Source organism: Anastrepha obliqua, chromosome 4 (assembly GCF_027943255.1).
Source record: "Anastrepha obliqua isolate idAnaObli1 chromosome 4, idAnaObli1_1.0, whole genome shotgun sequence".
NCBI classification, from domain to species: domain Eukaryota; kingdom Metazoa; phylum Arthropoda; class Insecta; order Diptera; family Tephritidae; genus Anastrepha; species Anastrepha obliqua.
The window spans coordinates 25,321,092-25,465,270 of NC_072895.1; the positions used below are offsets into that span (position 1 = coordinate 25,321,092).

The following is a 144,179-nucleotide window of genomic DNA, read 5'->3' on the forward strand; positions in this document are numbered from 1 at the left end:
ATACTTATAAAGGGTGGTAAATTTCAAGGGCCGATGTTGAGTGTAAACCACACCTAAACGTCAAAGTTTTTTCTGCATTTCATTTGACATTTTTTAATATCAGACTAACTCAATTTGAATCATGAAAAAATACATAATCGAGCAACGCGTTAAAGTTATTCAGGCTTATTATGAAAACGGGCGTTCAAATGAAAATGCATATCGCGCACTTCGTGATTTTTCGCCTCTTGACCATTTCAAGCGTGGTCAATGGTCAGAATGGTGGCAGGAAATGGCAACAGTGAATGACCAATTTTCGAAGAAAATCATCTTCAGTGATGAGGCAATAAGCAGAATTGCCAGCAAAAATTCAAGAGCTAAAGGATGAGGTAATTCGGCACATTAACGGTATAGAACCTCAATTATGCCTCAGCGTCATCGAAAATTTGGCCGCGGTGGCCAATATTATCATAATAAAGAGAATGACAATAATTTCCTAAAAAAATTTATATTTTATTCAAAATCAACACCGGCCCTTGAAACTTAACCACCCTTTATATGTATGCCGTAGTAAAGTGGCCTCTCCCTCTGATCTTGATCGCACTCTCCATATTAACCCTTTTATATAAGAAATGCACCTTTTATGAGTACTTTGCGTGCATTGTCCAATGTAAACTCAATATAAATATATTTGGTCAATTGCGGCCGCTACAGTTAGTGATCCAAATACTTATAGTAAATTGAATGCTCAATCGATCGAAAAGATGCATTTACACATTGCATTTGCACTCAACGTAATCACGAAATTTTTTCCCCCAATCATGCTGTTGACGCATGCAATGACCACTGAGTCACCTAAAAGGTATAAATGCTACGGTTAAATTGAATAAAATTGAAGACAAAGGTTTTGGAAACGCAAGCACCCAGCTGTTGATGTTTCCGCTGAAAGAGAGAAAATTAAGCATAAAAACACGCAGCAAAAAAGAAAAAAAAATGTTAAACAAAACCATAAATCGATGAAACTACAATTGAGGAAGCGGAAAAGAAGAGACAGAAAATAACTTTGGTAATAGTAAAAAATGAACACTTGTCCCTCGTCTGCTGCTTCTTCGTTTTTGTCTTCATCTACATCAGCTTCGTTTTCGGCTGTGATTGCTTCACTCTGTGGCACTCTGTGGTACTCTCTCGTGTGTGCCTACCCGCATTTTGAACTTGTTTATTACTCATACTGTTGTTATCGCATCTACTTATGGGGGCACCTTAATGGCACAATATAGGCGCATTCTCCACTTATTTATGTCAATGCATACATTACGGACACACTGATTTGTGTGTGGACAAAAGTGGCATCGCAAACATCGCCGCTAAGTAGCCTTGCAGTGGTTGACCCTCATTTCTTTCATATTCGCCATCAGCACCAAGACCAAGACCAGCATGCAACGAACAACCGGTGGAAGTGTCAGTAAGAAGTAAGTTGAAGGGACAGAGCTTGGCGTGCTGCTGGTGATAATTTAAGAAATTTTTGAATCAAATATACTTCTTGTTTTTGGTAATATTATTTTACTTCTTCATAAAACTTCCCCGGTGCTGTTTGCACAATTCCAATACCAATGGAGACTCTCTTTCATATGAAGAAAGTAGGCCTGCCAAGTTTTTAAACCCGTGCGCACTAAAGCACTAGTAGTTTGTTCACTTAACGGTAGTTTGTAAGCCCTTAATGGAATCGTACATATGATAGCCGATTAAAAATCGTAGTATCTCTTGGCCTAAGGTAAGTTGCTATTAAAAATGGACGGAATCCAGAAATAACTAGGCCCTCTGGGAATCTTGTACTTGTAAATTGAGAAGAAAGCTGGAGCAGCTACTAGCAGTAGATGGACTAATCTGGGCCCCCCCGAGAGTATCGCATTCACTTGGCCAACACTCAATGAATGAAGAACAAAGAATTTACTGAGGCGTACAAAAACGAATAAACAGGGTAGTGTTGTTTGTTCGTCACACTCAGAGCCCTACATACGATTCCTGCACGAGCTGAAAAAATAAGGTAGAAATAGAGCCCATTCGGCACTTCTAAGCTTCAGTTTTTGTGAGGAACAAGTGTCGAAATTCTGAACAGCCGCTGGAACGTCATATTGGCTTCGCTGAAAAATCGACGCTTTTTAAGATCTTTAAGAAGGGACTTTTAGATATAATAAGAATAAAAAGAAGCTGTCGTAGTGACGAAATAGACGAATACAGTTTTATGATGAAAACAAAAAAGTCGAATGCCCTGGCATTGGAGTAGATTCTCATGCTGCCATTTAAATAATGGTTCGTTGGTTGGCTAAAATGGTGATTCATCCAGAATCCAACTAGCGCTTCAGCAGCATTTTGTTGCCACATCCTCGTTACCAACTTGTTTAATGGTTATTTACAGCAAGACTATATCCAGTTTAAGAACCTTATTAGGTTGATGACATCTAACAGCGGTTTACCCAGGGTTGACATTCTCTCCTTCCATAAGCCAGGGCATTCACAGAGAAATATCGTTTCCTTTTTCTCTGGTTGTTTGCAACTGTAGACTTTACGAAGGCGGTCGACACTATCAAACGAGACGCAATATATGTAGCTGGCACTGAGTAGACAGGGACTTCCCGCCCAGATAATCCGCCTCACAAAGGCAATATCAGCGATCCATTCACTACCAGCGCAGGCGTAAGGTAAGATTGTCCCCTGTCGCCCCTTCTCTTCGTCATCGCCTTTCATGAAATCATGAGCCGCTGCCCCTGCACAAAAAAGGCATCGTATGGAGTTTCACCAGACATCTTGAGGACCTGGACTTCGCCGATGACATCTGCCTCCTCTCTCACAAACTTTCCGACATGCAAGCGAAGGCGGACAAACTAGTCACGCTGGCACGCACTGTCGGGCTGGAGGTCAACATCGCCAAGACCAAGGCTATGAGAGTTAATCACAATAAAGCAAAGCAGATATTGGATGACGGATGCAGGTGGAACTCGTCGAAAGCGTACTCTACCTCGGCTGCATCATCACGGCTGATGGTGGAGCAGATGAAGATGTCAACTGCAGGCTAAACAAAGCAAGGGCGGCATTCGGGCGAATCCATACAGTAGGGGGGAGTTCGCAAATCTCCAGGCGCACTGAACTACGAATATTCGGATCATGCGTGAAGTCCGTATTGTTGTACGGAAGCGAAACATGGCTGGTCTCTAACACCATCACATAGAGGCTACAATCCTTCATCAACAAATGTCTCCGCATCATCTGCAGAATATTCTGGTCAAACACTATCAGTAACGATGGACTCATAACGAACGAGAAACCCATCCTTAGGCAAATCAAACGCAGAAAGTGGCGATGGATAGGTCACACATTGAGAAAACCATCAGATAGCCTCACGCGAATGGCACTGAACTGGAACCCGCAAGGGAGCAGAGGTCGCGGTGGACCAAAAAACACTTGGAGAAGGTCGATGCTGCGCAAACTAGCAGATGCCGACATCTCATGGGACGGTGCAAAAACAAGAGCACAGAACTGTGTACGATGGAAAAGTCTTGCCCTATGCTCTCGAGAGGAGTGAACAAGGAAAACAAAAAAAAAAAAAAAACAGCCGTAAGCCTCCTAGCTTCCCGTCGTTTCATGTTTATGAATATTCACGTTTGTTTGTGGTTGTAGGATGGCGCACCTTTTTCGTTCTACTAATTTTGCATTTTGTCTGGTCTTTCCATCTACAAGCCGCGATTCGGGGGTATTTTGAAGAAATTGTTTTCTTGATTGCACCTAATAGTGTGAATACCGTTTCTGCAAGAGCGTTATTCGTGGCAGATCCCCCTCTTGCCAGTTCATGTGCTTTTTCGTTACCTACCTTGAATGTTCCGATGTCCCGAGACCCAGATTAAGGTAACTTTATGGTTTTCACTCAAGGTGGTAAGGATATTCCTACTTTGTTCCACCACTTTAGAGGTTGTTGTAGCAGAATGCAGTGTCTGGAATGCAGCTTGGCTATCGGAAAGAATAAATTGCCGAATTGCCTTAAAAGAGATATCGCGATTAGTAGCTTAAAAGCTTCCCCAATGGCCAGTAACTTCCACCTGGAAGACAATGCAGGCATTAGGAAAGCGCAGAGATTTCTAAGTCTATGAGAATATATACCAGCTCCAACACCATAATCCATTTAGTGCCATCTGTAAAGTCTATAGTGTCGAAGTTGTGAAAATCCCTTGCTCGATTCCTCCTGGGTTGGAAAGAGAGTGGTAAAATTCCTATTGAATGCCACCATTGAGATGATGTAATCAGTCCTCCCCAAGGTAAACTGCATTTGTCGCAATAGTAGACTGACATGACCATCAGATTTTTCTTTCCAGCGACCCGCTTCATTTAACCTAAATGCACTCATCGCGGACATCTTTTTGATATGCAGATCTATCGGAAAAACGTGTGTCAATGTATTAAGAGCCTCCCCAGACTCCTTCTTCTATATAAAAAGTAGTTCGAGCATTCACTTTGTATGGAAGAAAAGGCGTGACGAACGGGAGCGATTGCTACTTGCTAAAAGGGCTGAAGAACTTAAAATACCTGCCATATCAATAAATAAAAAAATTCTTGGCCACCTTAACGAAACTCGGAACACTAATTAATACTAATTAATAAACCACGGCCTGGGTTGCTAAGAGATAGAAATATGTTTATGGGATTAGGGGTAGTCAGAGGCCCGAAAAAATAATGATTTTCAATATTTTTTTTTGTTAGCCAATTGTTTTATTTTACAAAAAAACATCATGTTCCGACTTGAGTTTAGAAAAATTTCAAAAAAAATATTAATAATTGGAAAAGTTATCGCTGTTTGTGTGGAGCCCATTTCTCGCGAAGTCCCTTGCGGTGATCATCACAAGTTCTTGGAGATTCATTAAAACTCAATCGGACAAGAGAAATTAGTTTTATTAATAGATAATCTTGTGCCTGATCGAAGTTTTTTTTTCAAAATTTACAATATGGCGGCCTTAGGAAATATTTTTAAGATTTTCGAGAAAAAAACCGACAATTAATTATTTAAAAAAAGTCGACATTTTTGAAAAAAGCAACATCCTTCTATCAGGCACGAGTTTTTTATGTTTTTCAAAAGCAGTATTAATTTTATTGAAATTTACCAAACGGTTTTTAAGTTACAGTGATCGCTAGTTCAAAAAACATAGTTTTGAGAAAAACGCATTGAAAGTTTTGCTATCGATTACCGGAGCGCCCGAGCACCATTTGTTAATTCTCGGAAAGATTTGTCGGATTCACTTCAAATTTTCACACAATATTTTCAAGATATTATACTTTAAGAACATGCTAAAAAAAAATCCAATCTTTTGAAAATTCTGGCTACCCCCAACCTCTTATAAGAAATCTCCGGCTCCACCGCGGAAACGAGTATAATTAAAGAAATACTATATTCAAGAAATTTGGAAGAAATCTTAATTTTGGTATGAGGCCGATGCTTCTCTAAAAATTATATTTCACCCCATCTGCCTATGACTACGACATTTCACTAAGAACGCGCGCCAGGTAAGAAAAGTCGGTTCCGCTCGATTTTAGACACTTCTTTGCTTGCTACTTTCGTTGTATGTTGTATGTAGAGTTGTTGTTGTCATTGCTGCTAGCTGTTAAATGTTTACTGTTGCTTTTGCTATTGCGAATGTTGTTTGCCAACAATGTAAGCACTTCGTTTATGTTGAAATGGTGCATATTGTTGTTGTTTATTCGCAGTTGCATTTCAGTTGATCTGTTTGTTGTTTTTGTCTTTGTTATAACAGCCACATTTGTCATGCACTCATATCTGTCGCACAAATCTCTTCCAAGTAGGTAGGAAAATCCAGTCACTGCTCCACTGCACACTACTTTCACTCCTCTCTGCCCGCACACCGCATGGCTCAACTGTACTTCGCCACAAAGTCATGATTGATTGTCGTTTTTTCTTTTCGATTTTACTGCATTGCATTTTTCTTCTTTTGTTAATGTCACTGCAATGAGGAATGTGTGAGTCGTACGAGTATTGCATGGCATGGCGTTGTCAGTGGCATTTTGATGGACATCTCAGCGACAGCAGCAGTAACAGCAACAACAATGGAAAAATACATGCACGCCTGCGCTAAAGCAGCCAATGTCTTGATGAAGTAATGAATGCCAGCCAACAAAAGTCGCGCCATGAGGCGTGTGCGTCAGACGCTTACAAAATATGTATGTTCAAAACAGAAAAAAGTAAAAGAAAATTACAAATTTATTGCCGCCTATCGAAAATGCATTGTGTCAATGGTGGTATCAGATGGAATCGGCGACTACCTCGTGGCGGTCGATGGTCTTACAATTTAATTTCTTCGAAATGATACTCAGTCAATTATTTTGGGTCCGTATGTGAGCATCGAGGTTTTTCTATGACGAATTTGAACAAATGATGTGTTTTTTGTTTTTGTTTTTTTTCTGTTCTTGCTTGAACAAAACTGAATAATTTTCTTTTATGAAAATAACAAAAAAGAAGGAAGCCTGACATGACATTTTGGAGTTTTTTTGGAAAACACTTTTCTTACTGTATGGGGTGAGAATACCAGAAAGATTAGAGGAGTGCCATAAATTTGGAGCACTCTTAACTTTTTTGGAAATACGAAAAGAGTAGATTTAATTTGGAATTTAGTATTACTTTTTTAAGCAGTACCAAAGGGTGATCAGATTGGAGGTACTTTTTCCAATAGGGTTGTTTTTTTGACAGATCACTCGTGACTACTGTCAAACTAAATACATAATTTTTTTCAGTATTCATTGACATTTCATCATGAAAATACTTACTTACTTACTTACTTATGTGGTTCTACAACCGTGTGTCGGTTTTGGCCGAAAACAAAATGGCGCGCCAGCTGTTTCTGTGCTGCTCTCGTTGGTGCTAGTTGGAAATCTCGAGTGAAGACTAGTCCTGCAGCACTTAATCTTTCCAACGGAGATGTGGTCTTCCTGTTCCACGCCTTCCTTTTTGGAGTACTGCGCGTAAATTCGCCCTGCTGGGGCGTCTTCTTTCATACCGGTGACATGACCAAGTTACCGTAGCCGCTGTATTTTTACACGCTTAACTATGTCTATGTCCCTATATAGCTCATACAACTCGATGTTCCACCTTACGCGGTACTCCTCACTAACGCGGAGGGGGCCAAAGATCTTACGTAGAATTTTTCTCTCGAAGGCTCCCGAAACTTTTTCATCCGCTGTTGGCATCGTCCATGCTTCTGCGCCATATATTAGGACGGGAATGATGAGCGTTTTGTAGAGTGCCAGTTTAGTCCCTCGAGAGAGAGATCTACTTCTCAGTTGCCTACTGAGCCCAAAGTAACACCTGTTGGCAAGAGTTATTATCTGTTTGATCTTCATGGAAAGAAAGGTGAAAGGTATTACAAAAATCGACGCACTGGGAAAAGTGTTCATCACACGCTCAGGCCAGCTTATGCTGTTCAATGATGAGGCCCATTTTAGGCTTAATGGCTACGTCAATAAGCAAAATTTCCGTATTTGGACTGAAGAGCAACCCAAAGCCATTCAAGAACAGCCATTGAAAGCAACCGTTTGGTGCGGCCTATGGACTGGAGGAAACATCGGCTCATATTTATTCAAAGACGAGGTTGGGCCCCAATGTAACAGTGAATGGCGAACACCATCGCACCATGATAAACGAATTTTTGATGCCGAAAATTAAACGGTCTTCATCACAGTCACATCGGTCTGATCCCCACAATATTTGGTTCCAACAAGACGGCAGACGGCGATACTTGCCAGACAGCCCGTGAAACAATGGTTTTACTGCTTTATTGATACGATGAATAATTGATCTCTCGTCTCAGACAACTGGATTGGTCACCAAGATCGTGTGAGATCACACATTTGGGCTTTTATTTGTGGGGGTATGTAGAGTCTAAATGCTTTGTGGACAAATCAGCATCGATTGAAGCATAGGAAGCCAACATTACTAAAGTTATTCACGAGATACCGACCGAAGTCCTTCAGCGAGTCATTCAAAATTGGCCGAATTACGGCGAATTGCGGTCAATACGAGTATCATGAATCATCGAATCCTCTTCGATGACGCGTCGCCAAGAGCCCCTAGGTCTGCCTCTTCTGCGCTGTCCTTGGGGGTCCCAGTCCAGGGCTTGTCTGCTGATTTCAGTGCCACCTTTCCGTAGGGTATGGCCAAGCCATCTCCATTTACGTTCTCTTATTTCAGTTGCGATTGGTTTTTGATGGCATCGTTGATGCAATTCAGCGTTAGATATCCAGTTGTCTGGCCACCAGATACGTAGAATGCGTCTCAAGCAGAAGGTATCATGAATGGTTCTTCAGAAAAATAATAATTTCAATTTTCGTTGTTTTATTTCAATTTAAAATTCGATACCTCTAAATTGATCACCCTTTATATATATATACAAATAATTGACGCTTACAGCCTTTATTTGGTGTTCGGCCCAGCTCCTCCTCCAATTTGTGGTGTCCGTCTTGATGTTTTTCCTCAAATGGGGGGGGCCTACAATTTTACGCCGCCTCCGAACGGCAGGTGATTTTGTATGTGAAGCCTTTTCGTGGCAGATATACACTCAGAGGTTTGTCTGGTCAAGGGCGACCGCTATTAGAAAAACCTTTTAGAAGAAACTCTTTCTATCATTTGATGTTTTGTGGCCGGTGAATCGAACCTGTACACTTCCGAATGGTAGTCACGCACCAACGCATTCGACTTCGGCGACCGCCATATTTGCATAATTGAATGCTTCCAAACAGTAGAATTTGGCATTTCCGACGAATAGTCACTTAAAGATGACCCCTTATTCTCTTTGGCATCTTTTTAGCTGTTTTTTGCCATTTTGGGCTTCATAATATTTTCTTCACTCTTGATTTTGCACAGAAGAGCTCCATTATCAGAATGGCATTCAGCTAAATTATCATCATCAGCAGCATCGTAAACCCTTTTTTTGCAACCGCACGCAAATATGCAGGAAATACCATTGAACTTCGACACTCACATACCAAATCGCAGCTGTGCCAACCAAGATCAGTTATAATTGTGTGTGTGGGTATGTACGAGTGCATGTACGCACCTTCCTTTTTCGCATTTCGTATATCCAATTTACTCACCTCAGCCGCAGTTGTTGTGGTTGTGACTGTGCCTGTGCCTGTGCCTGTGGTTGCGTTGGCTCCATTGCTTATGCGGCGAAACCTCACAACTTTTTAGCTTTCATTGCTTTATTTATGTATGGTCATACATACATACATACATACATATGCACACACATTTGCATACTCATATAGTTACTTATTTTGCGAACATATGCACATTCATTTGTTTGCCTATTTCAACCCACAACATACTCGTACGTAGGGATTTACATACATACACACATATGAATGTGCTTAGACATACATTTTTATTTATCTATTGCCCATTTGTATATGTGTACATATATTTGTTGGTTCCTTTTACTTTAATCGCAACTCCCGTTCGGCATTTGCCCATCATTTTCGGCGATCTATAAAAGGCACCGCCATTGGATAGTAATTCAACATTTTCCCTGCGTGCTTGAAATTTCTAAGCCGTAATTATTAATTTTTAAGTGCATATGGAGATAATTTTTCAAATTTTCTAACGTTTAGTTGAACTGTATTCGTTACCAAAATAATTTGTTTGCTAGCAATTAAGACACGTTTTGAAGGAGAAACTATACCTAAACCAACTCACATTATTATTATTACTATTTGCTATCACACCGGCTGGATACAAATAAATTCCATTGAGGTCGATTTGCAGCTTTTGACTTTGGTCTGTTGATGAAGCAAAGCATTTGTAACAATTGCTTGCTTGTTACAAATTATCAAGTTCTGGTGTTCATGTATTCAAAAAATTTGCAAAGTAGGGGAAGGTGAGAGAGCAAAATAACGTTTCATTTTGAGGGGATGTTGCAAGTTTTTACGAGATAAACTTTTATTTGGAAGAAATTGCAAGGGAGAAAAACAGCTGATCGCAAAGTAAAAATAAGCACCAATTAAAATTAGCAAATTTAGTTAAAGTTCATAATTTAAATAAAAAGGGTGTTAAAAATGGAGAATTTAAATAAATCTATAATAGATAAAATTTATAAAGTTTATTTGAAGTCATATATTTTAAATAGGAATCGGCCAATGCTTGTACTTATGAAACACAGCCTCTAGTCACCGTTGCTGCAGTTTCCGAAATACAAATCGAAAGCATAGAAGGTACCTTTTGTGTTTTATGCTTGTACTTATTGGTTATTAAGGGGACAGATACCCGTAAAATTTCGAAAAAAAAAATTTTTTTTCATAAAATGTTAATTTAATCCTTTAAGAATATATCAAAAAATATTTAGAACGTAAATTTAAGTATTTCTTATATAAGGTTGTCAAAAAAGTCTTGCGGTATTTTTAATGAATTTTCAATTGTTCATAAAATTGGTTATAATAATGCGATTTAAATCAAATATGCGCCGTTTTGTTCGATGACGAGTTCCCAACGAGATGCCAACTTCATAATGCCCCTCTTATAGAAGCTCGCTTCCCTATTTAGAACGTAAATTTTATTTCTTATATTATAGATCGTCAACCGTGACGACTCCATTCTTTGCGTTCGAGCGCTGAGAGAGGTATAGTTACGTTGCCGACTTTAGACGCGTTTTTCTCAAAACTATATTTTTCGAATTGGCGTACACGATAACTCGAAAAGTTAATGACCGATCTCCCTGAAATTTTGCACACATCTTTTTTATGAATGTACTTTCTATATGAATTTACAATTCGAAAAATTTTCGAAAAAATAATGTTTTCGAAGCAAAAATAGTAGGGAAATTCGCCCCAAAATTCATTTTTTGAAGCATTTTATTCCGCATTTTTTTTTTGTTTTTTAATTCATATAGAAATTATGACAATAATAAACAAAAAAAATTGGTGTTTTGTATTCAGGTCACTGACGCCGATGCTCCAATGCCCGCCGATTGAGAAGCCCCACTGCGACCTTCCTGGAAGAATTGAGTGTACATCCGCCGTTTTAATTGATTAAAATAAATATAAAAAAATTTGTTATATTATTTTAATGTATCAATAAACTGTATACCAATTTTGAAAAAATATATTGACTTCTTCATTTTAAATAATTTTAATGACAATCAGGGAAAATATGGCCGTTTATAGGTATCTGCCCCCTTAAGGTGTCCCGGTGGTCTAGAATTTTCAAAAAATCGATTTTTTGTTTTTGATATTTCGAAAGTATAGGCTCTTAAGAGTATACTGTCAAATTTTTGGAGGGATATTCCCAGTATTTTCGATTCTACAGCCGTTTTAGCAGGTAGAGTCAGATACGTCACGCGGCCACTCGCAAAACTTCAAAGTCAATTATCTCAAAACTACTTTTTTTTTGGCCTGGTGCTGTGAAAAAACAATAAACGATTCAACCGATTGATTAAAAAACTGAAAAAACCGATTTTTAGAGTGTCAAATTCAAAACCACGCCATTTTGTCAAAAAAAAAAAATTTTATTCTAGTACGGGACATAGCTACAGTCATACTGATTAATAACTTTTCTTGATTTTTGTGTTTCAGATAAACAGAAGAGCCAAAATGGACAACACCGTGCAGGTCAAATTTTTCGGGAGGGTCAACTTCAGCGCCATTTTTCAAATTACTAAAATTAAAAAAAAAATTCCTCATGGTATGTAAAAGAAGTTAAATAAAAAGCCTAAAAAATTTAAATATCGTTTTTCATTTTTTCATAGCAAAAAAAAATGTCTGCAAATACCCTAAATTTTCGAGATCTAGACCACCGGGACTCCTTAAAGTAACGCATTTGTTTGCTATAAAAGCAATAATTGAAATTATTCAAAAGCGTGAAGTTATATAAGATCATGGGTTGTCGTGTAGTATAAAAATACAACTACACGTTTTTTTCCAATTTTTTAATTGTTCAATTAAATACCTAAATTTATTTGCTTTCTACCAAATAATTTTGTTGACTGTCACTTGAGTCCATTTTAATGAGTATACCTATAAAGCTTTTACATCAAAGGATGTTATATATTTTTTTAGAAGCACTTTCAATCCTCAAAATCAAAATAAAATTGGCTGCCACTCCTAAGTGCTTATGAAGTTGCAGTTAAACAGCATTTTTCAAGTTCGTTTCATGTTGAAGAATTCACTATCATGTACCACCACCGTTTCTAGATTATCAAACAGCTTCGTTACAAGTTAAAATAAAACTAAAAATTGAGCTCTGCGTTGTCAATATTTTTAAGATTTTACAGAAATACTGTCTATAAAATCGATAAAATACACAACAATTCCATCAAAACTTTAAATTACTTTCGTGATTTATTCACTTACTAGCACCAGCTTAGGCGTTTTCTAACATTTCATATTAAATGTGTTCCTAATAGTACATTTTAATTTTCTTTCATTTTCCAGAACCATGGGCAGGATCTTTCATAATTGTAAAGTCATGGATGTTTAATGAGCTTGATTGGTGTTTAATGGGTGGAAAGAATTCCCAACCCTCCTGTTTCGATAGTTTTTTCACTGCGCCAGCGATACCTTTTTAACAGGGAGAAAAGTTGTAATTGTTAGCTTCCCGAATGGCAATTAAAATTTCATAAGATATACCGAAGAAAAAGCCAGCAACAAGACCGGCAACATGATTTCGTCTCCAAGCACCATACACTGCACCCGCGGCAACACCTCCAATAAAATAGTTTAATCTAAAAATAAAAAAGAAGTATATTTTAAACTATTTCTTTATTATTTATATTTGACTCAAGTTCTTTACTTATCATCCTTTCCACGCACGTTCGTCGACACCAAAGTGGCCAATGTGAACGCGGTAGCCATACCCATCATTGGACCTGTGTTGTAGGCGAAACGCCCTAAGGTCGGCAGATAGCCTTGTGGTTTCGACAACATCAGCACATCGCACGTTGACCAAGCGAGACCGACTGAAGCAGCATATTTGTTGGTGGCAACGATTTTACCAAATGCATCCTGTCCCTCAGGATAATCGTAGTATTGTGATTTCAGGAATGACATTGTGAACGCTTAAATAAAACACAAAATATTTATATAAAAACAAATGTCTTCTCTTCTTATTCGACTACCCAATGGCGTAGTGCGATGGGATTTTTTTTATTCATTTCTGCTTAGGCAAATAAATAATGACTGTTTTCGTTCACTGTTGCTCTGAGCGACTTTATTTTGAAACCCTCTCACTATTTTGGAGCTTTTAACTTGTTTATATTAAATGGTTTTAATCAAAAAACCGATTTACTTACATTTTTACGTAATTTCACTCACCAAAACAGTCCGAGTCTGAGGAAAAGTCAAATTTGACAGCCTTGCAGCTGATTGAGTTTGGAGAGTAGTGTGGCCACACAAACGAGATTTTTTCAACTTGTGGAGAGATTGAGTTAATTGCAACAGGGTGGTATTAGTTAACATCACAAAATATTTCGAAAACCAAATCAATTGTTTTTCCGTAGATTTATTATTATCACCGACATGTTACCCCTTATTTAACGATATATATCGCACTTGTTACGTTAAAGCGTAACAACTCAAAAAGAAAAGGAAAAGAGTAACCACTCAAAAATTTGTTATTTTAGCGCAACTACTAAAGAAATAAGAATGAAACAACCGTTATATTGTTTTTAATGATATTTTCGTGCAATTACATATTTTTTCCCTTGTAATACCTATATTATTAATATTTACGGAAACAGTTTTTTGTCTCTACTGAAAATGTCCAGATTTTGAGTTGTTACACTTTAACGTAACAAGTGCGATATGATGTACATTGTGAAAATCTTAAAAACCATGCGAACTCTATGTGAAAATGTAACATTTTTTCTTCTCAAGGTGAATTTTGCATGTGAAAACATTCTCACTCACTTTTCGAACAAAGCAAAATTCACTATAAGAAGGAATATAAGTTTGCGAAGTTTTTCATGGGGAAGAATTATCATTCATATGGAGTTCATATTAAGGCTGTATTAAATCAAAAACATGGATTTATCTCTTGTTACAAATAAAAGACCAAGTGGAACTGTTTTTGTTTTGAGCTGCTTGAAAATTATAGTTACACCCAAAGTGGTAGTCAAATAGCAGGATGGCTCATAGAAATTGAACAATAAACAAATTTAAGCTCGTGTGAAATATTTCAAGTCCAGATTTGTAAATAAAAAATAAACTTATATACTTATATAGTACATACCACACACGTGGTAGCGATGGTTACTATAGGGTGGGCCATGTAAAATTTGCTTTTTGAATCGGCTATAAAAAAACCTAATCAATAATAACTGTTTGGTTTTTATTTTGAAGATTGAACATTGTCATTTATGAATGAAAAATAATATCGTTCAAATGACTGCCACAACTGGCTTTACAGTAGGCCATTCGATCAACCCAACTTTTAAGCACATTTTCGATTGTTTGGGCTCCAATTTCATGAATGGCAACTTCGATTTCGTGTTTTAAAGCATCAATCGTCTCTGGATGGTACGCATAGCATTTGTCCTTAACGGCTCCCCACAAAAAATAGCCCAACGGGCTTAAATAACAGCTCCGAGGCGGCCAATTGATATCGGAATTTCGGCTGATTATTCGGTTTTCAAAAACGGTAGCCAAAAGTTCGAGTGCAACTTTGGCAGTGTGTTGAAACCAAATGTCATCCATGTCATCCTCTTCAATTTTTGGAAACAACTCGTTGAGCATGTCACGGTAACGCTCGCCATTTACTGTAACCGCGGCTCCTCGCTCATTTTCGAAAAAAATGGCCCGATGATGCCGCCAGACCAAAAACCGCACCAAACAGTGACTCGTTGTGGATGCATTTGTTTCTCTACAGTAACGTGTGGATTTTCTGAGCCCCAAATCCGACAATTTTGCTTTTTGACGTAGCCACCGATGTGAAAATCAGAAAAGAAGAAGAAGGCTCACCACTTTGGAAATAGGTTTTCAATATTTCCCAATTTTGTTCAAGCGTACAGCGTCCCATTTCGTAAATGCCAAACCTTTAAATAAATTATGAACACATTTGACATGTCATTTGTGTTACCATTCTCAAAAATATAGGTGGCTCAAAAAGCAAACGCTATATGGAACACCCTGTATATGGTCCGAAAGCATTTTTAACCCAACCTCACCGCCAAAAAAAAAAAGAGGTTGTCTGTAAAGTCGGTTTACTGACGATAGTTTAACGTGACAACGTCATAAGAAAATATTGATGGAATGGTTGCAATTTTCAAAACAAAATTTTAATTTTATTTGTTTGATAGATATTTTGTATGGATATAGAGGAGGAGGTAAATGGAATCGCAATGGAATAGGTCAAGTTACATTTACACAAACGTGAAAAATGACGAAACATTTATCAAATTCATGAAAGATTTCTTCAATTTCGATTGTGCATCAGACGTTAATAAGTCAACAACACTAAGAGGCACCATCATCGATGTGCCTTTTTCAAGACACTTTACACTCGAAACACTCCCTTTCATTTCCTACACTTTCATTACCATGCACACAGGAAGAATGCATATGCAAATACAAGTATGTGAATTTATATACAAATGCGCATATACATACATATATATGCTCACTCAAGTAGGACAGAGCCAGATGTCGAACGTTGCCGAACGCGGGGGCCGATTGTGCTTTGTTTGCTTTGTCGTTCGTTCCGCGCTCTCGCTTGCAGTTCAAGCACATTAGCTTACATTTGCTTGCGTACGGAATAGATTCGTATATTTGATATGTCCATACGACTTGTATGCATCTTTACATATAGATTTGTTCTTTTTGAAAATTGCGCGAAATTGTATATGTATATGCATGTTTATATACATATATTAGTATACAACATATCTTATAAGGTATGTGGTAAATATTACCATACATTTTTTCCTTCATATATAATAAAAAAATTAATAATAATAACATTAAAACAACAGGTATTATTAACAAACTTGGTTTTATTTTAAATTCTTCAAGTAAATCAAATTAATAATAATCAATAAGAAGGCATATGCAAATACAAATACGTCAATTTATATATGTACATATGCGCATATACATACATATATACCAGTGCTGTCCAAAATGAAAAATGTGAGTGTATAAGTGAGAACGAGAGAATGGGAGCAGCCCAGTGGGAAATTTAAACCAAAATAAATAAATATTGGATTGGAGTAGAAAATTTTTGTGGAAGGAATCGAAATGCCTTTTGATATTACATCTATAGCTTTCTTTGAACGACTTGTAACATAAAAGGCATTGCAAGTCGCCAAAGGCATTTTCTAGCATAAAAAAGTTCTCACAGGGCATTGTATTGCATACACTAAGCGTCGCGGACAAACTCGGTGTTTATTCGTTGCTGGTTTGCTAACAACTGAACGATGGAGAGTAAGAATACGTGTGATCAATTGATGTATGGGATGGACAGCACTGATATATACGCTCACTTAAATAGAAGAGGGCAAGATGTCGAACGTTGCCGTTCGTTTGCTTTGTTCGTTCCGCGCTTTCGCTTGCAGTTCATTCAAGGTAACGGCAATGAGCAAGGTAACGACACATTTTTTTGTGCGTGCAGCCTGTTAAATCGAATTATAAGACGTTATCACGTCAAAAAAAATTACCTCTAATGAGTGCGCCTTGGAACATTCAAGGCTGTTCGGCTACTGAGCGACACTAATTTAAAGACCATTTGTGTACAATTAAATAAATAAAAAATGCTTTAATAACTTTGAGCTTACTGATTCTATTTTATTTGGCTTTTGAACCCCAACCTTTCCAAATCTCACACAGTTTGGGTATTTTATAAACATATTGAAAACACGACAATTTACTCGTAGTTAATACATACATATTTATATTAAATGGTTTGCAAAAAAAATTATATTTCGAGATAAATACTATTACTTTCTATAAAATTGTTGGCAAATGTTAGAAACTATGATTGCGACAAATAATTTTTATTTTGTGATGAAGACTAGATTTATTAGTTATTCCATTGGATATTCCATAGGATTGGAACTTATTTTTGCAAAGAAAAAACAGGTATTATTATCTTAAAGTATTACACTATGTCTACTTCAAATTTATAGAGTATTTGTTTGATGTTTAAAATTTTGTTTTTGTTTTTTTTTTGTGTGTGGTTAATGGTATAAATTTGGAAGTGGGATCTTATTTAGTGATAGTATTTGGCATACAAATTATTTTGAGCATACACCCGAGCAAATTCATAAAATTTATGAATAACAGAAGAACAAAATGACTCCAACGAATCACAAAACAAAGTTCCAAAAAGAAAAATGCACCTACATTCAATATTTAAAACAACAGAGAGTGATGTTAGGATGTTAGGATTATTGACAACAGTTTTTCCATACAACGGAAGTACAAGTTCGTAATTTTCATTTTCTTAACTCTTAAGCGTATCCAAATTTTAGTTGTTTCCTTGTCAGATGTTGGTTTATTTTATGTTAATTTGCGTACGACAAACATTGAAAACCAAAAACAAAATTTACATAATTCAGTCACATTAAAAATTGTAGGGTCTTCAATTTAGTTTCTCCACATTTTTACTTAAAATCTTAAAATCAACTGAAATCGATACGATCTTACACAAAATATTATACGCGTTAGCAATAATTTTTAGAAATATATGCAATATGACTTCTTTTATTCTTTTTTGAATACTACTCAATTCAGACACAGATTTATTTTCGTGCATTTCATGCAATCGCAATCGATTTACAAATGAATTTATGCAATTTTCAAATTTTTTTCGAATTCATTGCTTTTTTTTGGTGATATTTATATCGATTTCGATTTTTATTCTTATTTTTCATCATCGCCAATTATCTCGATATCGTCCGCCAATGGACTCTCGACTTCCGGTTTCTTTTGATCATCGCTACTTTCGTGATTTATATCCAAATTGATTAGCGACAATGTCATTTTACTGCTAAGCACCACCTGAAAGGAATTGTAAAAATACAAGCAGAGTTAAGTATTTGTTAACAAGTGTTAATATTTGGTCCAAATAGAAGTTCATTGTTTAATTATAAACTATTTTCAAGGTTGAGGGAGTTATTAATGCTTGCGCAAATCGCGATACTACTGCCCATTGATCCATAAGTAAAAACACTCTCAGCTGGTCGTCAAAAATTGCCCACAGCTGAGATCAGCTGATTACAAAACGCTCTTTTATGCAACATAGGCCGCCGTAGCCGAATGGTTTGGTGCGTGATTACTATTCGGAATTCACAGAGAGGTTCGAATCTCGGTGAATTCACAGAGAGGTTCGAATCTCGGCAAAATTAATAAAAAAAAAAAAAAAAAAAAAAAAAAAAAAAAAAAAAAAAAAAAAAAAAAAAAAAAAAAACATTTTTCTAATCGCGGTCGCCCCTCAGCAGGCAATGGCAAACCTCCGAGTGTATTTCTGCCATGAAAAAGCTCCTCATAAAAATATCTGCCGTTCGGAATCGGCTTGAGACTGTAGGTCCCTCCAACAACAACATCAAGACGCACACCACAAATAGGAGGAGGAGCTCGGCCAAACACCTAACAGAAGTGTACGCGCCAATTGTTTATTTATTTATTTTTTTTTTTAGTTGCATGTTTTTCAATAAGAAAACATTATTACAATGTGAAATCCAAAATAAATAAGACGGGCGTCATAAAAATGTTTCTGATGGCGCCATCTTTGGCTGACTTCCAGTGAAGGCTTGGTGGCATTCGGTTCAGTGGAAGCAAAGTTATTGCGTCTAATGTGTCAGTGTGTTTGTGTCATCGGTACAAAAAGGAGTTTCGAACAAAGAGCTAATATTAAATTTAGCTTTAAAATCGGAAAAACATTTACCGAAACATTTGAATTGATGAAAAAAGTTTATGGCGATGATTGTCTATCTCGTGCCAGAGTTCATGAGTAGTTTGCACGTTTCAGAGATGGTTAAGAGGACATAAATCACAATGAACAAACGGGCCGCCCAAATTCAGTAATCACCAAAAACCCCATCGAAATTTTTCGTAAAATTATCAAAAATTAACCGAAATCATCGTTGAAATGCATAGAATAGGAGTTGAATATCTCCAAAACATCGATTTATCACATTTTAACTGAGGACCAAAAACTGCTCAGAACTCAACATTCGAAAGACCTCATTAAAGAGGCGGGAAAAGACGAGAACTTCCTTTACAACATTGGAACTGATGATGAAACGTGGTGTTTCCAACATGAACCTGAAACTATGCACTAAGCGTAAAAGTGCCGAATGGAAGGCCCCAGACGAGCCATCACCCAAAAAATCGCGTTTGGAAAAGTCAAAAATCAAGTCGCTGCTCATTTGTCTTTACGATTCCAAGGGAATTGTCCACAAGGAGTTCGTGCCAACGGGCCAAACCGTTAATGCAATTTTCCATCTTGGCGTTTTGAAGTGCTTGTTGCATCGCATTCGTCGAACTCGCCCTAAATACCGCGAAGGAGGAAGCTGACGCTTATTGTTTGATAATGGATCATCTCATCGATCCACTCTTGTAATTGAATTTTTGACTAGAAATCGCATTTTAACCAACAATCACTCACCGTATTCACCTGATATGGCTCCCTGTGACTTCTACATATTCGGAAAATTGTATTTGGCCATGAAAGGAAAACGTTTTGCGTCCGTAGAGGCCATCAAAAGGCTTGTACCGACATCCTGAAGGACATTCCGGGCAATGGCCTGAAACACTCTTTCGAAAAGCTTTTAGATCGCGCCAGACAGTGTATAGAGGAAAGAGGGTACTATTTTGAATAAATAAACTCGAAGTTATCAGAACAAAGGTCCTGTCATTTCTATTTGAGCTTTGTCTTGCTTATTTTGGACTCTACTTTGTATATCTAAGCAATATATTACAAATATTGGTTATTGTAAATTTTCCAAGTCAAAGAGATTACGTGTATTTTTTTCTTTCGATATTATTTTTGTGTTCTGTTTTTGTGTTCTCAAAAAAGTCTAAATTCTTTGTATTTTATTTTTCTATCAATTCTTTTCTATTATCTTCCTTGATATGCTTGTTTTTGTTCCCTTACGACTACTACTCTCATCTACACTAACGGCACGTCTAAATTACGCTCTTATTTCTACGCTAATTTGCGCAAACTCATTTGAACTCTCTTGCATTGTTTTAATGCTGTGGGATCACAGCTAAAAGTATCGTATGGGAGCACATCTATGCCTGTCGTTGTGGCCACACTGATTTCATAATTCATTTTATTCACTATTCAATTTAACGTCGTTATTCCTTCTAACGAAGAGATTATTTGAGAAGCGTTCTTGCAACTACAAGATAACAAAAGAGAGTTCATTTTAAGTTATAAGTTTTTATCTTAACATTCTTGAATTTCATAAGAAATAAAGCGTGTTAGGTAGGTCGGTAGGTATACTGGTTGTCAGTTGACACACCTAGTCCTGCTGTAGACCCATTGTGATACCACCAGGGCTCTCCCCTCTCCTCACTCTACATTGTCCTCATTGAACCAACCTGTGGCTTTAAAATATCAAACAAGGCTTGTTATTTTTATATTGACTACTTCTGCCAAGTTATTTTGAGAACTTTTTCCTAAAATATTTAACCTTCTTCTATCCGGAGCCATGCACCCGCATAGAAAGTGTTCTATAGTCTCTTCTTCTGCAATACTCATATAGGGTGCTCCCAGTCTATTGGCATGCCTGCCAATCAGAGAAGATTTGTCGTGTTCTTCCTGTTCAGTTTCAACAGTCGGTTTGTGCGGCTCATGTTTCATTCTGGCTACGTCATTCTACTTGTTGCACAGGTCAGGGACTAGGTCCATAGCCTGTTGGCAGCTCTGATAGTGTGTTTGTCTATAAGCATCTTACAAGTTGCTAAAGGTATAGGTATGTTCGCTTTGTCTGGTTGAATCGGTAATGTGGTATCCAATCTCACTACTTCATCTGCTTTGCAATTGCCTTCTATGTCTCTGTGACTCGGCGCCCAGAACAGGCTTATTACAAAGTACTGTGACAGTTCTGGCAAAACGTCGATACATTCGTTTACTGTCTTCGAATTAATATTAGGCATTTGTAAAGCTTTCAGGACCGATTGGCAATCTCAATATATATTTATATCTCTTGTAGTGAGAACACTTTTATTTAGGGCTAACAGGCCTTCCCTGATAGCCAGAATTTCAGCTGGAAATACACTACATTGATTTGATAGCCGGAATGAGATGTTGACATTCATTTCCTCAGAGTGAAGGCCTCCGCCTACTTCTTCATTTAGCTTGGAACCATCAGTATAGATACTGATCCCGCTTCTATTGTCCATTATCCCATTGTCCCAATCTTCTCCCATTGGGAAAGTTGTGGTAAAGGATGTGTTTACATGCAGCTCTACTGAGTTACAAAAGTCTGTCGTTTGATGTAAGAAGGAGTATTTGTCTAGTATTCTTGCGTAACCCCTTCTGTTAGTGGCTAAGTTAGAAGATTCTCTTAACCTCCTCTTAACCCTAAAGCGTGTTAAGTTTAAGGTAAAATATATGTATGTGGAGTTTTATTCACCCACATACACACAGTTCATTCTCTTGTTGTTGTCCGGAAGTAATGTATCCTATATTCACAATGGATCTCAACAACTCAACCATCAATGAGCCATGATTGCAGACATTTTGAAAATATGGGTTCGAATGATCTTTAGTTTCGGATATTTGGCTTACCACAGTGAAACTTGTATTTACCCTTTATGTGTAGATAAATACTTACCGCTGGTTCTTCCAGCGAGCCGTTAAGCTCTGTATCATAGACCTCCTCCGTTTTTGTTTCCGAATCGGCGACCAATATTTGTGACTCGTGTGCCAAGGCACCTTCCAAGTAGATGGACTGCGGCTCAGGCATTTGGTCTTCGTCGTCGTCTTTGGACTGAGCAATGAGGAAGGAAAATATGCAGAAAAGATAGTTTTTAGCGAATTTTAATTCTATGAAAATTAGTAACACTGGTAAGTAAGTGAAAATTTCAAATATTAAATTAGATGTGCTCAGAATTTTTGGGTTTTGGAAAGAATGTTAGGCAAATTTCGGAACTAATACTTATGGATGGTAGATTAGTATTCGACGCTTATCAAAGCTAATTTTCTTATATGTATATTCATCTAAGTGTGTATACACTTATACATATGTACATGTACATATGTATGCATGCACGTTAGCCTGGCACACTTACATGTTCAGGGTGTGAAAAGAAAACAGGCGTTGGAGGGCGGCCGGTCCATTTTTTGCCACCCTCACAACTTGCTGTTACCTCCATTCCAAGAACCTAAATTATATTCAAAATAGTTTCAAAATAAAAACATGTATTGCTACACACATATAAACTGGTATTAAAATGAACATTAAAATCCATGAATATGAAACAAATTTGTAAAAAGTGGTAGAAATGGAATGGTAACCCAGAAATTGGTTTTGGTAAAATGAAAAAGGATTTGTGTGAAAAAATGAAAAGGAGTCGGTTTTTATGTTGCAACATATCGAATACGCCAAAATTCAAAACCACGAAGAAAGAATGAGTCGCTTTAAAATAAAAATTAGATTATAAAGGGTGTTTTTTTAGAGGTTAGGTTTTCAAGTTGGCACTACTTTTTTCGTAGATGGTCTTTTTGACAGCTGTCACTTGATTTATGCTCAGTTTGGTTTGCCATTTCATAATGAATAGACTTACACCTGAACAACGTTTGCAAATCGTGTAAATTTATTACGAAAATAATGGTTCGGTTCGCGCGACGCATCGAAGAAAATTTTGTTCAGCGATGAAGCTCACTTTTGGTTGAAATTGTCGCATTTGGAGTGAACATAATCCACAAGCCATTGCTGAGACGCCGTTACATCCTCAAAAAGTCACTGTTTGGTATGCTCTATGGGCAGAGGGAATCATTGGTCCATATTTTTTTAAAAATGAAGCCGGCCATAATGTTACAGTCAATGGAGAGCGCTATAGAGCCATGATTAATGACTTTTTCGTGCCTGAATTGGACGATGTTGATGTGGACGACCTTTGGTTCCAACAAGACGACGCTACATGCCATACAGCCAACGCAACAATCGATTTATTGAAGGAAACTTTTGGTGAGCGCATTATCTCGCGCCGTGGACCTGTGGCGTGGCCCCAAGATCGTGCGATATAGCACCGCTGGACTATTTCTTGTGGGGCTATGTGAAGTCGCTTGTCTACGCAGATAAGCCCGAGACGATTGACGTCTTGGAAGAGAATATTCGGCGCGTTATTGCTGACATACGGCCCCAATTGCTGCAAAAAGTGGTCGAAAATTGGGCCTCTCGGCTGGAATTTATTCGAGCCAGCCGCGGCGGCCACTTGCACGAAATCATTTTTAAAACATAATGGCAAACCCTTATCTTTATTATAAAGCTAAATTCTTGGCCATAACATTAAATTATATACGTTTTATTTCATCTTGAAAACCTAACCTCTAAAAAAAACACCCTATATTACAGCAAATGTTGTTTAAATGTTCACCGAGAAAATGTACTTGTACATACAGACAATTCTTCAAACTACACTTTTCTCATAGACTGAAAAATTATTCTGCAGAAATGCGCTTATAGCTTAGACAAACGGCGGCATTAATCGGTATTACCCGCGCAGTTAATTCTGTAGCGTGACAGGCGGTTGTTACGCGGTTTAGTGAACAGCTGATTTGCTTTTTGGATAGTTTCGTCAGTAAAAGATGAACCGCAGACAACAAATACGGGCATAAGCTAGGGATACTAAGAAATATTTATTTATTTTAAAAAATCTTTAATTGCTATTTCTCAAACTGCTCGAAAATATAAAAAATTTTTTATGAAATTTCGAACATGTTAGTGCAAATTAGCATTGCATCCAGTCTTTCTTGTTCTTCTCTTTAAAATTTCTATTATTTTTCATTCACAATAGATATTAATTATCATTTTTCGGCAATGTTGTCATCGGAAATTCCCCTAATCCGCTTAAATTATGAGTGGAAGTCTTGTTGTCAATCCGCATTGCACTTAATTCCGGAAAATTCCGAATCAAATCGTTAATCCCGATCAGGCACCGTCTGTCTAGGCTATTAGAATTAATCATTTCAAATGTGGCATAAAGCTTTTTCTATGAATTTTTAAGGGGCGTGGCATAATCCAAATATACTAAAGAAAGCAGTTTATCGTCGATGCTCGAATTGTTCGTACAAAGTATGGCTGCGAGCCTTTATGCTCCACAATACAAGTAAATTGGTGACTTAACGCCCCTAAAAACGGAGGCCCAATTTTGCGGTAAACTGAATTTAGTCGTAGCAATTTCAGTATTTTTTAACCATAGATGCAGACAAAACAAATCCAGTAACTTTGAATCTTCGTCTTGATTTCCCTTCAACAAATAATTTCATTGCAGTATCCAAATTAAGCGATGAATACTACTGATTTTTCATTGTAAGGAATAAAAAAATTGTGTTTTCACTGCACGGCGATATTCTTGTACAAGTTTCAATGAGCTCCTTACTCGTAGTCGCTAGGCTGGCAGTTGCGGCCCCAGAGTCAATTCTGACAAAACGGAACAGAAAATATAAACCTCAACACTTAAGACTTCCCAAATTAATTAACCACGTTCTCCGCCTTCATCGGAAGTTGGGTATCTTGAAGTGATACTTGACTCCAAACTCCATTGGAAGCTACACATTGAAAACCAGGTAAAGAAGGCCACTACTAGCTTTCTACTCCAGCAAATCCAAAGGGTTTTCCAATAACAGGTGTTATTTTGAATAGCCCGCTATTTCGGTAGATGTCACTTTTGAAGCTGTCAGTTTTTGATATTTGACAAGTAGAAACTACGCCATTAATAAAAATGGAACGATAAACGCTTAAACAACGCATTGAAATGATTAAAATTCACTACAAAAATGGTGAACATTTGGCAGAGACGGTTCGTAAAACTCGAACATTTTTGGGTCATCGTGAAGCACCTTGTCGGACCGCAATACAGAAATTGGTGAAAAAATTCGAGCTGTTGGGACACGTTAGTGATGTGACGAGTAAAACACGTGCACGTCGCTCAAGAAAAGCCGAAATTATTGCTGTTGTAGCCGAAAGTGTTGAGGAAAATCCAGGTTTGTCCATTCCTCGTCGTTCTTTGGAATAAGGGATTCCACAAACATCATTACACCGAATTTTGCATAAAGATTTGGGTCTTATAGCTTATAAAGTCCAGTTAACACAAGAACTCAAACCGGCCGATCATCAACAACGTCGTGTCATTGCTGATTTGGGCGTTGAATTGCATGAAAACGATACGGAATTCCATCGAAAAATCTTGAGTGATGAGACCCATTCCCACCTCGATGGCTTCGTCAACAAGCAAAATTGTCGGATCTGGGACTCAGAAAATGCAAGAGTTATTGTTGCAAAGCCTCTCTATCCTCAACGTGTGACTGTTTGGTGCGGTTTATGGTTCGGCGGAGTCATTGGACCTTACTTTTTCAAAAATGAAGCTGGAGCAACAGTTACGGTGAATGGATTGCGCTATCGAGAGATGATTAACGATTTTTTATGGCCGGAATTGGATGGTATTGATATGGGCAACGTTTATTTTCAACAAGACGGCGCTACGTGCCACACAAGTAACGAAACCATTGATCTTTTACGGGAATAACACCTCTTATTGGAAGGCGCTTTATGTTCGGCAAAAAAATGGAAACTCAAGCCACAGGTCGTTCTTTGGATGTGCAACTTAGTGGTTCTGACAATTTTAACACTTGATTTGGTGGGAAGCTCTTCGGAAGGACTATAATTTCACTTAACTGGGGAGAGTGCAAAGGACTTCACGTATTGGCATCACCGGAGCATGTAGAACTTGCCCCAGTGCTGCCCTGAATGTTGTTTTACTATCCTATCGACCTAAGTTCTATCCACTTTTACTTTATTTCCATCGCTGCTCAAAGGGCAATCAGGTTAAAGGAGGTTGGCCTCTAGCGGCAATCTCTCAAGGGACATGGTGGCATTTTCGGGCAGTTAACGCCGTATTTCTCTGAACATTGGACAGATCTCAGACAGATCTCTCTATGCACAAACTGGAATTTGAAGGTCGTGCAAAGACAATCTTTCCAAGTACGCAGGATTGGAGTGAGGGGAAAATCTGCAACGAAGCTAATACCTCTGCCTTCACTCACGGTTCCAAGATGGAAACGGTAGTCAGTACAGGGGTTTGCATTAAATTTATTTATTCACTTAAAAATTCCGAATACTGATGGAGTTTTTCAGACAGAAGTTTTTGCGATCCTGAAGGCATGTTTAGTGCTTAGGAAAATAATGGGGATGATCAAGACTCTGACGACGCCATGGTGTAGATCCAAACTAGTCAACTTCTGTAAGAAGGAGTTCAAATCTGTTGCGTGCGCAGGTAACATTTCTCTGATATGGGCTCCAGGACATAGGAACATAGAGGGAAATGAAATTGCTGATGAGCTTGCGAGGAAGAGGACGGAATTCGTCTCAGAGATCTCGTACCCGCCCATCGACATTTACCTGACTGCTGTTAAAGGGGAATTGAACAACTCAGGAAAGCACAGAAGAGATAAAAGGCTCAAAAAGTTCATTCAATTTCCAAACTCGCAGCTGTGTTTACAGGTCATTGGACGATTAGAGGTGGAGGAGGTCTCATAATATTATCAAAATGGCGTTTTAGTGCTACTTGGGGAGTGGGAGAGTGTTTTTTTTCGGAGCAAAAAAGAAAATTTGTGTATTAAGGGGGGAGCCTGGTTTATGAGGTCTAAAAATTGCATCTCTTACGAATTAATTTAGCACTGCAAAGTTTTTTCTATCTTTTAATGAACATTTAAAAAGTATAAATAATTTTTGTACTGGTTAAAATAAGTTGAAAAAAATGTTTAACATAGGAATTAGAAGAGCGCTGCAACGCTTGAGTTTCCAACTGGCGTACAAGATACAGCTCGTAATTATTATTTAAAGCAAAAAATTCAAATGGATTTCTAATTATCATGATTTTTTATTCTAGATGAACTAAGAAAACTTAGAGAAATTCCAAAATTTCAACTTTTTGGAGGTTTTAAAGAAAAAAATGCCTTTCTATAAAAAAAAAATTTCACTTCAACTTGGTATAAAATAAAAATAGCAATTTGGAACGCAAACGGACTTACGCGCCACGAACTAGAACTCAAGACTTTTATTCTAGACAAAGCAATTGATATTATGCTAATATCCGAGACTCATGCAACTCATAAAACTTTTGTAAATATACCCAATTACAACATACACTACACAAATCACCCAGATAACAAGGCTCACGGAGGAACTGCAATAATCATCAAAAAAACAATTAAATACCACGAACTTGATGGTTATAGAAAAAATAACATACAAGCAACGACAGTTTCAATAAATAGCTCAAATGGACCAATAACAATATCAGCAGTATACTGTCCGCCAAAATTCAATAACACAAAAGATCAATACCTGGAATATTTAAACGGACTAGGAAGTCGATATATCGCTGGAGGTGACTACAATGCAAAAAATTCTATTTGGGGATCAAGGTTAACAACTTCGAAAGGCCGAAAATTACTAGACGCTATAAGAGAAAATAATGCACACTTCATAAGCACCGGAGAGCCGACGTACTGGCCTACAGATATCAGAAAACAACCAGATTTAATTGATTTATGTATTGTTAAAAATATTCCACAATCTCATATCACCATTAAGTCATGTTTGGAGCTATCATCGGATCATTCCCCACTTCTAATGACAATTCTTGGATCTCTGCACCAACAAACTTTTAGAGGACTATATAATAATAAAACAGACTGGAATTATTTCCGACAAAGTGTGGAAGCACAATTGACTATAAATATTTCATTGAAAACGGAAAACGAGATTGACTCAGCAATAGCTTTTTTCAACGATTCCATCATCAAAGCCCTCACCCTTTCGACACCAAATATAAAAATTCAACAAAAAGAGTCTATTCCAATACATATCAAACAAAAAATTCAACAAAAAAGGAAACTCCGTAAAAAGTGGCAAATTACTAAACATCCCGAAGATAAGGCAAAACTTAACAAATCAACAACCGAATTAAAAACATTATTAAAACAACACCAGGATAAAAAGCTTGAGAATTACATACATAACTTGGGGGCCACGGCAGTTAACAATTATTCCCTATGGAAAGCAACTAAAAACTTAGTCAAAGCAGTTCCACATAAACCTCCCATCAAAACACATCACGGAACTTGGGCAAAGACCAATAAAGAGAAGGCAAACACACTAGCTGAACACTTTAAAACAATATTCTCAAACGAAAAAGACAACCAGCACATTGAACAAAATGTAAATACGAGTAACCCAGAAAAGAGAATGAAAATGACAACCTCAGCAGAAATCAGATATCATTTGAAAAATCTGAACAGTAAAAAAGCACCAGGCTTCGATCTAATAAATGGTAAAATACTAAAAGAATTACCTGATGTAGCAATTACATATATACGACAAAATTTTCAACAGCATATTAAGGACACAATGCTTCCCACGCCTCTGGAAAGTTGCACAAATAACGGCAATCCCCAAACCAGGTAAAAGTGCATCAGAAATGACATCATATCGCCCTATCAGTCTCTTGCCCATTCTTTCAAAAGTGTTTGAAAAAATACTCTTTGCCAGATTAGACAAAATTCTGATAGAAAAAAATATAATACCAAGCCATCAATTTGGATTTAGACGACAACATTCAACTGTGCAACAAGTCCACAGAGTTATAAACAAAATATTAAATGATATGGAAAATAAAAGGTTCTGCATAGCTGTCTACCTGGATATTGCAAAAGCTTTTGACAGGGTTTGGCATAAAGGACTACTACATAAGCTCAGCCAAATATTACCACGGAATCACTTCACCATTCTCAAAAGTTATCTGGAAAACCGACATTTCTTTATAAAGTTCGAAGACGAATGCTCAAGCATGATGCAAATGACAGCAGGAGTACCCCAAGGTAGTGTCCTAGGGCCTCTATTGTACCTGATATTTACAGCAGATATACCGATACCAACCACAAAAAATTGCATGATAGCCACATTCGCGGATGACACGGTTTTAATGGCATCGGATAAAATAGAAAAAAACGCGACTGACATTCTTCAACAAACAATAAATAACACCGTATCATGGTTCGATAATTGGGGAATAGAAGTCAACAAAGATAAAACGGTACAAGTAATATATACAAACAGAAAGCCTAAGAAACATAAATTAACAATAAAAAACAATGAAATAAAAATCCTTCCTAGTGCAAAGTACCTTGGCATAACTATAGATGAAAAACTAAATTGGAAACGACATATACAAAACAAACGAAATGTAATCAAAAACAAGTTCAGACAATTATATTGGCTGTTGGCTAAAAATTCAAAACTAAGCCTTAACAACAAAGTAGTGATATATAAATCTATAATCTCACCCATTTGGAAATATGGCATTGAAATCTGGGGCACAGCAAAAAAAAACCAATATCAAAATAATTCAAAGGACGCAATCTAAAATACTTCGAACAATAACAAAAGCAGGCTGGTATATACCAAACGACGTGATCCACAGCGACCTCAATATCGACACAATAGATGACACAATTAGAAAATATAGCATCAAGCATATAAAACGACTAACAATTCATCAAAATGAACAAATGCGCAAACTACCACAATCGGAGAAAGCGGGAAAACGAAGATTAAAACGATTAACTCCAACAGAACTCACAATTTAACAAAACAATAAAGAAAAACAAAAATAATAATATAATAATAATAAATAATAATAATAATTATAACACAGAAAATAATATAATGTAGCATAATCTGAAGCAAAATTGAATGTTTATCTAGCATTGGTTAGAGAACAAAGAATTCCAATACTACTTTAAAAATAATTACTTATTGTTAAAATTTAACAGATTGTAATTTAAAAAGGGAAATAATAAAAAAAAAAAAAAAACTTGGTACAAAAATCTTGAAAAAATTTTTTCTATCTATTTTGTTAGTTCAAATAGAAGAGAATTTAATACTGAAGGGAACAAGCTATGATTCATTTCAAAAGGTTCATTAGTTTTTTTCATTCATGTACGCCAATTCAAAGAAATCATAAAAATGAAAAGTCGAGAAAAGAAGATAAAGTTTGTCCGGTCACAGCGTAACTACCTAACGCTCGCCTACCTTTGGCTTTGTATCTACGGAAATATTGAGAATTAGGCTCTGTAACTTTGTGTGAATATTCTGAAATATATTAGGAATCGCTTAAAAGGAAAAAAAAATTGATATTTTTGACCTTATAAACCAGGCTCCCCCCAACGTTTGCCGTGTCCTCTGCTAAAATAATACAAGAGATTTTGGAATTTAGCGACTCAAACGCCATAAGAAAAGTATAGCAGGAAGTATTGTGCAAATTGACTAAAATGATTTACTACGTGATTAAATTTTGAAAAATTGTAGTTATGTAAGCATTTAACAAAAAAAAAACGTTCGTTCTTACCGCCACTGATCTATCGACACTGCCATCCCGTTTCTTCTGTTGTGTGCTATTCTTTGGTTCTACGCCATCAACTGGCTTACTCGTTGCACTTCGCACCTCCTGTTGCTCTTCTCCAGCAACACTGGATTGGGTTTCACTATCTAATGCATTTTCTTCGGTTTTGGCTTTGTTCGTGTTTTCGCTGTGATCGTGCGCATGCTCGGGCTCAGATTTTGTATGCCCATTGGAAATGTCTCCAAAGTTTGATGTTGAATTTTCGCTTGATTTCTGCTAAAAAATAAATTAAGAATATAAACCAAAATGCAATATAATTTATGTGATGAGTTTTGCATTAATCATCTTTGTTATACATTTTTAACGGAATAAACAGGCTAAATTCGGTGCGCGCATGCTGCTGCGGGTATTTTAGTGAGAAATCTTGGTGTTAGTGAGAAAAAGTTTAGTGGGTTTAAATAACATGCGGTTTTAAATGAAAGTTTTAATTTTTATTTATTAAGTAAAAAATGTAAATAAAAATTGACAAAACACTCACACACACAAATAGTTTAGTTAGTAGTAAGAAGAAAATGATTATAATTGAATAAGTTAAATTTCGCATTTAATAAAGCTTTTTTAGTTAGATCAACAAATAAAGAGAGTGAGTAAGTAACAGTTGCGTAGGCACTTGTACGTTTACGATCGTAAGATTTGAGTACGAATTGAGCGAAAAACGACAGTGAAATAAATGTATGTACATATGTGGGTGGTGCTAACCTTAGGTATATCTGAAGTCGCATTGTTCTCTCGTAATTTTAGTTGCTCATCAGCAGCATCAATTAGACCTTGAATTGCTGTCACAACTATTCGTTTGGTTTTTTTGTTTTTTTTGTTTTAATTGGTTTTTTTTTTTTTGCAATTGAGTGAATTTTTAATTTTTCGGGTTTTTGTTTGTAATTTCAACAGGGTTCGTACACGCACACAAATATGGAATAAATAATGAGAGGAGAAGAAAATTTGTATTTAATTTTGTTCGTTTTTTTTGCTTACGGAAGAGAACATATAACTGTACTTATCTATTGCATACTAATTGTAATATTTATGAATAAAAATTGCAATAATTAAGTGATTTATGGTGGGAAGCGGTGATTTTTTTCGCAAATGCGCTAACATAGTAAGCACTAAAGTAGAGATAGAAATGGGTTATATAGTAAATAGATTAGGAAGAAAATTCCGAAATCAAATCAGACTCAACATTAGAAATCATTTAAAATATGTCCTCTCTTGATGTTTTTTTTTTTGTTTTTTTTTAACTGCAACAAACTACCAAATTCTTCGATTTGCTGTATACTTCAATGTTTGTTATTTTATAAATATGTAAGAATATAGAGTATGTTTTATTAAAATATTACGAGTTAGTAAATCTGTTTGAAACATGCATTTGCGGAAATTATTTGTGTGGTGCATGCCTTCGTGTTAGGTAGAAATTCGGGACAAGACGGTGGCAGACCTAACGAGGGGGTTGCAAGGTGACAAGAAATCGAACTGCGAACTGTGAACGGCTTAACTGTGAACTATATAGTATATTCACATAACATACATACATACATATGTGTGTGTGTGTAAAGGCAAAAATGCACTAAAATCAGTTGTCAATATTTAATTCATGCCATTTCGGGTGAGTAATGAATCGTTGACTGTTTGCGTTGTAGCGTGACTGCACACATACATACATACATATGTAGTAGATAGGTGTGGGACCTTCGGGAACATATGGCGTACTATACATATGTACATATTTTCGGAAGGAGTTATGCATAATAATTATTATAAATATATCTATATGTACTTAGTTTGGGTGAAGTGACTTGCGCTTGACTTGATTTTATATTAGACGATTGATTTTTTTGAGACTTGATTTGTTGTGAACAGTCTAATGTACTTTACGCTTTATAAATTGTATGGCGATCATCTTGTAACGAACGTAAACACCAATAATAACGGTAATAATAAAAATAAAAACAACATTTTAAATTAAATTTGCAAAATGGAAAAAGTAATTGGTAAAATAAATTGAAAATTATCTCACATGAATATTATGAACGCAACTATGTAGCTAAATATTATAGTTCCAATTATTAAATAATTTCGATATGTACAGAAATAATTGTAGTAATAATTTTTTTTTTCGTTTTTTTTTTGTAATTTTAGTATGAAGGTTTTTGAAACTTGTTTCATATTGATTTGTGCAGAAATTATATGTACATTTTACAAATTGAAAGCGAGATAATTGCTGAAATTGGCGGCGTGAAGAAATTGTGTATGAAATTGTCAATTGCAAAAAATTTGCTACGTCCAGAAGTTTTGCAAGCACGATTTTATATGGTTGTTTAAGGGGTTGGGTATACAGTTAGAATTTTCAAACAATCGATTGATTTTTTTATTAAGAATTAAAAAAAAACGTTTTTTTATTAAGAATTTTCAAAAAATCTATTGATTTTTTTTATTAAGAATTAAAAAATAAACTTTTTTTATTAAGAATTTTCAAACAATCGTTTTTTTTCTCATTAAGGAAACTCAATGTACATACATACACATATTTAAGAATACACACAGAAAATTTAATATCGCTCCAGTGAATATTTTCGAAGTTACACGCAAATTTGAAAAAAAAAATTCATCCTATGTAAAGTGTTTTTTCAAACATTAAGCGCGTTTTTCTCAAAATGGTGTTTTCAAAGTGGTGACCAACATTACTCGAAAACTGCTAAACCGATTAGTCTCATTAGCTCTTTTAACACGAGCTTCTTAAACATATTTTTCAGTATTTAATCGAGGATTTTTTCTCACCGACAAATATTTTTGAAGTGATACTTCTTAGGCGTCGATGGAAGAGCGATAATGGAGAGTAAAATTTCACGGTCATGCAACGTTTTGGGCATTTTCGTTCCGCGAGAGAGAAAAAAGATATAACATAGAAGAAAAGGAGAGAGAGAGCTATATCTTATATGTGCATATCTTAGATACACTTTAGGCTATTTTTCCTGAGTTTTTCCTTGAGGTTGCAAAATTTCTAGTGAGAAATAACACTGGCTACTTTTTGGCGCTTGTTTGTTGGTGCAAACTTCTAGGAAATATATATTTTTGGTGCCTACTTTTTGATGTTATATTTCCTTGGTGCGTACGGTTTGGGGTGTTTTTTGGTCCCACCTTTTTTTTTTTTGCTTTTTTTTTGGTGCCTACTTTATGGCGCTTATTTCCGTTTCCTGGCTAGTGCTTGGGCGTACTATAAAGTGGCGTCGGATTTATTGGTATTGCCTTGCGGTTATTTGTGCCGTTGCTGCGGTCCTGGAATCGCTGCGTTTGTGCGGGTAATAAACGCTTGGAGTAGTGCGCGTTGTTGTCACGGTTTGTGTCCGGCGTTTACCTACACCGGTCGACCGTTCTCCGTTTTTTGTAAATTTTGTTTATTTGTATTCTCTGCAAATGTTGTGAATTTATGTAGATATATATTCTTTCTCTCCCTCTCTCTTTCTCATTCTCTCTCGGGTCTCTCCCTCTTTCTTTGTCTGCCTTGAAAGTTTCATTTCTGTTATGTGTACTACACGCACTTTTTTATAAACAATTTAAGGCAGAAATTTTTATCAAAAATCGATTGTTTTTTTTAGAAACCGCCATTTAGTCAAAAAAATTTATTTTGCTTTTTCCTAGATTTAACATTACTTTAACGAAATCTGTTCAGTTTTTCTAATTTCAGAGGATCCAGTTCAGAGATATAGTGGTCACCGCAAAACGTCTTTTTTGAGAGGAGTTCCCGGAGATTAGCTGTAGCTCCTTTCCAAATAAATATTTTTGCTCTATACTAATACTTAGCGGCAGGCTAATCACCTATCCTGTCGGAAATCAAATAGATTAACGTAACCAACGCAAGACTGAGTCTTGTCGAGGTCCTATGCTCCCGAGTGGAGTGAACAAGGAAAAAAATACTAACACTATGTCAGTTAAAAGGTAACACAATAAGTGTACACATTTTTAGATCAATAAATTTAAAAGTTTTCTCGGAAAAAAACTGGTAAGTTCGCTTTTTTCGGCTTTCTAACTGTATATAACCCCTTAATATAGGAAATTTAACTATGTTACGCTGTAAGTCCGAAGGCATTTGGAACCTTACCTCACCCACCAAAAACAAAAATAGAAAAAAAAGATTTTTTCAAAATTATTGAAACTGCCTAACATCTAAGAACGTTTTAAGCAATTCAAGCAAAGAACCAAGCACCTCTGAGCTTCAGTTTCAATTATATAACCCGTTGCGAAATTATAAGGTCATCAGGTGGCAAGTTTTGACTATTTTTTTTTTATTTCTTTAATCTTAATTTTTCATTCATAAAAACTTAGTTAATTCTATAACAAAGTTTCCAGGTCTCAAACTTTGTACATTTATAGGTAGGTAGGGGAAATGGTTAATGCACCACTCTGGCACTCCCCAGGTAGCACAAAAGCGCCGTTTCGATATCATTATGAGACCTCCAACGGGCAGATATATACAGCCAGCCAGAGCTGTTGATGTAATGGAGAAGATTGATGGAAATCGAATTGTCTCGCTTTTTAAAGTTGAATATTTGTTTTGCTTAGATATTTTTTTTTTTTTTTGTATAAATTTTAAATTTTTTTGGCAAATTTGATAATTGTTAACACCATTTTAGCACAAGTACTGGAAAATTAATCTATGACCTGAATGGTTTTAGTATCAATGAAATTATTGCTGTTAGAAATTCAGTATTGGCTCTCGTTGCTTTACTCGTTACATTTCACTTTTGGAAGAAGTTAAGCAAATGCGATTTTTTGCTATATTTGGCAGTTTTTAAACGAAAACGCTGGCTTTTGAATATTTTAAAATTTTTACAAATATGTTGTTTATTTTTTTGTTGTGCTCAAATTAGAGCCGAGCATCTAAAAGTAAACTTAATACGTTTTGAAGCGAGTGACGCTTCTGAAAACCACAAAGAATTTATGAAAATTACTTTCTTACAGATATTTCAGTTCTTACTAAACAGATTTATATGCAATAAATAATTGAAAAATAAGGAAACTTAATTTTTTGTGAACACTTTAGAGGATTTTATGCGGAAAGCCAGAGCTAATTCGTAGACGGGAACATATGTATTTGTATGTAGCCTTTGAGACTTACGTTTATTTAGAGATGCAGATCAAATGACCACTAGGGGGTCTATAAAAGGCGTACAAACAGACAAGCATTCATTTTTATAAATTTTCATATTTGATGTATAGATCGAAACAGAGCACATTGAACAGGTGCTAGCAGTAGAGCAAAAACATCAATAGCAATGGATATTGTTTTTGCTTTGGGTTTCTAAAATATCAAAATCTATCAAAAAATGATTAACGGATTTGAGGAATCCAAGGCGCATTCATCAAAGGTGGTGACGCTAGACCAACAACGATATTTTATACGTTTGATTGTCAAAGAAAAGTATTCGCAAAGTAGAAAAAAAAAAGAAAAATTCACTTTGTTTCACTCTGGGCTGACAGCCACATGGACACGGCGAAAGAAAAAAAATAAATCAGCTGATTTACCGATACCATCTTTAATAGATTGGCCTTGGAGGAATCTAAATAAAATTTTATAAATCAGCTGCTCTATTGAAAGGTTTTAAAAAGCCTTTAGAATCATTGGATTCAATATGCTTGAGAATCGATTAGCGAGACGGCGTATTCGCTAAACCACTTGGCCATGTGGAGAGTAAATTTATTCGAACAATTTGATAGAGTTTGATAGTTGTTGAGCTGATGTGGCTAAGAATTTTTTTTTTAATTTTATTTTTCTCTTTTTAGTTTATCACTATCTAGAAAAGACTGCAAAATATTGGTTGGAGTACTAACGGGACTATGTTCGGCAAGAAATGGGGCCTCAAGCCACGTGTCGTACTCTGGATGTACAACTTAGTGGTTCTGCCAATTTTGACATACGGTTGCCTAGTTTGGTGGTTAGCTCTTCAGAAGGGCTACAACTTCACCAAATTAGAGAGAGTGCAGAGAACTGCATGTGTGGGCATCACTGGTGCCTGCAGAACATGTCCCACCGCTGCGCTCAACGTTATACTCCACTTAATTCCTGTGGATCTGCAGGTTAAATCCATTGCTGCTCAGAGTGCTATCAGACTGAGGGAGTTTGGCCTCTGGAGACAACTCCCTGTTGGGCATAGCAGCATCTTGAAGCAGATCTCCCCTTCCTTCTCAGATATTCGCACCGACCTCTCCATCCGCAAACTGTGCTTTGAGGGTTGTGCTAGGGCTATCTTTCCGAGCAGGCAAGATTGGAAAGAGGGGAGAGTTGTTGCGGATATTGAGGCCTCTGTTTTCACTGACGGATCCAAAATGGAGTCTGGAGTGGGAGCGGGGGTCTACTCCAAATCAGCCAAAATCTCGGTCTCCTATAAACTGCCGGAGACAAGCAGCGTCTTTCAAGCAGAGGTCTTCGCGATCCTGCAGGCATGCAAAATGCTTCGGGATCGCTGTTGGGAGGGAGACATAAAAATTTTTTCCGATAGCCAAGCTGCAATCAAGGCACTGTCGTCGCCGCATTGCAGCTCTCTTCTCGTAAACTCCTGTAAGGAGGAACTTAAACGCCTCGAACGGGCAGGAAACATCTCCCTCATCTGGGTTCCTGGGCACAGGAATATAGAGGGAAATGAAATTGCCGATGAGCTTGCCAGGAAGGGGGCGGCAGAACCGAGTCCAGCTGCCCTCTTCTCAGACATCGGTATCCCCTTGGCCGTCGTTAAAGGGAAACTACACAACTTCTTTCTAAGAAAAGCGCAAGACAGATGGAGGTCTGTCTCATCGTGTGCCATTTCAAAAGCACTATGGCCTCAATACGACATAAACAGAACGCTTAAGGTGATGGGAACCCCCCGCCATTCAATTTCCAAACTCATCGCGGTGATCACTGGCCACTGGGTGATCGGCACTCACGCGGAGAAGCTTGGAATTCCGTACAACCCCCATTGCAGAAGCTGTGGGGATCCTACAGAGAAAGAGACTGTGGTACACTTTCTCTGCAGATGTCCGGCTTTGGCGGCTAGGCGCTTGAGATTCCTCAGCGTTCCCTTTGGGGATGACTTGACGAAATTCTCCAGCCTAGATCCCTTTTCTCTCCTCCGCTACATCAACAGCACTGGATGGCTGTAGACGGTCTTATCTCCTCCCTTAATCCTTTCACAGGTAGTGGTCCACTCTATGGTATCAAAACGGCACGTAAGTGCTACTTGTAGCGTACCTGGGGTACTCTTGCCATCTTACCTACCTACCTACTACTAACGGGACACTGTCTCACCCCACATCACGCAGCCAAAATGGGATTAGTCCGGAGCGATGCGTACAAAACATGCAACGAAGCGAATGCTAGAGGTACTATGGAACACCTGCTTTTTATAGGTCTTGACAAATGAGCCTAGAATCAACATATTTTTCATCCTTGAAGGATATTGCTAACAAAAGGCTGAACGGCTTGTTAAAACTCGCGAATACGAGCATTAAGAATTGCATAAAATAATATCTTCGACTTCTAATACATAGCACTGGTAACAAAATGGATGCTGGAGGCCTATGAGAGATTTTTTACAGATCAACCAGCACTACCCAACCTAACCTAAGAATCTTTCTCTTTCCATTTTTTCTATTATCTTGCATGCTTACATTAACCTAACCTAACTTTGAATTTGACAGAATTTGGCAGTTTTCAATACAAAATAAAAATAAAAAAGTGGAATACCCTGGCATTTTTTGGATTTTAATCCCACCATTTAAATAATAGTTCGAAAAAAAGCGTACACTTGTTGCAATGTTGTTATTTTGCAGAACAGAAAAAATAAAATAAAAAAAACTTTCACGAAAAAATCTTAATACTTCCATTTTCTTTTCTATAATCTTTCGTATTTATATTAACCTAATCTAACTTTTCGTTTTTGTTTCCAAAGGTTCTCTCAGTCTCTCTGTCTCTGTTGTAAAATTGAGTCACAGCGAAGTCTCTCTCTACGCAATTTTGTAATATATTCTATCATCGCTGAGTAGAGCACAAGAATGATAGAGTACACCGTGAGAAGAACAGTCCGTTGCAGTTATTGTTGTTAAGTAAGCGATTTTAAACTTTTTTTTTTGCTTTCATATTATTTAAAACTTTTTAGCGAACAATTTGAAACTTTGCAATATGAATATGAGTTAACAGTAAAAGTTCTTCGGCAAAACTAACTTCAGCAATTATCGTACTTTTGTTGTACGTTAAGCCCAACACAAGGATAAATAATGTCCAACAATTTTATTTATGTATTGTAGATACTCTAAACATTGTGGAGAACTTTTAAATTATGAAACTTTATTTGTTTTTTGTTTGGTTTTTGTTTTTAATCATGTTTTGGGTGCATCTATCTAACCTTAGCTTCGTATTGGTCTGAGTTCATTTCAGCGATTAGTTTTGCCATCGCCTTTTCGGTATCCTCAAGCTTTTTGCGCAATTTCTCAATTTCCATTAATTGTTCGGTTTCCTTGTTGAATCCGGCTGCCAGAATGCCACCATCGCCACCAATACCACCAAATGAGGCAGGAATACCATGACTGTGTTGCTTGAGTTGCGTTGAAAGATTGGAAGCTGCGGTGGCAGTTGCCAAACTAGCATTATAAAGATCGCTGCCACCTCCAACACCAGCACCAGTACCAGCCCCACCACCGCCACCACTGCTGATGTGTTCGTGCAATCTCAGCCCTAGAATGTTATTGGTTTCGGTATTTGGTTTCAGTGGGATAATACACAACAACACGATAAAAGAACTCTCTACATTTTAATGATCTCTTTTTTTTTTGTTATTGTCATGATTTGTTGTTACATTGTAAAATAAAGTAGGCGATACGAGAAATGCACAAAAACATATACATACATGTAAGCATACAAAAAAAACATATGATAACATAATAAACGAGTGTACCATATACGTATAAATGTTAAAGAGAAACATAAAATGTATGTAGGGGTGAATGGATTTGATTAAGGTGAGCATATGTATGTGTATATGTATGTATGTAAAGGGGAGGAATTTTACTTCAATAACTGGTTTATATTTGTAATAACTGTATTTTGGTTTGTACGAGTAAAAATTGTATTTGTGTGCAAAAATATTAGATTTTATTACAACAACATATTATTTCACAACAACAAAAATTACTGTTTAGAGTAGGTTTAAATGCAGTTGTATAAATAAATATGTATCAAAAAAATGCATACAACATTCTAACGGTCAATTAAGACGCTATAGAATATTTCTGATTATAGAAAACTGGCTAACGGTTCTTCAGTTTTATATAGTAATGGGGGTAAAATTAAACTTTTATGCAGTCAAAAAAGTAGGACATATTTTAAAATGATTCCAACTAAAAATATTGTAAAAAAAATTAATAATTAAAATTAATAACTAATTGTTTCTATGAATTCACTGACAGACTTTATGATGCTTATGTATGTAAGTATATCACGCTTGTGATTTGTTTTTTTTTTAACTTCTTCTTACTTGCTTGATGTTCTCGCCACCCTGATTTATCAGTGTGCATGAGAAAAGATCAAAGAAAATACGAGCACAAAATGTATATATGTACATATGTATGTGTATGTCAAAAAATCTATTAAATGAGGGGAACAAGTACAATGTATTGGACGATTGATTACAAATGTATTACCATCATAAAAATAAAAAAAATTTCCCAACTCTAGTGTTTATGAAAGTGTTTGGTTTTTTATTTAGAATTCATATTTTAAATTTATAATTTCATAATAACTCAACATCCCTTAACATGTACATAAATATGTAACTACATATGTATATATGCAAAGAGTTTAAAACCTCACCGTACTCAATTATTAGCCACTACTTTGACCCTTCAACCCTTTTTAAAACTGCAGCTACTAGGTTGTGCAATAGGTTTTGCGATTCGATAAGGACAACACAATTTTATGGTTTGAAATACACTTTAGTATTCAGTATAGTCTCCCTGAACATCAATAAACTTTTTCCATAGAGATTTCAATTTATGAATTCCATCCCAGAGGTGAGAATCTGGACAGGTTGCAAAATACGCTTTCACAGTAGTTATAACCTCATTGTTACGAAGAGTCAGAGTAAATCCCACTATTGCTCAATTGCAATCCTGCAATACGAGACGATCGCTGATTGGTCGATAAAAAAGCTAAGAAAAACGGGAGAACTTTAGCAAAGCGGGAGCTGTATGCGCAAAAAGGCATAACGTGAAAAGAGTGCAGAACGATAAGAACTAATTTTTTAATTCTTTTTTATCAAGTTAAATTTAATAAATAAATTTATTACGGATTGCAAACAATTTTTGTTTTAAGAGGTTATATACAGTTAGAATTTTTAAAAAATCGATTTTGTTTTTATTTTCTTAATGTACATATATTTAAGAATGCACACAGAGAACGATATGTGAATATTTTCGAAGTTACACGCAAATTTGAAAAGGCGTTTCAGAGAATTTTTACCCTATGTAAAGTGCTTTTCAAACTTCGGTGGACACGATTTCTCAAAAACGGCTTAACCGATCGTCTTGAAATTTTAACACAACCCCCTCAGATATATTCTCCAGGTATAAATGGAAGGAATAAAAACTCTCATGATTTTTTCTATTTTTTAGGCAATTTTTCGCGAAAATTTTTGTAATGGACTATGAATAAGTTCCTTGCGGTTTTACAACAGATGGCGTAACTTGATTATTATTCCATCGATCCACATTTCCAAATATTCATTGGAGAGCTACTGTCGTAAGGCACAAACGTCAGTATAAGTTTTTTATTTGAAGCGTAAACAACAATATTTTTACCACACTTGAAAATGTCGAATTTCGTGCCAAATAATGTGTTTTTGCGGGGAATTCTTCTTCATTATTTTAATATGAAGAAAAAAGCAGCCGAAAGTCATCGTATCTTGGTGGAAGTTTATGGTGAGCATGCTCTAGCTGAGCGAACGTGCCAGAAGTGGTTTGCACGCTTTAAAAGTGGTGATTTTGGCTTGGAAGACGAAGAACGCGAGGGTGCGCCGCCAAAGTTCATAGATACCGAATTGGAGGAATTGCTCGATCAAGATCCGGCTCAAACGCAAGAAGAGGTTGCAAAAACTTTGGGAGTTGATCAATCAACCATTTCCAAACGTTTAAAAGCCATGGGAATGATCCGAAAGGTAGGCCATTGGGTGCCGTATGAATTGAAGCCAAGAGACGTTGAACGCCGTTTTATGGCATGCGAACAACTGCTTCAACGGCACAAAAGAAAGGGTTTTTTGCATCGAATTGTGACTGGCGATGAAAAGTGGGTCCATTACGACAATCCAAAACGTCGGGCAACGTATGGATACCCTGGCCATGCTTCAACATCGACGTCGGCGCAGAATATTCATGGCCTGAAGGTTATGCTGTGTATCTGGTGGGACCAGCTGGGTGTTGTGTATTATGAGCTACTGAAACCGAATGAAACGATTACGGGGGATGTCTACCGACGACAATTGATGCGTTTGAGCCGAGCACTGCGAGAAAAACGGCCGCAATACGCCGATAGACACGACAAAGTTATTTTGCAACATGACAATGCTCGGCCACATGTTGCACAAGTGGTCAAAACATACTTAGAAACGCTCAAATGGGATGTCCTACCCCACCCGCCGTATAGTCCAGACCTTGCGCCATCCGATTACTATCTCTTCCGATCGATGCAACATGGCCTGGCTGACCAGCACTTCCGTAATTACGATGAAGTCAAAAAATGGATCGATTCGTGGATTGCGGCAAAACCGACCGAATTTTTCACAAAGGGAATCCGTGAATTGCCAGAAAGATGGGAAAAAGTAGTAGTAAGCGATGGACAATACTTTGAATATTAAATTTGTAACCATTTTACGTCAATAAAGTTTCAAATTTCGAAAAAAAACCGCACGAACTTATTCATAGTCCTATAGAAAACTCGATTTTTTTTCCTATAGCTGCCATTTTGTCAAAAATTAAAATTTTGACGAGACCTTCGATTAATACCTAGCTTTATCTATCCACAAAAAGTATCTAATAGGTTTTTCAATTTCAGATAATCCAAATCGGAGATATTTTGTCGACCGCCGAACGAATTTTTTTGGAGGACACTTGTGAGATCATCTGCAGGAGCCGTGCACTTTAATATTTTCACTAACTTTACGTGCTATAATTAACTTTGAAGTAGACATTATTTTAATAAATAAAAATTGTATTTGTTTAATAAAATCTTTCTTTGTAAAAATTTCTCAAACAACCGAAATTTTTCAGCCTTACAAATGTATATAACCCCTTAACACTTGATGAAAAACGCTTTCCACGCATGCATTTTTTTAGATCTGGAAACAGATCAAAGTCGCTAGGGGCCAAATCTGGTGGGCACCGTGAATGCTCCTACCATTCGAAATTTAATTCATGGATTTTAGGTATTCTCAATAAGCTCTTGCCATAATGAAAAATAACTATCTTTTTTCACGAATTTTTTCCTTCAGCTGGTCTAATATTCAGAATTTATTGTTTCACCAGTTTGCAAGTAATCCATAAATAAAATCCCTTTCGCATCACAAAAAACTGCTGCTAACAACTTCTTGTCCGATTGCCGATTTCTGGGCACACACTCGTTTCGAAGCCGAGGAACCAGGTTGACACCACTCTTTAGTTTCTTATTTTGATTTAGAATTATTCTGATAGACCCAAGTCTCATCCGTAGTGACGAATCGACACAAAAAATCCACTTTGTCTTTCGAAAATGCTCTAAATGTTGCTGAGAAAGTCGCATTCGAATGTGTTTTTGTTCTATTCTCAGCGAAGACGGCACCCGGTCTGCACACAGCTTTCTGAAACCCAATACTTCAGTCAAAATATTGCTTACACTGCCCAATGAGATGCCTAGCACTTTATCTAAACCTCTTTCAGTCACTTGACGATTTTCCAATACGATTTCCTGTATTTTTTCTACGATTTCTGGTGCTGTTGCTGTTTTTGGACGTACTTGACGTGGATCGTCTCCAAGGCAGGCACGACCACATTTAAGCTCAGCAACCCATCCTTCTACTGTAATAATTAATGCCCAAAAGTCCTTATACATTTTCAACATTCCTTCATAAATTTCCTTTGCTTCTAAGCCTTCCAAAAATAAAAATTCAATCACTGCACGCCACTTGATTTTTTCCATTCTAGAAAATGCTGTGCCACGTCGATACTAAATAGCTTTTACACAAATAATGAATTGACAGATTGAAATGAAACTCCACTTACGTTTATATGAAGAGTGTACCAACATAACAAACACAAGGCTAGTAGCAACACCCTTTCTTATCGAACCGCAAAACTTATTAAACAACCTGGAGACCCTGTTCTGGGTACAAGCAAGGCACTTGAAAGTGCATAGCACATACATTCTGTCAAAAAAGTACCGGGAATTGTTGAATAAAACGCAAATAGTTGTTTGATCATCAAATTTTATTTTGTCGCCTTTAAAATAGGCTCCATTCGAAGCAATACACAGATGCCAACGATTATCGTTTGAAGAGATCTTCTTCAGCTCCTTCAGCGAATTCTCCTTAATGGCCTCTATCGACTCAAAGCGGCGTCCGCGGAGTGGCAATTTAAGCTTTTGGAAAAGGAAAAAGTCACAGGGGCCTAAATCCGGTGAATACGGTGGTTGTTCGATGATTTTTGTCGAGTTTTTGGTCAAAAAAGTGTTCACAATATGAGCCTTGTTGGACGGTGCGTTATCATGGTGCAATATCCATGAGTTTTCTTTCCACAAATCGGGCCGTTTCCTACGCACATTCGCTCTCAAACGTCACATAACTTTCAAATAATATTATTTATTTACCGTAGAACCATTTGGAACGACTTCCGAGTGCACAACACCACGACAATCAAAGAAAACGAGTAGCCTGACTTTCACTTTTGACCGACTTTGACGTGGTTTTTTGGGTTTCGGTTCTTGGGGATAGCGCCATTCAGCCGTCTGTTGACTGGTTTTCATGTCAAACTCATACACCCATGTCTCATCACCTGTTATGATGCGCTGGATAAACGTTGGTTCCGAGTTCACTTGCTCAAGCATGTCTTCAACCACCTTTTTTCGATGATTTTTGTTTTAAAGAAATTCCGCCCTCTTGGAACGAGTCGAGCAGCCACGCGTCTCTTGCCCAATTCATGGTGCAAAATGTTGCGAATTGATTCGTGAGACACGCTAAGGACACGAGCTACCTGCCTCAAACTTAAATGATGGTTTCCCAGCACCATTTCCTTGACTTTGTCGACGTTTTCATCCGTTGAAAACGTTGATGGGCGACCAGATCGGGGCAAATTTTCCACGACTTCTCAACCCTCTGCTAAAGCCTTATACCACTCGTTGACCAGTGTTTTTGATAAAACACACTCGCCATAGGTTTTCTGCAACATTTTCAGCAACTCGGCATACGAAATCCCGTTCAAAACACAAAATTTAAGACAAATTCTTTGTTCGATATTTTTATCCATAGTAAAAATCGCAGAGCACATCTACGGTTGACTTATATAATTAAATGTCAAAAACAAGCTAATTCCCAGATCTCTCTCAAGCTCTGCGACACTATAGAGAACAGTTGTACCAACTTTCCAGCAAAACAAATTTCGACATATGTGTAACGCGCGCTTTTGTAATGAACAATTCCCGTTATTTTTTTGACAGAATGTATGACGTGACAAAATTATCATTGAAATTGCTATCAAAGTCGTGTTCCCATCTAAAGAGCCGGGTTTATTCCCTAAGAATTGTGGCATTTTCCTTGTGTGTTTTAAGCATAAAAATCATATATCTGGTCATAACAAAAATATAAAGTCAGTTGATATGTAATATATTTACTTCTTATGTGCATTTACTCAATTAATGTTTACAGCAAAAAATAACTGATCAAAATTTTTTTTTATAAAAAAATATGAACGTGAAAATATAACCGAACGGAACTTATGAATACCAGATCAATCAATTGATCTGTTCACTATTATTACCGCTACGATGGAAGTATGTTTTTTCTCCTGAAGGTAGTAATTTCATTTCTGATTATTTATACTGATCATTATTTATATATGAATACACTAGAATATTTGACTTACCTATCTTAGAGCCATTGAGTTCCTCAACATGTCTGCCATTTTCTTGACCAAATACTTCCTTCCTAAAATTAGGGTCACTTGCAGTAGGTCCATAAGGCGTATTCGAAATAGGCCTCTTGAACACTATCTGTAAAGCAAGAAAATAAATTTTAAAATTTCCTTTACTTGAATTTATTTTATTGCAAAAACTGGAAGAATATACGAATCATTATGGAGGATCCTCGCTACTCTCGCACACAAGTATGATGGAGCACAGAATTTGGTCATCCAAAGCAAAATTGTGTGAGTAACTTGGGTTGGAACGTCATAGAGGAGTTGACAGCTCCGTTGTGCCCACTCATTTCACCCGTATTCTTAGGCTCTTTCAATCATACGGTGAGGAAAGAATGCTGAAGGTGGCCCAGAATGATAGACAGCAAGATTGCGAAACTTTGGATTCATCCCCCTAACAACGAATCAGTGTATACCCACGCTTGGTCCAAGCGGAACATTCTCCACCCACATTCCATCAAGAGAGGAGTACACTGGGTACAACACTTGGAGAACCCGATGATCCGAAGTTGGACGGAAAGGTTGACGGAGGAGTATTATGCGAAGAGCTCCCTATCAGACTCAAATTCGGGTTACCAGATCACTGCAGTGTGTTCCAAGCAGAGGTAATCGAAATCCAAAAACCAGTTGATTGGCTACTCACTTGATTGGCTACACTTGGAAACAAGTTTCAAGAAAGTAAATTTTTACTCCTACAGCCAAGCGGAAATTAGAGCCCTGCGCTGAATGGCGGTGCATTCGAAATTGGTCAGGCAAAGCCTGGTTTCATTTTCGATTGCATTCGAATTCTTCGACATAAAGCTCATCTGGATACCTGATTATAGCGACATTGCGGGAAACTACGAAGCGGATGAGCTAGCAGGTAAGAGACCTGTGAGACAGTTTCCTCGCGAAAGGAGAGGATTAGGATCCCCTTGAGAACATGCGCTCTACTCCTGGAACGATGTGCTTCACGTCAACTCAACTCAGCCAGCACTGATCAAGTACACAAATTTGGAAGGTCGCAAAATCCTTCTGGCCACGAGTGGATCGGTGGCGCTCGAGGGATCTTCTGAGGATGACAAAATCACAGCTCTCAAATTGGAATTAATTTGAGTGCTTTATGCGACAACTGTATGGATGATGAGCACCTGCCCATATATGCTGATATAGCAGGCCTTCATATCAAGCAGTTAGCACAACTGCAAATCAGTCACCATTCGTAATCCACAAATACGCAAATATATAATATATTTATTTTCCAGTTACTATATAAAGCTTCGGGGGCTTGTTACAACGTTGCTATAACCGGGCGTTTGTAGTTAAGGGTTAAAGCTATCACAAGGTGCTCCATCTAGCGTTAGGAGTTCGACCTCCATTTTTTTTTAACTTTAAAAACTAAAATAAAATCCGTTATGTGCCAGAAATTTTGTTTATGGGGAGGCAGTCATTTTGCAAAATGGTCACTTTTCGTGCAAACAAATTTGGAAAACATTGAAACATTCGAAAATCGAATAGTCAGCCGAACTGTGCTACGATTTTACTCCATTATACTATTGTTTGTGGGACGCCGTTAAGGATAGATATAATGCAAGAGTTGAAATATGAAATCTAAGTAATCATAGCGAGATAATTACCGAAACTAACGAAAATATGTTGAAAAATTTAGTTAATATAATATTATGAGCTACAATAAAACCAGTCGGGGAAGTAATATGAATGAACTTTTGCTCCATGTTCAATGGCTAGCTTTACAATTTCCAATAATATCTAAAATTTTTTTATTTGTAAACTAATTAAAATAAATTCCAAGCGCTGCATGGACCACCCTGTAGTATATATATATATATAATTGGCGCGTACACCCTTTTTTGGGTGTTTGGCCAAGCTCCTCCTCCTATTTGTGGTGTGCGACTTGATTTTGTTCCTCAAATGGAGGGACCTACAGTTTCAAGCCAAACCATTCGGCCAAGGCGGCCGCCACCCTGTAGTACTGTGGGCAAAAAGTAAGGTGAATTTATTTGTCAAACTTCGCGGGATTAAAATTTCGCTCTAGTTATTTTTTTCATGACTTGGCAGCACTGTTAATAACATCTGGGCTAACTTTCATGTGAATGTCATTATCAGTAATATATTTACGCTTGTGTTTACCAAACGGCCCAGAGGGCATTTTTCGATTTTTACAATGTCTGATTTGATTGAGCAGAGAAGTCCCATCAAATTTTGTTTGCGGAATGAAATTTCGGCTGCGGAAACGTTTAGCATGTTGCAGAAGGCATTTGGTGATTCGACCATGTCGCAGAAAAATGTTTATAAGTGGTACAAAGACTTCAAAGAGGGTCGATGGTTGATGACTTGGAGCGCTCCGGACGACCATCGACGTCAACAGATGACCAACACGTCAATAAAGTGAAGGAGTTAGTGCTCAAAAATCGTCGGTTGACTGTTAAAGACCTTACTGATATGATCGACATATCAGAAGGATCTGTGAAAACCATTTTGAAAGACCATTTGGGCCTACGAAAAGTCAAATCTCGTTTGGTACCGAAAACTCTCAATTTCTTGGAAAAAAGTCGTCACGTTGATGTGTGTGAAACAATGCTTTTAGACTATCAGGACAAGCTCAAATGCATCATTACGCGAGATGAGACTTGGATTTATGCTTACGACCCTGAAACAACCGACCAATCAGCGAATATCGTGCTAAAGGCGAGGCCAGACCGAAAGGAGCAAAGTCGTTCAAAAATAAAGGTCTTGATGACAGTTTTTTTCGATTTTCGTGGTGTGGTGCACTATGAATTCCTTCCACCTGGCCAAACTGTTAATGAGGAATATTATTTATTTGAGCGTTATGCATCGTTTCATCATCATCATTAGCATTACAGTCTTGTGCAGACCATTGCTTCCACAACTACGGTTCTCCACTCCGATCGATTCTCTACTACTCCTTTCCAGTTTGTGATACCCATTTTCTGCAGGTCGGCTGTGACCTCATCTACCCAGCGTTTGTTTGGTCTCCCTCGACATCTCCGTCCAATTGGTTGTCTATGGAACGCTATATTGGCAGCTCTCCATTTGGGCATTCGGTACGAGTTTTGTTTTAAGTACCCATACCTCACTGCTGTATGTTAGTATGGGTCTTATAAGCGCTTTATACATTGCCATCTTTTGATCTCTTGATAGCAATCGGGACTTGAATAATTTTATGTGAGCAAAGAATGCTTTGTTTGCCGCACTTACTCGGTCATTTATTGCCACGGAAGTGTCAGAATTACTGCTGATGAAAAAACCTAATTAAGTATTTAAATTTGTCGACCTTCTGTATGCATTCAGCATCGTTTACGCGAAGCAATTCGTCTAAAAAGGCCAGAATTATGGGCCAACAACTCTTGGTTTTTGCATCACGATAATGCACCGTCTCACACTGCACTCGTTCTTCGTGACCATTTCGCCAAAAATTCCACGCATATCGTTCCGCAACCACCGTATTCGCCTGATTTAGCTCCGTGTGACTTCTGGCTATTCCCAAAACTCAAGAGACCACTCCGGGGAACGCGTTTCGAATCAATTGAGGAGATAAAAGCTGAATCGAAGAAGGTGCTGATGGCTATACCGGAAATGGACTATTTGGCATGTTTCGGGGATTGGAAAAATCGTTGGCATAAGTGTATTTCATCAAGAGGGGATTATTTTGAAGGGGATGAAATTGATTTACAAGAATAAATAAGGATTTTTCATTTTACAACCAAATTCACCTTACTTTTTGCCCACAGGTATAGCCATGCAATATATGTGCAAAACTTATTTTTGGCAGAATTGCTTCTCTTTAAAAACGGTACTCTCCGAAAGTAGTGTACAGAATCTTAGCGCATAAATTTGTTGCATAAATCTGGAAGAGAGAGAGAGCACCTTACCTTCATAATAGTGTAACCGAAGAAGACTATGATGCCAATGGTGTAAAGTGGCATTATGAAGCCCATGCTGTTACCACCACGGCCTTGCGGTTGATGCATGGAGCCAGCGCCCATGGGTGGACGCATACCGGGTATTGGACCAGGCTGGAAGAGAAAAAATGTATAATATATTGAAATGCGTGTATACTCGTATATGTATAATATAATATATATATTTATGTAGTTAGGCATGTAGTCTATACATTAGGCCGGGTCGATTTGTGGGGAGGCAAAAAAATCGCCCATTGCTCTGTGAAAATCATATTCTAGGGATCAAAATAAGAAACTTTGCCGAAGGAACCATACCTCTAAAACGAATTCTGATGTCCCCCAATTTGGGTCGAACTTTTTAGTTTCTTTTCTCATGTAAAGGCCAAAAATGGTGATATTTTGAAATGATTGTATGGGGAACCCCCCAGGGGCGTTCCAGGGGGTGTGCCACTGGCATGGGTGGATCGGCCGTCCAAAGTTAGTGGGGGTCGGTCATACATTTGGACTCGATTGGAGCACTCTAAATGGGTTAAAGTGGGATTTTTCGTTCGACCCAAATTGGGGAACATCAGAATTCGTTTTAGAGGTATGGTTCCTTCGACAAAGTTTCTTATTTTTATCCCTAGAATACGATTTTCACAGAGCAATGAGCGATTTTTAAATCGACCCGCCCTACTATGCATATATGTAGATATGTATTATATATAAAATATATTAGGTGCAAGTAAGTTTTAATTTTTGTTTTTATGAAATTGTGACTATGAGAATATCAAGTGATACAACACAGAATGTAGTTGTTGTGAAAACATCCGCGTCATTCCGATTTGAAGCCATGTTAAAATACCAACATCGCATTTTGTGTGAATGTTTATCGTCAAAACCTGACATATTGAAAAGCATGCATTGGCATCGCTAGGGCTTCGTGCCAAAAAACTGTTTCTAACTCATTATTTGCATTTATCTTCACGTATGCTTTCAGAGTTTGTAAAATGCGATAAGCTTCGCAGTCTACATCACTCCACATTATTATACACAGTATTACCTTCAAACCATCTATGTATTATGTATATGTAAGTATGTATGTATACTCGGTTTGTGTTCTGTCAATGGTAACATATGTATGTACATAGGTTAACAAGATTAACCCAGGCAGATGCATACATACATACGTGTATATGTGTACACATAAATATATCTGCGCGAAACTGAAAGTTATGAAAATTGAACCTTTATTACTTTAAGTCAGATATTCTTCTCATGCCATATTACAATTAAGTCTTCTATTTATACTTAATGCTAAATAAAACTGAATTCATTACAGTTAACTTTTGGTGTACACCTAATTCCCTTTTTTTGACGAATTTAATTTAACATGAGTTGAAAAAAATTCTTTAAAGCGATTTTAAATATTTTATGATATTTTCTTGAATCTCATAAAGAAAATAGAGTGAGATTTGTTGACGCATGAACGAAGCGTTTAAATTAGTCTCACGAAAGGTCTCTGAGACTCGGTAGATTCTTCTCTCGCCGTTTAACAATTTATTTCATATACTACTACTACTATAACCTAATATATTTGTTACTGGACTAGTGAGCCACTATGCTCACGATACTTTATGGGACGCTTTTACAAACATACATATGTTTGTTGCTAGACTAGTGGATAATTATGCTCACGCCACCTTACAGGACTCTGTTGTATACATATGTATGTTCGTTACAGAACTAGTGGGACACTATGCTCACGCTACTTTACGAGAGCCTCTTACATATGTTTGTTGCTCGACTAGTCGGACACTGTGCGCACGCCACTTTATGGGACGTTTTTACATACATATGTATGTTTGTTTGTTAGTTGCTTACTTGTTATTGAAAAACACTTACATATGTACTTTTGTTAGACTAGTGGAGTATTAGTGTCAAAATAATTGGCACGCCTCTTTACACATAACTCTTTTTCAATTGTTGTTACATAAAGATACATACATACATATGTATTTTATTTTATGTTACTCAAATGAACGAAATAAATAAATGAGCGCATATGTACATATATGTAGTACAAAACTCGCATTTACCACAACATACAAAAATTTTATAATTAAAAACAATAATATGAAGAAAATTTTCCTTAATACCGTTTAACCCCACATTTAGTACATTTTCCAATAGGATAAAAAGCTTAAACGTGTAAGAGAGTCATCTCTGTTTACCGAAAATCTTAGCATAGCTGTTTTACGATGAGCTACCATTTCGCGGTTTGACGAATGAATGAATGATCATGACAAATATGAGCTCAACGTGCCAATTCGCTAAGCGCCATTTTGAAAATGCATTGCGCCGGTACTTACATAAAAAAGCAAAACTGTTAAGACACGAAAATGGCGAAAGTTAAAACGTGGGTTGTAGAAGGTGTAAGTGTGGTTTATGTTGCATTTCTGGCATAGCAAAAAGGCTTTCGCTACATCTTTTTTGCAGTTCATATTTAATTTATTTTTAAGTTTTTCGCGGATCTTGATCTAATAACGCCGCTTCCTATTCCCCTGTCTTCAAATGTTACTTCTCTGTTTTTTTTTTTGGTCATTTGTGTAAAAAACATTTTTAAACAGTCTAAGTTATTACACACATACATATACGAGCACACATACTTATAAAATTTTACTCGTATTATAAAACCGAACATTGCCAATTCCTACTAATTCTACTTCGTTTAAATAAACTCATTTACAATAGCAACAAAAGTACGTCAATCTTACCAAAGCTGAGAATGAGTGTTGAGAATTTTTGGTCTTGGGGGAAAACGCCATAACTCCGCCATTTTTAAATATTTTTACACAAACAAAGCCTTTTTTTTCTTTAAACATTGTAATATCCAATAATAAAAACTTTTATACAATAAAATTATTGCTACATATCTTAAAAAAAAACCCAACTTTCGCTAATTTCACCGGACCACAAGGTATATAACCCCTTAATTTAGTGTAATAAAATTTTCAGGTGAAACACAAATTTATATGAAAATTGTTGCGCAAACAAAACACGAACAGTGAACTTGACTTTTTGAAAATAATAAAAAAAAATCTAAAAATAATACTTCCAATTTAAAAAACATCTTCATTCATTGATTTTAGCAATTTTTCACATTAACTATGTTAAATAGTTTTTCCATTATATAATGGAATGAATGAGAAATAGATAAAATTTACTATTCGCGCATTCACAACAATAACAACAACATTTCTAAATTAAAGCCGAATTGAAGAAGAAGAAATCAACTACTCTAATCAAACCACCTTGTATAGATACGCCTTGGTTATACCCTCTCAATAAATGATTGACAATGGTACGTCTCTAACATATGATTCGGCTGATGAAATTTTTCTGGAGCTGAACAGTTTTAGTACTCGACGCGCAAAAACAAAAAGAGTCCGTTCATCATGCGGCTTGCTAATTTTAAAGCTCTCTTTGAGGGGGGTAACGTTTTTAAATTTTTTTTTGCATTTTTTTTTTTATTTGATTTTTTAAATGAAGAACCTTTCAAGAATATTCTGTGAAAATTTTAGATGAATCGGAGCAAAATTTACAAAGATACAGCCATGTAAGTGTTCCTACCTACCTGGCTCAACCGCGTTTAGCGTTAGCGTTAGCGTTAAAGCGTTTTTCCCACAACTTACGTTTTCAACTTTGAAACTACTGCACCGATCCTTTTGAAATTTTGAACACTTTTGCTGTAGATGTTTTACAAGGTAACGCCGAAGAGTTTTTTCGAATTTGTTGATACTTTTGTTTTTACGGTAACTAATTCACCGATTTTTTACGCGAAAATCGTGTTTTTGACTTTAACGTGTTCCCAAAAATCGAAAAATTTTTAATTTCAAAAAACCCTCTAGGCGTTACCCGGAGAAAACGATTATCTAACGAAATAACTTTGGTTTTTTGATTTCAGATGATTTAACACCGAGTTATGAGGGGCACCGCAAAACTACTTTTTTTGAGATGCGTCCGAATAATTTCTGCCATTGCCGTATTTTTAAATATTTTTGGATGAAAATTTCACAAAATATACTTCAAATGCTATAGTTTTATGTAGTAAAAGATTTGTCGAATAAATTTTAACTGTGTCATCGAAAACAAATCATAAAAATGTGCCTTTTTTCCATGAATTAACGTTACCCCCCCCCCGCCCTTAACATATAAATGGACAGTAGAATGATTTTTTATCTGATTTGGTTGATGAAATAATTGATTTTGCTGACGATCATAGTGTCATAGACTTTTCATTATAAGGCGTACACTTTCTTTTTACGTTGACTGTATATGCAAAAAACCCCAGTGTGGACAAATTTCAACAATTTTTTAAGATCTGCATAAACTCGGTGCGCCCCAACTACTGAGGACTTACTGTATGAATTCGAAGAGTAAAATCGGCGTTGCTAAAATACAGCTAACGGTATATTTCCAGATGTTAAAAATAAACAAACTGCAACCCATCAAACATTTTGTGATGTGACTCATATCCCAGTGTGTCTACCGAAGGTTAAATATATTTGGCAAAAAATATTTTTTCTACGGCGCGAACATTGACTTGGAGCCACTGTAAATACATACATATATGTAAGTATATTCATAAACAAAATGCTTATGAACACCTATTCCAAACGCAATTAGGCTTTTAAAATAAATAAATCTATTATTTATAACTTTTGGCAAAACCAAAAAAAAATGTACAGAAATCCTTAAATGCATCCGCATGTATTTGTAAACATAAATTAATACATCAACTGGCTGTGTATGTAGGCGAAATTAATTAAGAGCTGTCTGCGTGATTGCAACGTAAATTAGTATAACGAAAAATGAAATGATCTTGAAAGAGAAAGGTGAAAGTTAGAGAAGAAACAGTATCATAACACAATTGCACACTTGTACATATGTATACACATACGAGTATGAACATACATGTGAGCGTGTGCGGAGAAACATAAAATTTTGCAGATGTTCAGTGATTTGGAAACAGAAATGCGAGAGTTTCTGGCCGTGAATTTGCACTCAAAATGCAATATCAGCCTCGACGATGTGAACATACATATGTATACACGTGCATATCTAGTTGGAGAGTTCACACATGCAAGCCAACTCATCTACATACATACATATGTGTTATTAAAACACACAACACAACTACACTATCATGAAATACGTGACCGTGCGTAAGAGTGGGTGGCAAGTGTATATGTATATTTTTTCAGAAAATATTAAAAATAAATAAAACCCATTGTAGGTGATTAAATTTATGGCCGGTATTGAGTAATCCTGGTGTGGCGAATAGAAAAGTTCACAAAACTATGAAAATTTGTTTATTTCTTTAATAACACTCGAATGCTCATACGAAGATAGGTACATTGTACACACATACACACATACATACATGTATATGTAAATCTAACATTGGGAGCGGCGATTTCGCCTTCGTGTTAGTTTTGTTCAGGCAAATGGAGGATTGTATTTTAAATCATTTGTTGTCAACTTGTGTTAGCTAATTAAAAACAAATTATTCATTTCAGACTTAACACAGGGTGAGGCAAATGCATTATGATCATCAGCTTATTTTTTATTGAACTAAATGTGGTTTTGCCACTGACAGTGAAATCTAAACTGTCGGTCAGTAGTGAAAAGATTTAATGGTGGGCCAATATCAGACCGTTAGCCGACTCTCAGCGAATCTGACAGAATCAGCGGTTGGGATGACGTAGCAGGAGTTATGAATCAGTTTGTTTACGAAAAAACTAAGGAAGTGTTAGTGATATCGATAAAAACTAACACAATGTCATTTCGTTACCGTCTGAACAACGACTGATTGGACGCGTGTGTGAATACATGTGAAATAATCGTGCAGAATTCGGCTGGCGAATCACTGCCGTGATGTGGCAACCGAAGATCCCCTCATAATTTTAGTTTCCACCATAGTTATTGGTCAAGCCTAGTAATCTATCAACCTTGGGTCAGTATCACGATGCCTAGAGTGCAAAGGTGGCGCCCATCTTATACCGCTATTCCGCTCTCACCAATTGTACCAGTGTGATTGTCCCACATACAGCGATTCTGTCAAATTCGCACGCAACAATTTATTCTATTATTGTGTAATCGTGTACTTGTGTAATTTCTTCTTCTTCTAACATTCTTATTCGTGTTTTCACATTTCCGCAACAGTGTGACGGCACACAAAAATTATTCCTCTCTGATTGGTTGTATTTCTCTTGTATTCTATCATTATTGGGTCAGTATAAAACCTTCGTAGAAAATTTACTCATTCCAAGAATATCTGCCACCATCTACATAAATTATTTCAACATTTAAACTTTTACTTCACCAGCCTTATTAGAATTTCCCGCGAAGATCTCGAATTATTCACTCACAACGATTCACTGGAATAGCAATTTAAGACAGACTTACTTATAACTGACCCTTAATCACTCCTATTTTTCTTCTTAGAACAAAGCCGAAAAGACATCTTGGAAAAAAAAAATCATCCCTTTCACGGCTATTAATGCACACAAAAACAAATTCATATTTAAAAAAAGGTTCCAATTTTTAGTCATTTGTGTCTTCTCTCAACCAAGTTTTAAGCAGATCACATATTTTTTAAGTTGTTACCTAAACGACAAAATGGATTTTTTTAAGCAGTAAAAAATTGTAAAGTTTACAGAAAGCTACGATTTAAAATCTATCGAATATTATTTAAGGTTATTCTTTATAAGTTGTACCCCCAACCCTCCTTGTTTTCCTTAACCTTTTCAGCATTTTCAATCTGAAACGCCTAGACGAGAATCTCGCTTCAGCAGGGTAATTAATAAGTATTTTCTAAATAACGGTAGTTTTGGGTAGCCATCAAATAGGCATCTTAACTGGAAAGGATTTGGAATTATTTCCAAACAATATGAAATTTTTCGCTGAAACCTGCGACTACTCTTACAAGTCAAACCTAAGCAAATCTTAGATATTAATGCAAATTAAACAAAATCTTCTACCTTTTTTTCACTCACTGAAATACAGTGTCCGACACTCGAAGTGTAACCAATTAAAAACACCATAAATTTAGTTAGAGTGCCCGAATGTGACTTGCAGGTATTTTGGCCTACTCGTGGACAATGGCTTTTTCAGAGCCTCTAGCCTGGTAAATCTCTTAGTTCGGACTTTGCTCTCCAAAATGGTCCAAAGAGAATAATCCATCGGATTGGCGTCTGGTGAATTTGAGAGCCATTGCGTGGACGTTATGGAGTTCGGAACATTGTTCTTTAGCCATTCTTGGTTCATTCGAGCTTTGTGAGGCGGTGCCGAGTCTTGTTGAAACGTCCACGATCTGCCACCGAAATGTTTGTCTACCCACGGCTTCAAAGCAACCTCCAGAATACTTTCCAGATAATATTTCGCAATTACCTTGACGTCAGGCTCGATGAAAACGATTGGAGAGGGCCCGCCCACGGTTGCACCGGCCCAAACCATTACCTGTGACGGGTGCCGCCTCCTAGTGGCCAGTCGATGACTCAACATCTCGTATGAACGGTCAGTCAAATAAACCCTATTGCTTTGGGAGTTTACGAATTGCCCAATTTGAAAAACTTTCTCGTCAGGAAACACAAAGTTCGGAAATTGACCCCTTTCGGCCAGTCGAAGCAACTCCTTCGCTCTCTCAAGTCTGACCTGTTGCTGCTTTGATGTGAGATCATGCGCCTTTTGGATCTTGTAAGGCTTGACTTGGAGATCATTTTTCAGTATGCGGCGGATGCTTCTTCTTCTTCTTAATTGGCGCTATATCCGCATACGCGATTTTGGCCGAGTTTAGCAAAGCGCGCCAGTCGTTTCTTTCTCGTGCTAACCGGCGCCAGTTGGACACACCAAGTGAAGCCAAGTCCTTCTCTACCTGATCTTTCCAACGCAGAGGAGGCCTTCCTCTTCCTCTGCTACCACCAGCTGGTACCGCATCGAATACTTTCAAAGCCGGAGCGTTTGTATCCATTCGGACGACATGACCCAGCCAACGTAGCCGCTGGATCTTTATTCGCTGCGCTATGTCTATGTCGTCGTAAAGCTCATACACCTCATCGTTCCATCGTCTGCGATATTCGCCGCTCAAACGCCGCGAGCTTCGTTTCATCGGATGTTGTCATCGTCCAAGCTTCTGCGCCATACGTTAGAACGGGCATGATGAGAGTCTTGTAGAGTGTTAGTTTTGTTCGCCGAGAGAAGACTTTACTGCTAGTTGCCTACTTAGTCCAAAGTAGCACTTGTTAGCAAGAGAGATTCGGCGGATGCTGCGGTCAGATATTTTCAGTTCTTTCGCCATTTGATGGGCACTTCGTCGGGATTTCGCTCAAGTCACTTCTTCACTTTTTTAACCATTTCACGTGACGTTGCAGTCTTTTGATGACCACCTCCATGACGTTTCGCGATGCTACCAATATCATTGTAACGAGTATGGCGCGATAAACAAAAACTTTATTTACTTAAAGGTGATCGAGCTCACGAATAATCGCTGGTTGTGATTTTCCCGCCAAATATAATGCAATCACACTATTACGTTTGAAATCCATTACTGATTTTCTTCCGCGCGCTTGTAAGCAATACTCTGGACTAGCATTTAGCCCATTAACAGACAGCTGATGCCTGTACATCAGGTTGGTTACACTTCGAGTGCCGGACCCTGTATGTATTTACTGCCCATAAGTAGATAAATATTTACCGCACTTACCCCTCGCATTTCTACTTTACTTGTTAAATATATGTACAATATAAGAGGTCTCTAATTAATAGTTTATAAAATTGAAATATTTCTACTTACACGGCCATCAATGATGCGCGGCGGTGGATTACTCGGCGATCCCTTGCGTTCCAAAATTGGCACTGTGGGCGTAGTTGCAGGTATCGCGCGCCCTCTTTCACGCATCGCCTGATAGATGGATTCGGGATGTAAATGTGCCGGACGCTCCTGCCGTAAACCTGAATGGAAATCTGTTATTGGATAAGGATCGCCAAAATACATTTGCAAAGGTGGTATTAGTGTTAGTATAACCCATGTGGAAATTAAGGAAATGATGGAACATTCATTTTAAAGTTGAAAAACTAAGAATAAAAATAATCCATTTTAATTACATAGCAAATAGTTATTACAAGCAAACAGTTCTCCAGTAGTTTCCGCAAACACTTTAGAGTTAACATAGAACTAATATTTTAATAATTTTCAAACCAAATTATTCAAGAAAATTTTAGTTAAGTATTATATATTAATTTCATAGCAGTGCACCACAATAATTTATTAAAATTCACATAGAAAGTATTATTTACGCTTATTACGAGTTTTTTTTTCCTCTTGTTCACTCCTCTCGGGAGCGTAGGGTCTCGACAAGACTCAATCTTGCGTTGGTTTCTTTAATCTATTTTGATTTCTGACAGGGCAGGTGATTAGATTGCCGCTACTCGCTTATTACGAGTAGTAAAACATTAGCCTCTCTGGACTGAACACTTGAAACATTAAGTCATTTCTAAGTACATTCTGTAAAAAAAAAAAATCGGCAATTGTTCGGTTAAAAAGCGCGTGTTAAGCATACATATATCTAAATTTTTTTTATGGAATGTTAGTACAACTGTCCTCTATAGTGTCGCTGAGTTTGAGCGAGATCTGTCAATTAGCTTGTTTTTGGCATTTCATTATATCAGTCAACCGCAGGTGTACTCTGCGATTTTCACTATAGATAAAAATATCGAACAAAGAATTTGTCTTAAATATTTTAAGTAGAACCGACTATAGAAATTAAATAGAACCGACAAAATGGGCATCACCGTCCATTTCCAATTTTGGGGAGGGTCAACTTCAGCGGCATTTTTCAAATTATTATTATAAAAGGTCCCACGCTCTCGTGGTTTGATTTCAAGCTCTAATAAAGTAAGTTGCTAGTTTGAACCGGAATGGAGAGAGGTTCTATGCTTTCGGCTCATGCCAGCAGTCACGTGACTACGTCAAGTTCATAGCCATGCAAAATGCACCAATTACTTATAGAAATGGAAGAAACGCGACTAGGTTCTAAGTTCATACTAAGGCCCATTTATTACAGGTGTTGGCATCTGCATACTCGTATTAGTGAAAACATACATGTATCACGTCAAAATCAGCATACTCTCCTCCACACTTGCCGTTTCGCTTCTCCTCCTGGAACGCCGAAAGGGTTCTTTACCCCGCTTAACTTTTTTCAAGCTCAGTACACACTTTTTCATGTCTTTGTTTTTGTAATATTTCACTTTAGATATTATTTAAATCACCAACTATAAATTCGCAATGTACTTATACACAAATGGCAAAGTAAACACACAGATGTAAACAAAACGAATAATTTTGACGCTATTCATATCTACGACGCAAAAATCAGCTGGGCGGATGCCATCACCTGTAATAAATCCGCCTTGCTAAATACCAATATATTCCCCTGCAGGGATAGTTCCAACAAAAAAATTGGCATCGATCTTCTCACCAAATTTGTTATTGCCATAATTCGTCAACCAGCAACGTTAGACGCCCATTTTGTTTTTGTGTGAATAGTAAATACATTAACAAAATACAACACAAAGCTTACCGAATATGAATGACTGCTAAAAGAAGATGATTGGTTTAAACTTAAATACATACAATAAAATACCATTAGGTTAGATTTCCAATAAATATGCAAATGTCCAAATAAAAAGTGCATAACTAACTTTAGTAAAGCTTCCATTCGTGTTAGTTGCATTTGACTTTTTAAGCCTTTTTCTTAGCTTTTGTAAACCTGCAGCAGCCCACTGTAACTACATGTGTACATATGTACAGTCATAGTCAAAAGTATTTATCTACACAAAGCCAAAATGTTGCATAAATTCAAGCGCTTGCGCTAATGTGAAATACAGGGTGAAGTCCAAGATAAACAAGACTGAGCTAAAATAGAAACGACAGGAGCTTTGTTCTGATAACTTCGAGTTTATTTATTCAAAATAGTCCCCTTTGGTCTCGATATACTCTTTTCCATAATCTAAAAGCTTTTCGAAAGAGTGTTTCAGGTCATTGACCGGAACGCCCTTCAGGATGTCCGTACAACCTTTTAGATGACCTCTGCGGACGCAAACCGTTTTCCTTTCATGGTCAAATGCCATTTTCCAAATAGGTAGATGTCAGGTGAATACGGTGAGTGATTGATGGTTAAAATGCGATTTCTAGTCAAAAAATCAGTCCAAAGAGTTGATCGATGAGATTGCCCATTATCAAACAATAAGCGCCAAGCTTCTCCTTCGCGGTATTCAGAGCGACTTCGACGAATGCGAAGCAACAAACGTTTCAAAATCACCAAAATAGAAAATTGCATTGACGATTTGGCCCATTGGCACGCACTCCTTGAGGACAATTCCCTTGGTATCGTAAAAAATGAGCATCGACTTGATACTTTCACTTCTCCAAACGCATTTTTTTGGTTGGTGGCTCATCTGGGGCCTTCTATTCGGCACTTTGACGCTTAGTGCTTAGTTTCAGGTTCATGTTGGAAACACCACGTTTCATCACCAGTTACAATGTTGTAAAGGAATTTCTCGTCTTTTCTCGCCTCTTTAATGAGGTCTTTCGAATGTTTAATTCCGAGCAATTTTTGGCCCTCAGTTAACTTGTGCGGAATGAAACGAGCACAGACCTTTCATAAGCCCGAATGATCAGTTAAAATGCGTTAAATCGATGTTTTGGAGATATTCAACTCCGGTTCTATGAATTTCAACGATGATTTCGGTTCATTTTTGATAAATTTACGAACAATTTCGATGGAGTTTTCGGTAATTACTGGTTTTGGGTATACGGGCCGCCGTTCCTTGTCATTTATGTCCTCACAACCATCTCTGAAATGTGTACTCCACTCACGAACTCTGGCACGAGATAGACAATCATTGCCCATACACTTTTTTATCAATTCAAATATTTCGGTAAAGGTTTTACCGATTTTAAAACAAAATCTGATATCAACTCTTTGTTTGAAACTCATTTTCGCACCGATGACACAAACATACTGACACTTTAGACGCAATAACTTCGCTTCCACTGAACCGCATGTCAGCAATCTTTCACTGGAAGTCAGTTAGGGATGTAACTCCCAACGCAATAACTCATTAAAAAGTTGGCGCCATCAAAAAAATTTTTATGACACCAGTCTTGTTTATTTTGGACTTCACCTTGCATACCGTTTTTGTCGTTGAATCTGCACTAGTTATCTTTGCATACTCTAAATATTTCAACACCAACAAAAATTTTCAATATAATACAAACAAAGGCCTTCTAGTAAACATTGTGCATACTTTTGTGTAAATACTTTTGTCTATTGGTGTATGTGCAAGTACATATTATCCAAGAACAAAACCAAAACCATGCCTCATCCGTAAAGCAATATTACATATGTAAGTAAGTATGCAAGTATTCAATATCAATTTGCAAATGGCTCCCAGTCATGCTCATAAACGTACTCATCTCTCCGGTGTATAAGTTCAGTTGTTTGCGATACAATTGTGGGCCAATTTCTGTAGTAGTTTCATTCAAAAATTTCTCCCTGTCAACAACTACATCACAACAACCTGATTATCGGCACAAATCATATGAACAATGGCGCACAAAATTGACAACGATTTGACAACAGATTTACGATTTTTTGTAACAGAAGAAAAAATAATATTAAAAAAATATACATAAATATTAAAAGAAATATTAAAAAATATGTATTTTAAAATAAATGCATACATATGTATGTGATATTTTGAATAGTCGCATTTACTCACCTCCGGGACCGCGTTGATCCTTCAAACTGCCGCTTTTCGTCGGCGCAGTTCCGCCGAACATCATCGGATAGAATACTTTTGGCCAAAGTATTGCAATGCAACCTACTACGGTCACAATGATGACAGCCGTTTTTTTAGGACTAAGCCCATCCTGCAAGTAGAGGGGATGACTAGATGTCCGCTGCTGTGAACGCGTTTGTTGCATGCTTGTAGTTTTTTATTTTTGATTTTTATTGTATTAGCGACGAATTCCAGATCGTTTTGTGTTTTGATTTAGTTACTAAGTGAGTACTCTTAATATTTGTATATGTACATATGTATGTATGTAAATACATATGTAAGTATTCCTGCGGATTTTCGATTACTACAAATACTCGTATGTAATGTTAAGATTCGTTGAGTTGATGCTTGGTTATTTTAAAAAAATGTTCGTATCTCTTTTTAAATACAAATATAAACGTCTTAATGTTAAACTTTTAGTATTCTTTTTATGTGATATTTAATTTTTTATTATAATTACATTTAATACTCAATAATTTCACATAATATTATATTTACGCATGAGTATTATTGTTTGTTTGAGTCTGTTTGACAGCAGAAAATGCTATCGCGCTGGGCTGTTAGTGGAATTTTAGTTGGGCATTGCAATCTGCAAAAAATGGAAAATTGGAAAATATTAAAAAAAAACTTCCTCATATAATAGTGGTACTATTATGGAAAATCGCTTTGAAAAGATACATGTTTTCATAAAAGGTGGCGCAAAATTAATCACTCTATCGGGAAATATATCAATGACATATGACACTTATGAACTAGACAGCTGCAGTATACAAACAGACAAATAATGGAGCGGATAAGGGCGTAGTCTGGTCAAGTACTCATTTTTTCTAGATATTTCTTAGGAATTTTTTTTAAGGGGACAGATACATATCTGTAAAATTTCGGAAAAAAAAATTTTTTTTTTCTAAAATGTTAATATAATCAAAAAAATTTTAGAACGTAAATTTAAGTATTTCTGAAATTATAGATCATCAACCTACGACTCTATTCTTTGCGTTCGAGCGCTGGGAGAGATATAGTTACGTTGCCGACTTTAGACGCGTTTTTCTCAAAACTATATTTTTCGAATTGGCGTACACGATAACTCGAAAAGTTATTGAAATTTTGCACACATCTTTTTTATGATACGACTTTTTATGTGAATTTACAAGTTTTCGAAAAAATAAAATAATTCGCCCCAAAATTCATTTTTTTTTTTTAACCATTTTATTCCGCGATTTTTTTTTTCATTTTTGTTTAATTCATATAGAAATTATGACATTAATAAAAAAAAAATTTGGTTTTTTGTATTCAGTTCACTGACGCCGATGCTACAATGCCAGCCGATTGAGAAGCCCCACTGCGACCTTCCTGGAAGAATTGAGTGTACATCCGCCATTTTAAATGATTGAAATAAAATAAAAAAATTTTGTATTTTTTAATATATAAATAAACTGTATGCCAATTTTGAAAAAAATATATTGACTTCTTCATTTTAAATAATTTTAATGAAAATCAAGTAAAATATGGCCGTTAACAGGTATCTGTCCCCTTAAGAAAAACGATCGCATTTTATTTAAAAAAAAATTCCTAAAAAATATCTAGAAAAAATGAGTTTTTGACCAGACTACGTCCTTATCCGCTCCATTGTTTGTCTGTTTGTATACTGCAGCTGTCTAGTCCATAAGTGTTAAATGTGAGTGACGTATGACAAGTACGTCCGTGAGTATTTGATCAGAGTACGTCCATACAACTAAAGATAAAGTTTTCCACTCAAAATCTTTTTTTTTTATATTTAATAAAAAAATTATTCAAAACAAAATTTAATGATTAATTTTGCGCCACCTTGTAAATATTTATATTTTCTAATTTAACAGATTAGGCCGCTATAGAAATTTCAAACGCTCCGTTTTGCTTAAAAAATGTCCTTTTAAAGGGTGATCAATTTACAAGTATCGGATTTTAAATTGAAATAAAACAACGAAAATTCCAATTGATTGGGCCAGCTTTATTATTTTTTTTTTTTTAATTTTTTCTCCTCTCGGCGGCATAGGGCCTCGACAAGACTCTTCCATCGAACACGGTTCTATGCTGTTTGTGTTTTGCACCGTCCCATGAGATGTCGGCATCTGCTAGTTCGCGCAGCATCGGCATTCTCCAAGTGTTTTTTGGTTGACTGCGACCTCTGCTCCCTTGCGGGTTCCAGTCCAGTGCATTCTCGTGATGCTATCTGGTGGTTTTCTCAATGTGTGACCTATCCATCGCCACTTTCTGCGTTTGATTTGCCTAACGATGGGTTCCTCGTTCGTTAATCTTCACAGGGCGTCGTTAAAGATAATCCCTTTCAAATGTTGGCCGCAACTGCGCCGTAATTCGGCCACCCATAAACACCAATTTTGAATGACTCGCTGGAGGGCTTCGGTCGGTATCTCGTGAACAACTTTAGTAATGTTGGCTTCCAATGCCTCAATCGAAGCTGGTTTATCCACAAAGCATTTAGACTTTACATACCCCCACAAATAAAAGTCCAAAGGTGTGATATTACACGATCTTGGTGGCCAATCCACCGGTCCGAGACAAGAGATAAATTGCGCACTGAAACTACGACGCAGTAAATCCATTGTTTCACGGGCTGTATGACAAGTAGCGCCGTCCGCCGCCTTTTTGGAACCAAATGTTGTGGCTTCAATTTCCAGCAACAAAAAGTCGATTATCACGGCGCGATAGTGTTCGCCATTCACTATTACATTGACGCCAACCTCGCTTTTGTAGAGATATGGATCGATGAATCCTCCAGCAAATAGGCCGCAATTAACGTTTGTTTTTGATGGATGTAATGGCTGTTCTTGAATGGCTTCGGATTGCAACATCATTGCGGAACACCATAAGTTGGCATGATCGCGCGATGAACACTTTTCACAGAGCACCGATTGTCGTAATACAATTTTTGCGATTTGTAAACTTTTTTGAGGCGTCAATCTTTTCATGATGAAATGTCAATGAACACCTAAAAAATGATGTATTTAGTTTGACAATTGTCACGCGTGATCTGCCAAAAAAAACCCCTATAGGAAAAGTACCTCCAAGCTGATCACCCTTTACATCCAAAACGACATACTCAAAGAATAAAGATAGAAAAATGTTTAAATATTTCCATCAGTCTGATGCTTGTTTACACTTAACTGATTGATTTTAAATTTGCAATTACATTCTGCATGGATTTTTCGATATATTTCGTAGTTATTTTTGTAACAAATGTTTGACCAATTTTCTTAACTCTTCGTACTTCAAAAAATAAAAAAGTACCAGTCTAACGGTTAGACGCGATAGAAGTGAAACCCTCCGTAAAAAAAACTGAGAGAGAATAAGACGAAAGCAGCATTAGGAGCGGGATAATTATAGGTTCATTATAATATTGCTATAAAGTTCATATTTTATTTTCTTCATTTTATTATTATTCATCCTCAATGTTTTCAATTTCAACAAATGTAACGAGTGGCTTATGATAGCTAAAATATGATACAAATGCTTTGGTTTCGATGTTGTCAACATATCTTTGAAATACCGCGTCAAATGTTGTTTTTGATCGTGTTGTCGATTCAGTGCGATTGTTACACATTTTTAAATTGAATGTTGTATTGAGAAAGTCAATTGAAGGAACCGCTGTGTCCAATGCAAAATTTACGTTAAAATCGCCACTTAAAATCATTGGAACTTTATCGTAATCTTTTCTAAGTATCCGCGATACTTCTGGTGTATACTTTATTAAATTTTCGTGAATGAATTCCGCGATGCTATTTATTGATTTTTTTTCTGTCGATATTCACGACACTTTTCTGCATTATTTTTCGGCATAATTGCGGTAAATATTTAAAAATAAAAATATTTACGAATATAAAAATACACACGCGGTTGCTATTATGAGCGTCCCCAGCAAAACCTGCGTGACCGAAACTCTAACACAATTACATTTTTTTGAATGTTACAAACACATATGCACTCGTATTTGTTTGAAAATCGACTTTTTTTTTGGTTCTCCATCACCTTTGGAAAATGTGTAAACAGTAAGCAAACTTTATTTATATATTTTTCCTCATTTTTGCATCAGTAAAATTAAACAAACGCCGTAGCCGAATGGGTTGGTGCGTGACTACTATTCAGAATTCACAGAGAGAACGTCAGTTCGAATCTCGGTGAAAACACCAAAATTAAGGAAAACTATTTTTCTAATAGCGCTCACCCCTCAGCAGGCAATGGCAAAACACCGAGTGTATTTCTGCCATGAAAAAAAGCTCCTCATAAACATATCATAAAATAAAATAAAATAACTGTATAAAAAAATTTAGTTTAAAATTTAAAATTTAAAATTTATTTAGTTCGTCGCTACGTTTATATGTAATATTCGTAGCCAAGAGTGTCGCTTTTTTCGTTTCACTTTTTCTCAAATCACTCCCAACGATTCTAAAGAAGTTTTCACTTCAATAAATTTATTACGGATTGCAAATGCAAACATTATTTCATGAAAAACGCTTTCCATGCATGCATTTTTTTAGATTTGGAAACAGATGGAAGTCGCTAGGGGACCAATCTGGTGGGCACCGTGGATGCTCCAACAATTCGAAATTTAATTCATGGATTTTTGGCATTGTCAAAATGCTCTTGATGTTGATGAAATCACAGAAATAATCGAAGTTGACCGGGGTGTTAGTAGTCGCAGGATCGCCCAGGAGGTAATGATCGGCCATAAAAAGTTTTAAGGCATTTGCGCTAAAATTTTACGCAAAAATAATGGATTTCTTTTTCCCCTCCGTATCCGAATGGGTTAGAGCGTGACTACCACTCTGGGTGAAAGACAAAAATGAAGAAAAAGTTTTTTCTAATAGCCCCTCGAAAGTGTGGGTGCGAGCGTGACAGCATAAAAGAGAAAAAGGGGTATCTACATATAGTAGATGCTTTCCATTTCAATTCAACCGGGCTATTCGGGTCATGTTCTTCGATTTCGATGTAACTGAAATATGTTGCTCTCTGGTCAAAATAATGAGACACATATTTTTTTGTTCGCCCGAAAAAATTTTTTTTCAAGAGTTATCGGCAATTTTGTTTTTCGACTCAAACTCGATTTTTTTTAATTATATAAGAAACATTTTTTTTTAAATGCCCATAACTTAGTCAAAAATGAACCGATTTTAATAATTCTGGGTTCAAAATGATCGTAATTACTTACACGAGTGACTTCATGTAGAAACAATTGCAAAAAGGTAGTTGACAATTTTTTATTTAGCAAAAAAGAAAAAAAATTGAAATTTTTTCGAAATTCAATATTTCAAAATGTGTATTTTTTTTTTTTTATAACTTTTTCTAAATCAAGAGGACACCTCAAGCTTCAATTAAGCTGAATGCCCAGTAGCTAAAATGAGTTGTTTTTGAGTAATGAATTTTTGAGTAAAAGACCTGTTTCGCACTTTTTGTTTTTTGCAAAATAAAAAATTTTCAACTACTTTTTTGCAACTGTTTCTATATGATATAGCGAATCAATAAATATATATTCTCCTCTATAGACTCCTATTGGAGCATAGGGTGTTCAAAAAAATCAATAAATATAAGATATAATTAGCAAAAACTAATCTGGCTTGCGTACCTGCCATACCCACATAAGTAACCTAGTAACCCACATAAGTAGTCTAGACAGAAGGTGGCAGGCTTAATTCGGAATTATCTCAGGAATTCATGGTAATGGTTGCACGGGTTAGGCTAAGGCCTTTATGCACTGCGATCAGATTAATCTATTGTGCGACCCTAATTACTTAATTATAATTATTTAGTATACCGAGGAATCGAACCAGCTCCTTTTCTAGTAGGTACGAGTCGAGGATTCTGTGTCTCCTTAGCCTAATGCCTCACAGTTGGTGATTAGGTTTTCCATAAACTCTTCATCTCAGAAGAACTTGCATAATCTTGTACTAAGTAACGGCGGCCGCCGTAGCCGAATGGGTTGGTGCGTGATTATCATTCGCAATTCACAGAGAGAACGTCGGTTCAAATCTCGGTGAAACACCAAAATTAAGAAAAACATTTTTCTAATAGCGGTTGCCCCTCGGCAGGCAATGGCAAACCTCCGAATGTATTTCTGTCATGAAAAAGCTCCTCACAAAAATATAATATCTGCCGTTCGGAGTCGGCATAAAACTGTAGGTCCCTCCATTTGTGGAACAACATCAAGACGCACACCACAAATAGGAGGAGGAGCTCGGCCAAACACCTGACAGAAGTCTACGCGCCAATTATATATATATATATATATAAGTAACCCTCCCTCAAGTCCTGGTACCCAAATCAGTGAGACCTGATTATGAGTGGCCAGTTTGTTGAGTGCATTATTACACTCTATTAGGACTTTTGACTTGAATGTGAAGCTATTCAAAGCTTTGAGAACCTATTGACTATCCGAAAGTATTTTAATTTTTACTTTCTCGAACCTTCTTTTGGATATGATTTCCACTGTTTCCGTTATGGCGAAGAGCTCTGTATGGTATCGCTCATCGTGGTAACTGTACTTAGTGTTAGGGATTTGTGTGCTATAGGCCCCACTATTCCTGCTCCTACTCCGTTTTGGAACCATCTGTGTACCATTTTTGTCAATCATCATTTTGCCGTGCTGGGTTACTGTTCCACTCTTCCCGGGAAGAAAACCTTGTATCTCTTTATAAAATTGAGTACGGGTTCCGTGTGGTCATTCGCCTGGGGTAGTTCCCATGGGCCCTGTTATGCTTAGGCACGCTAGCCTTTGTAGTTTACACAGTTTTGATATAGTCGTAGTTTGATTTGTTTTAAGCCACTATACCAAAGCCCCATATAGTACAATAAGTCTTACCAATTGGGTGTAGAACCAGAAAATCATTTTAGGGTTCAGACCCCAGGATTTACCCAAAGTTGTTTTGTTTTCCAAAGATTTTTCGTTGCCTTTTTTATTAATGAGTTGAGGTAGGCGTGCCAAGAGAGTTTTTTTTTATCCAAGATAATTCCTAGATATTTAGTTTTGGAAATAACTATTTACTATTTTTTTTAAATAATTATTTTTTAGTATCAAGGCAGTTAATGTCCATCTTTTATTGACAAAACTATCCAATAAACAAATCAGCTGTTCACTAAACCGCGTAACAACCGTCTGTCACACTGCAATTATAGTTAGAATTAACTGCGCCGGTAATACCGATTAACGCCGCCGTCTGTCTAGGCTAAAAGAAATTAGATTATTATCTTAAAATTTTACTATATTTTATATCTGAAGTATTCTGGTTATTTTGCATATTGTGAGCGCTCGACTTCCACGGATTATTTATTTCCAATGGTATTCCCTTTCGAAAAATGCCCTTCAAAAGGATCAAACTCGTTTCACCAACATTCTTTGCACTTCATATTAACATTCATTAAGTCAAATTTTATTGTTTATCATAGATATAGCATTTATCCGCTTTTTGTGTTGAGTTTTAAATGGAGTCTTTAAATTTACAGTTACACATAATCCATACAAGAAACAAATCGAAATTGGGGACACACATTAACAATTTTCACTTCCTATTTTCATTCCCACTAATATTCTGAGAGCCCAACAGAGGGAAAAGATCCAACTCAAAAAATAATATTTGGCACAATTTTAGGACAGGCGCTGCTATGCGTGTATAACAACTTGTAGCCACATTTTTGCTTACATTCATGTATAGATATGACTATGTACATACTTTTTGCTTATATGTACATATGTATGTATCTACATATAAAATAGTATTTAAATTTAAATATTTTCATATAGAATTCACATATTTGCTCATGCATTATTTGTATACTAGATACGAATTGAAATACTCCAATGCTGATCACTCGACAAAGGGATGACAACTATTTATATGTAGATAGGATAGGATATTTAGGAAGAAAGTTCACTATTAGCTTGGTGCTTGCTCTTCTCCGATTTTGAAGTGAAAACTTCTTTAGAATCGTTGGGAGTGATTTGAGGAAAAGTGAAACGAAAAAAGCGACCAACTTGGCTACGAAGCGTTATATTATATGTTGATATAAAAGTAGCGACGAACTAAATAAAAATCACTTTTATTTTTTCTTGTGATTTGAACCAAGGATTTTGGATCGGAAGCTCACATTGCTAGTCGCTCGGCTACCCCGCCATGCTGTCGTCGCTGGCCTAAAAGTTATTTAGTTACGAAGCGTTATATTATATGTTGATATAAATAATTTTTGTGAGCGTGTAATTCTCAAAAGTTTTATTAGGTTTATTATTTAAAATGTATTGACTAGGTAGTGTGGTTATCAGCTTAACATCTGATAGATCCTCCATCGGAGGACAACAAATGTTAAACTGGTTTTTGGAAATGGGCGGAGTGTTTTAGGGGCTTGCTCCTTCTCTGCCACGGGTTGACTTGGTGTTGCAGTACCGCCGGGATTTCGGCTTTGAATAAATACAAGAAGAAATATACTAATACATTTAGCTTTGGTGGGAAGAGCCATAAATTTTTATATGAATACATGTAGACGAAAATGGAATTTTTTTTTTTTGAAATTTGCATTGTAGGACATTTCTGATTATTTATTGAAAACAGTTTTTTGGCTTTTCTATTTTTGGTTTAGATACTGAAAGTCAGTTTAAGTGAATCGGTATAAATATTTCGTACATTATTTTTTTTTTTTTGTGAGCGTGTAATTCTCAAAAGGTTTATTAGGTTTATTATTTAAAATGTATTGACTAGGTAGTGTGGTTATCAGCTTAACATCTGATAGATCCTCCATCGGAGGACAACAAATGTTAAACTGATTTTTAGAAATGCGCGGAGTGTTTTAGAGGCTTGCTCTCTCCACCTCTGCCACGGGTTGGCCCGGTATTGCAGTACCGCCGAGATTTCGGCTTTGAATAAATACAAGAAAAAATATACTAATACATTTAGCTTTGGTGGGAAGAGCCATAAATTTTTATATGAATACATGTAGACGAAAATGGAATTTTTTTTTTGAAATTTGCATTGTAGGACATTTCTGATTATTTATTGAAAACAGTTTTTTGGTTTAGATACTGAAAGTCAGTTTAAGTGAATCGGTATAAATATTTCGTACATTAATTTTTGTGAGCGTGTAAATTCTCAAAAGGTTTATTAGAAAATCTATTGAAGGTAGGTAGTGTGGTATCTGTTCCTATCAGCTTAACATCTGATAGATCCTCCATCGGAGGACAACAAATGTTAAACTAATTTTTGGAAATGCGCGGAGTGTTTTATGGGCTTGCTCCGCCTCTGCCACGGGTTGACCCGGTATTGCAGTACCGCCGGGATTTCAGCCTTGAATAAATACAAAAAAAAATATACTAATGCATTTAGCTTTGGTGGGAAGAGCCATAAATTTTTATATGAATACATGTAGACGAAAATGGAATTTTTTTTTTTTTGAAATTTGCATTGTAGGACATTTCTGATTATTTATTGAAAACTGTTTTTTGGCTTTTCTATTTTTGGTTTAGATACTGAAAGTCAGTTTAAGTGAATCGGTATAAATATTTCGTACATTAATTTTTGAAGTGAAAACTTCTTTAGAATCGTTGGGAGTGATTTGGGAAAAAGTGAAACGAGCGGCTAGCAATGTGAGCTTCCGATTCAAAATTCTTGGTTCGAATCACAAGAAATAAATTTTTTTTTTTTTTGAAATTTGCATTGTAGGACATTTCTGATTATTTATTGAAAACAGTTTTTTGGATTTCAGCCTTGAATAAATACAAGAAAAAATATACTAATACATTTAGCTTTGGTGGGAAGAGACATAAATTTTTATATGAATACAAGTAGACGAAAATGGAAGAAATTTGTAAGTCTGTTTCTTCGGTCCGTTTGGGTATTTTTTTTGACAACATCGAAACCAAAGCATTTGTATCATATTTTATGTATCATAAGCCACTCGTATCATTTGTTGAAATTGAAAACATTGAGGATGAATAATGATAAAATGAAGAAAATAAAATATGAACTTTATAGCAATATTATAATGAACCTATATTATCCCGCTCCGAATGCTGCTTTCGTCTTATTCTCTCTCAGTTTGTTTTACGGAAGGTTTCGCTTCTATCAAGTCTAACCGTTAGACTGGTATTTTTTTTTTCATAAATGGGGCAGAGGTTATGAAAAACCACAGGATACACAGTTTTTCTTTGACCGGTCACATGCACCTGTGTGCAAAATAATAGGAACGCGCCGACTTAAGGGGTTAGGCGTAGTCAGAATTAAAAAAAAATGGATTTTTTTTGCATTTTCTTAAAGTATAATATCTTAAAAACATTGTGTCAAAATTTGAGGTAAATTCGACAAATACTTTTCGAGTTATTCAACAATTAACAAAGGGCGCTCGGTCTCTCCGGCAGCTGCAAGCAACCGACTACTCGGGTTTTATTGTTATGAATGTCGATGTTATGAAAATCAATATCTTGGAAGCTGCTATAACGGCTGAAGAACTATTATATGGCCCAGGAATAGATAACACAGTGTAAATAAAAAAAAATTGTATAACTCTACATAAATCGATAGCAAAACTTTAAATGCGTTTTTCACCTATGTTTTTTGAGATGGTGATCTTGTAACTTAAAAACCGCTTGGTAGATTTGAATAAAATTTATACTGCTTTTGAAAAACATAAAAAACTCGTGCCTGATCAAAGGATTTTTTTTTCAAAATTTCGATTTTTTTAAACTATTAATTGCCGTTTTGTTTTTCAAAAATCTGAAAAATATTTCCTAAGGCCGCCATATTGTTAATTAAAAAAAAGCTTCTATCAGACACAACATTATCTATTAATAAAACGAATTTCTCTTGACCGATTTAATTTAGATGAATCTCCAAGGACTTGTGATGATAACTTTTTCAATTATTATTTTTTTGTTTTTGAAATTTTGCTAAACTCAAGTCGAAACATGATGTATTAATGCTATGTTTTTATTTTTGTAAAATAAAACAACTGACTGGCAAAAAAAATTATGTACTGAAAATCGTAAATTATTGGCAATCAAAAAAATTATTGGCAATCATAATTTTTTCAGGCCTCTGAGTACCCCTAACCCCTTAACAGGTTTTAACTATTTGTTTTATGTTTCATTTTTTTTGTTTAAAGCTAAGTGCATTATCCAACAAAAATCATATAATTCAAAACACCTTACAAAATTTACAACTCAAAAAAAATATATATCACACAAATTTTCAAATTTTTAATCAAAATCTTTAGATAACTTCACGGTAGGCCATTTAATAGCCCATTCACTTTTGGTGTAATAAAATGTAAGTTTTGAAGTCACTCAAAAATCGTTTTGATTTTTGAATTTTTTTTTTTTTGAGAAAATTAAGAATTCTTTGACATGAAAGAAAATGCTCAACACGTCAGCGAAATTTTTTTTTTTAATCTACAAGAATTTTGAGTCACTTGAAACAAGCACTTTGCTAGAATACTGCATACCCATAATTTTTCTAAAACTTTTGTGTAAAAAGGTGAAAATTTAACGAAAATTTTTTTAAATTTGTTAAATTTTGTATATGTTTTTTGTTGTAGAATGCACTATACTTCTATAATAACATAAAAAAAATTAAAACCGAAAAAAGTTAAAATGTGGTAATTCGCAACGTTCCTATTATTTTGTACACACATGTAATTATTTAATAAGCGATTTTATGAGCTATTTGCAAAAATTTTCATATCATTTCGTTCACTTGTTTCCATAAAAATATATATAATATCATACAAATGGAATTTTTTTTAGTTAAAATTTGGTAATTCGCGCCGCTTCTATTATTTTGTACACATATATTATGTATTTTTTTTATAAGCGTGTGCATTACATATTTTAGTATTTATTTTACATTTGCAAAAATTTCACATCATTTCGTTCACTTTTTTTTCATAAAAATATGTATAATATAGTATATTACGTATGGATATTTTTTAATTTTTTTTTTTAATTTTTTAAACACAATTTTCATTTAGCGTATTACTATTTTTATTGCTTAAAAAGCGCCACTGTTTTGAAATGTAAATTATATTAAATATATTCCATATATTTTTTTATATGTTTTTATTTGTCATTACATAAATTTTTGCGATCCGCACTGCGTTTTGTGGCTAAATACACATCTTGCCCGTAATTATTTATTTTTAGCACTCACATCTTCAGCATTTCAGAAATTCAAAATTTTCGCTATTTGCTCCACGACAACGGCAACGAGACACAAAAACAAAAAAAAAACGAAAACAAGATAACACAATTTCCTTCCAAATGAAAACTTTCGAAATAAGCAAAATTGTAAATTTAGCAAATGCTAAACGATTTGCTGTCAGCTTTCAGTAGATGTTATAAATTTTTTTTCAAATCTTATTCAATTTTATGCCAGCATTGCAATTGCTCTATTCGATATTTTATGTGTGTGTGTGTGTGTACTCGTAATGAGGGACCTTACGCAAAAATCGATGGTTACGTTCGATCTGGTCAAGTTGAACTCGGAGACTAGTTGGCAATATTGGGCCAGTGAAATTTTTCGAAATGAAAACATTGCCACTACAACCACACCGCCATCAAGTCGCACTCATCACCCCTGTATACTGCTTATACCACCTCAGCCATCATTTCCACCAGCCGCAATCCATCGTTTTCTTAGCCGTTGTTGTCCTCAGTCCATTTCTTTCTCGCTTCGGTACGACGTTTTTATGAAAATTGTCGTGCCTTCTGGCTGTTTGCTGCTAAGTTTTCGTACATTGTGCATTGTTGTTGCAACTGCCGCGCTATTCGATTCATCATAAACACAACATACCAGTTTGCCAGTCTACTCATTTCCCTCACTCTTCTCTGCTGACATTCACCTATCACTGATTTTCATTTTCAATGTACGAATAATTTGCAACTGAAAAAAACTTTCTTCCATTGCTCAATGCTACTTTCCAAGATGTTTTCAGATGATTTTTCACGAGATTAAACAACAAAAGTTGTGATGAACATCAATGATGGGCATCAATGAGAGACATCTGTGGGTGGGAAATGTTTTTTTTACCATCAATAGCACAGTGGTTTGGAATTGAAAAAATTAAAAAAAAAAAACGTTTGTCAACACAAGCATGAATTTAATTCTTCTACACCTCATTTTTTTACAGAAATAAGAATTACAGATAAAACGATTAAAAGATATATATTTAAATTTTTTTTACATGAAAGTATGTACAAAACTACGAGACGCAATTACTCAATAAACCGTGTAGTCTCCATCGTTGTCGAGTATAGCCTGGCATCTTCTTCATGCTTTGAAACAGCTTTTCTGCGTAGCTCGTCGACAAACAGGACTAGATTTTGCGAACTTGACGCACGAGTTGCTTTAAATCTTGGACTAGCCTTCCGGCAAGATGCGTTTTCATAGTTCCCTACACATTTTCAATGGGGCTGGCGTCTGGGGACTGGGAAGGCCAGTCCATTACTGTGACGCCATTTTCTTGTTTTATTGTTCCACAATATCTTTTTCTGAGAGCAGTGGTTTTGATGATGTGGGACGGTAAGATATGGTAGCCTCCTTCAGTCGACGTTCGCTGGTGTTGATACTCATATCTATTCCCTCTTAAGCAAGAATTGATTGTTCTTGGCGTAGTCACAAAGAAGGCTCCCGCTTAAAAAGTTGGGCGATCCCTTTATCCTGCTCAAGTCATCAACACGCAAGAGTCATCAACATTTTTGTACACTTTTTACCGCGGATTCCACATCACAACAAACGTTTTTGATTTTTTAATCACTTTTGCAGCCCCCGGCGTAAGATAATTTCGGCCCTTTCGAATGCGTGCATAAAAATACCGCCTCAAAACGCTTCGCGTACTTCTCACTCATTTTTGTTTGATTGCGTTTACGGGAAAGTTTCGAACGACACTATCCTGAGTTAGCACTGGCGTCGTAGCCCTTGAGTGGGACTATTACGCAGAAAAAAGCAGAACGAAATATATCTTGAAGTTACAAGAAAAAAACTTCTGGCACAGACTGTATCATATTATTATACCCTATGTAGATGGGCGTCTACAAATGTTTGTAGTAATAAGTGGAAAAATATGTACTACAATATTGAACTAAGCAACTTTTTTCCTGTATCCATAACCCATCTACCACCATCTATCGTTTTTTAATCCTAACTCTCGACTATTCCTGCATTCGCGGCATTCAGCAATGAATTAAAATTTACTGCTACCTGAAACTTTCAACTACAATTAAATTAAAAAAAAAAAAATTGCGAAAAATTTGATCTTCCTCAATCCCTACATTATTTAACTGATTGCGATGAAATTTTGGTGAACTCTTGTTAGTATGCTCAGGAAGGCTTATTAGTTAATTTGCGCCCGCTAGGTGGACCAAATCAATATAATATTTCGCAAACGTATTCGAGAATTGCATCTACAAATAAAAAAGGAAGCATACATACTATTCATACATACATAAATTCACCTTACTTTTTGCCCACAGTAATACATACATACATGGTTCACAGAAAGGGACTCTGTGGAAGGCATGAGGAACTTTTACTCACTTAGTAATAGATTACCGCCAAATTTGTCTAATCAAATTAAATATTGGCCTACATACATATGTCACTAAGGTGTATAAACTCCTCTTAATGTTGCCATTAAAGTAATTAAAAAGCCCACTTGAAGTAATTAAAAAAATATTGCTACAAATTTTTTTTTATCTTTTTCTACAACTTTTTGAATTGATGGCTTTGTTTTTTCATAGGTTATACATTTTTAATCAGATCTAGACAATGCTATCAGCACTGTTCTTATTGATAACGAATAATATTGCTTTAATTTAGCGGCAGGTCAGAAATCAAAATAGATCAACGAAACCAACGCAAGACTGAGTCTTGTAGAGGCCCTATGCTCCCAAGAGGAGTGAACAAGGAAAAAAAATATTGTTTTAATAAAAATCAATTTATTATATAATTCACTAATTCACGAACCCCGTAGCCGAATGGGTTGGTGCGTGATTACCATTCGGAATTCACAGAGAGGACGTTGGTTCGAATCTCGGTGAAAGCAAAATTAATAAAAAAACATTTTTCTAATAGCGGTCGCCCCTCGGCAGGCAATGGCAAACCTCCGAGTGTATTTCTGCCACGAGAAATCTCCTCATAAAAATATCTGCCGTTCGGAGTCGGCTTGAAACTGTAGGTCCCTCCATTTGTGGAACAACATCAAGACGCACACCACAAATAGGAGGAGGAGCTCGGCCAAACCCCTAACAGAAGTGTACGCGCCAATTATATATATATAATTCACTGTCTATCTGTTTTCATAATGTCGAAAATAACGTTCAATAAATTTTTACACTAACTGAGGAAATAAAAAAATTATGTTCATTTAAAAAAAATGTGTAATTCATGTATTGGAATTGGTTTTAACATTGTATATTTATATTGTTCGATTACCATGCCAGTTAACAAGAAGAAGTTTTCTCATACTGTATGTTTATTTATTTGATGTAACACTGCCCACTCGTGAGCATTACGATTGAGAATATGTGCAGAGGTCTGGCCATTAACTACTTTAAAATTCGTTCGGCAAAACAACTCTTGGTCTAACAGCGCCAGCGTCAAAATAAAGTATACACCAGATATTGTTAAGTTTTGATTATTTGTTTACTTATTTTATAATTTCAATTATTTGTATATAAAAATATGGTTCGTACTAAAATAAAACCCATATAAACTAAGGTTTCGAACTTAACACAAAATTTATAAAAATTCTGCAAATGTTCAACAAAATTTCAAAATTTTTACTACGAATTTATAGAAAATTTTCAGGTACGCAGTTTTGTAGATTATTGAATTTTGGTATACTAAAATACAAAATTCAAGTAGTTCAAAAAATGCGTTGATTTTTGACAATTTTTTCTGCTGACGGTATAGGATGTTTTTTCCATATAAGAAAATTGTGTCGAATAGAGAAAATGCGCAAGACCGCTTCCTAAAAAAATTGTCAAAAATCAGAGTAATTTTGAACGTACTTAAAACTTGCTTTTTATTATACCACAATTGAATGATCTATAAAACTAGATAACCGAAATTTTTCTAAAAATTCTAAGTAAAAAGTCTGAAATTCTGTTGAAAATTTGCCGAATTTTTACTATTTTTATACAAACTTTAGTTTACATGGCTTTTGTTGTAGTTGAACTATACTTAAAAAAAAAATAATAGAAATTTGAAAATAAATAAATAAATAGACAAATCTTAACAATATGTGGTGTACTCTTTATTTTAACGCTGACTGTATGTTACTCAGAAATGTTTGAAATGCTCTCTAGTGCCGAACCTTCAGTAATCTGATCTCAATGAACATAACGCTTACCGGTACACTTAGACCCAAAAAAAGTGATATCACAGTTATATTCATTTATCCTCTTTGCTAACCCATCTAGTTAATCTGCCCGACTAGAAAAAGTACATAATATCAAACAATGCAACCAGTTATGGCAAAGTGCAAGACAGTTTCTTCTTCTTGATTGGCGCGATAATCGAATTTGGCCGAAAGGGCAGTTAAGTGAGTAAAATATTCGTTTCTTCTACTTTATATTTCTTACACCTCCTGCTGTTTAAATATGTACATATGTATATGTAGTGTTTATATGGATAGGCACACCAAGCCTTTCCGCCTGGCTACATATTATATTACGAAATGCCCTGCTACTGCTTCAACGACACTGGATATATCCCTTTTTCTCAGATAGTGCACTCTCGTAATCCAAATGATTAATCACTGTTGCGATAGAGAGCTGTTGTGGTAGAGTGTCTCAGACAGGCGAATTTTAGAATAGAAGAAACATTAAACGTTTTTTGGAGTTCAAATGAAAATGCTTTTTAGATACTCACAACCAGTCACAATTGACTACGTTCGCACACGTACCGGATAGGTCTGATAACCAAAACAGAACACTAATATTTCTTCGAGGAGATTGAAATGATTGAGCATATTTTTCGTAAATGTTTGCATAACTTGCATAGTCGAAGCTTAACAATCTGGAACTCAGCCCCCAAAAGCCTTATAGTCTTCATCTTTACGCTTTTATTGATGCAGGATTTTCACCATTTTCTCTAACTTTAACTTTAACTTCAACAATTAGTTAAGTTAGAATAAGTTGTAGCGGTTTTCTTCTATGGAAAACGCAGTAACTCTCATGCTTCACTGTAATGTTGCATAGATAACTTACTCCGATCTCTCCAAAACGCAACATAAATACATTGAAGAAATGTTTACCTAGACCGGCGAATTTTCGTCGTGATAGCGCAGGGCAGTGTCACAGAAGGTACAAAACCGTTTCTTCCTCTTGACAGCTTCTGCAGAATTCATGTGTCTCCCCTTGGAATTAATAGATTATAATATAATATTAAATTTAGAACATGTAAAAATGTTGAGTATTTTCATAACTGAGAAATCACTGTCTACTAACACACACATAAATATAAATCTTTGACTGAGCATGAGAGTATTGGACATAGCTTTGCTTAGTTGTCGTTGTTGCGCTCTCTTTGTTTACTTCTCGTCAGCAGGTGTTTTGTCGGCAAATGGAAAACTTGGAAAATGCTGAAATACGCACTCACATATACACACATACATACATATATGCATACTGTTGTGTGTACTTATGGAACTTTTGTAGAGAAAGTTGACTGACAACAAAAATTTGAGGGTAACATTGGAGTCTATGGGTTTTCCACGTTCATGCGGCGATCGGAAGGGGAAATTTGCGAATTTTTAATGTATTGTTTTAAATTTCGTATTGTTGCTTTTTTGCTGTTGAAATACCTCTGCGTACATTTTATTGCGGCAGTTTTTATTTACATTTTCGATATTTATTCGTTTTCCCTGGCCATTACGTTTATTTTGCTTGCTACTAAATCATGTTCATGAAATGTAAACATAATTTCTTTATATATATTTATTTAAAGATTATATTAAGCAGGGAGAACACATTTCGTACATATAAATATTTATACGCACACACACATACATATGTACGAATGTATCTTTGCCTTAAATTTGTACAATTTAAGATGCCATAATCTCTCACAAATTTTCACAAATCCTATACGATGAATGATGACTTTTCTTCAACATTTTTCTTACACCAGTTCATGGACGTTTTTAAAGGTCAGCATTTGTAAAGACATTTCAGAAACGTTTAGAAATATTTTAAGAAGATGCATGTTTTTGTTTTCTTTTATGAACTTATGTATTTCGTGAATGAACCGGAACTAAATTTTTGCTTACGCGAGCACTTTAACTAGGATTAAAAGCAGTACACTTTTTAGCTCTAAACGATTTAGCATAAGCAGGTGCTTACTTTAATATCTTTGTTGTTCTTGTTAATATTAGTATTATTATTAGAGTTTTGTCTCTCAGACAAATCTTTTTCAACGCCCAAAATTGCCGTTAACACTTCTACGAGGTATGTATATATGTAAAAATCAATAATGAATTTACTGCTGGCTCCACATACACAACTACATTCATGCATGAAGTAAACGTGGTTGCCAAATCATATCCTTAATAAAGGAAAATGATTTCACTTACTTTAAGAAAAAATATCTACATAACCTTAGCAGATTTTGGTCAGAGAAAAATTTAGCATTTTTATTCAAAGTTATTAAAACGGACTCCTAGGCTAAAGATTGTATCGAAAAACAACAATTCGGAATGAATACTACGTAGGTAACAGTAAATCGATATTATAACTATTATATGTCCCAGGAATAGATGACACAGTGTAAGTAATTAAATAATTTGTATAACTCTACATAAATCGATGGCAAAACTTTAAATGCGTTTTTCTCAAACCTATGTTTTTTGAACTGGTGATCACTGTAACTTAAAAACCGCTTAAACTGCTTTTGAAAAACATAAAAAACTCGTGCCTGATCGAAGGATTCTTTTTTCAAAATTTCGATTTTTTTAAACAAATAATTGTCGGTTTTTTTCTCGAAAATCTGAAAAATATTTCCTGAGTCCGCCATATACTCGTAGTTAATTTTGAAAAAAAAAAGACTTCGATCAGGCACAAGATTATCTATTAATAAAATAATTTCTCTTGTCCGATTGATTTTAGATGAATCTTCAAGGACTTAAGATGATCGCTGCAAGGGACTTCTGGAGAAACGCGCTCCACACCAACAGCGATAACTTTTACAATTATTAATTTTTTTTTTTTTTTGGAAATTTTGCTAAACTCAAGTCGAAATGTGATGCATTAATTATATGCTTTTATTTTTGTAAAATTTACGATTGACTGGCAAAAAAAATTATTGAATATCATAATTTTTTCGTTCCTCTGACTACCCTACTACTGGAGTCCTACTGGAAAATGTCACCACGTACACTACCAATCCAGGGTTGAATTACGCTCTCTAGAACCTCGATATATGCAGCAGAACTCACTCCAAATCGTTGAGTGAAAATTTCCTCGTTCGTTTTTTGCATTTGCAACAGATTCTGCGTCGCCGCCTAATGCTTCCAATTCATGGTGAACCTAATGATCGCATGAATGGGCGCACTTAAGGGGGCAGCCTCATGTAGAAGTCTCAAAAAATCGATTTTTTTGTTTTTCGATAACTTGAAAATATAGTATCTTAGGAATATACTGTGAAATTTTCATCTCGAAATTCTCAATATTATAGCTTCTACAGCCCACTAACTAGTTAGAGAGCGGTCCGCGCGCTCCTGTACCTCAAACTTTAAACTCAATTATTTCGAAACGACTTTTTTAAAAACTGCTCGTGTTGTAACTCAAAAAGTTATCGACCGATTTGTTTGAAATTTGGTGAGGCCTTTTTGTATGTTACTACCGGAAGGATGAACCAAAAACTTAAGACATTTCAAGTTGATAAATTACTTTTTGGGGGTTAAAAATGTCAATAAAATAGCCCTAAATTCTGACTTTTTTTTGAAAGGCTTATTTCATAATTAATTTTATATTTTTTTTTTAATTTTAAAGGTTCATCCTTTCCGTTAATATTTCATAAAATGAAATCACTTTTATTTTTTTGTTTCAGATCGATAGATTAAGAGTGATAAATGGAGCAGTTTGGGACCTCGCGCTGTAGGCAGCCGACAAGAAATGATGCTGAGCCGCCATTTTGAAAAAAAAATAAAAAAATTTTTTTTTTGTACTCTTAAAAGGTTAAATAAAGTTGTGTTAAAGTTTCTAATTAATATAATTATTTTATCACCTTTAAAAATATGTTTAAAAAATGACCGATTTTGAGGCTTCTACATGGACTTCCCCCCTTAAGAAAATTAGGGAATTCTAAGTAGGTGTGATTGGCACATAGGTATGACGACGATAACTGCATGTCTATTCATTTCTTGAGTTAAGTTGTAGTACTCCATTAAAAGAGCAAAAAATGTAATATGTATGCACAAAATATATTAAGAAAATATTAATTTCAAAGAAACAGATATTTTATTATGCTTACTTTGTGTTATTGTAATTGAATAACACTCTAAATTTAATTTAACCGCTCGGCTAGAATGGTCTTTTAGTCATACTTCTTTGCGTTATTGGCTAACTTTGATATTTAAATGGGCAGAGATGTTATTTTGTACATATCAGTTCGAATAAATAAAAGTTCGAATAAATAAAGGAATAACTGTTATTTTTGGTCCCAAATGAATCCAAACTCAACATGAATCTCCGAGTGAACAAACGTACACAAACTTAGCAACAAATTATCGGAAGTAATCGATACACAATATAGTGTAAAAACTATCGAATACAAGTGACGTCTAATAGAAAACCAATACAAGAATGCATATCAAGGCGAATCCACAAAAGGTGACTTCGATATAGCAAACGATTTGTTTTTTCTTGCGTTTTGATGGTTTGAAAGTCAAAGGTCTTTTCTACTTCTTTCTCGTTGCCAAGTTTGTTTGTCTACACATTTTTACAATCAAACAACTAAATCACGAAATCATAATACTTCTAACAATACACTTTAATTTTCGCGGAATCAACTGATTCCTTTTAGTACGCTGAAAGCCGATTAACGGTTTGCATTCTGTATATGCTTATCAAGACGAATTGAGTATCTAAGGTGGCGCCATTAAAAAACAGTTGCTTTAGTTTTCACGATTACGACAAGTCTGACGTCAGCTTCCCTAGCAATACAAAACAAACAAAAGTAGGAGAAATTACATGCTTGTGCAAATTCAGGGAATGGCTTGCTAATATTATGATTTAAAGTAATATTAAAAGATTAAGTTTAAATTTAAAGATTTAAACTAATCAAACTAATGAAAACGAAGTGCCGTGTATTAAATTGTGCACGCACAAATTAATATAAAACCTCCAAATTCAGTTTGTGTGCGTGTTTATGCGGAAGACGCCGTGGCGAGAAAGTATGTGGGTGTATTATATATTTCATGTGTTTGGTTGTTTTCATTGCTTTCGCCTACTCTTCTTCTTCACAAACAAGTAATTCCCCTTCCTTTTGCTTGTTTATTCATGGGCTCTTACGACACGACGAATACGGCAGGCGCATTCGTGTATTCAAGGTGGATTTATTATAGGTGACAGCATTCACCCAGCTGAATTTTTCGCCGTAGATATGGCTTACGTCAAAGTGATATGCTTTGTTTGTATTGGTATGTTTACATTCTGTGGGAACACAGCTGAAAGTGTCGTACGGGAACACACCTATACCTATTCTTTTGGCCACACTGAATTCATTATTCATTTTTATTCATTATTCAATTTAATTTAACGTTATTATTCGTTCTAAGAAAGAGATCATTCGAGAAGCGTTCTTGCAAACGACAAGACATAAAATTTAGAGTTCCTTTATAAGTTATAAGTATTATTTTTAACAGTCTTGAATTAAACATCACAAATAAATAGTGTTAATAATAAAATAAAAAGGCATATGTGGGGGTATTAGTCCCCCACAATTCACACATATGTTTACATTTGTTTAAAATTCGCCTTGCGTGTATTCTATCATTCTTGTATCCCTACCGAAGTCACCTTCTATGAATTCGCCTTGCGGCATACGATAATTTTTTGGAGTCCCGGCCTGTAGTTAACGATATTCAGTAATTTGCTTTTTATGTGCATCTAACTTTCAACTTATATTACTAGTAAGTTCAAAAACAAATACTAAATTTGCACAAGTGTTCAATAGAGGATGTTTGCATTGAATTAAAAGTGTATATAAATACTTCGGTAGGCTGAATGCTCAGAAGTTTCTCATTTATATGACGTGGGTGGAAAAGGGGGTTGTAAACGTGTATACACGTACCATGTGTAACGCTAATATCGACTATTTGACTAAAGATATTGTCAGTTTTTATTTATGTGGATATGAAAAAGGGTGCAACTGATTTGAAATCTTCGCTGTATGAAGTGAAATGGAAATAGAATTTATTTTTTAATACACAATATTGCTTGATACAGATCTTTGAATCTTTAAAATCAAATGCATTACAGATGGTCCATGCAACTCACTCCTTTCTTTTCCACCAGTTCTTCTATTACAAACGTTTATTTTATTATTTTTTTTTTATTTTATTAAAGACTTTACAAACGTGCGTGTGTGTAGACGCCGACCTCAAAAAATAAATATATTAGTGGTTGGTTACTTTCATTGGTGTCACCTAACCGGTTTGGTTGCTAGCCAAATTTCAAAGATGCTCAAATCCCTCGCAATAGTTTTCTACTTTCTGCACGCATTTGAAATACAATAAGAACGTAATAATATTATATTTCTTTTAAATTTTACGAACATTTTCCAACAAGAAGACAATATCTGCTGTACTTCACTAAACCCGACAGCTGTTTCGGTAATCAGACACAGATTGCAAATTAGTTACAATTAAAATGAAGAACGTCTTGGATGTGATGTCGGTGCAAAAACGCATTGAAGAGAATAAAATCAAGAAACAAAAACCTACAGATTATAGGTACAAATTGTATATATTTATAAATATGTATATTTGGTTATATTTTTCAAATAATTCAACAGAAAAATTGAAAAAAACGGTATTGTGCCACGTTTCCTGTTTGAGTGCGCCATCAAATTGCAAATCAAGCCATTGACCTCAGCAAGTGCTGCAATAATTTATCACCGCTTCTTTAATGAGGTTTCCAGCACTGATTATGACGAATATGTAAGTTAAATGATGAAGATGTACCTATGGAAAAGCATACTTCAAAGTGCTCACTTGAAACTAAATATGCTTTTGAATTTATCTTTTAACTATTTTCAAATTTACCCTTAATGTTGGTCAACGTTTTCTACAGCTCATAGCCGCTTCTGCATTGTACTTGGCCGGCAAAATTAAAGATGATCCTGTAAAGATTCGTGATGTCATCAATGTCGCTCATAGTACACTGAATCGTGGCTCTCAACCGCTAGAATTGGGAGATGAATACTGGTCGATACGTGATGCTATAGTACAAGCGGAGTTACTAATTGCGCGCGTCTTGAAGTTTGATTTGAATATTGAACATCCACACAAGGTATGTTACTAATGTAGAGTACAGAAATTACCATATAAAACTAACACTTTTGCTTTTACCTTAATTCCGCTAGTATTTACTCTATTACATGAAGTCACTGCAATCTTGGCTAGGCCCCACTGTCTGGTCTTCAGTGCCAATTGCAAAGGCTGCGGCATCTTTTCTGCAAGATTTTCATCATAGCCCAAAAATTTTATCTCATAAGCCATCGCACGTGGCCATATGCTGCCTTTCACTAGCCCTGCAAACATATGGCGTGCAAGTCCCTCTGGCCGATGAATCTGACGATGCTTCTATGTGGTATGCAGTAAGTTTTGCCATATAACTTTTTATTAAGAATGTAAGAAATAATTCAGAAAACCACACTTGCAGCCATTTGTTACCGATTTGACAAAGGAAAAACATTGGGAAATTATTGAGGACATAATAGAAACTTACAAGCAAGAAAGTGAAATCAACAGTGTTTAAAATGATTGATGGACAACAATCAGCTCCAGCCAACGTAGATACGTACATACAAGTATATTCGAATTTGTGATAGGGAAATTCTTCAGGCTATAGAATTGGCTTTGGTGTGTTTCTTCTTCTTATCTTAGTTTATATCCACTGAACCTGAATTCCATTAAAATTGAAAGCATACCTGTATACAACCCATACTACGCCGTAAACGAAGTTAATTACGTATAATTTTGATTTAATAAAACCTTATATACATACATAAAAATAAATAAATAATTGGCGCGTACACTTCTGTTAGGTGTTTGGGCGAGCTCCTCCTCCTATTTGTGGTGTGCGTCTTGATGTTGTTCCACAAATGGAATACATACATACATATGTATTTAATATCATTATTATTATTTTTATTTGTAAAGGAGACATGCAATATAACCCTAGCGTAATTATAAAATGAATTCTACTAGACTAATGCTGAATCTAATGCTTATGTCTGCTTTTATGTTTCTCGCTGCGATGTTCACGCTCTCGGTCATCACGTTTCAACGAACGCGATGAAGTGTACCCGGGCGAAGGTGATCTACGCGTTGGCCGTGGTGAATTTTCGTAGCGAGTTGACTTTGATAGGTACGATGTACGTTCAGTGTACCGTTTTGGCGAGTCTGAAGGCGATCGTGATCGATTGCGTCTTGAGGTTTTAGCGCTCCGCGTGCTGCTAGAAGCAGGTGAAATCTCGCGCCGTGTGGTGTATGGCGAACGTGAGCGTTTGCAGCTGGATCGTGCTGGTGAAGAACGCGAACTGCTGCTTTGATATTGTATCGGCGATGGTGAACGTTTAAGGCGTCGCGCACGCTTACTTGTACTATCCGGAGATTCACTACCACGACGATTGTCTTTTGTATTTACAAAAGTGAGCGGAGAATCTGTCGCCTCGTTATCCTACAGAGCGGTCAAAAAAAAAAAAAGAGCAATTATATAAATTATTAAAAATTGAAAATATATTTGCATGACCCACCTTTTTCAGCAGCTTTCGCCTAAAATGCTCCACTTGCTCACTTATGGTCCAGCCAGATTTTAGTTGTCGCATGCCCGCTTCCAACTCGTCTTGATATTGCATCGTTTTCACTTCAATTTCACGCAACTTTGTGCGTTTATCATCATCGTAATTCTGTGCAATATTGCTATTATTCTGCTCGTCATCGCTAGAGTCATAGAACTTTGGTGCTTGCGGTGGATCCAGTGTATCCCATTTGCTAGTGGTGATTGCCTGTGCTTCAACTTGTTCGGGATCAACCGTTTCCCACTTGGATGGTATAAATGCACCGCCTTTTGCATTAGCTTTCAACTGAGAGTCACTAAGCTCAGATGGTAGTTTCTCCAATGGTATACCGTCGATATCTTCGTCCACTGAAAATTAAAATTTTTTTTTTCCAAATTTTAATGTTTCAAAAGATATTCAATTTCGCAATTTACATGGTACACCGTCGATATCATCATCTTCCTCATCGATGCCTAGGCCTCGCTGCGTTGGTGTGCTTTTCTGGATCGACATTGCTTCCGGCAGGCCGCGCATCAGCGCGCTCTTCAATAAAGCTGCCCCATCCAATGGCACACCATCTAAATCTTCATCATCCTTTTCATCGCCGGACATTGGGGCACCATCAATATCTTCGGGCGTTTCTTCAACGACGTCTTCGACTGGTGGTGGTGATGGCACAATCTGCGTATTTAAACATATTGGATGCTTAAGAATATGTAATATTTATGCATTTCTGTATTAATTGTGTACCTGCTTGCCCAAGAACACACCCTTCAATTTAGCCAAAAATTCTTTAGGATATATTGTCCATTCCTCCCAAGCGCGTATCACTTTGATAACACGTGATTTTAAGCCCTCTGCCTTTAGACGGCTTTCCATTAATGTGAAAAAATTGTGCATATTTTCGAAGACTTCTACCAAATGTTTTTCAATACTGAGGGAAAATATTTTTGTTTTTGTTTTTTTAGATTAGGATATCTATAAATAAGAAATACATACGCTTTTCTGAAGAACGAAGCATTTGAGACTTTTACAGTGCAGTTATGCAGAAGATCTGATATCAGGTAGAGACGTGCGATTTTCTTCGATGCCAATGTGTCTGGGTTAGACAATGATTCGGCGATACATTCACAAATTTCATCTGCAGCATCGGCGTGTTCGATACAAAATATCATTGCATCACCTACACGCGAGCGTTCTGGTGTAATATGACGCAAAAGGTCTTCTAGCCGATCACGTTGTCTAAAATAAAAACAAAATTAAAGGGTGTTTAGGAAAGCACTTTCTGAACTTTTTATGACATCTGTATTTTAGCAACATACGCGTTTGAAAGTGCACCCTTGTGTACAACAGTTGCATCGGGATCAACGACCAGTTCATCAGGCATGCCCATGGTATAAAAGTTCGCTATAGGCGGTTTCCAAATCGGACCGCTTTTGAACATTCGAAACTCCTTCTCATTCCATTCTGCGGGTGTGTCGCCTTGCAGTAGAGAGAATAGCTTCCAACGATAATAAATATGCGCGGGGCTTTCATTGTCGAATAGAAATGAAAATAATGGATTTTCTATTTCTCGACTCATGATCAACGCCTCAAACATGGGGCCTTCACGTATGACAAATTCAATCATACGGTGAATAATATTGAGCACAGCTCTAAAATTCAATAGTAGTACATTAATCAAACTCGATTATAGGCATTACTAAAACTTACTTTTCTGTTGGAATGAATACTTTCACGATAGATTTATAAAGAATCTGAAAATGAAAAAAAAGTTTAATATAAACCATTAACTTATGGAAGAGGTTAAACAGTACTTTCTCCATATTCTCTTTTTCTTCATCTGTGGTATACTCTTTATAGTTGATTCTTGGCAAAGTTTGCGCATCTGCAGGTGGAGGTTGAGCATTAAACGGTAAACCGGATGGTGGTGGTGGCAACGTTAGCTCCAACAGCGTGGGTGGTATAAAAATAGGTTGATTCATAATAGGTACGGATTTGCCCCAACCTAAACGCATTTCATAGCCCATAATGTATCGACCATTTAGTGTTTTCAGTGCTCTTTCGGCGTCTTTGCGACTCATATAAGCTACAAAGCCACAATTACGGCCGCGTTGTTTTTCCTCTTCAGAGCGGGGCCACATGATTTTTATACTAGCAAGTGGTCCATATCGACCGAAAATCTCCATAAGTTGTTGTTCCGAGATCTTTATAAATAAAAAAAAAACAAATGCATATATAGTTATAAAAAATTATATTTGAATATACTACATAAATACCTTAGGACTGAGGTTTCCCAAATATAGATTAGTGGTGTTAGGGTCCCCAGTATCAAAAGATCCGGTTTCTCGTGTTTCTGGCGCAGTTTCAACGACTTGCTGTACTACCGCCTGGCCAGCTAAATGTTTATATTTATGACGCTCTTCACGTTCCTCTTGTATTCTGTTAATTACCATACATTTTTTTAATTTAGTGCAATCTTTTTTTGTTTTTCAAACTTACGGCAATACTGCTGTTTCCGTGGCGCCGCAATTTAATGGCGGATTCTTATAGAACTCGACAAAAGAAAACGAAATGAAGGAGTAAAATTTTTTGATATCTCGCTTAGTTTTCGAGATATTAAATAAAAAATAACCCTCATCAGTCCAACTCCGGCTACGCAATCCACCGTAATTTTGCGTAGTACTTCTTTTCGCGTGAGCCGTTGTTGTTGTTGTAGCAGCATAAACATTCCCCATATTTACATACGGTGAATGCAGCTGGAGTGACAGTCCTTGGCCGGATATAAATCCGGGTCGTTTCGGTAACGTAGAACCGACTGTCGTGGAAACGTGAGCCGTCTTCGGCCGCGCTTCAAAAAAATAGCCCTCATCAGTCCAACTCCGGCTACGCAATCCACAGTATTTTTGCGTAGAACTCCTTTCCGTGTTAAATATCTCGAAAACCAAGCGGGATATCAAAAAATGTTACTCTTTCATTTCGTTTTCTTTTGTCGAGTTCTATAAGAATCCGTCATAAGATTGCGGCGCCACGGAAACAGCAGAATCCCCAAACTTACTGTCTCAATTCTTCTTTAAATAATTCCAAATTGCTCTTTTTCTTTTCCTGGCTCTTCTTTTTAAGTGGAACTGAATCCTTTTTAAGATCGGAAGCTAGCATTTTGGCATATTCTTGAGCTTTTTCTGCAGCACTTTTTTCGTCCAGCTTTGATCCCGGCTTGTATAACTTGCCCTTCTCTCGATTATCCTCGCCTTAGAAAGTGAGTTAAGGGCATTAAATAAACTTGCGTACACATCTGCATACTTACGTCGGGAGCCGGCATCGTATGTACCCGCCTTCACCCAAACTTTAGACGAGGCACTGGGGGATTCTTGGAAAGTTTCAACGAACTCTTTAAAGACCTGTCAAAATACAGTATTTCTTATTTACCTTCCATTACATTTTTTCATATAAAAGCCTTACATGGGCCGCCGCTGCCTCATCCTCTTTTTTCTTCTGTTCTTCTAATTCTTTTTTGGACAAAGTGCGTTTGCCCATGTTACCAACGGCGAACGCCTCCAGTTTCTTTTCGCTGATACGCTATAGAATGAATTTATTTTAATATTCACGTAAAACTTAAAAAAAAAAACGTATATATTACCTTCATTTTAGCAAACAAAACTATTCAATTCATAAATTCAAGGAAATTTCTGCATTTGCACTATGAAAAATGTTCTGCATTTAATTGAATATACCATTCACAATAATAGAAGCATATGTGCGAGTTTTTGTATCAATATATCGATATCTTTGCACCGGCAATCATGCTTGCGCTATCGGAACAACGCGGATATGTCTAGCAACGAACTCTCACTCTTGCAGAAGTCCACAGCAAGAAAAGATTGCTGCCACCGGCAAAAGCTCTGTTTAGAAGTTTTATACAAAAAAACCAACAAGAAAAAATCATTTAAGGGCAACGTCACATTTCATATTGAATAGAAGCGCAAGTTTGACTGTATTAATTTTTATTTCCAGATATTGCCAATAAGAAAAAAAACAAGCATGTTCTCATTTAAAAAAAATTGAAAAATGTGAAAAAGTAGAGTTTAAAAAAGTTCATGAGCAATTAAATTTTTCGGTACTTCTAGTCTGTAAGATTTTGTAATAATTGACCTGAGTTAGGTTAGGTTAGCCAAGTTGCTCTTAAGGTCCATTGTGATACCTGCATTTGATTTCCTTCCCCTATCTAAGTTGCTTAAGCCACTTAGGTATTTTTGAGAAGATAACACTCCAGTCCAGAAGTCAACGAGGTACATCAGTTATGCAAAGATTTTTTTGACACTTTTTAAGGGGTTAGGGGTAGTCAGAGGCCCGAAAAAATGATGATTTTCACGAATTTTTTTTTGCTACTTAATTAATTTATTTAACAAAAATAAAAACATAGCATAAAAACATCATGTTTTAACTTGACTTCACCAAAATTTAAAAAAAAAAAAAAATTAATAATTGCAAAAGTTATCGCTGTTTGTGTGAAGCCCGTTTCTCCAGAAGTCCCTTGCGGTGAACATCACAAGTCCTTGCAGATTCATTTAAAACCAATCGGACAAGAAAAATTAGTTTTATTAATAGATAATCTTGTGCCTGATCGAAGCTTTTTTTTTTCTTCAAAATGAACAAAATGGCGGCCTCAGAAAATTTTAGAAAAAAAAACCAACAGTTAATTGTTAAAAAAAAATCGAAATTTTTGAAAAAAAAAAAATCCTTCGATCAGGCACAAGTTTTTTATGTTTTTCAAAAGCTGTATAAATTTTATTGAAATCTACGTAGCGGTTTTTAAGTTACAGTGTGCACCAGTTTGAAAAACATAGTTTTGAGAAAAACGCATTTAAAGTTTTGCTATCGGCTCAGGAGCGGCCGAGCGCCCTTTGTTAATTGTTGAATAACTTGAAAAGTATTTGTCGGATTCACTTCAAATTTTTACACAATATTTTTAAAACATTATATTTTAAGAAAATGCAAAAAAAAATCGATTTTTTTAAAATTCTGACTACCCCTAACCCCTTAAATAGAGTGAACATCTATTTTTGTTGTTGTTTTTGTAATGTGTGTGTTTATTTAATAACTGTTGGCGCCTTATATTCATAGACAAGTACAGTACTGGAATGTGTGTATAAATTTTTTGTTTGCTTTTTTATTAGTTGTTGCAATTCTCGATCAAAGCTAAAATTTTAAATTTTTCTTCATTTTACAAAGATATTATTGACAAACTGTAGACTTAATAATAAAGAAATGATAAGATATTGGCACATCCCTTGTGAAAATATTTCATATTTCATATGAGCATAGACCAACAAAAGTTCAACACTTCCGCAAATTACATATTTAATATACAAAAGATAGTATATAAATCAAATATTATATAATATAATGATATATTTCCGCTTTTTCGTAACAATCAAGGTTTTCGTGAAAATATTTCAAAGAACTTTTGCACACAATAAATAAAAATCAGCAACATTCGCCTACTCAGCTTATAACAGTTTGAGAAAAGAAAATAAAACTTTGCAGCTCTGGCGCAGGGCGAAATGAATGCGACATTTTGCGAGAAAAGAAAATACCAAGGTGAATCTTTAAAGGTGGTATTGGTAAATCAGCTGATTTTTTGTTTCTTCTTTTGCCGTGTCCATGTCGCCTAGAATCAAACAAGGCGAATTCATTTTTTTGTTTTCTACTTTGCCAATACTTTGCTTTGACAATCAAACGTACAAAACATTGTTGTTGATTAATTAATTAGATGATTTTCTGCTCTGCACACATCGCACTTGTTACGTTAAAGCGTAACAACTCAAAATCTGAACATTTTCAGTAGAGACGAAAAACTGTTTCCGTAAATATTAATAATATAGGTAGGAAAAAATATGTAATTGCACGAAAATATCATTAAAAACAATATAACGGTTGTTTCATTCTTATTTGTTTAGTAGTTGCGCTAAAATAACAAATTTTTGAGTGGTTACTCTTTTCCTTTTCTTTTTGAGTTGTTCCGCTTTAAGGGGTTAGGTGGGTTTGAAAATTACAAAAAATCGATTTTTTTTTGTCTTATTAAATAGTAAAATATGTTTAAAATATTCTCCTACAATTTCAAATTGATCCGAGTAAAATTCTACGAGATAGACCCTTCAGAAGTTCCGCCCATTAGGCCATGCCAGTGCAGCGTTTCGTTTTTAAACGCGTTTATCTCAAAACTCGATTTTTTAAGTCGGTGGACACGATTTCTCGAAAAGTTATTAAGCGATTTTGTTCAAATTTTGCACACATCTTTGGAATAACATTATCAAGTTATTGAACGAAGGATTTTTTTTTTATTACAACTAATTTTTTCGAGCCAACACATGACGAAAATTTGACCAAAAAATGTGTTTTTTTTCAAAGTCTGTCAAAAATTCAAATTAATTTTTTTTTTCCTTCGTCCAGTAACGAGATTTATCCATGTACTAACGAAATATTTTTGGTTTTTTGATTTTAGATGAACCAATAATGAGTTATGCTGTCCACGGCAAGAGCATTTTTTTGTGAGACGTTAAGGGAGATGAGGTACCAACGGCTGAGTTTTCGGAATTTTTAAATAAAAATTTCACAAAATACTGTTTAAATATGTATCTTTGATATGCTGAATTATTTAAATAAAATATATGATTGTATATATTAAAAAAAATAGTAAAAATACCCTTTTTTTGAACCTCTGTAACCCACCTAACCCCTTAACGTAACAAGTGCGATATATTACAAATCTTTATTATTTCTTAGAAAATTCGATCCAAAACTGAGGATCAAATACGTTAAAAAAGTCCATGAAAAAAAGTCGAGTAAAAAATATCGGAATAGGAAAATATTAATATCGATTTAGTATCGTATTTCATCGAATTCCGAACTTAATTGAAAGTACAGTCAAGGTGTTATTAAGCTTTAGCTCTCATATCACGTCGCAATGCAGTTATATTTTGTGATTTTTTGTTTACTACTGCTGTGAAACTTCCACTTGTTTATTTATTAGTTACCAATGTTTTATTTTTCAATGCGTTTTGAATATATTGATACAAACAAATAATGATTTGTCGACTGTGTCTAAAAGATATTACCGAGGTAATAAACATTTTCGACGAGATAGGCACTGAATTAAATGTGGCCGCTGTGCTTGCTAAACACTTTTGGTTCGAGGTAAGTTCATAAAATGACAGGATCATGAAGCTTGGATTGTAATGTCTTTTACTTTGATTCTACCACCAAGCCAAGAAGCGACGACCCAATATCAACAGCAATATGTAATTCCTGTTGGATTAGCGTATCCAACTTCAATGAGTTTTACTTAGGTGTGGAAGAGGCTCATCGTCTACTAACCGAGCGATTTTTATTGAAGAGTGATGCTGAACCAAGGGGCCGTAAGCAACATAGTTATTCGGTTAGTGACGAGAAGGTAGTCGATGGATGGTTACAAACAAGCTTATCAACCACACTATCCAAACCCGAGAGTGGTGGAGAAAAAGAGAAAATAGTAGACGATTCATTTGAAAACCCTAACCAAAATAAGTCGACTACCGATGAGGAAAACCACGAGGAACCGAAGTTGCTTAAGAACGAACTGTTATGGAACGATGATGAACGCTCTATTTACAGTGAATCTTTTATAGAAGATGTGATGGGTCTAGTTGAAGAAAGCGAAGGTACTTTAGTTTATTTTCACATATTGCTTTTTTACCTGACAGATATTCTGTGATTAATTTGCAGATGCACTTGCTTTGCCACCTGAAAAAAAGCTACGGGTCACTCGCTCGAATACAAAAAAGAACTTCGAGCACAACAAAAGCAGTTCAAATATTGATGCACCAATAAATCCCGATGATGAGAAAACAGTAGAAGCTGAAAATTCTATAGGAAATAAGAAACGACGCGGACGCCCACCGAAACTTAGATCTGAAGCCACTGACGATGAGTCGTCAAAAAAAGAAAAGTCAAAATCAAAGAGGAATTCAAACGAAGGAGATGATTCCCAACAAGAAAGTTACGAGGAACGAATGCGACAAATCGATGAAAAAATCGCGCAATGCATTCGCTTAACATGTGACATCTGTGCATCCGAGCAGCCGACCTTTTCCCAATTGCGCAAGCATATGGAAAAAATGCATCAGTGTAAAGGATATGCCACTTGTTGCAATAAAAAGTTCAACAAGCGCGCACTGCTGGTGGGGCATATTGAAAAACATATAAATCCGGATTGTTACAGGTACACGTATTTGCGGGATTTGTAATTTTAAAGTTCAAATATTGAAATTCTAATTTTCGGTAGGTGTGAGTCGTGTGACAAAACATTTGCGGACAAACAGTGCATGCGGAATCATTTCTTGATCAAACACCAGCCTGAAGAAGAAAAGCAATACCAATGTGAGCATTGTCCCAAACGATTTGCGCGCCCTTATATCCTCGAACAACACCGCCTTATTCATGAAGAACGTAAACACATCTGTGAAGTCTGCAATAGGGGGTATATAGTAAATTTAAAATCAAATTAATATTTTTTAAAGCGATTTATTTGCATATTTTAAAGCTTTGCCTCATACAACTGGCTCGGCACACATATGAAGACAATGCACTCGGGCTATGGTGCCACTATGTGTGATGTTTGTGCGAAGGTTATACGTGGCCGCACTGCCTTTGCGCGCCATCAATTAGAACACTCCGGCATTGTATTGCCGAAGGTCCAATGCGATAAATGCGGGTCCTGGCATAAAGATAAGTACAGTTTGCAGAAACATAAACGACGTCACAACGATGACGGAACAGTGCACGTTTGTAGTATTTGTGGTAAGGTGGCACCAAATCGTAGTGCTCTCCTCAGCCATCAGCGGTATGTACATAAATCTGCGCGCGCATTCGAATGCAGTGTTTGCAAGAAGGCTTTTAAGAAAGCCATCACTTTGAAGGTACAACTGAAGCATCCTCACAACGAGTTGTTATAATATCTATATGTAAATTTATAAATTCTCTACAGGAACATATGACTATGCACACTGGCGAGGTTTTGTACAGTTGTCCGCACTGCCCTAAAACTTTTAATTCCAATGCGAATATGCATTCGCATCGCAAAAAAATGCACCCAAAAGAGTTTGAAGAGACGCGCAAACAGCGACGCGAAAACGCTGCCAAACCTGTTATTCCTGCTGATGGGAAAGAGGATGCAACAGACTCTAAAACGGAAGAAAAGCAATACAAATCAAAAATAGACAACAACAGTGATGATTCCTTGCCGCAAGTGATTCTTATTAAATCAGACGATGGACGCGAAACACACAATATATTGGTGACAACTGAGGAGGGTTTCAGTGACAACGACGAGGATGGGAATACTAATGAGAACAGTATAGTCTTTACCATTAATTAAAATATATTATTAGCGTTTGTAATTTTATTTCCTTTCTATTTGCATATTCATTTTAAATACATTTATAGAATATCCTTTAAAATATTGCGTTTGCTTTTGTCCATAATTACGCTAGCATTGGCATGGAATAGATAGTTGAAAACTAAATGAATTTCTAGCGTTTATAAAAAGTCAAAATGTTGAATGTATAACATCTTATGCATAATATACTAATTCATAATCACATTTCTATACCAGATATCAGATTATACTAACCACGTTCGCATATAATTTCAACGGCATTCGGCTCCATCAGTATAGACTCCAAGCAGCGATGTACTGCCGAGCCAAGTATCTCATCCAGCAAAAAATTTACAAGACTAAAAAAACAGTAAAAATGAATTTTAAAAGCTATCGACTTTCCATGATGTTGGTTTTTTATACTAACTTCTCGTCTGTTACGAAACGCCAAAGGTTCATTTGCAAATAATGGGTATCCACTTGTACTTGTTGTAGACCAAATTTACTAAATGTGCGCAAACGCACACATTCCAAAAGTGTCTGCATAGGTATTGCGAGTAGCTGCATTAAAATAATTTTCAAGCGAAATTAAAACTCATTTACCTTTAAGCCAATTTTAATAATTCCCGTCACAATCGAAACTTTCGAAAAATCCACGTTGGTAAAAATGTCAACACGCTCCGAAAATAAACGATGAATATTCGAGACATAACTCGACTCCAATTGTGATGGTGTATAATTAGACCAATTGGAGCGATACTGCTGTTTAGATGTGGTTAAAGTGCTGAAGTGAGTCTTGCGGCTGGAATCGCTGCTGGCTGTCGTGCGCACACCCGCCTCATACAGACTGGCAACAACAGACTCAATAGAGCCGAGTTCCTCCACAACGCGTTTCATTACAGCTCGCACTGAACGCGGCTCGAGACAATTTAGCCAATCGCGTGTTTCAACACTTTTACGAAGCATCTGAAATATGCAGATGGTTTACCGGCGGTACAGTACAAGTGAACAACTTATGCTTAAGTATTGATATACCTGTGAAATATTTGTGCCCTGCAAACGCACATACGCATCAAGTAGTGTTTGAGCAGTCTCGCGCATTTCGGCGCACATTTCAGTTTCATGCGTTAATATTGCACTATTCTCCGAATCGATTTCGTATAAGTCGTCAACCAAAGTAATCTAAATTTTTTAGCACGTAAAAGAGTCACTTATTGGAAAACGTCATTGCATAATTACCAGTGTGTGTACACCATTTTGTTCCATTTCGAGACATGTTTTTGACAAAACTAACAGAAGATTTGGGGGGCTTGAACTTGAAGCGTCGGCGAAAGAACACATTACGCTTGAAATGTGGCGCATAAAGCCTGAAAACACACATTTTATATTATAAAATTTCAAATGTAATTACATAATTGCCATACTAACCAATTAACAAGTTTTCCCGTATGCCTTCCACGCATAGATCTCTTTTGTATTCTGCCTTAATATTGAAAGACCAGTCGGTCTGCAGAAATACCAATAAATCTTGTAGTACTCCTTTCACCTTCTCCACCATAGAGATGTACAAATTGGTGATTAATTCATTTAAGTTAGAGCTATTACTGTCACTTTTAGCGGATACCAATGCCAATCGCACTGAACTGAGACTATCGGAGAAGTGGTCTTTCAAAGTTTTGGTGTGGACTTCGCAAAGTTGATGTGCTGCTGCGATTATGATGTCTATTGTATTGCGTTGTATATCCAACCCGCGACAAATATTACGCATGGCCAGCAGGCGTCGATGGAGGCGATCCAGTGCGCGCAACATTATTTGCGTATCACCAAAGCCTATGTCCGATTCAACACGATCTTGCACGAGCGTCAAGTATTTGTCGACATTTTGATTTAGAAATATATTTAATTGGTTCAAAGCATGCAATTGGAAATCATCGCTAGAATGACAACTTTTTTAAACAAATTTTATAGATATTTACAGTACGCTTACCTTTCCGTGTCATGGCTCTTTGCAACAAACATGTCAAAGAACGAAGTAACTACTAAAGTCAAGTCATTAAGGAAGCCTTCTATGCCCATATCCACAAATTCAATCATATCGCGTTCAGTTTGATCCTTATAAAAAAAAATTAAAATTGGTTTTTTGTTTCATGCTACATTATTGCATTTTATACTTGCAGCAGCACAATTTGTTCGTGCAAACGCTTTGAAGCGCATGTCAACATCTCATCAGCTAAATCAGACGGCTTTTCCTCCAACTGCAATAGCAGCTCACCAATTTCACTTAACGATTGCGCTGTATTGCTAGCCATTTGAAAGTCCGTCCGCAAACGCTCTTTCAAGTCAAGCAAAATAGCGTCACAGTCTCGCTGAATACCATCAAACGACGGCTGTTGGCCATATTGCGCGAAAACTTTTTGTGCATGTAAATAGTCTTGAACTGCCTGCGCATAATTTTGCTCTTCAATAAGACTCTTTAATTTTGCTGGTAACGACGATAAAAACTGCAATCTTTTAAGCAGAGAGTGCTTTTCTGATAGACGGCATAGTTGCGATCGAGTGCCTTGTAACGTGTCGGTAATCTGCTCACTAAATGATGTGATGGTATTCATTTTTGTGCGTAGTAAGTTCATATCCGATTCCATTTGCTTGAAGTCATTTTTCATTTTGCGTATAGTGTCTGTCGCCGAGATAAATTTATTGTAATTTTCATAGACCAATGTCTGCATGTCCGAATGTAGTGTTTGAGTGTCTTTGATTACTGCCGTTTCAGTGTCCATGATCTGCTTTAAAGTGCAATCCTGCGTACCAATAAACAAGAAAATAAGAATTTATGTGAGAAAGTAAACTAGAATTGGAATTGAATCTACGAGCAGCAGATACTTAATTACCTTGAGTAACTTCTCCAAATACTTTTCTGCGTCGAATGTGGAACTATCCATATCATATGGATTTGCTGCTTTTTCCGTCATCTTTCAACAATAATTAGAGAGCTTTAAATTAGAGCAAAACTACAAAATGCAATTTTAAGTGAATTGTTGTCTATCAGCTGTTCAAGAGTGCCATATACTAAGATATATACACATATAAATATATATATGTATATATATTATGCTGTACATAGAGTGTGCTTTTTAAGCTAAATACACACCAGGCAACCGTTGAAGCAACGGTTGCAGCAACGTGTTGCCTTTGTTTAAGAAACACGTTGCGACCGTTGCTTCAATCTCAGTATTGTGTATAACTGTGGTGCAGGAAAGGTACAAGCGGAAGATATGTAAAATTAAATTTTTTAAATGATCGACGAAATGCGTAAAATTACTTCTCTTATTATAATTGACGAACTTTTGTACGAAAATGAGGAAGAAGAGATGCAACAAAAGAAGAGAAAAAAAATCTGGTCCAAAAATTGGCTTTTAAAAAAATCGAATTTTCGAAAGAGAGGCTGCTGAAAGAACTGAAGGAAAATGAGCCAGCGGACTTTAAAAATTACATGAGGATGGACGAAGCCCTGTTTAGAAAATTGTTGGACTTTGTAAAGGCCAAAATAACGAAACAAGATACCATAATGAGAGAGGCAGCAGAAATTAGACTGGCAATAACTTTGCGGTATCTTGTAACAGGAAACGCTTTTGCGGACTTGAAATTTTTATCAATTTTATTATATTCATTTTTTAATTGTTCGTATGCTTTTTTTCTAAAATTTTTATTTTTATATTTTTCACTACTTATATCCCACAGCTCTCTCAAATTTTTATATTCGTTAATAAAATTAACATAATTTTCATTATTTTCAATTGCCATTTTTTCCTTTTTCACTTTATTTTACTCCGCACGAACCTTCTTCTTTGCTTGTGTTCAACGAACTGAACGAGTAAAAGCAGTAAACATTGATACACACGAGGCAACGGTTGCAGCAACCTATCCCAAAAATCAAATTTATTTGATATTTCAGGCAACGGTTGCAGCAACACGAAAATCAATTGGCAACACAGCTACACACGAGGCAACGGTTGCTTCAACATGGCCGAGTTGCTGCAACGGTTGCCTGGTGTGTATTTAGCTTTATGTTTAATTGGCAAATATAAAATGTTTTCATATGAATATGCAGTAGAATGCAGGAGAACGTTTGTGGGCTAAAATTTAGTATAATGTATATCGCTTTGGAAAAAACGGTAAAAAGGGGGTGATAGAGGGGTGTATCCCAATCTTAAAACTGAAAACAGAACCTGCCGGAGGCTTATAGTTTTTAAGTAATTTAATGTTAAAGTTCTATAATTTAGCGAGAAGTTGGTGTTGCCATACACCTGAAATGAAAACGAAGTTCGCACGCAGGGATGTTCAGTGGAAGGTTCATTGTAAAACTGCAGTATTTTTTGCTGTAATTTAAAGTTGAGAAATAATTTTGAAAATAAAAACATACAACTCATTTAAACTTAAAAACAATGATATTAAGCGTATCACAAAAAATAATAAAGTAATTAAAATTAAATTAAATTAATTAACACAGTATTTTTGCGTGGAAGTCCTTATCGCGTAGGCGGCCTTCGGCCGCGCTTCAAAAAAATAACCCTCATCAGTCCAACTCCGGCTACGCAATCCACAGTATTTTTGCGTAGAACTCCTTTCCATGTTAAAACCATTGAACCCAAAATTAAAACGTCATATGCGTGTATGTAGTAAGCAGACACAATAACCCCCATTCCCATCATTAACACTAAACTCAAGTACTTAATTTTTGTTTTCATTTGCAGGCATCCGGCAACACCATACTGTTGTAATTCCAATCTTCTTCTTGTTCGCGCTTAAAATTGGAATGTGATTGCATAGGCAAATGAATTTGCATTTAATTTTAATAGATATAATTAGAATATTAGCATAAAAATCGGTACAAACACGCGTGGGAGTGTATATTTGGTGAATTTTAGTGAAATGTTAAAAAATATAGAGTGTAAATTATAGTGAAGTTCCCTAGGGCATTTTGAATGTAAATAATTAAAAAATTATTATTTCCCGAATAATTTAAAGTTATAAAGAGTGTTCCTTAACACCTCACTAACATCTCCACCAAGTTTCATTAAAAAAAAAACATTATAGTTTGCCAGAAATTCCAAAATATACATTGTTCTAAATTCCAGCCCGTTTGTGCAAGTATGGAGTCTCCAAGTCAAGGCGCATTCATTAAAGGTGGTGTCACTAGACCAACAACAATGTTCTGTACGTTTGATTGTCAAAGCAAAGTATTGGGAAAGTAGAAAACAATGAATTCGCATTGTTCATTCTGAGCTGACAGCCAAATGGACACAGCGAAAGAAAAAAAAACCAATCAGCTGATTTACCAAGCCTACCTTTAATAGATTTGCCTTGCTCCAAGTAAACAATTATTTATCACTTTTTTAGAAACTTATGATTTTATCTGTGCTCCTTAGTATCCCGATCAATCCGCATGGGAACGATCCGAATCATTTTTATGGGCATTGGCAACATTGATATAAAATTTCTGTTTTGGTAGTAAAAATAGTTGTGTTCTATAACACAAAAATTTTATACTATTTATTTCTAATTGTTGCAAGTAGACGTACATTTACGTCAAAAAATTATCAATCACTCAAATATACAGAGAGCTAATAATACGTTCACATATAAGTAGATGATCTACTTTTTCGTGCTTAACTCCCAAATTTCTCTGCCATAATTTTTTGAAACCTCAGTAAACGTCGTTTGCGAATTTCCTTCAACTGATATTTATTATTAGCAGCCAATTGCGCAGTTAAATTAGCTAATCCTTCTCCTTCTAAATTAGCTATTGTTAATAATAATTAAAAAAACTAAAAACACTGAAATATTCCACCAAAATAATTTCTATGGAGAAAAACCTTTCACAACAGTATTTATTTATTTATTTAACAAACGCCAATCGGCAATATACATACAAATAAAAAGAGGGTACAGAAACAGAATTTATAGAGGGCTGGTAAGTAATACAATGATAAAGAAAATGGGCCAGACGGTTCTTGAGAAAAATCTATAGGATGATATTTTTGGCATTTCGCAGAAAAGTATCGTAGGTTCCACCATAGAAGTCGAGAACACCATGAAGTGAGTTGACACTGATGGCTATTCTATTGCACGGGCCGTGATAGACGTAGCTTTTGTAAGTAGCGACTGTTTTCAGTAGACGACTATTCCTAAGAGTGAGACCAGCCGGGGCAAGCTCGAAGGAGCTGCGTACTTCCGGGGCATCAATAATACCATTTACCACTTTATAGAAGAACGCCAGATCAGTTATGCGACGGCGAGCCCGCAGACTGTTGATGTTGTACCGAATGTAGATATCTTCTGTAGCTGAAGCGGTTGATGATGAATGTCGGAAGGCTAAGGTCTTGCAGAGCTTACGCTGCACTCTTTCAAGTCTAGTAATGCCTGCTTCAGTGTATGGAGACCGGATTATGGATCCGTACTCCAGTATTGGAAGAACTTGAGTTTTGAAAAGACAAATCAGGGAGTAGGGATTCTTGAAGTCCTTACTATTCCTAGTTATAAAACCGAGTATCTTAAAAGCTCTCTGAGTTATTCCGTCTATATGCTTGTGGAAAGTTAGTTTTGTGTCAATCGTGACACCGAGGTCTTTGATGTCATCCACCTCCCTTATTTTATCACCATTGAGTGTGTACACTGCAGGTAAGGGAGTGCGCGATCTCGAGAAGCACATCACAGCACACTTTTTAAAGTTGAGATCCAGTTTGTTCCTTGCACACCAGCCAGAGAGATTATCGACGTCTTGTTGTAGTAGATGACTATCCAGCACACTAGTGATTGATCGATAAACTTTAAGATCGTCTGCAAAGAGTAGGTATTCCGAGTTGAAGTCGTTACCAATATCATTCACGAATATGCTGAAAAGAATCAGACCGAGGTGAGAACCTTGCGGAACACCCGAGTATTGACAGCTGATTGTCAATTTTGCAAGTAATCTGTCATATGTGAACGCGCAGATTAATTTTGTGGGTTATTAGTAATTAATGCATATGTGAACGTACTTTTAACTTCTAACTGGGTAGGCTTAAGTAGGGCTCCCACAAAAATAATGTAAAACATTGCGTTACGATATAAGGCGAATTTAATATAGGTGACAGCAACCACATATAAGTAAAACCCTACATGTATTTGTTGTTGCCTTTGATACAAGCATCAAGTCAAAATACAATACAATACGAATGTAAACATACCAATACATACAAACAAAGCATATCATTTTGACGTAAGCCATATCTACGGCGAAAAATTCAGCTGGGTGAATGCTGTCACCTATAATAAATCCATCTTGATATAATAGCATCACCTTAATATTGTATTTTTCAGCACTACTACTCCTAAGTGATTTCCAAGCTGTTCACTACAGTTCGAGAGCCTTTGCACAATCCCCAATCGCTACGGTAATCTGCGACACTGCAGCAGCAACAGGCAACATATGTATAGCTATATGTAGGTGGTTGTATGGTAAACACAAGCGGTGCCGCCATGGGAACGAGTTTTGCAGCAAAACTTTTGTTATGTGTTTGGACAGTAAACGAATTTTCCGATAATGGTGGTGGTAAAAAATAGGAGAAAACTGATTTTCTACAAAATGTTTGTCTATTTAAGCAAAAAGGTGCGTATTCTGTTTTTTAAATATTTTTTTATAAATATTTTAATATTAATTTTACTAATAACATGTAGATTGCAATACCCAACAATGTAAAGCTGAATTGCATTGCGTGGAGTAAAGACCAGGGCTATATAGCAGTAGCCGGATCCGAGGGTCTATTAAAAGTGCTCAAATTAGAACAAGGTAGTCAAATGTGTCAATGTTTTTTCTTGTACTAAAAATTATTTTGTTACTGGTGGTACCATTTCAGCGTCCAATGGTCAGAACAAAGGCAATCTGGCTGCTGTGTCCAATTTGTCAATGAATCAAACATTAGACGGACATAAAGAAGCCGTAAAAGTTGTTACATGGAATGAGTCGCAACAGAAGTTGACATCCTCTGATGTGGATGGTGTCATCATGGTTTGGATGCTCTACAAAGGTTCTTGGTATGAGGAAATGACCAACGATCGGAAGAAATCCACCGTGAACAGCATGAGTTGGACATCGGACGGTGCTAAGATATGTATAGTTTACGAAGATGGTGCTATTATTGTAGGTATGTAATGGAAAGTAATTGTATGAATGTGTATGTGTACATACGTATGTATGTATATGTTGTACGCATGATACAAATTTTTTTCGCCATCGCTTCCACATACAATAATTTTATCGTGTACAAATTTGTTGCATATCTTAAGGCTCTGTTGATGGAAACCGCATCTGGGGCAAAGAATTAAAGAATGCACACTTAACAAGTGTACAATGGAGTCCCGATAATCGCTTGATATTATTTGGCTTAGCAACTGGTGAATGCCATTTGTATGATAATCAAGGAAATTTTGCGGTCGGTAATATTCTGCACGTTCCTTTCCATGTACATATATATATGTAGATTACTACTTTTTTGCTTTTAAAACAGATGAAGCTGAATATACAATGTGTTTCGTTGAGTCCGAATCGAAACTTTAGAATCTCGGCTCTATGCTGGTTTAGCGGACGCACATCTTCTAATAGACCCGTGTTGGCCATTTGCTTTGAGACGTGTAAGCTGCAAATTATGCGCAACGAAAGTGACGACGGTGCGTCATCCAGCCTAAATGTATGCTAAAGTAAACTTGCTTAACTATTTTGCAATCTTGTGTGAATTTATTTAGCGCCCATAATCCTCGATACTGGCATGCGTAACATAGACGCCGAGTGGAATCATGATGGCTCCGTTCTGGCTATTTGTGGCACTCTTATTGACTACTCTACTTCAAAAGAATTGAATCAAGTCAGCTTTTATTCACCATTCGGACATCTACTGCGGACTTTAAAGGTGCCAGGCAATGAAATTTCCTCCCTCTCATGGGAGGGGAAGTCTCTGCGTATTGCAATGGCTGTCGATTCATTCATATATTTCGCCAATATACGTCCGGACTATATGTGGTGTTACTTTGAGAAAACAGTCGTATTTCTGAATAGGAACAGTAGCAATTACACGCGTAATGCCACAACTAATGTAATCACTTTCTGGAGTACCATTTCGAATCAGGTATGCCTTGTTTATAATTCTCCATTGGATGATGAGTATATATATGTATATGTATGTATGTGTATATATGTGTAAATATTTTTAGAGTTTTTTAAAGGAAGTTGAGCCAGCTTTAGGGATGGCTGCTTGCAATGAACATTGCGTTATTGCTGTGGAATGTTTAAACAGTAATATGAAAGACAATACTGTCAGCGGTAATAAGGACCGAACGCCAAGCGATGATAAATGCTATCAACTATTGTTGTGCAACTCTATCGGGACTACAGTGGATTGTAAGTTGAAATTGGTTTACAGTAATTCTGAGAGTGAGACAATGTGTGTGTAAAGTTGATATACATAGTTGTTGTTGTAACAGCGTAAAAGATTTGAAGGCAAAGAACAAAGTTCATTAATATAACAGAGTTAACCGATATAAATAGGGTTAGACCGCTAAAACAACTCTTGGTCGCTTCCAGCTTACACATAGCCCATACAGTCCCAGCTGCCCTAATGCAATAGAAAGCGTAGAGTATGTGGCTTTCCAGTGCAATCGCTTTAGCAGAGATCTGGTTTTGCTCGAGAGGGTTTTAGAGCACCAGTCGACAGAGATCGGACTTGTGCAGAACTTGTGTGTTCGTCCAGCGTTGTTGTTGTTGTAGCAGCATAAACATTCCCCATATTTACATACCGGGAATGCTGCTGGAGTGACAGTCCTTGGCCGGATATAAATCCTGGTCGTTTCGGTAACGTAGAACCGACTGTCGTGGAAACGTTCATCCAGCGTCGAATGGGACGCATCAAATGAGACATTTGCGGTCTCAATCAGGACGAAACTGCAACAAATTGAATGGTAAAGAAAAGCTCAACAGCGACAACAGCAGCGGCATACCACCGGAGTCGAACTGCTTTACAGACAAAGAAACAGATGACAAGATTATAGCAGTAACCGTAACCAGAACGACCTGGATTTATATCCGTCCAAGGACTGTCACTTCAGCAGCATTCCTCGTATATGCACGGGGAATGTTTATCCTGCCACAACAACAAAAACACCAACAAGATTATAGCTTTTAAGCTACCGCAAAATTTCCGATGTATATTACCATTTACACCCAAAACACTGAGGAAGAAATACAGGGTGGCTGATGAATTTTGCTACATTAAGAAACTCAAATAACTTTTTTTTTAGTGTATGGAATTCATTTTTTTTTTTTTTTTCAAGTTGAAAGTCATTAAATTTGATTAAATGTAGCTTAACTAGTTTTAAAAATAATTGAATTTAAATGCCCCCCATGCTCGTTGACACAAGTGCGGCATCTTAGTAAAAAGTTGTTCATTGCTGCTTTGAGAGTTGCGACAGGAATAGCCGCAATTGTTGCCCGAATGGATTGTTTTAGTTCATCCAAATTTGTTGGCTTTGTTTTATAAACTTCTTGTTTACATAAGCCCCACAAGAAAAAGTCAGGTGCAGTTAGGTCAGGCGACCTGGGGGGCCAACGAAATTCGGAGTTTCTTGAAATCAGTTCATTGGGAAAGTTTCGTCGTAACTCTGTCATAACAGTCTGGGCTATGTGAGACGTTGCCCCATCTTGTTGAAACCACACAGAGTTGAAAGGAATTCTCTTTCGGCGTAGTTCTGGATAGAAAAATTCTTTCAGCATTTTCAAATAACGGTCTCCAGTAACCGTAACGGTGTGACCATTTTCTTCAAAAAAAAATAAGGCCCGACAATACAGCGTAAAGAAACCGCACACCACACTGTCACGCGAAGAGGACGCAATTCCGGCTCGTGGAGTATCTGTGGGTTAGAAGTACTCCATATTCGACAATTTTCTTTGTTCACATTGCCGTTTAAATCGAAATGGGCCTCATAGACATGAAAAGGCAGTTTAACATGTTTTGGTCTTCTTCCACCATTTGCAGGATCTTCTGGCAAAATTCCAAGCGAATCGGCAAGTCTGCTGCATTCAGTTTGTTAACCATTTGAATTTTGTAGGGAAATAAGTCTAAATCTTTGTGCATTATTTTTTGCAAAGACTGTCGGCTGACACCAAGTTGAGCAGATAAGCTTCTTGTTGAAACCCTTGGATTGCTTTGTCTAGCTGCAGCTACAGCAGCGATCGTTTCCTCCGTCCGAACTGGTGGGTTTCGATGATAAGGCCTTCTTGCGACTGTGCCTTGCTCAGCAAAATTATTCACCAGTCTCATTATGGTCCATCTGCTCGAGGGATCGCCGCCAAACATCCGCCTGTACTCTCTCTGTACCAAAACTACGGACTCCAGTGCGTGATAGCGGCGGACTATCCAAATTCTTGTTTGCGTGTCCCAGTTATCCATTTTAATAAATTTTAAAGTCAATCTGCAAATTAAAACAAAAATGGAACAGATAACTTAAAAAGAAAAAAAGTTATTCAATTTTTTTTTGGTAGCGGCTTTCATCAGCCACCCTGTAGATATTAGAAGGCGTAGAGTCTCCATACGCCCACCGGAGAGGAACCTGTACGCAGCTACCTGTTGTGTCAGCAAACATAAACGCAGCTCCACTCTGATGTACGGGTTTTCCGAACAGAGGTGTTATTTTGATAGTCAAAGAAAAATGCTATTTTTTATTATAAATGATCGGATGTTTATTTCATTATAAGGAAGACGTTATTAGTGGAAAATAACATCAGGCAAATGACCATCACTACCACGCTTACAGGACAAGATCCTTTTCAAGAAATTTTCCATAACCGAATTTCAAAGTAGCTGCCCTATGCCCTCGATAGGCTCATAAATTCCATCTTTGAGGTCTTGAATCGACCCTGAGCTGCTGGCGTAGACTTTCTCTTTCATGTGGCCCCAAAGAAAAAGTCACAAGGTGTTAAGGGGGTAGTATGGTTAATTCGGTGTAAAACAAGCATATTTTTCGAAATTTTTTTTGTCGACACAGTTGATTTATTCAAAATTTTAAAATTACTTCACTATAAAGTCATATTTAAAGAATATTGTGTGAAATTTTCATTGATTTTTATGAAGAAATGAGTTGGTGGCAGCGAATCTTCGCGGACGTCTCTTACCTCGTGAATAAAGTAAAGAAACAAAAAAACGAAATTTGAAAAGAATCGGTGCAGTAGATATGAATCTACAGTGGACACCGACCGTAAAAAAGGCAAGTGTGAGAAAAACGCGTTTAAAGATTTTCGGCAGCGTGAAATCCGGTTGGAGAGGTAGATACTTAATCCTTTGTGTCTTTGTCAATTTTACTCTAATGCACTTCAAACTTTCACACAATAATCTTAAGATGTTATAGAATAATTAAAAAAAAAAAAATGAAAAAAAAAAATACCATACTACCCCCTTAAATCACAAGATCTCGGTGGCCAATTGCGATCACCTCTTCGAGAGAAAGCACGGTCCGGAAACTTTTCCCGTAAAAGATCAACGGTTTCGTTGCTTGTGTGGCATGTGGCGCCGTCTTGTTGAAAATAAACGTTGTTCAGATCAATACCATCAAATTCCGGCCATAAAAAATCGTTAATCATCTCTCGATAGCGCAATCCGTTCACCAATAACGTCTGTTATTGGAAAACCCTTTAATATCTTTAAAAGTAGAATTTAGCCAAGGTAGAGTATTGTTGTAGTATTAGTGGGGTTGATGATGCTTCAGTCATTTTGATTTAAACTGATTTAAAAAATTAAAAAAAAAACCTCAAAAAAAAAAAAATATATAAAAAAATTCCTGCCACAAAAACAAAAATATAAAAAAAACTCTTGGTCGGTTAAAATTCCCGAGTCAATTCAGCCCGTAGAACAGTCTTTCGTAAGAATCACATTCTACCCATTATAGATGACGAGCTTGAGCTGATTTGTGACACTCGTAGTATACTCGCAAAATTCCACTTAGGTTCAGGATAGATCCTGACATTGACATAACAAATATTATTATATTACTTAATGGGATAAAGCTCTACGTTTTGCCTTCACACCGGCACTGGCGATACTGGGTGACCACAATTTTTTTTTATTGCTTCCAAAAAATATTACAGCTGTCTATATTAAGGGGTTACATGGGTTTCGTCGGGTAAAAAAAGGCCTATTTTCAATATTTTTTTTTCTTTGTAAACAATTATTTATTTAATTCAAACTTTTTTCTGTCTTATAGATACATATTTAAAGAATAATTTTTGAAATTTTCAAAAAAAAAAATTAAAACTCTTCCATTGTGACGTCATTTCCGGTGACCTCTCGAAAAAAAAGGTGCGTCTGCGTTGTCAGCATAACTCCTGACAGACTCATCAAAAATGAAAAAACAAAAATAAGTGCTTTAGTTAAGACTCGTGCTTGAACGAAGGAAAGAAAAAAAAGTAAAAATTGGAATTTTGGCAGACATTTTTCCAAAAAAATTAAAATTTCGGTCTATTTGCTTGACATTTTTTTTATTTTTTTAAATAGTTGTAATTGAACGTTCAAGCACGAGTAAATCGTATTTCGAACACCTGTGTAAAATTTTATCAAGATCGGTTGAGTAGTTTTCGAGAACATTTCACAACCGACTTTGAAAATACAGTTCCGAGAAAAACGCGTTTAAAGTTTTGAGTAACAACAAAAGTGGCTTGGAGCGCACACCTTCCAAAGGCTGTATCTCCGAATTTATTATTCGGATCGACTTGAAAATTTAGGATAATATTCCTGAGATGTTGTAGAAATTAAAAAGCCAAAAAAAAAATATATCGATTTTTTGAACCAACGAAACCCATGTAACCCCTTAACAATAAGTAATTTGTTTTAAAGATATTTCGATAGTTAACTGATACTCGTACTGTAAGGCCATTGCTCTTCAGAATCATTTAGGAATATGTAATTAATTTGTAAAATATTTACTATAATAATTTAGATAAGTATTGCGGATTTCACTCATAGATGGCTGCAGTTGAATTTTTAGGTTTGCAGACGTAGTACAAATGTAAAACACATTTTGTTATTTGATAGGGTTACCATTTAACCCCGATTGCAGAAGGTGTGGGGAGCTTTCAGACCTTTCTCTGTAAATGTCCGGGTTTGGTAGCTGGACGATTAAGGTCACTGGGTGCTCCTTTCTTCGCTAGCCTGGGGCAGTGCGCCAACCTAAATCCCATCAATCTTCTTCATTACATCAACACCTTTGGCTGGCTGTAGATATCTGCCTGTTGGAGGTTTCATAATGGTATCAAAACGGCGCTTCAGTGCTACTTGAAGAGTGCCAGACTGACATTTCAACCATTTCACCCACCTAATGTCGAAATTAATTGCTTTATCTCTGTTAGTGAGGTATTTTTTGATGATGTGCTCATTGTATTTATGAGTCAAATCGAATTCGGTTTTATTTTCATTTTAAAATGTTGAGCTAAACAAAGCGCTTTTTCCGATGATGATCGGGCCCATTGTCCGTTTGTGAATCTTATTGGTGGGAGGTGTATTGTAGCTCCGACCATGTTGTTTCTGTTGTAGCAGTAATACAAGCCCCGTCAGTGTAGGGTATATCACCGGTCGTCTTCGACTGGCTCATCTAAAGGTGGGCCCAGAAAAACATGCTATTTCGACAGGTTGGGTTCAGAGGGAGAGTGGTGTTAGATGAGAAGGTTTTAAAGGGAATGTGAAAAGGTGGTTAGTGTCGTGCGGGGTGCCTTCTCATGCCGGACATATGTATGTTTGGTATGTCGGGATCAAGATAAGTAGGTGTTTAACCTGCTACAATGTCCAGAACGTAATTGTGCCAGAGTTACGCGGGTCTCACGGGGAGCTCTTCATATGTTGTAGGTGGTGATTGGACTCCGACTACGACATTCGGTGGACGGGAGCTTATGAAGGTGGTTACAGTCTCCCGGTGAATGTCGTTTAATCTCTATCTCAACACTGTTTGGTGTAGTAGATGTCATTTAGTTTTGCCCTGAATCTCGTCGGCGTAGTTTAGTAGGCGTCTCCTGACGTGCCTGGGAGGCGGCTCTGGCTCAAGCAGATGTCTGCAAGGGTGACACCTGCGTTAGCACACTAACAGGAACTGCTTGCTGAGCAGTTTGTTATGCTCCTTCACAGGTAGCACACAGGCCTCGTCATGAAGGTGTTGTGTTGGGGACATCAGGAGGCAACCCGTTGTCGCTGTCCGAATGGCAGTGTTTTGGCATGTCTGTAGCTTTATCCACTACGTGTCACTGGTTCCAGGCGACCAGACAGGCGCAGCATAGTTTAGAACCAGCCGGCCAATTGCCTTAAATTTGTCGATAGCAACAATTCTTTGTCTTTGCCCCAAGCGATTTGAGGACTTTGTAGCTCCGACCATCTTTTTTGTCGCCTTCCACAATGAATAGTTTGTAGATTTTGTTGCGTCCATATTTTTAAGGTAATTGTTTAGTTTTATGTCTTTTTCATGTTTCAATAGTTCTTTAATTTCTTTATTTAATTTGCTAAGTTGTTTTTTATCATCTGGAAATCTTGTAGTCTGCCATTTGTTTTCACTTTTCTCTTTTGTTTTAATGGGCTGATAGTTTTAGGTTGCTGCTACAACAACAAAATATTTTTTATATTTTTTTTTTTTTTATTTTTTCTTCATGCGCCTATTTCAGCCAAATATACCGACATGAAACCAAATTTTATTGGCATCAATTCGGGGCACGTAACAATAGCCTCCTTTGACGAAGTACTTATCTGGCACTACAGTACGCCCAAGGTGCATAAAAATTGTGTAGTTCTATAACAAAACAGAAAAAACATTCATTTTATTTGTTCCTTCAGAGCGCCGCTAATTTACATGGCGCGAAAACGCGCAAAGAGCATCGATTTCACATAGATGACACACCGACCGGCGTCGAAATGGCCAAAGACTTAGTTATTGCCACCGGTGGCAGCAGTGCAGACAACAAGGGTTACAAGCAGCACGTAAACATGGATCCCATTTGCGCGCTTGCTATGTCCGAGAAGATTTTGTTGGTGGCACGCGATTCGGGTGTCATAAACGAGTACAGCGTGCCGAATGTGGCGCTACGAAATCGTCACAAGATCAATGCAAGGCCCTATAAAATGGCCATTAATTGCAACTCCAGGTAATTTACTAGTTGCCCTGCGTACAAGTTTTCGGACAAATTTTTCCTACTTTTAAATGATTTTATAGCCGTGCAGCTGTTATCGATGATGCGGGCGTTATGACTTTGCTTGACTTGGACGATGATCGTGAATCGCAATTGAACTTCAATCGTGTTGAACGCAAGGATGTTTGGGCCATTTGTTGGGCCAAGGATAACCCCTTGTTATTAGCATTAATGGAGAAGACGCGCATGTACGTGTTTCGTGGCAATGATCCTGAGGAGCCTATTTCTTGTTCCGGTTATATTTGCGTTTTTGAAGATTTGGAAATCACAAGTGTGCTACTCGACGATATAATCAGCGGCGACGAAACGCAGAATGCCATTAGCCATATAATACAGTTGCGCGTTAAGTCATTGCGTGACACCGATGATCTGCTGCAGCACGTGGGCCTAGAAGATGCCAAGCAATTCATCGAAGATAATCCACATCCGCGCTTATGGCGTTTGTTAGCTGAGGCAGCTTTGAAGAAACTAGAATTGGGCATGGCGGAGAATGCGTTTGTACGTTGTGCAAACTACCCGGGAATACAATTGATAAAGCGCCTCCGTAATATACCGTCGCCAATGTTGCAAAAGGCTGAGGTGTCAGCCTTCTATGGCGAATTTGAAGAGGCTGAAAAATTGTACATGGATGCAGATAGAAGGTAGAAGACTGCAAAGTGTAAAAATTCACAATTTATGTAGTTTTCATTTTTTTTCTAAGTTCTTAAGTTTTTTGATTAAGTTTTAAGTAAACCGAAAAACGTAATCTTTGTTTAGGAACCATAACTGCATTTTATATAAATTGAATAATTTTGTTATATTAAATTTGTAAACACAGAGATTTGGCAATCAATTTGCGTATTACACTTTGCGATTGGTTTCGTGCCGTGCAGCTGTACCGTATGGGTTCCGGCGTTTCGGATCAACAAATGGAAACCGCTTGGCGTGAAATCGGCAATCATTTTGCTAGTCTACGTTCGTGGTAAGTAAACAAAGTTATAATAATAAGGGGTTAGGGGTAGTCAGAGGCCTGAAAAAATGATGATTTTCAATAATTTTTTTGCTAATCAATAGCCTTATTTTACAAAAATAAAAACACAGCATTAATACATCGGGTTTCGACTTGACTTTAGCAAAATTATAAAAAAAAAAAAAAAAATTAATAATTCTAAAAGTTATCGCTGTTTGTGTGGAGCCCATTTCTCCAGAACTCCCTTGCCGTGATCATCACAAGTCCTTGGAGATTCATTTAAACTCAATCGGACAAGAGAAATTAGGTTTATTAATATAATAGATAATCTTGTGCCTGATCGAAGCTTTTTTTCAAAATTAACTACAGTGAGTCACAGTCAAAGTGAGCCACACTTCCTAGTCATCAGATTTAGTAGAAATTTGTTTAAAAATACCACAGATTGGAAAAAAGGTTTATGTGTTTTTATTGTTTGAATATTAGCTTCAATAATTCATCGCTTACATGAAGAACCTTCTTTGTTTATTATAAAAAATGAACAAAAACTAAAGTAATTCACAAATCTATCTCACAGGGAAAGTGAGCCACCTTAGCTGAACTGAACTTAAATAACAAATTAATACTTTGTTGGGCCACCTTTGCCGGAAATAACGGCTTTTAGACGTCGGGGCATTGATTCTAATAACTTACAGGTATATGTGGAAGGAATTGCACGCCACTCGTCTTGTAAGGCATCTAAAAGACTTTGTTTTGAAGAAATGCTATGTTTCCGCAGGTTTTGGTCCAGACGGAACCATAAGTTTTCAATTATATTTATATCTGGAGACTGCGGTGGTACTTCCAATACGTGGGGGCAGTTATATAATAGATATTCCCGCGCAACAAACGACTTGTGCTTATGATCATTGTCCTGGTAAAAATAGAAGTCACCTTCGATCCCTAGTTTTTCGACATTTGGCTTAAGGTTTTGCTTCAAGACGTCTATATAAACGTATTTATCCATTATGCCTGGAATATGTTGAGGATTTCGAGTTCCACCATCTGCCATGCAGCCCCAAAGCATGACGGAGCCACCGCCGTGCTTCATACTGGGAGTTAGGTTTTTCGGCTGAAACTCAGTGTTTTTTTTGTCGCCGTACCATCTTCTTACCGTCAGAGCCAAATAAGTTAAATTTACTTTCGTCTGTAAAGAGAACCTACAAAAATATTATTATAGCCTCTACGTTGCATTATACCGTTATGAACCTTTTGCCAGAAATTCATATCCTTGTAGACATATTTTAGCGCAAACTTCAACCTTTTTTTCGATTTTTGCTGCTAATAAATGGCTTGTTTCTGGCCGTACGATCATTATAACCATGCTTTCTGAGAACTCTTCTCACAGTTTCGGGGTTAACGTGGATATTTAGCTGCTCCTCAACCATCTTCGTCAATTTTGGAGCACTAAGATGAGGATTTTTCTTCACTTCCCGCAAAATAAATGCCTCGTCCTTTTCTGAAAACGCCTTTTTTTTGCTTTCTTTCTGCTTGTTTCCTACTCTTCCTCCTCTAGTAAAGCGATGTATGATGTGCTGGACAGTTCCTCGACTTTTATTCACATATTCCGCAATTTTTCTTTGGGATTTTCCTTTTTTAAAAAGATCAATTACTAACTGTCTAATTTCAACACTTGTTTGTCGACCCATCTTTATAACCCGCTTGATAATAAACAACTAAAACACTAAGAATAAGATGCAAGCGAAAATTAATATCCAAAAATACATATCCCGTTATTTTAAAAGAAACAATGTTAGGTGGCTGACTTTGAGTGTGACGTTAGTTTGTGCGTTTGTTTTTGTTCTTCATTATTACTCTTACTTCGGCAGCAAACAAACAGAAAAAATACAGTTAGATTACACAAGCATGCTCACTTGATAAAGTTGACAAAAAATAATGGGTGTTTGAAAGTATTTACAAAAGTTGTTTAAACAAATATCTTCAAGGAATTGGTGGCTCACTTTGACTGTGACTCACTGTATATGGTGGCCTCAGGCAATATTTTTCAGATTTTCGAGAAAAAAACCGACAATTAATTGTTTAAAAAAATTGATATTGAAAAGCAGTATACATTTTATTGAAATCTTGAGAAAAACGCATTTAAAGTTTTGATATCGATTTATGTAGAGTTATACGAATTATTTAATTACTTACACTGTGCCATCTATTCCTGGGCCATATAATAAAGCGTTTTTCAGTAAGAGCGCTTCAACTTTTTTTTTGAATAAAACACAAACGGTTTAACTTTTTTAACTATTTTTTTTTTTTATTATCGAGTTGGAACATATACATTTAAGTATGAAATTCGATTTCTTTTGCATGACCACCGCGTGCACGTTTTACGAAGTCCAATCGTTGAACCCAATTTTCGAGCACTCTTTTGCATAAATCGGCCGAAATTCCAGCAATTTCGCGTTCAATATTGGCTCTGAGCTCACAAATCGTCGCCGGCTTGTTACTGTAGACCAATGACTTCACATAACCCCAAAGAAAATAGTCTAGAGGCGTTAAATCTCACGAGCGCGGCGGCCATTCGACCGGTCCATTTCTGGAAATAATGCGCTCATCGAACTTACTCTTCAACAAATCAATTGTAGCGTGCGCTGTGTGGCTTGTGGCCCCGTCCTGTTGAAACCACATGTCGTCTAAGTCCATACCATTCAATTGCGGCCAAAAATAATCGTTTATCATGTCGCGGTATCGATTTCCATTCACAGTAACGTGGCGATCGTTCTCGTCAACGAAAAAATATGGGCCAATTACGCCGCCGGCATGTAAACCGCACCAAACAGTGATTTTTTCGGGATGCAACGGTGCCTCATGAATCATGTGTGGATTGCTTTCTGCCCAGTAACGCATATTTTGCTTGTTGACAAAGCCATTGAGCCAAAAGTGAGCTTCATCACTGAAGATGACTTTTTGGAAAAAATCTGGATCTGGTAGCAGCAACAGAACGATTATTTTCATAAAAAATTTGCACGATTTGCAATTGTTGCTCAAGTGTGTAGCGTTCCATGATGAAATGTATACTAATGAAGTTTACAAATGACAAGCGAAAAATAAAAAATATTGCGTCGTTCGCCCTCCCTATCGGAAAAAAGTTGAAGCGCACCTATTGAATAACGCTTTAGTTCTTTTCATAACATCGACATTCATAACAATAAAAACCGAGTAGTCGGTTGCTTGCAGCTGCGGCTAGCTACTTGTTCTCGACCGCTCCAGAGCACCCGAGCGCCTTTGTTAATTGTTGAATAACTCGAAAAGTATTTGTCGGATTCACTTGAAATTTTCACACAATATTTTTAAGATATTATACTTTAAGAAAATGCAATTTAAAAAAATCCAATTTGTTTTAAATTCTGACTAACCCTAACCCCTTAAGCAAACGCCAATGCAATCATAACTTAAATGTTGGTTATTCACAGGGAAAGCGCAAAAGAATACTATGAAAAATCGCATCACATTGAGGGTCTAATGGATGCGCTTTACCACCTGGAGAGATTTGATGAGCTGGAACAGTGTATTGATAAATTGCCCGAAAAAAGTCCATTGCTTGCTAAAATTGCCGAAATGTTGGCCTCTGTTGGTAAGTGAAATTATGTGCCGTCGTAGTCGAATCTGTTGGTGCGTGACTACAATTCGGGAGTGAGTAGGTGCATGAAACAGTAAAATGATAGCAAAAGTTTTTTTTATATACAGTTAGAATTTTCAAAAAATCGATTTTTTTTTCATATATTTTTTTTCTTAATGTAAAGGGTGTTTTTTTTAGAGGTTAGGTTTTCAAGTTGGCACTACTTTTTTCGTAGATGGTCTTTTTGACAGCTGTCACTTGATTTATGCTCAGTTTGGTTTGCCATTTCATAATGAATAGACTTACACCTGAACAACGTTTGCAAATCGTGCAAATTTATTACGAAAATAATGGTTCGGTTCGCGCGACGCATCGAAGAAAATTTTGTTCAGCGATGAAGCTCACTTTTGGTTGAATGGGTATGTCAATAAGCAAAATTGTCGCATTTGGAGTGAACATAATCCACAAGCCATTGCTGAGACGCCGTTACATCCTCAAAAAGTCACTGTTTGGTGTGCTCTATGGGCAGAGGGAATCATTGGTCCATATTTCTTTAAAAATGAAGCCGGCCATAATGTTACAGTCAATGGAGAGCGCTATAGAGCCATGATTAATGACTTTTTCGTGCCTGAATTGGACGATGTTGATGTGGACGACCTTTGGTTCCAACAAGACGGCGCTACATGCCATACAGCCAACGCAACAAGCGATTTATTGAAGGAAACTTTTGGTGAGCGCATTATCTCGCGCCGTGGACCTGTGGCGTGGCCTCCAAGATCGTGCGATATAACACCGCTGGACTATTTCTTGTGGGGCTATGTGAAGTCGCTTGTCTACGCAGATAAGCCCGAGACGATTGACGTCTTGGAAGAGAATATTCGGCGAGTTATTGCTGACATACGGCCCCAATTGCTGCAAAAAGTGGTCGAAAATTGGGCCTCTCGGCTGGAATTTATTCGAGCCAGCCGCGGCGGCCACTTGCCCGAAATCATTTTTAAAACATAATGGCAAACCCTTATCTTTATAATAAAGCTAAATTCTTGGCCATAACTTAAATTATATACGTTTTATTTCATCTTGAAAACCTAACCTCTAAAAAAAACACCCTATATATACGAGGTGTGTTCAAAAAGTATCGCGAATTTTGAATTTTCGCAGGTTACGCATATTCGAAATCCGATTTTTTTGTGGCGATATGTTGGTACTCATGTCTCTCACTCTTGCCGAATGTTCAGTTAATTGTTAATTTTGAATGTTCAGTTAATTGTTGACAGCTGCTTTGCTTGCACGTGTTTCGCTCGTCTTCGATTTTTACCTATTCAAAAGGATGGAACAAAGAACCTGTATCAAATTTTGTTGTGAAAAACGAAACTAAGTGCGCGGATGCATTCCGGATGTTGACTGTGGCATACGGAGAAGCTACTTGGGACCAAAGCAACGTTCATCGGTGGTACAAAATGTTCTCAGAAGGCCCAGAAGATGTGAACGACGAAAAGCGTGCCGGACGCCCGAGCACTTCAACAACAGACGAAAAAGTTGATGAAGTGAAGAAAATGGTATTGGCCAATAGTCGAATCACCGTTAGAGAAGTTGCTGAGCACCTAGTAATATAGATTGGGTCGTGTCATTCGTTTTTTTTTTTTTCAATAATTTGGGCATGAGACGGGTCGCCGCAAAGTTCGTACCAAAACTGCTCAATTTCGCATGAACATTGCTAATGATATGTTGGACTCTGTCCGCGACGACCCAAACTTGCTCCAGAGGGTCATAACTGGTGACGAATCGTGGGTTTATGGTTATGACGTGGAAACCAAAGCTCAATCAACTCAATGGAAGCTGCCGCACGAACCAAGACCGAAAAAAGCGCGCCAAGTTCGGTCGAATGTAAAATTTTTGCTTATCGTTTTCTTCAATTGTAGGGGCGTTGTGCATCATAAGTTCTTGCCACAGGGTAAAACGGTCAATAAGGAATATTACCTGCAAGTTATGCGCAGTTGCGCGAAGCAATCCGCCAGAAACACCCGGATTTGTGGAAGAACAAAAATTGGCTCTTGCATCACGTTAACGTCCCTGCTCACACATCGTTGCTTGTGTGCGACTTTTTGGTCAAAAATAACACACTAATGATGTCACAGCCACCGTATTCCCCAGATCTGGCCGCCCGTGACTTTTCTTGTTCCCGAAAATGAAGAGGCCCATGAAAGGATAACGCTACGCTACGATTGACGAGATAAAGACGGCATCGAAGGAGGAGCTGAGCAAGATAAGAAAAATATTTTTTGAAGTGCTTCGAAGATTGGAAAGAACGTTGGCACAAGTGCATAATATCTCATGGGGATTACTTTAAAGGGGACAAAATCGATATTAATGAATAAATAATTTTTGAAAAAAAAAACACAAAATTCGCGATACTTTTTGAACACACCTTGTATATTTAAGAATGCACACAGAAAATTTAATATCGTTCCGGTGAAGATTTTCGAAGTTACATGCAAATTTGAAAAGGCGTTGCAGAGTGCTTGAAAGTACAAGTATTGGAGCGGAAGTGCGTTTTTCTCAAAATGGTGTTTCCAAAAACGGTGACCAACATTACTCGAAAACGGCCAAATCTTAACACGAGCTTCTTAAAGATATTTTTCAGTAATTAGTCGAAGATTTTTTCTCTAAGATAAATATTTTTAATAATTTTTGGCCGAACATTTTTTTTTTTAAACCGCCATCTTGTCAAAAAATTTTATTTTACCTATTCCTTCGATTAATTATTTACTAGATTTAACATTAGGTTAGGTTAGGTTGACCTGGTTGGCTGAAAGCCATCACATAGACCTATTGATCCTTAGTGTTACCAGATGAAGCCAGAATTTCGATATGTGTCTTTCACTATTTTTTTAATTTTCAACAGGCCCAAAAAATAGTTATTTTCAAAATTTTGAAAATCGGCTACGCACAACGGTAGTCAATGTGATAACAAAAATTTTGAAAAAAAGAAAATGAAAATCGGTTCATTAGTCTTCGAGAAATCGTTGCCACCGTATCAAAAAAAAGTTGTTTCGAGAAAAACGCGTTTGAAATAAAGCATCGTATCGTAAGCGCTATGGGGCCGAACCGACGGGCGCTCACTTAAGTGCACATAAAATCGGGAATAAAGCGAATTTCGCTTTAAAATTTTTACCACATTTCCTTTAGTAGTTATACTAACACTTTATGCAAAATAATCGATTTTTTTTTTAATTTCACAGTGGCGTTCCCCCTTAAAATACAGTTAAAATATAACATAATATGTGTGTTCTCAGAAAATTTTCTGGAAAATTCGCTTTTTTCGACCTTCTAACTCATAACCCCTTAATAGCTGTTGCCGCTCGGTAGACAATAGCAAACCTCCGAGTGTATTACTGCCATGAAAAAGCTCCTCATAAGAAACAATTTGCCGCTCGGAGTCGGCGTAAGACTGTAGGTCCCTCCATTTGTGGAACAATATCAAGACGCACGCCACAAACAGTACGAGGAGCTCGGCCACACACCTGATAGAAGTGTGCGCGTCAATTATTTATTTACACGTACAATAAACACTAGGCCGGGTACCGATTTGTGGAGAGGCAAAAAAATCGCCATTTGCTCTGTGAAAATCATATTCTAGGGATCAAAATAAGAAACTTTGCCGAAGGAACCATACCTCTAAAACGAATTCTGATGTCCCCCAATTTGGGTCGAACTTTTTAGTTTCTTTTCTCATGTAAAGGCCAAAAATGGTGATATTTTGAAATGATTGTATGGGGAACCCCCCAGGGGAGTTCCAGGGGGTGTGCCACTGGCATGGGTGAATCGGCCGTCCAAAGTTAGTGGGGGTCGGTCATACATTTGGACTCTATTGGAGCACTCTAAATGGGTCAAAGTGGGATTTTTCGTTCGACCCGAATTGGGGGGCATCAGAATTCGTTTTAGAGGTATGGTTCCTTCGGCAAAATTTCTTATTTTGATCCCTAGAATACGATTTTCACAGAGCAATGAGCGATTTTTAAATCGACCCGCCCTAATAAACACATAAACAAAATATATATAAATCCCCATTTTTTTGAATTTCCTGTAGGTATGTGTTCCGAAGCAGTGAAGGCCTATTTAAAAATGGGCGACCCCAAATCTGCGGTAAATGCTTGCGTCAATTTGCGCCAATGGGGTGAGGCGTTGCAACTCGCTCGCAAATTCGACATGCCACAGATTGGTAATTTGTTGGGCAAGCATGCAGCACAACTCATCAAAGAGGATCGCCTGCCTGAGGCAATAGAACTACAAAAGAAAGCCGGCCGCTTTTTAGAAGCAGCGCGTTTACTTGGCAAATTGGCGCAACGTGAAGCGGATAAGGACTCCAGTATGCTGCGAGTGAAAAAACTGTATATATTGGCTGCTTTACTTGCCGAGGAGCATTTGAAGACGTTGAGTACAGCCGAGCTGAGTTACAAAGTAGATCGCAATTCATTATTGGACACGATGAGTCCAGAAGATGCCCACGTCGTTGAACATATGTGGCATGCGGCCGAAGCCTATCACTTCATGTATGTATCGACACGCGACACGCGACTCGCGCTGAATTTGAAGTTGGCACTATTGCACTTTTTTCACAATTATTTCATTTTCTTTAGGATGTTGGCACAACGTCAACTGCGTTTTGGAATCGTGCACAACGCGGTCGTTACAGCACTTCGCTTGCGTGATTATGACGACATCCTGCCTGTAGAAGACGTATATAATATTTTAGCGTTGGCTAGTTGCGCAGACAGGTCGTTTGGTAGGCAAAAGCAATAAATTACGTATATACTTACTCATATATTTAATTTGTACAATTCTTATAACTTTTATTAGGTACTGCTGCCAAGGCCTTTACAAAGCTCGAATCGTTGGAAAGTATACCGGAGCGTAGAACTCATGAGTACAAAGAGCTTGCCACAAGTATTTTCTCAAAGTATGGCTCTGAGGATGCCAAAGTGGAGTTGGTCAAGTGTTATGCTTGTAATGCTCCAGTGCCTGATAGGTGGGACAGTGGCGTTTATTGGTTATTAACACAGTTTCAATCTTTATTTATATCAATCCATATTTTGCAGTTTACCAGCGTGCACAATTTGCGGTGCCCGTTTTCCAGCTTGTGTTTCATCAGGAAAACCCATCACACAACCAACTAGCAATATTTGGATTTGTGGTATCTGCCACCATTGCGCTGCGCCAGTTGAGATCACACGACACCATACTTGTCCGCTCTGTCACAGCTTAATAATATCAATGACACTAGAGATTTAAAGTTTAAATAACATACATACATACATGTGTCTGTATGTGTATTGAATATTTAGAGCGCGGCAATTAAAAGAAAATTACTCATTAAAAACGATGGTTTTATTTACTTACTTATATGACCCAATCAAGGATCACAACCCGTTACCGGATTAAAGTCCATCGTTTTATTTGTTGTGGCCAAATTTAATTTCAGTCCAAAAGTACTTAGAAATTCTCATTTAAATAAAACCCGAGGTATTAGGTTTGGTGTCCGCCGTAGCTGAATGGTTTGGTACGTGACTACTATTCGCAATTCAGTGAGAACGCAGGTTCGAATCTCGGTGAAACGTCAAAATGAAGAAAAAGTTGCTTCTAATAGCGGTCGCCCCTCGGCAGGGTAAACCTCCGAGTGTATTTCTTCCATGAAAAAGCTCCTTATAAAAAATATCTACCGTTCGGAGTCGGCTTAAAACTGTAGTTCCCTCCATTTGTGGCACAACTTCAAGACGCATGACTCCCATAAATAGGAGGAGGAGCTCGGCCAAACACCAAACAGAAGTGCACGCACCAATTACAAGGTGAAGTCCAAAATAAACAAAACAGGCGTCATAAAAATGTTTTTGATGGCGCCTTCTTTTTACGAATCAGTGCGTTGGAAGTTTCATCCCTAGCTGACTTCCAGTGAAAGCTTGGTGATATTCGGTTCAGTGGAAGCGAAGTTATTGCGGCTAAAATGTCAGTTTGTTTATGTCATCGGTACAAAAATGAGTTTCGAACAAAGAGCTAATATAGAATTTTGTTTTAAAATCGGTACAGCGTTCGATGAAAAAAGTTTATGGCGATGATTGCCTATCTCGTGCCAGAGTTCATGAGTGATTTACACGTTTCAGAGATGGTTGTGAGGACATAAATGACAAAGAACATACGGGCCGTCCAAAATCAGTAATCACCCAAAACTCCATCGAAATTGTTCGTAAAATTATCAAAAATGAACCGAAATCATCGTTGAAATTCATGGAATCGGAGTTGAACATCTCCCAAACATCGATTTACCGCATTTTACGTGGTGTTTCCAACATGAACCTGAAACTTACGTCAAAGTGCCGAGGGAAAGCCCCAGACGAACCTCCACCCAAAAAGTCGCTTTTGGAGAAGTCAAAAATCAAGTCGATTCTTATTTGTTTTTACGATTCCAAGGGAACTGTCCACAAGGAGTCCATGCCAGCGGGCCAAACCGTCAATGCAATTTTCTATCTTGGCGTCTCGGGGCGTTTGTTGCGTCGCATTTGTCGAATTCGCCCTGAATACCGCGAAGGACGAAGCTGGGGCTTATTGCATGATAATGCACCATCCCATCGATCCACTCTTGCGATTTTTCAACTAGAAATCGCATTTTAACCATCATTCACTAACTGTATTCGCCTGATATAGCTCCCTGTGACTTCGACCTATTCGGAAAATTGTATTTGGCCATGAAAGGAAAACGTTTTTGGTCCGTAGAGGCCATCCAAAAGGTTTGTACCGACATCCTAAGGACATTCCGGTGAATGACCTGAAACACTCTTTCGAAAAGCTTTGAGATCGCGCAAAACAGTGTATCGAGGAAAAAGGGGAATATTTTGAATAAATGGACTCAAAGTTATCAGAACAAATCTCCTGTCGTTTCTATTTGAGCTCAGTCTTATTTATTTCGGACTTCACATTGTATTATTATTATTTTTTTTTTTTCAATTTATTCCATTTCAGCATTGCTGTCTGTTGAAGAACATTCCATTAGCAATTGTATTGTTGTGCCAATCACAGCTTTCTACATATTTTCCTTGCGTCTGTCCATGCCTGTGTGTATGTATGTATATATATATATTTATATGGGTCATATCAGGTGAATGTGGGGCTTGCACGTTGGTATTTACTTGGTGTTTTGGTCAAATAATCCATCAAAATTTGGGCTCGGTGCATTGGCGCGTTATCATCATGCAAAATCCAAGAATTGCTTGCCCACATTTACGGCCTTTTGCGACGTACAGCATCTCTGAAACGCTTCAAAACGGATAAATAATATTCTTTATTGACTGTCTGGCCCGATGGAAGGTACTCAGGTGCACTACGCCTTCGGTTCGTTTAAATTAAACATTCCCGGTACTTTCTGATCATAGGGCATAACTTCAAATAAACTTTATAAATTTTATCTAAAATATATTTACTCACACTCTCCATTTTAATCAAAAATTTTATTTAAATTAAATTTAAATTCTGTTTTACTCACTTACAAATTTTGACAAGTAAAAGTTTATCCAGTGAAAACTTGCAACTTCCCCTGAAAATGAAATGTTATTTTGCTGACAATTTGTAACAAGCAAGCAGTTGCTACAAATTATTTGCTTCACGAACAGGCCTATTGTTAAAATCACTTTTTTTCAATGATTCCAATGGTGGTCATATGCTGAGCCCATGGATTGTGTCCGGTAATGATACCGACCATCAACCGAACGTCTTTCCTTCCAATTTTTAGTAGAAAGTTTTACAGTTTTCTGTTCGGACTTGTCACAAAACTTTGCAGTTCTGCAGAGTTCTAGACCGGACCGACCATCGCTCTTTATGTAGATTGCATACACAATCGTTGAAGTGGGGCTTACTGCACTTCATGAACAGCCTCAATGCGACAGTGACCGTCATTCTCCTCCTCTGTGTTCGTCGAATAAGCTTAGATAATTGTACTAATAGCTTGTCATGGACGAACAGCTAATACTGTCCGTTCGAAGCGTTCTGGACGATACTAATACGTATTCCTACGTATCACCTTAGGTGCGAAATGAGTTGCTCCAATGTCACCAACTTGACTGAATTTGCCTTGTTGTCACCAAATAAATACTTCTATTGCGCCAAAATGTTATTGGAATCGACTTTATTGATGGCAAAGCATAATTTTATGGATATGACATCGTCGCAATAGCGGTTGTTAGAGGAGTCAAAACCCAACCAACTATGGAGAAAAGAACTCAAAAGGAGTGTCCGACATCAGACCGTTAACCGTCTCTCAGCGATTTGAAGCATTCAGCTGATTTGCCGATGTAACCGAAGATATGACAGCGGTTTGTCTATGAAAAAACTGATATTGTGTTGGTGCTGTAAGAACAAAAAATCTACTCAACCATTGGTCATTCTACTTCATTGCCGTCTGAACAACGACTGATTGTACGAGTGAGTAAGAGCGCGTGTGAAACGAGCGAACACGATTCTGCTGCGGCATCTCCGAAGGCGTGGCGGCCGCAGTTACTATTAAATGCTTCTTCTTAGCACCTGTCAGCTAAACTAATTGTTACTTACCGTTCAGAATTGTCGCAGCTAAACTTTTATATTAATAAAAAGATATTATTTTGAAAAAATACTTATCTTTATTATAACAACAATATGAAAACGTATAAACATTGTGTAAAAAAAGTTTTGTTTTAATTTACACTTTTCTTAAAAACTAAATTTACATTTTTAAAGTCCTAGTAAAATAACTGATCTTCACTGATAATAAAATCTATACATATGTACGTACTTTTATAGCATTTCGCATGCACTTCGAGATACAAAAACAATTACTATAGTTGAGTATAATGGCAACAAACTTTTTTTTTCGCCGCATACAAAAAATCTTTAAAACTGCTAGTTGGACGTTCTCTTTTACAGCGAGTGGGCATACAACTTTTTTAATTTTTTGACATATCTATGTACATATATGTATATTATTATGAAATACAACAATAAATATATTATATAATCACAATAATTGCCGTGATAGGAGTTTCAAGATTTTCCTGTGTAACGAATGTGATTCTGGTGATGGAATGGGCGATTCTAGCTGAATTTTTTTCTACTGTTATCACAATTTAATTTACATTTTATAAATGTATGTTTCTGATTTGATTTTTATAATCTTATTGTTATTTCAATTAAAATACAACAATTTTCACAAATTTTGATTTTTTTGAATACTTTGCAGCACTTTCAAATTTTACAGATTTTTTTGTGCTTTAAAATTAATTTACAATCTGAAGAATATCTTTTTAATGTTTTAAGCTTAATAGAAAGTCTCTCTATAAAGTCAGTGAAGTGATGCGCGTTGAACGAAAGATGAATTAGGACGAAAACTTTAATCGCATTTTTCTCGAATATAACTCAAAAAGTAATCAAGATATCAACTTAAAATTTTATAAAGATATTCTTTAACATATTGACTTTTGCATGTATCTCAAATTTTCTAATAATTATCACTAAAAATATTGTTTTGATCAATTTGTTTATACAAAAAGTGTAATTTTTTTCTTTTTCACTTCAAATCTTCATATTTTCTTTCGTTAAAAATAGGTATACAGCGGAATAACTTATTTTAATGAAACATTTTTTTCTGGTTGATTTCAGTTGATTACGGCGTCATTTTTTCTAATTTCAATAAAATTTTTGTATATTCATTTAAGCATGAAAATATATTCATGATAATAAATACTCTAATTTTTTCGCAAAAATGATTGAAAAACTCTTTGTCTGGAGGAGCTACCTTCCCTAATTAAGGTTTACGATTTTCCACTTACTTGCTTCTTTTTAAATAAATTGATACACCAGACATTTCTTTTACAATAAAATATGGCATACATTTTCTTATACTGGTTTTTACTTAATTTTTCTAACTTGTAGTTAATTTTCTGGGGGTGTACAACTTGCAGCAACGAAAAAATTTCAAAAATGATATCATTAGAAAGTCATCGATATATACATACTTATAAATATATATATATATATATATTTCTTTAATTAAAAATTCAATTTTATTCTAAAACTCATAAAAAGTGTACGTAGGCTTAGTATCTTTCAAACAGTTCGTAAAAATTATCGATAACTAATATATTCTTAGGTTAGGTTATATACATACACATATGTAGATATACATACATATGTAAAATGTAATTGTTGCGGAGTCCCGCTTATTTAATTACGCAGTTTACTTATTTAAGTTATTTGTCGTTAGGTTTTATTCTTGTAAATTTGCCGTTTATCATTTCTCCACCTTCTGTTATTCGTCGTTTGTTATTGTAAATTTGCTGTTTCTTATTTCTCCAGTTTACGTATATAACCACCATTTTATAAACCGGGATGCGTTTCTCCACTTTTCTGGCTGCTTATATTAATGTACGGTAAACGCATCGCGGTGAGTATTTATTAATTATTTATAATGTGTATGTACTTTTTAATTTACATTTTAGAAATAAACGGTATCAAGCGGAATTGTCTATAGATAGTGAACAGTAAACACGCGACACAACCTTTACTTCTCTCTTTACTTGATATTATTATTATTATTATTTATTAGAGCAATATGAAATATAACACTAACTAATAGAGTACACTAGCTACTTAGGCCTACGGTTCTTCTCTTGATATATTTGTGTGTACCTATGTACTTATGTACATTGCAAACATCACGCCACCTTTTATTTGAATATAAGGTTATATGTATGTATGCTTTGAGGATAGCGGGAGTCAGTCGGAATTGTACAGCATAAGTGCGCAGAACATATGCAAGTTAACACGCTGCGGCACCCAACATATTGCATTCCCACACCCTACCGATACAAGTGCCGCTGCATCAGCGTAATCGCTGTTATTCCATAGTACAACCCAACACCCTAAGTCAAGGCCAATTGCATATCAAGTACCACGTACTAATACTTACGCAATAAGAACAGAGCCAGACAGGAGCGCCAGCAAATTATGTTTCACACGATTGTGAAATACTTGCACTGGCCACCAGTGCATGTCAACCGTTGGAAGCTAGGGGCTAAGCCAGCGTACCAAGACACGGCGCACCTGAAGACAGCAGAACGATCAAAACCTATAAAGGCCTGCAGCGCACATCAAGGGGCAGTTGCGTAGTGGACACTAACCATACCTGTAACCTTTAATTATCTGTGTATTTAGGAAGTTAATAAACTGTGTAATTAATTGTAACTGTAATCTTTGCAGGGCAAGTTGGCCCTTTAATTTTTTTAAGCGTAACGGACCGAAAGTCCGTTTCTAGCGCCCGAGAGGGACCAGTAGTGAAGTGAAAAATTAAGTTCGAACTAAGTTCAACTTAAAACTGAGAATTATTCTCAGGAAACAGTGCGTGTACTTATAGACACGTACAGAAACCGCGCATTAGATGTTTTCATCCGCGCGTTGAAGATGCTCCTGGTTCAGCGCCCAAAAACTCTACCCGAGGCATATTCAAGGTACCTCGAAATACAAAATACAAACCTTAGAAATTACACAGTGCATACTCCGCGATTCCATAATCGCATCGTCGCACCTATGAATACGACGCCAGAACACATGCATGGCCCAGAGGGCAATAAAGCACCTCCGCTACCACCAAGGATAACCTATCGTCCCCAAGAGCGACGATATCCCTTTGAAAAACGAGGTGGACACACTGTACCTCAACGAGATCCTCCAACAACCTCTCAGCCACCCGTCGAGAAAATGGACATAGACCAATCTGTCCAGTCACGTAGAGTAAATTACATGAATAGGACAAAAGCTACCCGTATCCATCTTGTATGAGAGAAGAGGTCGACCGACAAGTGAACGAGTTGTTGGAAGAAGGAGTTATTCGACCATCCAGAAGCCCATATAACTCTCCTATTTGGGTGGTGCCTAAAAAACCTAAGCCAAATGGGCAGAAACAGTACCGTATGGTGATAGATTACAAAAGGCTTAACGCCGTAACTATCCCCGACATCTTCCTGACATAAACGCTACCTTGTGTAGCCTTGGTAACTCTCGATATTTCACAACTATTGACTTGACTTCTGGGTTCCAACAAATCCCTATGAAAGAATCCGACGTACCCAAAACTGCTTTCTCAACGATAAACGGAAAGTGTGAGTTTTTGAGATTACCTTTCGGCCTTAAAAACGCGCCGGCCATTTTTCAACGCATGATCGACGACGTATGCTTTGTATGCTTTGAGGATAGCGGGATTCAGTCGGAATTGTACAGCATAAGTGCGCAGAACATATTCAATAAATTGTCTAGCAGAGATTCTAACCGGCTGTTTTTTTATACAGTCCACTTTATTATCAAAAGTTGCAATTTCCGCAACATATAGGATCTTGTTAAATTCGCGCCACTAGAACGGCGACAGTAATTATTACTAATATAATTATATTGTGGCAACACAGATTGAACGGACGACCCGATGGCAACCCTGACAATAACAGGACAATGTAAAATTAACGAAGAGTTTGAGTTTCATCTGATCGCCGGCGAAGACAGACGTGTTATACAAACCCGCATTTACAGACATTAATCTTTAAATTTTAATTAAATTCTAAATCTTAACCTAAGTACTGTTGTAATCAAATAACCAAAAGTAAAAATACTTTTTACTAAAATCGAAAACAAATCAATTGCCGTTATCCCCACAGTGGTGACCCCGTAGAAAAAGGTGATAGTGAGCAAAAAAGTGTCAAAAAATCGGTGCAGAGCGTAACTGCACATAAAACGGTACAAAAAGTGACAAAAAATTCAGTCAAATCGGTGCAGAGCGTAACTGCACATAAAACGGTAAAAAAAGTGACGAAAAATTTGGTGAAATCGGTGCATAGCGTAACTGCACATAAAACGGTAAAAAAGTGACGAAAAATTTGGTGAAATCGGTGCATAGCGTAACTGCACATAAAGCGGGACAAAAAGTGACGCTAGTTTTAGGTAACCTAAAAGTGCATGTGCGGTGTAAGAGTGACGCCAGTGAAAATTCCTCGACCGTTACAGAAGCCAACTATCATAACGGCACACGAAGTAACGGTTCCTTCACAGCTACGTGACCCAACAACATGAACGTTAATGCAGAAGAAAACGATGATAGCGACGCAGCAGGTAACGAGGGTGCAGACGCCGACGCAGACATCGACAGTGGCAGACCGCAAATCAACGCAGTGTTTGGAAAATTACCGTTTCCGAAACTGAACTCGAAGTATAACATCGAACCATGGTTTATCAAGGTAGATGCATGGTTCGAACTACATGGCTTTGGCGTACGTAAGGAAAAGGATAAATATACCGCCATCATTGCACATGCTGATGATTATATCCTCGACCAAGTTTTTGAGCTTGTACGCAAACCACCAACAATGTCACCTTATTCCACGCTAAAAAAGGCCATCATCGAAAAATTTAGTGATTCAGCTATGGCACGACTCAATAAACTAACGGGAATACACCACATAGCAGTACCAATGTTGAGCAATTACCGACCTGTTGGTACCCATCGTGAGTATGGAACTCAGGCCCGTAAATGCCGAAATCCATGCGATTTCCCTACTAAAATCAAAATTTCAACAAAAAACTTAAATCTGTCGTAAGGATAGAGCTCGACAGTCCTGGCAGGGTAACATCGTCGAGCAACAAATCACAATGCGAACTAGAGGTAAAATATTCCGAATTCACCAAATCTAAACGTTTTTTCATTCCTGACAGGAAATCTACTCAATTATTTTTGATCGATACCGGAGCAGAACTATCGGTCATCCCAGCAACTCGTGCGTGTCGCTTGTCAAAATCTAACGGTTCCACGCTTTACGCAGCAAACGGTACAGCCATCAAAACGTATGGCATGATACGTCGCACACTTGACTTCGGCCTTCAGCACAAACTTACTTGGGATTTCGTCATCACGCAATCATCGGTGCAGATTTCCTCCGCCATTTCAATTTAATCGTCGACATCAAAAATTCTACACTAACTGTCAGCACTACAGCACCAAGGCGCGCGAACATATGCGCCTTCGGAAAAACAACAAGCTTCGAAACAGCAGGGCACAACACTGAAATCGCAAACCTACTTCTCGAGTTCACTGAGATCTGTAATCCAAACGCATTAGCTCCATCAGCATCACAGACCGGAGTAACGCATTCCATCGAAACGAAAGGCCCGCCTGTTTTCGCACGACCAAGACGCCTTCCCGCAGATAAACTTAACGCGGTTAAGGAAGAATTTAAATTTTTAAGCAGACTCGGTATTTGCCGCCCGTCGAAAAGCTCTTACGCCTCCCCATTGCACCTGGTCAAAAAAGCAAATGGTGAGTGGCGACTATCGAGCCCTAAATGTGCAGACCATTCCAGATCGTTACCCTTTACCGCACATACAAGATTTCACACAATTTTTGTACCAAAAAAACGTTTTCAGTAAAATCGACCTCAATCGAGCCTATCATCAAATTCCAATCGAGCCCAATGACATTCCAAAGACGGCAATAGCAACGCCGTTCTGATTATTCGAATTTACGCATATGACATTCGGCTTGTGCAATGCTGCACAAACCTTCCAGCGGTTTATGCACGAAGTTTTCCGTGGACTCGAATATGTGTTCGTGTACATTGACGATGTGTATGTCGCCTCAGAAGGTATCGAGCAACATAAAGCGCACTTAAGACAAGTTTTCGAACGACTTAAACAATTTCATCTGACGATCAACCTTAATAAATGCAAATTCGTTAAAAAACAAATTTCATTTCTTGGTCATATCGTCACAGCAGAAGGTATTAAGCCATTGCCGGAAAAAGTTAAAGCAATTTCCAATTTCCCTCTGCCAAAGATCGCCAAGGAATTGCGAAGATTTTTGGCAATGATTAATTTTTACCGACGCTTCCTACCTAACGCAGTAGATCATCAAATACCACTGGTCAAATTAATCCCCGGAAATCGAAAGAACGACAAGACCATAATCAAGTGGACCGACGACTCAGTCATTCATTTCAACGAGTGTAAGAAACAACTAGCAAATGCTACACTCCTAGTTCATCCAGCACCAAACGCCCAAATATCGTTGAGCACCGACGCCAGCGATACCGCTATTGGCGCTGCACTTCACCAAATCGTCCACAACGAGTTTCAACCGTTAGCATTTTTTAGCCAAAAACTCACTGAAGCACAAAAAAGGTACAGCACCTACGACAGAGAGTTACTCGCAGTATATCTGGCAATAAAACATTTTCGCTGCATGTTAGAAGGAAGACCGTTCGAGGTAAGAACTGACCATAAACCACTTATTTACGCATTTCATCAAAAGCTTGATAAAGCATCACCGCGACAGCTGCGCCAGATGGACTTCATCGATCAATTCACCATGGATATTGTCCACGTTGCCGGCACTGCAAATACGGCAGCCGACACACTTTCACGCATAGAGCCAATCGAACCAAATTTTGTCGACTATAAGCATATCGCCGAAGATCAAAAACAATGCCCAGAGCTGAAAAAACTCATCGACGGCAATACATCCTTGCAACTGAAGTGGATAAGCATACCCAACTCCGATTTTAAAATATGTTGTGATGTAGCTACATCAGAAGTACGACCGTTCATTCCACAATCGCACCGTAGGAACATCATCGAGAGAATGCATAGAATTTCGCATGGAGGTGTGCGCGCAACAACGAAACTTATCAAAACACGTTTCGTTTTGCCGAACATGGGAAAACAAATAGCTAATGTAGTCCAACGCTGTCTAAGCTGCCAACGTACCAAGATCAGTAGACACATGCGATCCCCACTACAACCAATTTCGTTACCATCGAGTAGATTCGAACACATTAATATCGACATTATCGGACCGCTACCGCCATCAGACGAATACCAATACTGTCTTACCATCATAGACAGATGCACGCATTGGCCTGAAGCAATCCCAATTAGAAATATTACTGCAGAAACAATCGCTAAAAAACTAGTCAGCGTTTGGTTCTCACGATTTGGTATACCCGCACGTATCACTACCGATCAAGGCAGACAATTCGAATCACAGTTATTCAACGAGTTATCACGCATGCTAGGCATATCACACTTACGCACAACGGCATACCATCCACAAGCAAATGGAATCATCGAACGTTGGCACCGCTCTTTGAAAACAGCAATTACCTGTGATGAACGAGATTATTGGATTAATCGCCTACCTATAATCCTACTTGGTCTTCGAACAGCATTCAAGCCTGACATCGGAGCAACAGCTGCACAACTCGTATATGGTGCTAATCTCCGGTTGCCAGGACAATTTTTTCACGATCGCCATATAAATCAGCCACAATCGGATTTTGCCACACAGCTCATTGACGTGATGATAAAAATACGACCAACCCAAACCGCAAATCACGACGCCACAAAAACCTTTGTATTCAGCAAACTGGCAGAAGCAACGCACGTATTTGTGCGCAACGACAAGCAACAACCACAACAAAAGTAACATTTCCATAAACCGTCTGAAACCAGCCTTTATCGAAACACTGCAATCGGATATCCAACCACCAAAAATGTCAACGCAACAAAATCCAGACCAATCGCAAACAACAACATCACCATCGAATCAGATATCTACAAGCAATCCGCCTACAAACCGTATCGGACGAGAAATAAGACTTCCCGTACGTTTCAGAACGTGAAGTCTGGGGGGACCTATGTGGCAACACAGATTGAACGGACGACCCGATGGCAACCCTGACAATAACAGGACAATGTAAAAACGCCATTTAACGAAGAGTTTGAGTTTCATCTGATCGCCGGCGAAGACAGACGTGTTATACCAACCCGCATTTACAGACATTAATCTTTAAATTTTAATTAAATTCTAAATCTTAACCTAAGTACTGTTGCAATCAAATAACCAAAAATAAAAATACTTTTTACTAAAATCGAAAACAAATCAATTGCCGCTACCCCCACATATGTATATTAAAATTATTATTAGAAATTATTACTCAAACGAGTTTGCTTTTTTTTTGGTTCGAAGAGCATAAAAGTAGCGTCAGTATGCATTGCGTTTTCATTTCAACATAGACCGAAACCAAATTAATATAAACTTGCATAGCTAGTATAATATAGCTTTTGTAGTAAACAATTTTTTATTAAGTGGGCGAAGTAAATATTCGTGAAAAGAGTAAGGTTCTTGTGCAATGGAAACAAAAAATTTCCCCAAAATGTAATAGAAGTTGCGGCAACACCGCTGCTCAATTAATTTATGACAGTTCGTCATTTGACAATAGTCGTTAGCACGCACTCTCTAAATACCTTCTTCTCTTCTCAACCGGCGACGAGACAACATCATTCGCAATTGTAAGAACAGTATATTCAAAAGCCGAATCATATTAAAATATTTTACACCATAACGTAAACCGTGCATTTTATTTCAACTAATAGATTCATAAAGTGAAGCACGATTGCGTAGTCACTTACATAAATATATTCCGGCGGGAAGGGGATTGATTCAGCGCAGTATAATCGCTAGAGCTGTGATCGTCATGCAAATGCATGTTGCATGCATATTTTGCATGTTTCGTCCATAAAAGCATATTTCGATTTAAAATGCATGTTTGCATATTTTTTGAGCAATTTTAAGAAATGTAAATCAAAACAATTCGCAGCTAAGCTTTCGTTTAAAGAACAGATCTATAAGCATTTATGCGTCCGTCTGTTTCAACATTTTTTTATTTGCTTTCTCCAATGAGGCGACAAATTTGTTTATAAAAATGAGACTCGAAAATTTCCACGAAATGAGTTTGGCGCAATTATTGGTTGCTATGATTTGTGAAGAGAGCACAACGACAGTTGCTATGCGTCACTTGTGTTACTATGAAATGCATAGTAAACGCAGTAAGATACATCATATTCTTCTCAGTTATTGCATAGTAAGTGTGGAGATCCGTAAATGGAAACGACGTTTAGACTACCTAGCATAAACGTAACATTATACTACGCTGTCTCGTCCTCGAGATCAATTATAACTTGTAGTAACGCCAGTTGCCAGATCTAGTCACAACATTTCACAATAAAAAATGGTGGTAACCCTTTACTTACGCTCCACTTTCCCGCTTTTCTCATTACGTTTTGTTGTGCAGATCAGATCACACGTGTTTTTTTATTACTCAAGCGATAATTGAAACTTTATTAAATTTTTCATAAAAAATTGTTTGTGGAAAAGAAAATGGACGCTTCACAAACAATTTTAGATGATGCTCTGCGTAGAATTGCGCAATTAAAGAGAGACGTGGAAAGTCATAGAAAGAAGCCATCAAACGAAGCGGCAAAATCGGCGTTCCGTTATTCGAGACTACAGTTCAAGCAGTCGCTATACGACGCAGTAGGCAAGCCGAAATTCTCAGTATAGAGTTGTTCAGCTTTGTCTTCTTCGTCGAGCAGGATAGCCATAACGGCTAAGTCTTCAAGATCAAAATTGAATGCCATTTTTTGGCGAAAAAATGCACAAGATCTGTTTTACGTGTTCACGCGACGAACGATGAATCGCGACTGGACCGATGTAAGAACACAAATGTAGATGTCGAAAGATTTTACCGAACCGAGACTAGACCGAGAACGAACCGTGATCGGCACCATAGTGTGAATCTACCCTAATACGCCTCCTAACATGAAGAGAACATTATTTTCTTATTTCGAGCGCCTTGATCCAGAATCAGAACCAAAAATAAAAAAGAAGGAAAAACAGGTAAAGTTAAAAATTTGTATCCAAGAACAGTCAGTGTACAGTTGGTGCTCAAATTAATAGAATCACTATGAAAAATTCAAGTTTCAGCCATTTAACTGATAATAATCAAAGAATAGTCTATTTTTAATATGTTGTTTATTAAATTTCTATAATACGACAAAAACAATATTCAAACCAGTCTTTTATTAAAAAAATATCAAAAAAAAAAATCAAAAAATCAATATTTTGCGTGAGCACCTCGTGCAGCAATTAAAACCGGAATCCTTTTGGGTATGCTTTCAACGCATTTTAAGCAGTTTGTTTTTATTTGGTCGTCATTTTTCCAAATATTTTGCAGTCGTTCGCTCAGTTGTTCTTTATTTGTAATATTATCTTTCGATATTTCTGTCTTTGTTGACTCTTAAAGGTTCTCAATTGGATTGAGGTCTGGTGAGTTTCCTGGCCAATTAAGAACCTGAATTTTTTGCTCTTCCAAAAAGCTGCTCACAAAAAGCCAAATATATCGAACGGTAATTTCGACAAAGCAATGATTGCTACAATGTTTCACATTATACAAAAAAGTAGCATTTCCTAACATTTTTGCAAACTACACGTCATTAAACTCGGCAATTTGTTCCTCTACAGTATGATTCTAATAATTTGAGCACCCACTGTAAGTAAAAAGTTAACGTTTTTTGTACAAGATATTTTACTGTAAACAATCATTCTGTGTATGCAAGTGTTTTCACTCCACATCTTTTTAACTCGTGCATATTTTTATTATAACTCAACATGCAGAGCTTGACTAAGGACATGTATCACTCTACGTAGTTGGCTTTTTACGTTCTTTACCTCTACGAAATATCATTTTTAGTTTCAAAATTCACAATATAATTTACAATATGAATGAAAGTAAAAATAAACTACAAATTCTGGATTTCTTACTTATTGTTTTAGATTGAAAACACAGAGAAGTCGAACCTTGAGGAAAATACGAGAACGAAACTCTCGAGTAAAAAAAATGCAAATGAAATTCTAAACATCGTCAATGATTCGTGGGTACCACCAGCTAATTTTTCGTTTCCGAAATCAACCACAAAAAATTTATCGTTTCAAAGAAAATGGCTTGAGGAATTTTATTGGTTGGCATATTCTGCCAAAGAAAACGGTGCATACTGTAAGTATTGCATAGCTTTTGGCTTAAAAACCGGTGGAATAGGCAATGTAAGTCTAGGGAAACTCATCAAAAAGCCGTTTAATACTTGGAAACACGCAAAAGAAACTTTTCGAAACCACGAAAACCTTGATTACCATAAAAAATCCGTTGTCGGTGTTGAAAATTTACGTGATATTCATATAAATCTATCGATGAACGACTTGACAAGCAACTTGAAAAAATGAAAGAAGAAAATCATGAGAGACTGAAACCCATAGTTAGCGCTGTAATTTTGTGTGGACGTCAAGAAATTGCACTTCGTGGCCATAGAGACGACGGATGTTTGTACGGCGACGAATCTGACACGAATAACAAAACTACAGGACAATATTTGAACGAAGGGAATTTTCGTGCACTATTACGATATCGAGCTGAAGGTGACGAATTACTCAAGAAAAACCCTCTGTCCACTCCAAAAAATGCAACACATCTCTGCAAAACCATTCAAAATGAAATTATTGAAACTTGCCATGAAGTAATCAGAAGAAAAATCGTTGATAAGATAAATCAATCAAAAGGATTTTCAGTTTTGGCTGATGAATCGACTGACATTTCTAGCATAGAGCAATTTTCTATACAATCAATTAAAAAATTGCAAAACTAGAATCATGAGACCCCCAGACAATCCGACTATCATTTTAATATGGATAACCCTTAACACCATTGACTTAACACTACCATATCCTTCACAGTGTCACTGTACTGGAGATGTAAATCTTAATGAAATTGGTCTTATCAATATGACGACTATATATCAAGTTCCTATTCATCATAGAGTACAACTAACACAGACTCTTATATTTGATATTACAACAGAACAAGGAACAAAGGAGAGAGTAGTTCAAGAATGTGAAAACTCCAATGAAAATACTGGTGTATACTCATTAATCACTCCAACAGAAGTCCAAGATCATAAATTACTCCTAGAAAATACTAAAGACTTCTAGGATGAATGAAAAAAAAAGTTATACTATTTTGAATTTAAGACTTTTAGACATGCAAATTCATTTTCTTAACGCCCTCTTTAATGGCGCAACAGATTCTTAAAAAACTATGTATGTTCGACATTGGTGTCGCTGATTACGAATCTGATGTTAGTTTTTTAAAATTAAAAATGGCTGATCCAATATGGCGGACGATCTTTCGAAAATTTAATGTAATTCGCTTGAAACTTGTTATTGTTATGGGTCCGGACGAAAAATTATCATATACATGCGATTGCTGACCGTGATAATTTTTTGCGCATCGTGCAAAATCGAGATGAATCTATTGAAAATCTAATCGATGAGTCCCGGAAACAGCAAATCTTGAAGAATAGACAAAATATAATTCCTGTCGTTGAAGCAATCATAGTTCTTGAACGGCAAGGCAAGAGTTGACTTTGCGCGGACTTCATGACAGTGGAAATATTGTTATTCAAAACGACTTCACTGGACCAAACGAAGGAAATTTCAGAGCTTTATTGAAGTATAGAGCTAAGGGAGATCCAATTCTTCGTAGCCACCTAGAGGGTCCAGAAAAAACGGGATAAATTTACGAGTCCGTCTATAGAGAATGAAATTATCGACGCTTGTTATAAAATTTTGACCCAAAAGGCGATATCCAAAATCAAGGCTGCAAAATTTTACTCAATTTTGACGGATGAAACACAAGATGTGACTACCATCGACGAGCAGGTTACACTGTGCATTCGATATGTGAGCGAGAAAAACGAAGGCCTTCATATTGTGTGTGAAGATTTTTTGAGGTTTATCCCAACAGAAACCACTACAGGTGAAAGTGAAATGATTCTTTGAAACATCTAAGCAACTGCATTAAGAGCTCTAGTAGTAATCTTGGCCAGATCTTGCCAAGATCTTCAATAAAATGCTTAGATTTTGATCAAGATTTTGGCCAGATCCAAGTGTATGCTACTTGGGAGGTTTATATATATATTTATGTCATTAATTATATGATGTTCAAATTTACAGGTGCTGCTCTTGCCGAGCTAGTGGTAGAAAATCTTCGAAATTTTGAATTGAATATTTCTTTCTTGATGGGCCAAGGATTTGACGGGGCAAGTAATATGTCCGGTCAATATAAAGGTGTTCAGGCAATTATACGTAATAATTATGCGCCTCATGCTATATACGTTCATTGTGCCGCACATTCTTTGAATCGTGCTATATCCATTACTAGCAACGTACCAGCCATTAGAGATTGACTCGGTACCCTCGAAAATGTCTACAATTTCTTGCATACCCCTAAAAGAAAAGCCATTTTGGAAAACACGATTGAAGAATCTGATGAAACTCTACGAACGAAATCTTTGAAAAGATTGAATCTGACTCGATGGGTTTCGAAATATGAGGCCGTCAACGACTTTTTTGAGTTATTCCCGTTTGTTTACGAAACTCTAGATGCAATGAGAAACTCGGAAAAAGACGCCAAAAATCTGAAAAACGCCATGGATTTCGAATTTTTAATATGTTTACATATTATCAATGTAATTTTTCAACTTTCGTTACCTTTGAGTCGAGAATTGCAAAAGTTTAATTTAGATTTGGTCCAAGCCATGGATCTCGCCAAAGATTTGCGCGAGGAAGTAAAAAAGATTCGCGCAAAAGAAGACGCTTTTTCAGCAATTTACGAAGCTTCGAAAAAAATTGCTGAAAATCTTGACATTGAGATCAAACACAAAAGAATAGCGCGCAGACAAAAAAATCGCGCAAATCCTGAAGTTCAAAGCACGGAAGATTATTTTCGTGTGACAGCGTTCAATCCTTTTCTAGATTTTTACATCATGGATCTTGGAGAAAGATTTACCAAACATGAAAATATATTAGAAGGATTTTCGGCCCTATTCAAGTATGATTTGAACGAAATCGACAAAGTAGCTGATAAATTCATCAAAACAGTCGAGTTTTACCAGGAATTTCTCACTGCGGGGTCACATGCTGTTCTTGTCGAATTAAAAGTGTGGAAGAGATATTTAATTCATAAAGGCGATATCAAACCTGGAAACTCATTGGATGCACTTGATCATTGTCCAAAAGAAAATTTTCCGAATATCAATGTGTTGCTAAGGATATTAGCTACTTTACCAGTATCAACATCTACTGCGGAACGCACTTTCTCTAGTTTGAAACGAATAAAGACGATTTTGAGAAACACGACAAAAGAAGTAAGTTTCTTTAAGATCTTCATCTTTTCTCTAAGATCTATAAAATTTTATTACAAAATTAGACATTTATTTTTGTCTCTTATTTTTATTGTAAGATCGCTTGAACGGATTGACTGCTCTAGTTATTCATCATGATATTCCAATCACAGCTGATGAAGTCATAGATGAGTTATCGAAAAAATCCCGAAAACTTGATTTTCTTCTTTAATTGATGCAAGAACTTTTTGCATATTGAGGGCATATCCAAGTGAAAAAATGTATCCGTATTTTTTTTGTTTGTTTATATAGAGAATGGTAAGTGATTCCCATGATTATGGAAAAAGAAAACCGATAAAAATATATTGAATGTAAAAAAAAGATATTGTCAAATTATAATCAAGAAGGTAAAAAAAACCCAAGAATATCCTCCACACAAATCGCAGCAGAAGTTAAACTAACTACAATTCTCGCGTGGCTAGACGCAAACCTCTCATTTCTAAAGTGAACCAAAAGAAGTGTTTAGCCTATGCGAAGGAGTACTTAAGCAAGCCAAGTGACTTTTAGGACAATGCACTCTTCTCGGATGAAAGCAAATTCAATATCTTTCAATCTGATGGCCGCAAAACTGTGTGGAGAAAGCCTAACACCGAACTGCAAAAACAGAACCTTTCTGCGACTGTAAAACATGGTGGTGGAGGAGTAATTGTGTGGGGCTGCATGTCCGCTGCAAGTGTTGGTGAGCTAGAATTCATTGACGGCATTATGGATAAAAAATATTATATGGAAATCCTGAATAGAAACGTCAAAAAAAGTGCCGAAAAGCTGAAATTGCCCGGTTCATTTTCATTTCAACACGACAATGACCCGAAGCATACTGCTCATGATGTGCGTATGTGGCTTGCGCATCACATCAAACATACATTGCCGCATCCGCCCCAGTCGCCTGATCTAAACCCAATCGAACATTTGTGGGAAGAGCTAGATAGGCGCGTTAAGAAGCGTGCTATTTCAACAAAAGCAGAGTTGAAGGTGGCACTGGTGGAGGAATGGCAGAATATTGGGGCAGAAACCACCCAAAAATTGGTTTCATCGATGCCAAGACGGCTGGAAGCAGTCATCCAGCAAAAGGGCTTGGCTACAAAATATTAATTTGTTTATATAATATTTTACTATTGTATTTTGTTATTGTTTTTTTTTATATTTTAATGAAGTATGCCAATAATTTTGTTCCGTTATAATAAGTACTTTTTTTAACATTATAATTAGTGTTAATTAAATATAACAGATAATAAAATGAATTGAAGGAAATATGATTGGTAATATGTTCTTCTATCTAGCCCGTTTTTTTGCGATTAAAAATCACTTCATAAGTGGACAAAAAGTAATGTTAAAATGAAAGTATCTTGCAGTGCCAATACTTTTGTTCATCACTGTAGATACATATTTACATCAGTTAAGAACATAATTATGATAATGATATTGGCACCGTGTGCAAAAGCATTGTTTACTCCAAAGGAATTGTCACCTTATGCTGGGAAAAACAATGGTATCAATAAGCACAGCCTAACTGCAATGCAAAGCGACCAAACCAGTATCGAGAGAAACTGAATTGTTGCTACACACAAAAATGCAACGGGAGTGTTCAGCATAAAAAAAGATGGGCAAACAAGTATGGAGAAGGGAAAAACCAAAGCTCTGCTGATTGCGCAAAAATTAGGGCATTCATTGCACGAGTTTTGAAACGACCACTTGTTAGAAGCTAGCCACTTCAGTCGAAATACATAGTATTGCTTTGAACTTAAATAAAGTCTTTTGTAAAACCAAAGGAAGTGAATTGTATTTTATATAAAATAATTTTCGATGTTTTTTTTGTTTCGTTTGGACAACGGTTTATTTATGTCTTACTCGTCTGATTTAATGAAACTCTTAGTGAAGAATGAGTTTAGTGAAATTTGTATAAAATAATTTTCGATGTTTTCTCCTCTAAACTTGTGCAATCAATGGCACATCGGCGAAGCAGAATTGGTGTAGGAAACCTTGCGTGTTCGAACTGCTGTTTTTCCATCTTCCCGTTGCATTTTTTTGTGTAGCAACAATTCAGGTCGCTTTGCATTAGGCTGTACTTATTGATAACCATTGTTGTTTTTTTGGCATAAGGTGACAATTCCGTTGCTTTTGCACACGGTGCCAATATCATTATCATCTTGTTTAGAATGCAACCCAGTAGTAGCGTACTGAAGGGGAAATGAATGGATGATCATTGTCATTGTTAACTATCCCCCTTATCAAGCTCGAAACGTCCTCGATTCGAAATAATAAAAGGTACGTTGCAGCATCATCTTTGCGGTATTGATGGTAGAGATTCGTTAGTAAGATGGATAAATACGATTTACGTAGTCGCTCGAGTTTACAAATTTTGACTTAAATATTAGACAATTTTGCTTCTTATGACACATGTATGAACAATTAACTATCAAAATATATTACATACAATTATTAACAATCAATATTTGTTTTCTTAAGAAATGTGATAATTCAAAATCGGTGTGTGGAATTTATAGGTGAAGCAGTAAGACAGTTAATTCCACAATTAAAGTAATTTTCTTCATTAAAGCTCAATTTCTCAATTAAAATGGAAAATTTTGGCCTTTCTTTTATAAAATTAAAAAAGAATTATATTTTTAGGCAACTGGCAGATAATTTTAAACTGCTGAAATTTTATGTTTGAACGACAAAAATTTTCATTCAAACTAAATTGCGTAAAAAATTTTCTGTCTGTACATATGTACATATGTAGTATTATATAATAATAGTAACAATAAAAATAATTTCTAGTTGTCTTTAAACCATTACTTTTTCGGCAGAAACCATTACTTTACCGCAGATTGCTTTTGTGAATTTTTTTTCCAGCTATCAGAACTGTGGTGCCAAGATCCTTTTCAATAACCTTCTCAACATAAATCCTATCAAGCTTACCTCCAAGTCTTTTATTTCGTTTTAGGAAAACCTTTTCACCAGGAAAATAAGTTCTTAATTTTTTTCCTAAGTTGTTCCTGTGTAAAACTTTTTCTTGGACCTCCAACAATTTTTGTCTTACTATTTCTAATTTTTCCGGAGGGTAATTATGGAATACTTCGGTGGGTTTAGCATTGATGACGGAATGGATACTGC

At 36.7% G+C, this 144,179-nt stretch overlaps 7 protein-coding genes and 3 pseudogenes across 20 annotated transcripts; 6 read left to right on the plus strand and 4 right to left on the minus strand.

The window, feature by feature from the left end:
- Nucleotides 1-12,329: 12,329 nt before the first annotated feature.
- LOC129244679 (NADH dehydrogenase [ubiquinone] 1 alpha subcomplex subunit 11) lies at nucleotides 12,330-13,388 on the minus strand. The gene is made up of 4 exons (XM_054882451.1): nucleotides 13,311-13,388; nucleotides 12,812-13,076; nucleotides 12,649-12,743; nucleotides 12,330-12,579 (listed from the first exon to the last, which is right to left on the minus strand). The coding sequence occupies exons 2-4, from the start codon at nucleotides 13,066-13,068 to the stop codon at nucleotides 12,443-12,445; spliced, it is 489 nt and encodes a 162-aa protein (XP_054738426.1). The 5' UTR covers nucleotides 13,069-13,076; nucleotides 13,311-13,388; the 3' UTR covers nucleotides 12,330-12,442.
- A 3,388-nt stretch (nucleotides 13,389-16,776) lies between these two features.
- LOC129243843 (uncharacterized) lies at nucleotides 16,777-81,027 on the minus strand. Of its 13 annotated transcripts, none has more exons than XM_054881198.1 (12): nucleotides 81,010-81,027; nucleotides 62,580-63,228; nucleotides 62,271-62,378; nucleotides 58,591-58,748; nucleotides 49,725-49,868; nucleotides 45,781-45,907; nucleotides 40,155-40,175; nucleotides 39,027-39,355; nucleotides 30,601-30,870; nucleotides 22,258-22,350; nucleotides 21,801-21,956; nucleotides 16,777-18,012 (listed from the first exon to the last, which is right to left on the minus strand). In XM_054881198.1, the coding sequence occupies exons 2-12, from the start codon at nucleotides 62,782-62,784 to the stop codon at nucleotides 17,875-17,877; spliced, it is 1,749 nt and encodes a 582-aa protein (XP_054737173.1). In that variant the 5' UTR covers nucleotides 62,785-63,228; nucleotides 81,010-81,027; the 3' UTR covers nucleotides 16,777-17,874. The 13 variants fall into 13 exon arrangements, with proteins under 13 accessions (XP_054737173.1, XP_054737172.1, XP_054737174.1 ...); XM_054881197.1 differs by lacking the exon at nucleotides 81,010-81,027 and adding an exon at nucleotides 80,793-80,809; XM_054881199.1 differs by lacking the exon at nucleotides 81,010-81,027 and adding an exon at nucleotides 75,107-75,240 and having other exon boundaries at nucleotides 30,601-30,867.
- Nucleotides 70,906-71,089, plus strand: LOC129246585 (U2 spliceosomal RNA; annotated as a pseudogene).
- On the plus strand, nucleotides 71,355-71,542 carry LOC129246598 (U2 spliceosomal RNA; annotated as a pseudogene).
- On the plus strand, nucleotides 71,784-71,968 carry LOC129246507 (U2 spliceosomal RNA; annotated as a pseudogene).
- A 4,417-nt stretch (nucleotides 81,028-85,444) lies between the features above and the next one.
- LOC129244588 (cyclin-Q) lies at nucleotides 85,445-86,834 on the plus strand. The gene is made up of 5 exons (XM_054882310.1): nucleotides 85,445-85,619; nucleotides 85,682-85,826; nucleotides 85,960-86,178; nucleotides 86,252-86,485; nucleotides 86,551-86,834. The coding sequence occupies exons 1-5, from the start codon at nucleotides 85,537-85,539 to the stop codon at nucleotides 86,644-86,646; spliced, it is 777 nt and encodes a 258-aa protein (XP_054738285.1). The 5' UTR covers nucleotides 85,445-85,536; the 3' UTR covers nucleotides 86,647-86,834.
- A 182-nt stretch (nucleotides 86,835-87,016) lies between these two features.
- On the minus strand, nucleotides 87,017-91,522 carry LOC129245466 (U2 snRNP-associated SURP motif-containing protein). Its single transcript, XM_054883644.1, has 13 exons — nucleotides 91,311-91,522; nucleotides 91,133-91,249; nucleotides 90,978-91,071; nucleotides 90,729-90,921; nucleotides 89,950-90,112; nucleotides 89,488-89,877; nucleotides 89,384-89,427; nucleotides 88,993-89,325; nucleotides 88,670-88,912; nucleotides 88,421-88,604; nucleotides 88,105-88,351; nucleotides 87,647-88,038; nucleotides 87,017-87,570 (listed from the first exon to the last, which is right to left on the minus strand). Exons 1-13 carry the CDS (start codon nucleotides 91,314-91,316, stop codon nucleotides 87,112-87,114), a joined length of 2,865 nt encoding a protein of 954 aa, XP_054739619.1. The 5' UTR covers nucleotides 91,317-91,522; the 3' UTR covers nucleotides 87,017-87,111.
- Nucleotides 91,523-94,634: 3,112 nt separating this feature from the next.
- LOC129244493 (transcription factor grauzone) lies at nucleotides 94,635-97,167 on the plus strand. The gene is made up of 6 exons (XM_054882140.1): nucleotides 94,635-94,867; nucleotides 94,938-95,370; nucleotides 95,435-95,930; nucleotides 95,994-96,188; nucleotides 96,252-96,627; nucleotides 96,696-97,167. The coding sequence occupies exons 1-6, from the start codon at nucleotides 94,757-94,759 to the stop codon at nucleotides 97,083-97,085; spliced, it is 2,001 nt and encodes a 666-aa protein (XP_054738115.1). The 5' UTR covers nucleotides 94,635-94,756; the 3' UTR covers nucleotides 97,086-97,167.
- LOC129244492 (vacuolar protein sorting-associated protein 51 homolog) lies at nucleotides 97,078-100,135 on the minus strand. 2 transcript variants are annotated; one of them, XM_054882138.1, is made up of 10 exons: nucleotides 99,974-100,135; nucleotides 99,257-99,883; nucleotides 99,073-99,197; nucleotides 98,514-99,019; nucleotides 98,325-98,452; nucleotides 98,121-98,267; nucleotides 97,689-98,051; nucleotides 97,513-97,625; nucleotides 97,341-97,444; nucleotides 97,081-97,196 (listed from the first exon to the last, which is right to left on the minus strand). In XM_054882138.1, the coding sequence occupies exons 1-10, from the start codon at nucleotides 100,052-100,054 to the stop codon at nucleotides 97,192-97,194; spliced, it is 2,199 nt and encodes a 732-aa protein (XP_054738113.1). In that variant the 5' UTR covers nucleotides 100,055-100,135; the 3' UTR covers nucleotides 97,081-97,191. The 2 variants fall into 2 exon arrangements, with proteins under 2 accessions (XP_054738112.1, XP_054738113.1); XM_054882137.1 differs by having other exon boundaries at nucleotides 97,078-97,444.
- A 4,511-nt stretch (nucleotides 100,136-104,646) lies between these two features.
- LOC129246070 (WD repeat-containing protein 35) lies at nucleotides 104,647-123,200 on the plus strand. The gene is made up of 16 exons (XM_054884598.1): nucleotides 104,647-104,733; nucleotides 104,802-104,913; nucleotides 104,981-105,268; nucleotides 105,411-105,556; nucleotides 105,632-105,791; nucleotides 105,867-106,246; nucleotides 106,332-106,518; nucleotides 112,807-112,910; nucleotides 112,976-113,283; nucleotides 113,352-113,969; nucleotides 114,146-114,289; nucleotides 117,739-117,899; nucleotides 121,972-122,434; nucleotides 122,522-122,667; nucleotides 122,742-122,910; nucleotides 122,981-123,200. Exons 1-16 carry the CDS (start codon nucleotides 104,668-104,670, stop codon nucleotides 123,171-123,173), a joined length of 3,645 nt encoding a protein of 1,214 aa, XP_054740573.1. The 5' UTR covers nucleotides 104,647-104,667; the 3' UTR covers nucleotides 123,174-123,200.
- Nucleotides 123,201-144,179: the final 20,979 nt, after the last annotated feature.

Coding starts and splice junctions, on each gene's coding strand:
- LOC129244679 (XM_054882451.1), bottom strand. CDS start 13,068: ATGTCATTCCTGAAATCACAATACTACGATTATCCTGAGGGACAGGAT. Junction 12,744..12,811: donor GTGCGTGGAAAGGATGATAA/GTAAAGAACTTG, acceptor TTTTATTTTTAG/ATTAAACTATTTTATTGGAG. Junction 12,580..12,648: donor TGTTGCTGGCTTTTTCTTCG/GTATATCTTATG, acceptor CCTGTTAAAAAG/GTATCGCTGGCGCAGTGAAA.
- LOC129243843 (XM_054881198.1), bottom strand. CDS start 62,784: ATGCAACAAACGCGTTCACAGCAGCGGACATCTAGTCATCCCCTCTAC. Junction 40,176..45,780: donor ACTCAATGGCTCTAAGATAG/GTAAGTCAAATA, acceptor CTGATAAATCAG/GGTGGCGAGAACATCAAGCA. Junction 22,351..30,600: donor GTGTCGATAGATCAGTGGCG/GTAAGAACGAAC, acceptor AATATAATTTAG/GTTCTTGGAATGGAGGTAAC.
- LOC129244588 (XM_054882310.1), top strand. CDS start 85,537: ATGAAGAACGTCTTGGATGTGATGTCGGTGCAAAAACGCATTGAAGAG. Junction 85,827..85,959: donor GCACTGATTATGACGAATAT/GTAAGTTAAATG, acceptor CGTTTTCTACAG/CTCATAGCCGCTTCTGCATT. Junction 86,179..86,251: donor ATATTGAACATCCACACAAG/GTATGTTACTAA, acceptor TAATTCCGCTAG/TATTTACTCTATTACATGAA.
- LOC129245466 (XM_054883644.1), bottom strand. Junction 90,922..90,977: donor ATACGATGCCGGCTCCCGAC/GTAAGTATGCAG, acceptor TCACTTTCTAAG/GCGAGGATAATCGAGAGAAG. Junction 88,352..88,420: donor GTGTGTTCTTGGGCAAGCAG/GTACACAATTAA, acceptor TTAAATACGCAG/ATTGTGCCATCACCACCACC.
- LOC129244493 (XM_054882140.1), top strand. CDS start 94,757: ATGATTTGTCGACTGTGTCTAAAAGATATTACCGAGGTAATAAACATT. Junction 95,931..95,993: donor ATAAATCCGGATTGTTACAG/GTACACGTATTT, acceptor AATTTTCGGTAG/GTGTGAGTCGTGTGACAAAA. Junction 96,628..96,695: donor AGAAAGCCATCACTTTGAAG/GTACAACTGAAG, acceptor AATTCTCTACAG/GAACATATGACTATGCACAC.
- LOC129244492 (XM_054882137.1), bottom strand. CDS start 100,054: ATGACGGAAAAAGCAGCAAATCCATATGATATGGATAGTTCCACATTC. Junction 98,052..98,120: donor AGGGCACAAATATTTCACAG/GTATATCAATAC, acceptor TGCATATTTCAG/ATGCTTCGTAAAAGTGTTGA. Junction 97,626..97,688: donor TTATTAAAATTGGCTTAAAG/GTAAATGAGTTT, acceptor ATACCTATGCAG/ACACTTTTGGAATGTGTGCG.
- LOC129246070 (XM_054884598.1), top strand. CDS start 104,668: ATGGTGGTGGTAAAAAATAGGAGAAAACTGATTTTCTACAAAATGTTT. Junction 105,557..105,631: donor ATAATCAAGGAAATTTTGCG/GTCGGTAATATT, acceptor CTTTTAAAACAG/ATGAAGCTGAATATACAATG. Junction 106,247..106,331: donor GGAGTACCATTTCGAATCAG/GTATGCCTTGTT, acceptor AAATATTTTTAG/AGTTTTTTAAAGGAAGTTGA.